Genomic DNA, 144179 nt, shown 5'->3' on the forward strand with positions numbered 1-144179 from the left:
AAGAATAATTTTCTACTTGTCATTAACCAACGCCAGATGGTTTAGAGGAGGAAGAAAAAGGATACACAAAAAAGGCTTCGGGTGCGGACCAAGTGGAGAAAGATTAGAGTGCACTAGAGTACATTGCTCTAAATAACCCCAAGTTGAGTTGGATGATATCTAGATGTTCAATTAAAAAAAGCGTTGATGAAGTTTCACAGGAGTACAATGGAGATTGTGTTTACGAGCTAGAGGTTGTGCTCGAGGGTGTCCCAAAAACGTTAGGAATGGAACAAAAGTATGATGGACATTCTTGGGTAAAGCCTATTCATTCTAGAATGAGGTATCTTGCTTTGATCAAAAGAAGTAAATGTGGTGGACACCTCATTTGCAAAAATAGCATGTGTTTGATCAATGCAATGAGCAGAGAACTAAATGAGACTTCATGGATAGGAAAGTTACTAACTTCAATAGCATCAGTAGGTATGTTGAGCTTTGGAAATGGAACACTTCGTTGCTTCCACTGTGGTAATAGTCCAATTTTGCTTTGAGATTGTACATGCATTGTACACTATGTGCTCGTTGAATACAACTGGACTCTATTGTTCATCCACATCGAAAGGCATAATCACCCTGTTGCAAAGGGAGTTTTGCGGTTGGCAATACAAAGGACACAAGAACTAGTGTCTCGTGTGGTGTCTGAAAACCAGTGACTGGACCGAGGCATTTGCAGTTGAATCTAGCAAAGCAAATGGTAATGGGGGCGGTGGTTCAAGAAAATGGAGAGGAGCTAAATAGCAAAGAGCTGCTTTCTGTACTGGAGGAGATGCGGCCATTGATCCATACACAAAGGTATTGATTTATTGATTTGGCTGCCAAACTAATCCGGCCCTCTATAGAGGCTGATTTACATGATTGTTAAACTCAGATTCAAACACTGGCTAAGAGAAGCAAGTACCTCACGGATTGGTATTCATGTCCAGTCTCAATTGCTACAGCAAAAAAGTAGTTGTGGCTACACGTCTTTCCACAATATGCTTTTTTCGGGAGAATCCATAGATCTTAGCAACAATGATGTCATGTATTCAAAATGTTAATCAATGGCCCGGGTTCTGGTCTCAATCTTGTTAATAGAATGCGACAAGACGGATGTGGAGAATTGCAGAAAATCTGGGTTTGCTTTGATAACGTGCGTAGAGTTGTGGGATGGACAACAATGCCAGCACATGTCTACGATCCTGCGCAAGTCTTCCTTGTATGGCGTCCTAATTTTTATGCGTTTGTTTATAGATTTCAATAATCTTCAAACTTTGAAGGATTCAAGAAATGTAGACCACTGCAACCTACGAGATGGAATAAGACACACACACACGTAGATCATGTTTTGGGAAATGTTGAATTCGGTGTTGTTGGAAAGCGGACACCCAACTGATTTCAGAGGGTTCATGGTAGATGAAGCTGGTGCAAATTGGAAAGCTATCCAAGTTGTGTTCAATGGAGGACCTGACAATGTTATGGAAGGAAGAGAACAATCGTGCTTGTTTCATTGCGAGAAAAGCTTGCACATTCATACCATGCAATATATGCACAAAAATTTCCAGGATGAGCACAAGCGTATGCATGAATCATGGCGTTGTGCAAGGAGCGAGGAGGAGGCAATAAGCTTGTATAGAACTATTTGTGCTTGATGGGATTCTAAAAAAGTGTCGCAAATGGATAGTTGCCTCAGTTGGTTGCACGTATGTTATCCTCGCTGGAGCAAGCACTTTGTTGGGGTAAAAGAATGCTAGGGTTTCTTTTGATGGAGATCAATGTTGCTTCAATGCAATCCCTTAATTACGATATGTTGCAGGAAGTGGATGGTTTGTCTTACATTCGGACTAAAAACCTTGCTAAAACAACACACACAAGTTGGCTAGACGACGAGGGAAACAAAGCAATGTTGAGCTTGTACGATGCCTACGTTTCTGATCTTTCGAACACTCTGCTACAAAGTGTAAAGATGTTAGATTTTGTTGAAGGTAGTTATCATGGAGCTGGACCTTCATCTGAAAAACTGGGTCGAAGAGCTCAGCAAGGCCGAGCACCGGGTTCAACAGCTATTGCCAGAGACATTGAGGATAAGCAAGGAGGTACATCACTCTATCGTAAACCGGCAATGGAGGGAGATTATATTACAGTTTCCATGAATGGAAAACATGTTGCGATAGTTAGCTATGAGGAAGAGAATGCGTCACACGGACCAGAATATCTCACACAGAACATCCCACGAGGTCGTAGAGGTCCCCATGCAGCATCCATGCAAATAGATAACGTGGCCGAAGAACACGAATGTGGGTTGATGGTGGAGGAGATGGTATTCATAAAAAAATGTGGAAAATCCGTCGTATACCAAAGGGAAGTAGGGTTCAATGCCAAGGATGGTTATGTTCTAGATTTAATAAATGCACAAAAAAATATAAAGAACACTGGTGCGGGTGCAATTGCACCATCCTTTTGGGAGATTCGCACATGGGAGAGAAAGGATGCCACTGCTCAAGGGACCGATTTGAAGGCACAATTCATGTGGTTCTGCAATGATAGTGTGGATCACATATGGAGGATTTGTAACACAATCACCCAAAGCCTTGCAAGGGTCCCCAACACTTGGCGAGTGGAAAGGGGAACAAACTTGAATGCTTCAGAGCGATTGGGAATTGGAGACGGGAGGCTTCACAGTCAAGAAAATTGTAAAGGACTAAAATATCTTAAGACAGGAAGAAAATAATTCTATGTTACCGTACATATGTGGTACTGAAGTGTGTGAACACACTTAGGACCGTCGGAGCATTTTTTCCCTCACTAGGAGGTTTTTCCCCCCGTGCAGTGTATATACACCCATCATTCTAGGGCTAAATTATCTTTCCATTGCACACTAAGTAATAACACTCTATGTTGTGTGCCTTGAGCTTCTTCATCTTCTCTAAGTCGTGTGTGTTTCCATGAAACCCTATTTCCAAGTCATGTGTGTTTCCATGGTATAAGAGCGGGTTGCATCCTCCCCGGCTTAGTCGTCAACATTGCCAGCACACGTCTACCCACCTTCTTAAATTTTTTGAGCTTTGGTGAGCAAGAGCAGGTCGAAAAATACCTCGGCTAAGCTCGTTAAGCTTGGTCGGCTGAAAATTTCCATATGGGCTCATTTTGGCCTCCGTTTCCACTACAAGCAATGTTGCGCAAGCAATTTTGTCCTTTTGCGCAAATTTTTTGTCAATCTTGTTTTTTGCATAACAGGTCCTTACTGTCTGTTATGGATTGTGCTACATAGCACGTGTTGGTCTCGCTTTGTTTCTCCTCTTTTTAGGTAATTTTCACATCATGTGTAGGCACTCGAGTGGCTGACAACAACACAGATGTGTTCAAGATGTTTGCTACTAAGGATAGCAAAACAGGCTTGGGATATTCTGGCTGGTCTTTATGCAAGTCGTAATGAGAAAAATTGCATTGTTGCATAAAGAGTTGGAGTCAAAGATTATGCATGAGAAAGATGAGATGGACACTTTCCTTGCTGGTGTCAAGGATATTAAGGCTAGTCGTGGGATAAAACACCAACGTACAGTGCCGTATACACCTCAACGCAATGGTTTTGTTGAAAGGAAAAACATGTCGCTTACGAAGATGGCACGATGTATGGTTAACAGTCAAGCTTTGCCACATTTGTTTTGGCTTGAGCCATCACGTTGTCAGGAGTTTTTTGGAGCAAGGGATTGCACATATGTACATATACATGCATGGTGCATCAAATAAAGGATTGCCCATTTTCCTTAGCCAGGTGGTTATGTGGGGCCCACATGTGTACAGGTAGGACAGGGTGTACATAGTGCATCGATTTTCACTATTACCAGTACCACTGTGTTTTTCTACAATAATGAGGAGTTTATAGCGTGTAAAACTTCTCGAGGAAGCTATCCGCGGGCCGACGACATGAGGTCAGCAGGTGCGTCAGATGGCATCTAGTGGCGTCAGGAGGGCGAACGAGGTCAATATTTGCACGTAGATGAGGACGGACACAACGTGGGTGTTTTCTTGTGAGAGTTACGCAAAAAGGTCATCATTAGGACCACTTTTTGGGGCCACTTCACGTGGTGGCGAGATGCATTATTGGAAAAAAGCTGAGTGCCAGGTGTGCGGATGATGCAAAAAGGTGACAACTATGCACTACGAGGTCAGTTTTTGGCTTGTTCGGGGTCCGTTTGAGGTCATATAAAAGGCCAAGGGTGCCCAAGTAATAAAGCTAAGTGTGGGAACTGAAAAAAGAGAGAGAAGACCAGAAAAAATGTGGAGAAGAGAGGAGGAACAGCCGCAGGTGTGTTTTTGGGGTTTTTGTAGCCTGTTTTGGCCGTAAACTGCTCATCCGAGGTCGGATTTGAGCACTTTGACATTGTAGACTGGGGTTTTGGGCCGTTCCGAACGCGATGGCGCTGTCCATTTTGCCAAATTCCTCACTCTTTTCCTGCTGTTTTTCTGTGTAAGTTTCTCCTATGAGCGAAGTTTCTGCTCTAGTTTGTGATTGTATCTGGCTTATTTTACCCATATTGTGTGAGCTATTTGCCCCATTGGTGTTGGCCCAAGCTCATTTGTATCTAAAAATAAAAAATTCTCCTCTTTTGAGCTGAGTTTTTTTTTGTGTGTGTGTGTGTGTGTGTGTGTGGGTGGAGTGGGCAAGTGGATAGTCTCTCTCCTCTCACTCCAGAGGTGTGTTCCCTGTCTCGGCCAGGTGTGTTGTCTAAGCCGAGTGGTGCCCCATACTGTGTGTGTGTATCTTCCCAAGAGTGTGTGTCGGGTCGTTATAGAGGCGCTGTGTGTGTTTTCATCCCGCTCACATTCTTTTGGCGCCCCCACGGAGGATCTTCTTCGAGTACCTTCTGCTTCGAGCTTTGAGCTTCGAGCTTCGGGATTACAGGTTACAGATTACAGGTTACAGGTTACAGGTTACAGGTTACAGGTTACAGGTTACAGGTTACAGGTTACAGGGACAGGTACAGGTACAGGTGATTCACACAGGTACAGGTAGCTGGAGTACAGTGATATACTAGCAGTGATGTCACTTGCAGTTGTTGTGGGAATGCATCACTTGGTGCCTATTTGAGCGCATTGTCTGCTGGATTGTACGTTACTTGTGGAAACTGCCATTGTACGCATTTGTGGAGCCATACTTGGTTGTATTTGGCAGTCCCAGCCATTTCTGAGACTTGGTCTGGAAGATAGTCATTTCTGAGACTTGACTATACGCGATTTGCATTAGCCTTCGTGTGAGGGTCGATAGCGTGAGGTTTTTATTGAGCTGGGGGATTCTCAAATGTAGAGATCCTTTCGGTGATACAGGTAGCTGGAGCACCCTTTTTGTGACCTCGCCATAGGCTATGTACTAGTGATTCCTAATTGATGCTCGGGTTCTATTGTTGGCAGTTTATGCATACATAGACAGTCTATATTTTGGGTTCCTACTGCTCTACTTCTGGGGAAACTCTGTCGAAATTTTCCCAAGTTATGATGGCTGGTCTTTTGGTCTTTTGAGCCATTTTATGCTGTTATGCTGCTGAAATTTTGGCAAAATCAGAGGATAAGACAGGTGTGCTTTCTTGGGAGCTTCATGGTTGGCTTTAATGGATTATCAAAATGGCCCTCAGTTCACTCCTTTTCATTTAACTCAAAGAATTCAGATTAATGTTCATGTGTCCAGGAAGATCTTTTTCCAGCAGCGCATAGTCTTTATGTTTGGGCCAAGAAGATTGAGAGAGATCCTGGAATGTCCTTTGCCTGTTGTAATTCCGATGATCAACTATGAAAACTCATTTGATGTGCATGTGTTTGTCCTTATCTAAAGCTGAGCTCCATTGAAGTTTCTGGGGATTGGGTAGTCAAAAGTCTTGGGTTCTGGCACGTGTGTTCGAAGGGGTTCTCAAAGCATTGTAACTTGGGTAGCCATGGCTTTCTCTTATCCCGAGTTTCATGGAAGAAGTGATGAAGATGTGGAAGAATTTTTGGAAAAGATGGAGGTTGCCTGCATTAGCAACCAGATTCATGACCCTACGCAAATGTTACGCCTTCTCCAAATTTGTTTGAAGAGTGATGCACGAGTTTGGTCTAAAGCATTTGAAGAGGAGTTGCGTGTGGCTGATCCACCTGTAAGGTTGAGTTGGGACAATCTACGACATGGGTTGGAAGTGGAGTTTGTGAAGATAGAAGATCCTGACAAAGTGTGGCAAGAAGTACAGGCTTTGGTGCAAAAGGAAGGTGAGCCAGTAGATGCGTACATACGTAAGTTTTAATTGGCATGGGAGAGAATGTGCAAGGCCTTAGCACCACAGGTACCCCCGCCTGACATGATGAAGAAGGACAGGTTCTTGGCTGGTCTTTGGGAGAATATACGTTGGAGAGTGGAGCTAAAGAAGCCTAGGACATATGAGGATGCACTAGAGGTAGCAAGGAACAAAGAGTGGAAGCTGAGGAAAATGAGCCAGTTAGGGGTGGAGTCTTTGCCAATGAGGTCTGAATTTCAGCCTATAGAGTCTTTACAAGGGCGCATGTCAGGGGTTCATCATGAACCAGTAGTTCATGTTACTACTCAGGTTATGCCAGCAGTGGTCACTACAGCAGTGCAAGATGATGGGCTAAGGCAAGACATGAGGCAAATGGTAGATTTGATGAAGAATCTCAGCCTAAACATGCTAGGTCAAGTGGGAAATAATCGAGGTCGAGGGAGGTTTGCAAATCAGCAAGGAGGTGAAGAAAGGCCTAGGAATGGTGTTGGACAAAGCAATGGTAGGTTTTGGAGGCAAACGCCCACATGTTATAATTGTGGAGAGTTGGGTCACATCAGCCCGCAATGTGATAAGCCACCAAGGATGGGGGGAGACATGTATCCATTGCCAAGACAGGTGCTAACTAGGTCAAATGATTATGGCATCAAAATTAAGGGAGACGAAGGAACCAATGGACTGACCCAGGAGGAAAAGGGAAAGACAAAAGTGCTAAGTGTAGTCACCTTGGAGAAGGCATCAAAGCTAGAGGATACATTAGTGATGCCTATTGGGAAGAGGACCACAGAGGAGAAGGAAGGAAGACGTGCCCCAGGTCCTAGTAAGAAGAAAGGAAAGAGCCATGAAGGCGAGGATGTCAAGGCCAAGAGGAAAAGGAGAGCTCGTCGAAAGTTTCATGTTTCAGATTTTCCACTAGGGGATGGGCAATTAAGCTATGACTTGAAGGAGGATCTGACGAGCAGGAAGGCAGATGTTACTTTTGGGCAGCTTATATAGATGGTGCCTAAGCTAAAGCGACAGTGGAAGAGGATGGTTAACCCAATGGAGAAAGAGCCAGAGAGAGGTTCAGTGAAGGTGTTGGCAATGGACGAGCTACCAGACATTTGTCCAATAGTAGATGTGTGGCATAAAAGGAAAAATTTGGGACAAGGTTATGTGGATGGCGGAGCCCAAATATGCGTCATAACACACTCATGCGTTGAGAAGATGGGTCTCACAGTGGCTGGGGTGTCACGTTTTCGGATCAGATTGGCAAACCATCAAAAAGTAAAATGCTTAGGTGTTGTAAAGAGCTTAGAAGTGGAGGCATATGATGCAAAGGCAGTGGTTGATTTTCATTTGATGCCAGCAGGGTTGGGAGCATATCCTATTATCCTGGGTAGACCATGGTTACGTGCAGTAGGAGCTATTCAGGATTGGAGACGTGGTACGATTAGCCTCTATGGAAAGAAAGGTGCCAAGAAGCTTTATAATATGGACACAAGAAAACGATTGGAAGAGCTTTATGAAGATGAGGATGAGTCTAGTGATGAAGACTCTTCCACGGTGACAGATGAGGACAGTGATAGCACTACCAGCAGTGATGAGGATGCTGATGTTGCATTTCTTTTGATGGACAAAGAAATACAGGAGTTTGGTTTAGTTGCATTTGCGAATGAGGTTGAAGATGAAAGTGAAGGGCCTTATGAAGTGATTGAAGGGCTGATGCAAACCAAAGTTGAGTTGTCAAAGAAGCAGGAATTAATGACGCAAATGATTAGTGGAGACCTCTCAGCTATGGAGAAGGATATATTTTTGCATATGCTGGCTAGTTTTCCTGATTTGTTCATTACTTCATATGAAGAGATCAGAGGGTTCAAGGGTGAAGAGATGCATATAGAGCTGAAAGAAGGTGCTAAGCCAGTGCGGCAAAGGCTAAGAAGGATGGGTCAAGAGCAAATCGAAGCCTTGCAGGTAGAGGTGGACAAGTTATTGAAGGCAGGGTTCATAGTTCCAGTGGAGACCAAAGAATGGGTGAGTCCAGTTGTAGTCAGTCCAAAGAAGGATGGGAAGTGGAGAATTTGTGTGGATTTTAAACCCTTAAACGCAGCCACTAAGAAGAACCCATATCCTCTTCAATTCATCGATCAGATCTTGGATTCAGTGGCAGGTTATGAGAGGTACAGTGTGTGTGATGGTTTTTCAGGCTATTTTCAATTGAAGATTGCTCTTAAAGACCGCACAAAGACAACTTTTATTACGCCATGGGGCTGCTATTGCTACACAGTATTGCCATTTGGGTTGTCAAATGGACCTTCCTTCTATCAAGAGAGAGCAAATTGGGTGTTGGAACCATTCATTGGTAGTTGTGTTAAAGCTTTTATGGATGACTTCTGTGTCTATAGCAGTAGGGCTGATCACCATGAGAAGCTGCAGATGGTATTGGCTCGATATGATGAATGTGGAGGACAACTAAATCCAAAGAAATGTCATCTAGCACAGCCAAGGGTGAAGTTATTGGGCCACATGGTGTCAGAAAATGGCATTGAGGCTGATCCAGACAAGGTTAAGTCTATTATTCTTCTTCCATCACCTATGAGTACGAAGCAATTGGCAACCTTTATACACAAAGTGAAGTACATGGCACGGTTTATTCCATTGTCTTCGCAGCTTCTTTATCCATTACAGCAAGTGGCAAAGCATGATCCATTGCAATGGGATGACAAGTGTGAAGAAGTGTTTCAAGAGGTGAAAGAGGTGTTAGGGGGGTTGTCAGCCATGCAGGCTCTTGATTGGGAGAAAGTTTTTTATGTAAATCCATCAGTAGGGGATGATGCCATTGGAGCCATGCTATTGCAAAAGGGGAAGGGCAGCCATTATATGAGGCCAGTGTATTGTGCAAGCCGAGTGAAGTTGGTAGCGGAGAGAAAGTTATCGGAAGTAGAGCTAGTGATGGCCAGTGTAATATTTGCTTGTCAATGATTTCGTCATTACTTGCTACCACGCCCTTTTTTCCTCTTGACGAGTTATGCCTTTTTGCCACAGTTAATTAATGGTATTAACATGTCAAATGTGGTGAAGAAATGGGTAATTGAGCTGCAAGAGTTTGAGTTCTCTTTTCTAGTGGAAGATAGTACAAGGGCTACCCTAGCTGATTTGTTGACCTACAAGGAGAATCCCTTTATTGTTAAGGAAGAGGTGGTGAGAAAGGTAGTTGAAGAAGTTCCACAGATCAGCAATGTACATGTGTTGTTCTTTGATGGTTCATACAGAAAGAGCCACGATGCAGCTTCAGGGGGTATAGCACTTTATGATCCAGAGGGGAAGCTAGTATGCAAGAGAGGGTTCAAATTAGATGCGCATAGTAACAATGAGGCTGAATATGCTACATTGGAAGCCGGATTACACATTTGTTTGAAGCATGGGGTTCGAAGGTTGAGCATAAAAGGTGATGCCTTGTTAGTGGTGAAGCAAGTGCTGGGTGTGTGGAAGAGCAAGAACACCTCATTGAAGGAAATGTGCTTCAGAATTAAAGGCCTGTTAAAAAAGTTCGAAGCATGGAGCATCAGACACATTGAACGTGCTCTAAATGGAGAGGCACATGAAGCAGCTCAAGGCATGATTGGGGAGCTATTCGTGTTGAGGACCAATTTACCTCTTTATCATGGCCGGGAAAGTTTGGCTCAAGAAGAGGAGTTTTTGCTAACAGGAATCATTCCAAAGGAGATTCAGAAGTCTAAGAAGTATGGCTTTGTGCGTAGAGCATACAGGTACAAATTGATTGGTGATGTCTTATACATGAAAGGGGCTGATCTCATGTTGAGACGTGTACCTTGGCGGGAGGAACTTTACAGAGTGTTGGAAGAGAATCATGAAGGCGCATGTGGTGGCCATTTTGCTCTAAAGATCACCTTGCATAAGATTTTGCAAGAGGGGTATGTATGGCCTAGTTTGTACAAGGATGTTCACCATTGGTGTAGGTCTTGCAATAGGTGTCAAGCATTTGGGAAGAGAGTGTTGAAGCCAGAGCTACGAAAAACCATTATGGCGTTTGATGTGTTTGAAAAGTGGGGGACTTATGCAATAGGCCCGTTACCTATCACAAGCAGGGGCAAGAGCTATATCTTGACGGCAGTGGACTATCTCTCTAGATGGGTAGAGGCTATAGCAGTAAAACAGATCACTGCAAAGGATGTGGCAAAATTTGTGTATGATGAAATATGTTGCAAGTTTGGGGTGCCATTAGAGCTACTTTCAGATAAGGGGCCAGGATTTAGAGCTAAACTGCTAGACTTCTTATGCACAAAGATGAAGATTAGGCACCAGCATACCACTCCTTATTACCCGCAGTGTAATGGCTTAAATGAAAGATTCAATGGTGAGTTGGTACAAATTCTTTCTAAAGTGACAGAGCACCAAGGAAAGAATTGGGATTTGGAATTGCCTAGAGCATTATGGGCTTACCGTACTTCGGTGAAGACAGGTACAGCGTTTACTCCATTTCATTTGGTGTATGGAAAGGAAGCACTATTGCCTGTGGAGGTAGAGTTGCCTGCGGTCAAGATGTTAGAGAAGTTGCTTGGGCCGCCTAGTGATGCATTCAAAGAGAGGCTCTTGCAGTTACAAGAGGTCCAATTGGATAGGATGAGCGCATTGGAGCATTATGGGCAGATGCAGGATAAGGCTTTGGCAAAGATAAATGAAAAGGTTAAAAGTAAGGGTATCAAGAAACATGAATTGGTTTTGCACTACAATAGTAAGCTGGACAACACCTTCCAAAAGAAGTTTCAAATTAAGTGGGAAGGCCCTTTCAAGGTAGTGGAGTGTTTTCCAAATGGCACATATCAGCTGGCTAACCTGGATGGTGTTCTACATAAGTCAAGGGTAAATGGGTTGCGTCTTAAATTGTATCATGCTAGATTGATGATGGTGGAGCAAGATGAGCTGTCTGTGGATCAAGCAGTGTTGGTGAGGGATGAGGAGACCTGTGATGCGGCGAGTCTCATATCTCTCTTTGCTGCTGCTGATCATGAATGATCTAGCAGGCTAGGGGATGGGCAAATTATGTCAGGAGTTTTTTGGAGCAAGGGATTGCGCATATGTACATACACATGCATGGTGCATCAAATAAAGGATTGCCCATTTTCCTTAGCCAGGTGGTTATGTGGGGCCCACATGTGTACAGGTAGGACAGGGTGTACATAGTGCATCGATTTTCACTATTACCAGTACCACTGTGTTTTTCTACAATAATGAGGAGTTTATAGCGTGTAAAACTTCTCGAGGAAGCTATCCGCGGGCCGATGACATGAGGTCAGCAGGTGCGTCAGATGGCATCTAGTGGCGTCAGGAGGGTGAACGAGGTCAATATTTGCACGCAGATGAGGACGGACACAACGTGGGTGTTTTCTTGTGAGAGTTACGCAGAAAGGTCATCATTAGGACCACTTTTTGGGGCCACTTCACGTGGTGGCGAGATGCATTATTGGAAAAAAGCTGAGTGCCAGGTGTGCGGATGATGCAAAAAGGTGACAACTATGCACTACGAGGTCAGTTTTTGGCCTGTTCGGGGTCCGTTTGAGGTCATCTAAAAGGCCAAGGGTGCCCAAGTAATAAAGCTAAGTGTGGGAACTGAAAAAAGAGAGAGAAGACCAGAAAAAACGTGGAGAAGAGAGGAGGAACAGCCGCAGGTGTGTTTTTGGGGTTTTTGTAGCCTGTTTTGGCCGTAAACTGCTCATCCGAGGTCGGATTTGAGCACTTTGACATTGTAGACTGGGGTTTTGGGCCGTTCCGAACGCGATGGCGCTGTCCATTTTGCCAAATTCCTCACTCTTTTCCTGCTGTTTTTCTGTGTAAGTTTCTCCTATGAGCGAAGTTTCTGCTCTAGTTTGTGATTGTATCTGGCTTATTTTACCCATATTGTGTGAGCTATTTGCCCCATTGGTGTTGGCCCAAGCTCATTTGTATCTAAAAATAAAAAATTCTCCTCTTTTGAGCTGAGTTTTTTTTGTGTGTGTGTGTGTGTGTGTGTGTGGAGTGGGCAAGTGGATAGTCTCTCTCCTCTCACTCCAGAGGTGTGTTCCCTGTCTCGGCCAGGTGTGTTGTCTAAGCCGAGTGGTGCCCCATAGTGTGTGTGTGTATCTTCCCAAGAGTGTGTGTCGGGTCGTTATAGAGGTGCTGTGTGTGTTTTCATCCCGCTCACAACGTGTGTTGCTTATGTACTCAATAGGTGTCCCAAGAAAGCTTTACAGTGTATGACTGCTTATGAAGCATGGCATGACAAGAAGCCATCTATTGATCACATGCGCATTTTTGGTTGTTTGGCAGATGCTTTGGTGCCACAAACATAGCGCAAAAAATTATATGATAAGGCTACCAAATGCATTTTTGTTGATTATAGTACTGAGAGAAAAGGTTACAGGTTATACCATCCACAAACAAAGCGTATCTTGGTTTCACGTGATGTTGTGTTTGTGGAAGATCTGTTCAGTCTTTGTTGTCGTGTACTAGAGACAGTAATCTAAGCTCATAGGACATTTATGACAAGTTGTTGCCTCTTTTCAATGGTGGAAACTGAAATGTAGATTCCAATGAGGAAAATGTATAGCCTATGGAGGTTTCTAAAAATGCAATAGATCAGCCTATTTATGATGCAGATTTACATGATGTACTTGATGTGGAAAGGGCTGAGAATGAGCAGGCTAGAGGTATTCCAAAATGGTTGGTGCATACTTTGTGTGATAGTAAATTGGATGTACCTTTGTCTAGTCGTACTTGTTCAAGTTCTCACCATGCATCCTATGCATCAGATTGTTATGTTTTGACTGTTTCTAGCTTATGTGATGTAAAGGAACCCTTGTCTTTGATGAAGCACATAATTCAGAAAATTCGATGGCTGTCATGCAATCAGAATATGATGCACTGATAGAAAGTGACACATGGACTTTATGTGATTTTCCTCCTTGCAAAAAGGCCATTGGTATGAAGTGGGTTTACAAGTTGAAACGCAAGCCGGATGGTGAGATGGATTTCTATAAGGCTCGACTTGTTGCAAAGGGTTATGTACAACAGAAAGGCATAGATTATGAAGAGACTTTTTCTCTCACTTTTTGGATGACTATTGTGAATTTTCTATGTGAATTGGCATCTCATTTTGGATGAGATGTACATCAATCAGACATTGTTACTACTTTCTCGGATGGTGACATACTTAAGGAAGCTTATGTAATGCAGCCTTCGCGATTTTGTCAAGAAAGGACAAGAGGATAAAGTGTGCAATTTTGTATGGGTTGAAGCGGTCTCCTCGTGCTTGGTATGAGAAAGCTGACTCTCGCTTTTGTAACAGTCCAATAGAAAGCACTTTGAATGTAAAGCATGAGGGTGATGTACTTCTCATTATTGTTCTATATGTGGATGATTTGCTAATCACTGGTCTGAATGAGACACATATTGTTGAATTTAAGGCTGATTTGAATGCTACTTTCAAGATGAAAGATTTTGTGTTGTTGCATCATTACTTGGGCATACAATTTAAGCAATGTGATGGTGCTATTGCCTTGTGTCAAACACGTTACATAGAAACATTGCTATGTAAGTTTGGACTTGAGGACTACAAGCCTAGTGCCACTCCCATGGGAGCAGGTTTGAAGTTGAGTCTTCATGATGCTGGTGATCCTATTAATGTCACTCTTTACCAAACTACTATTGGATGCCTTATTTATGTATGCAATACAAGGCCAAATATGCAGTTTGTAGTGTCACAGGTCAACAGATCTATGCATAGCCAAGGGTCTAAGCATTGGCAAGCTATTAAGAGGATCTTTCACTACTTGACTGGCACTTTACATCTTTGGTTGTTTTATCCCAAGAGAGGATCATTGCCGCCATATTTACATGCTCGTTTGTACTCAGATTTGGTTGGTTGTTATGACACGCGAGTGTCCACGAGTGGTTTTTGTTTCATGCTTGGCAGTTCATGCATATCATCGTTGAGCAAGAAGCAACCTATTTGTGGCCACTTCTAGTTGTGAGGTTGAGTACAAGGCAATCTTCACAGCTACAGTTGAGTTTGTATGGCTCATATGCCTATATGGTTGATTTGGGTGTTGGGCATGACATTGCCAATATCATCTACACTGACAGTCCAAACGCATTGTTAGTTTTTCATGCTCACATAAAGCACACTGAGGTTCATTATCACTGTGTCAGAGAAAGACTCTCAGCAGGAGAGATCATCTTGGCTTATGTACAACCACAGGACAACGTTGCAGATCTTTTCACAAAGTCATGAGAAGTTCGAAGCTTTCCGCAAAGCTTTGGGCTTACTCCCTTTTGTGGACTGATCATGTCCTCAAGGAATGGCACGTCCCTATACTCTATGTCCAAGCTCTCATTCACCGCATCACTCCCATGGGGGATTTGTTACCATACATATGTGGTGGTGATGTGTGTGAACACACTTAGGACCGTTGGGGATTTTTTTCTCTCCCTAGTAGGTTTTTTCCCTTGTGCATTGTATACACACCTATCACTCTAGGGCCAACTTATCTTTCCATTGGACACTAAGTAATAATACTCTCCGTTGTGTGCCTTGAGCTTCTTTGTCTTCTCCAAGCTGTGTGTTTTTTTGCAACCGTATTTCCAACACTCTAAATATGCTTTGGAAAAACAATTTGAACTTGAATTTTGCATAAAATAAGGGGGTTGTAAGAGTGTTTCAAAAAAAAGAAAAACCTGTATCCTTCCGTATCTTGCTACCCGAGAGAGGTTCTCAAAATTTCTTTGGTTTTGGCTTCGGCTTCGGCTTCAACCTCCTTTTCCACTTTCCATTAAAGATGGGGTCGTGTCGCAAAAAAGTCCCTTAAAAATTTAAAGGCTTGTTAAAGATTTGGGGCTTTTTCCTTTAAAAAAAATTGAAAACAACAATGTTGATTTCTTTTTTCTCCAAACATTAATGGGTGAGTTCTCCTTTCCCAGCACGTTCTTGTCCTCCTCATATTGCTATAGAAGGTGAGAGAGAGAGAGAGAGAGAGAGAGAGAGAGAGAGAGAGAGAGAGAGAGAGAGAGAGAGAGAGAGAGAGAGATTGTGCTTGTTTTCTTTTCTTTTTTTTGTTGTGGGCTGAATTGCTTGTGCCCTTTGGGTGTGTTTGTGTGTGTGTGGAAGAGCGCTACATCAGCTGCTCCATGAGCTATCAAGCATCACGGACCATAGGCTGAAAAAGAAAACACTATTTTTGGATGATCTTTTGCACTATCCTAATTGTCTGGCCTTTGCACAGCCATACAATGTTGTGGGCAACAACAATTTGCTATTGTTGGGTGGCAAGGTTGCCAAGAGATGGCCCTTGTAGGTAATCTAGCTAACAGACCTAACAATAAAAGTGAACTCATTAGCCATGAGTTGGTGGAGTAAGTGATGCCATCTCCATGCAAAATGTGGTTGTTGCTATTGTTGAGCACGAATGGGTGACAAATCATTAGCATGAGTGGACGAGTGCGCTGCTGCTGTTACCTTTTTTGGTTGTTGCATACAAATATTGGACACCACCAATATGTAGAAATGCCATGTAGGCTCGAGGGGGTCAACAATAAGTACGTGAACATGGCATGTGAGTTCAACATAAGGGGTTTTCAAATTTTGTATTTTACCCTTATTTAATTTACATAAGGGTACCCAACAAAGGAGGTTTACACCTATTGAATAGGAAAGGGGACCATTGTATTCATGAAAAATCTACATACTAAAACGTTTTAAAATAGGTGTTGAATACTTGTGATATGGAGATTTTTTATGTAGTGAACCCCCAAAGCATGCAGGTTTCACGTAGCAAGGTCGCTGATTGTCTCACTATACCCAAAAAAGGTGGGCACATGCTTACTTTATGGGTTTGGGCTACTCAAAGTCATCTTTGTTGAGATGTGATGACTCGCTTGTGAAGCATCAATGGGATGACAAGTAGACATGGTGGCAGTTGGGTGTCTGATGGTGGCGGTTCTTGAATGACAGGATGTGACTGTTGTTGGTTCTCGCCTTTTAGGCGAGAGGGCTCTGCCTCATTGTAGAGAGGAGAAGGGACTTCAACATGTATGGAGTACTAGCTACTTGTGTGCCACATCTCTACACGTTGACCTCTGCTTTAAACTGCGATTCTAGTGTCTTCTTCTCACTAATGCGGCTTGGATCTTGGCTGCTATTAGAGATTTGACAGAATTGGTGTGGCCCATGGCTTCCCGCTAGTCATGGAGGCGTGCTACTGTATAAGATGAGATGTTGTTTCACTATCGCAGAGTGTGCTGCAGCGAGCCATGCCACAGTAAAAAGTATTTTCATTTAAAAAAAAATTATTTTCAGGTCTATTGGGGTTGGTTTCCACACGGTGGACCTGCAAGGCGGCCTTAGACCAAAACACTCATGGAGGAAAGTAAGGGTTGTGAGGTAGAACCTTGCTCGATTTTGAGTATTCATCAACTATTTTGGAGTGGTTTCCCATGACAAAATAAATAAATCTTCTTTTTTCTTCTTCTTCTTCTTTCAATTTCTTCTCTTGGGATTGTTTTCTAACAGAACAGTAGCCAAACACTCTTCCTCCGTTTCTTTTTGTCATAAATCCTAAATAACTTGCACTTCATTTTCCCTTTTTCTATTCTTCTCTAAAATGCTATTTAAACAATTCTAAAATTTTCCCTTTCTCTATTCCTCATGATATTTACATAATCCTACACAACTTGGACCTGTTTTTGTTCTTCTCTAAAATGCTACAATATTTACACAATATACAAACATTATCTACATAATGATGATTAACATGTGTGCTTTGTGCTATCATTTATAACTAAGAAAGAGGGTTATATGTGACAATGAGGACACATCCATTTCATGCAAAAAGAACCCCTACTTACCACCTAGAAGAAATACTAGATAGCCAAAATAAAACAAAAATAACTTAGTTTTAATTGTTGTAGGCAAAAATCTCCATAGTCACAATTATTGCAAACCCAAGAATGTAGCCACAGCTTTGATACCATTGCAACAAACTGGATATGCAGTGGCCATGCAAAATCCATAAAATAGCATAGCATTCATAGAATTGGAGATGCATACCTCGATAATCATTGATATACATTGCTCATCAAGACCTAAGAGCAGAGAGAAATGGAGAGAGCAAGACAAAGCGTGCTATGTGTAGAGATAGAGAGCAGGAGAATGCAAGGGAGAAGAGAGGAGAGAAGGAGATATACACATAGCACTAGATACATTCTTTCTCTTACACTATTGATTTATAGGTTTCATTCCATGCTCAAAATGATTATAATTGTTCATGTGGAAATAGAAATGACCATTGCTCATAAAGAGATCACAACCAATAAAAATGTCCATAAATTGTCTTCCAATTGCATAAGCCATACATCAATTGTGTCTTTGCCACCCGCTAACTACAACAAATAATTGTTAATGCATCATAATCAAATCCTATAACATTGGATGCCTCAAAAAACATACAAGAATGCTAGCTAAAAGGGAGATGTATACTATCTTGAGAATGGGTTGGGAACCCTAAATATCCTTGCAATCACACCTGTTAGGGAGGAATGATGGATGCTTATTATAAGGAAATTAAGGCTAAAGAGCCAGTAGAAAGTTCCAAAAAGTGGTTGAACTATTAGAAAGAGACCTAGTGTGACTGTTTTTGGAAATCTCATGAAAACGGCACGATCTCTAAAACCAGCCCACTTAGCTAGACCAAAAAATAAAAAGATCTATAAATTTTGTCTTAGAACGTCTTTCTTGAAAGGGAGGAGAAAAGGAGAAATCTACGAATTAGTGCTTACAAAGTAGGATTTACGAAGCATGAGAGGAAGATTTCTTCCTCTCAAAAGGCTCATCTCAAAGTTCTCCTCTCTCTCCAACATACAAGTTCTCCATAGCTACCATCTACTATATGCTAATTCCCTCTACATACTCAGATGACGAGTACTACCTCTTATCTCATACGTCCTTCTTTTCTCTTGATCTTCCTCTCTTCCTTAGTTCTCTTGACTCAATGAGTGTTTAAGGGCTTCGGATTGAAGTCTTCGAACACTCCTTCTAGCAAATCAATGCATATTATGCCACCGCATCTTAGAGTTTTTGTCTCTTTGATCGAGGTAGTCCATGGTGCGGAGCTAGAATCATGTATTGATTCAAGATCTTTCTATGAGAAAATAGAGACAATACATTCCTTTTCGGAGGGGGAGTTAGCTCTAGAAATCTAGCCCTCTATCAGTATTGTGTGTATTCGCTTCTCTCTTTCTTTCTCTAGTAATCAATCATGCAAGCATGTCTAGCAAATTTCTCTATCTATAGATAACTTAGCAACCGTTATGCTTAATCGAATAAGTCTCTTAATTATTCATTAGTTTTCGATGTTAGTGTTCAATACTCTGACATCTTTGATTGTGTTAGTGTCCAATAGTTTGACATCTTTGATTGTGTTTGCGGTATGTCTTATGTCTCTTAATTAGTTTTTGATGTTAGTGTTCAATACTTTAACATCTTTGATCGTGTTTGCGGTATGTCTTATGGATGACCAGTTGTAGCATGTAATTGTGCACAAACATGAAAAAAATACAAAATATCTAATCAAATAGGTCATAAAATTTAAGCATTGATCTAATATTTTTTGTTCCCTTTATTTTGCAAGGAGGGCAATGTCACATCCATAGGAATATGCATCAATACCTTTCTTAATCTTGCCCAAGTACCTTAGAAGTGTCCTCCCAAAAGAGAGGTGCCCTTTGCACAATGACAGGGTAAGCACCGACTCTCTCTCTCTCTCTCTCTCTCTCTCTCTCTCTCTCTCTCTCTCTCTCTCTCTCTCTCTCTCTCTCTCTCTCTCTCTCGCTCTCTTTGGGTGCATTTGTGTCTTGTGCGGCAACAACATTATGGGTAGTGGGTTACTTGAATGGAGCATGTATGTTAAGGAGAAAAGCGTGTGAAAAATGCAATGCATTTTTCAAAGTAGAACAAACTTCATGTCTAAAATATGACCTTTTGTAATAATGCGATTATTGCAAAGTATGCACTCCAAATGGGGTAGGGCAAAGAAGCTTGTGGTTCTTTTCATTAAAGAGGCATGCAAAGTTGTTGACAAAGCATTGAGATGATGGGATTGTTTGATTACAACTTTGGTCTTCTCTTTCAAGCACACCCCAACACAACATACCTCAATCAGATCTTTACACAAGACAAACATCACGTTGAAAAATATTCGTAGCAAAATGGCACCGTGGAATTGCTCCTCTTATATAATTAGAGGATCTAGGAGTGATACTACTCTTCAAAGGAGTCTAAAATAGCTACTAAGTGCATTGCATGGAATCTAATCCTTGTGTATGTTGTTCCCACCTACTACCGTGCATAAGTAGTTTTAGTTTTGTTTGTTTATTTATTTTTTCATTTTTCCTTTTCCTTTTATGCACGTTAATAACTCCTCTTAACGTTGTATTCAAAAAGGGAGTGCCACTGCTGACTGCCCGCCAAGCAAAGCTATGGCGGAGCTTCTGTCGAAGAACCCCGTTTTCAAGAAGCTCGACTTAAGTTCCTCGTCGGCACGACCGAGCGGTGCCTCCTCGTCGACATGGCGCATTCCTCTTAACTTAATTGCCTTCGATGGTTCTTCTCGTCTCTTCCTTTGGAACTCTGCAGATCGAGTCCTGCATGCCGTTGACATCGACCAGCCCGACTCTGCAGAATTTTCATCAGAAGCCTCCAATTCTCTTTTCGCCAAGAAGACATATAAGGTGATTGCCTACTTAATAGTGTTTTTTTCGGTAGACAGCTGTCTTTTAGTGTATTTAGTTCCACGGGGACCATATTCTTAGCTCAGCTTAAAGTAGGATTACGAGTATGGAGTTGAACAGCTGTTGTGCTGGCGCAGAGACCACTGCGTGGGAATATGATCATCCAGAATCATGGCTATCAACACGCAGCTTGAGTTGATACATACATATGTATGGTCTATGTGTGTGTGATTATGTGGCTGCGCCAACACACACACCCAACCCCCCCCCCCCCCCCCCCCCCCCCCCCCCCCCCCCCCCCCGGGCTTACTCAGACCGTATGTCTTCAATCCTAAGTGGCTTCTGAAGTTAGGATACTTTGTTATTGGAACCTAGGCTTATGTGGATGGAACCACCCACTTGGTCAGCTTGGGGCCTCCCTAACCTTCTATTTTTTGGTCCAACTATAGATTGTGTGGGTTGCCTTAGGATATAGTTGTCTTTGCCAATTGACCTTGGTGACCTTGAATCAACAATATGCTATGTTCTACAACTAGGTGTCCATCTTATGCTTATGTATGAGGTCTTCATGGAGCATTTAGTATCTATTTAGGATCTTAGCGTAGGCAAGGAGGTCAGAGGGAGCATGGTGGACCAGGTTCTCTACAAGCACCAAGCTCTTTCCTCAATTATAGGCCCCCTTTAGGTGGTTTGTGGCACTATTAGTTTGGCCACTTGAATGTTCATGCTCTTTGTCGTGCCTTTCAAGAGAAGATGATTGATGGCTTACTTGACGTTGGGAGTAGGCAAGGCCAATGTAGTTCATGCATCAATGGGAGTAGCAGAGAGAGCCTATTCCAAAGTACTCTATATGACGAGCTTTTACTATTCTTGAGTTGGTTCACATTGACCTTTGTGGATCTATGGAGATTCCACCTTGGCGGAGCTCTTTACTTTATGCTATTAGTGGATGATTTTAGCCGCTTTTGTCAGGTGTATTTTCTTGAGCACAAGGACAAGATTTTTGAGACTCTCAAGGATTGGTAAAGGAATCACGGAACTAGTTGAAGACGTTTTGTGTAGACAAGGGTGGCGAGTTGACCACTATTGCTTTTGTGAAGTATTATGCGGGGACTGGCATCAAGCGTGAGCTTGCGAATATTGGATCACCTTCAAAGAATGGAGTTGTCAAGCAGAGGAATGGATTGTGCTTGAGATGGCCCTAATGATGTCTCTTACGCTTCTTGACTACTCAAACCACCAGGGGTGTGTCACAAATCAGCCCTAAAAGTGAGGCGCATAACACAAATCAGCCCTTCTTTTAATAAGTCAAGGGATTGGACAAATGAAAAGCCAAAGGTCGGATAAATGAAAAGCCATTGTAAAGCCAAGAGTCAAGGGCACTCGAAAGGCTAGGTCAATACCTATATAAAGACTCCTTTGAGAGCATACAAGGAGGAAGAATGGAGATCTGGAATTGTTGATGTGGCCAAGTTCGAAAAACGCAACGGAAATGCGGGTCGTACGTTGTCGACGTGGGAGATTCGAAATGGAATGAGGATGACGTGGCAGTTGGGTTGACTTCAAATAAGGCAGTTGAATTTTAAGGTGCCAGCTTTTAGCAGTGTTGGTTTTGTAGGGCACCTAGCTTTTTGTAACAACTGCTTTTGGCCTAAGTGCCTATATAAGTTAGCCTTGGGGGCTAGTTCTGTTAGATTAGTTGTCATGTGCACACATAACCCTATGTGCATGTGGACAAGGTGTAACTCCTACTTCTAGGGTTTAGGACAGTCTAGGAAGTGTTTTGGCACCCTTGTGAGCCTGAACGCAAGACGTGCATGTCCAGGCACTTTAGAGTAGTTGCATACCCTTTGATTGCACATGAGCACAACCAATGTTTGCTAGGTGTAGGCACTGGGGAGTGTTCTTGTAATGGAATATAGCTATAACATTGACTGCAGCGGAAGTGAGTTCCAGCAGGGGAATTGGTTTCGCGCAAGTTTTGGGGCTGTTATGTTACCGAAATTTAGCCAAAACAGGCGGTATCTAGCAGGATATAGTTAAAGGATTCTCATGACTCTTTTTTGTAATTTACCCTCTCAAAGTATAAAGAAATACCGAAAGGCGGAGCATTCTCGCTTCTGAGCCGTGTGTGTGCTTAAGTGTTAATTTCCGTTGCAGGCTTTCTTTGCACGTTCTCTGTGTGTGTGTCCTTGAAGTTTGTAAAAAAGAATGAGCTAATGAGAAAGGTGGAAAAGTGCGCAGAGGACTTTTTCTGTGATAAGCAAAGATGCTGAAAGCAAATGACTTTTGAATTGCTTTTGGGCATCAATTATTGATATCAGAAGATTTATGTGCTTTTAGCAATGTTGGAACAATCAAAGTTACATGAAATGGGGAACCAGAACGCGGGAGGGTCTGGAATAAGAATGGGGTCGAAGGTACTGTTTGGGAATTGCACGGAACTGGAGGCATAAGAAACACTTAAGTTATGCAATTCTCGGCTCGATTTCTTAGGATAGGCTTTCCGGAAGTGGTACGTGTTCCATGTTTCAGGGGCCCATAGGGCCGTTCCCTGTATTTTTGGATAAACATTACCCACAAAACCCTAAAAAACTCTTTGTTGGCGGGCTATAATGTGTTCAAAAGGCAAATTGATATGGCGCGTGATTGAAGCGACTTCCGAACATGGCGAGGGTCTAGAACGGGTGTTCCTTGTTTCTACTGTGAAAATAACAAGTGTTTTTTGTTGCTTTTTAGGCTTTTGGTGCCAAGTCCCTTTAAAAGAGAAGCCAGGGTACCTTTAGTTCTCTGATTGCGACCCAATTGTATCCAATCTTGTGAGTGTAATCACTTAGAACAGTTGTAACTGCGACAATTCAGTAAAATAAATTTCCACCAGCGGTGTTGAGCTGAGCGGCTAGTGTTGAGAGTGGAACTCCGCCACTTTGTATAAGTGTGACATGAAACGTTTCGTGGTTTCGGTCGTTTCGGGGTTTCGAGGTTTTGAAACGTTTCGTTTCATAGCATCAAAAACATGAAACAGGTTTCATAAACGACATTAAATTATATATTAATAAAATATGATAAATATGTATACACACATGACTCTAGAATTTAATGTCCACGAGAGAGAGAGAAATGAAATGTTATATTAACTTCTTCAAAAGGCCAAAGTGACCTATGAGAGAGAGAGAGAGAGAGAGAGAGAGAGAGAGAGAGAGAGATGTGCTCACTGCTCAGTGCTCATTGCTTAGAAGTGACTTCAAGCGAGCACGATCAAAGAGATGTTCAGTATTGATGAAAGTTAAAACACGGCCACTAGTTTCATGAATCATAACTGATGCATCATTGATTCATTTAGCAAAGTACTTCTATTGAACAAAGTTTCTGGAAAAAATGCCCCAATTTTAAACGTTTCATAAAAAATGCCTGTACGTTTCATGCGTTTCGGCAAAAACGTTTCATAGATTTCGGGGTTTCGGGGTTTCATTTGCATGAAACGCGTTTTTATGTCACACTGTTTTGTATCTCTTGTCCACTGTTATTTCGAGTTCAATCTGCTGTTTTAAGTTCAGTTTAGCAGTTTTGCAGTGTTTTTTTACTGCCTTGTCCATGTGACTCTCTGGTTTCACTCACAGGCTGACTTTGGCCTCGTATACGTCAGTACAACTTTCTTGCTTTCTTTCTTTTGCTCCACCGCTTTCAAATATTGCTCTTCTCTCACATGCCATGGTTACTGAGGGTTTTACAAGTTGCTCTTTGATGACCAATAAAGCATGGATATATGATGTGTATATGTGTGTGCAGGGCATGTACAGGTTTGCTATGTCTTGCACCTACTTTGCTTTCTGTTTTGCCCCCCTATTTACATTGCTGACCCTACCTTGCTTTCTGTTATGCCTAATTTACATTGCTGACATGATCTGTGCAGACGTTCCAGCCACTTTTAAACGTGGATTTTGCAGTACGTTTTATTACTTTCAATAGAGCTGGTTGGTCGTTGCTTCTTGCCGGTGACCATGCTATTGTAGTGGTGGACCTCACGTCACAAGTTCTTAAGTCGTCTCTATCCTTAGAGACTTCAATATACAATGTAAGGTATGCTAAGTTACAACCGTGTGTGTCAATTTTTTAGTTATTTAAGCTCTTATCTTGTGGGGCTTGTATAACAGGGCAAGTTTTTTTGATTTACCTGCATTACATTGTTCATAGCAGTATTTGACTCGAGACCAGGAATGTTCTTGGAACTCATTATAAGCTCTAACGTGTGTGCAAGTAACGTTGATGTGCTAGATGCTCTTGTGTGGAGCTTTTTCAATCAATCAATCTATGTCAGGCATGGTGGATATAACCACCTCCTGTTATTACACCTCTCGTAATTTGATCCATTTGCTTGAGGGAGTGGAGAGAAAGAGAGCAATTTGCTAGTTAGAGAGATTGGATAGGGGTATATCAAGATAGAGAGATGGAAGGAGATCCGCTGACACGCGGATAGGTACCGACAAACCCTCCCAAGGGCCTCCCACTTTCACTGGAGTATAATTTACTCTATTTTCATTTTGGAGGGACAAAGGTATAACATGATTAACAGTTGTGCAACGTACCTTTCTCCCATTGAATAATGTCAATTGGAGGCAAACTTTTTGATTTGCAGATCCTAAAGCACTGTTCTATTGGCTACGTTTTGATCTCTCTCTCTCTCTCTCTAGGATCAGAGAGGTCTCGGATTATTTCTACTTGAGATACAGAGACATAGAGACTCTCTATTGAGAGGGCATAGACAAAGAGTCCCATAGACGCATCTCAGATTTCTTCAATCCGAGCACCACAGAGGCAGAGGGGCCACCACCACCACAGAGCTCGGTCCCCACCCATAGACACACAAGTGGTACTCTCATTGACCGAGCTATAGAGTTGGGGAGATTGAGACAACCACGACTGAGGAGGGGAGCCACGCAGCACCGACGGAGATTGCGGCAGAGGATCCACAGGATTCTAGCACGACATTCAGAGTGTCGATCAAGATAGGCTTCATGCTACTGCATATTGTATGATGGTGACACTTATCCCCACTTTGTACCTTTGTGGCATTATACCATTGCTCAGCTTACCAGCCACCCATAGGAGTCGGTAGCACTCCTATCTCAGTTTCTAGTTTGTAGTTTTCTTTGTTTGTACCCAGACTTCGTACTAGATTCACCATTGTAGTCAGTTTGGTCTCATAGGTCATTTTGGCCTTTTGTAGACGTTAATATATCATTTCATTTCATTTCATTTCTCTCTCTCTCTCTCTCTCTCTCTCTCTCTCTCTCTCTCTCTCTTGCAGATTTGTCTTCGTTTCTTCTGTTCAGCGTGTATCCTTAGGGCTTTCAGACTGCGCACGGGATTAGGGTTTTCTGCCCTGTGTGTGGAGAAATAGGGTTTTCTGCAGCGCGCAGGCTTAGGGTTTCCTGAACCGAGAGCGCAGAAAGAAAACCAGAGCAGGCTGTGTGCAGCGCGTAGACAACAGCAGCAGGCAGGCTTAGCCGAGGCAGGGGGTGCAGCGTAGAGACCACATCAGCAGCAGCGTGCAGCACGGCAGAAGTAGCTCACGTTGCTAACAGTTTGCGCGACAGTTTCCTACGCTATTGCAGGCTTTATCCTTTGTGCAGAGATTTTTTGAAATGTGCCATAAGTAAATTTCATGGCACAGTAGCGCAACGGGCAGGATGCCGTTCAGGGTGAGGGCAGCCATGTGCACGTTGCCAGGATACCGTGCAACATAGGTGAGGCAGCCATGCGTGGAAGGTCTAGCACAAAGCGTCATATCCATCTATCCATCTTTCTCCCTCTCCCTCTCCTATTGCGGTTCTCAAACATGAAGAAGCAAAATGGCAAGGATGACCCTTTGGAGGATGCCATTCAAAAATGCAAAGAAGGAATGTGCGAGATCATTAACAAGATTAATTGAAATTTCCTAGGCACACTAAAGACACTCAGAGAACACGTACCGGTCTAGGAAAGCACGATAAATACACTTGAGGATCGTGTGATGGCCCAAGATGAGGAGATCACGTCACTCAAGAAGGAGCTTGCAGAGGTGCGATCACGACACACTCGAAGAGGAGAGCTTCAACCCTGAGTAGTTGACGAACTCTGCATGATTAAAGAACTAGTGCAGGCCATCAAAGAAGGGGAGGAGCAGCACAAAGAAATGATGACTCCCGTGGGTTGATGTTCTTAGAAAGGCCCAACAAAAAGCGGACGAGGCCGAGAAATGGATCGAGATCGCCAAGGGAGGGGAACAACCCCGACACCAACCATCATTAACTTGACACTAGAAGACGAGCAAAGGAGGTGTATGCGTGCCTTACACGTGAGATTTGTGTCCTCAAAGACCAAGATAATGTTGATGAAGAGGTAAAAGAACTCATGACTATGATGGGGGCTAATGAGCCGATGTATACGAGGGCTTGGAGAGTGGGCAATAAGAAAAGTGGAAGCAATGGGGAAATCTTAAAGGAAGGGGAAATTATCGTTCGTTTGCCCTCCATGGAAGCGAAAAAGGGTTTTTTGACGAAGAGACCATCTATTACAAAGACGGGCATCTTTCTTGGAGATGACCTCACGCTCTGTCGTCTTCATGGTAGGAGCATTTAGGGGAGAGACATCGTCTTGTACTTAGAGACACACTAGTCATCGAGACAACTTATGCCACACGTGAATGGATATAGGTGGGAGACAGCTTGTCGAAGAGAGACAAGATCAAAGCACAGAGGCAGAGGGTGAGGAGTAGGAGTCCTATTCAAGGAGGAGTTACAACCGCTTGTGCTCATTGTTTGGAGAGATGATCAGGCCAGATACATGTGGGTGAGATGGAGTGTTGATACAGGCTGATTTTATTGTAACAAACTTGGACACCCCCAGTCTAGATTCTACCTCCACACAACAAAGATTCACTTTAAGATAGTTCACAAAGGACGACATGGCCCGGTGTAGTTCCGTGCCAAGAGGTATTGGCTCCAAAGACTGATGCCCCTTTCGATATTTCTTTTTATATTAATCTTGGTGCAAAGTACAAGGGAGTCTGCGGGGACTCACACTCAGACTCTGCGTCGAGATGCTCTGAGTAATGAGGCCCCAACAAACTTATTTATTGTTACAAGGGATGCCCAAAAGCAGAGCCCCAAAATAACTCAAAAGCTGCTAACTCAAAAGCATCATGCCCAAAAGCTTTTATTCCAAAATCAGCCAGCGTAAAAGCAACCAGCACAAATTACGAAAAATCGTACGGACTGCCACGTCATCAACACATTTTACGGAAATTGTAGGGACTACCACGTGTCAGCCTGTCAGCGGAATTCGCGACGCGTTTTCCCGGCTGTGTGTGTGTATCCAAGGGCACTGCCACGTCACCAGTTTGTGACATACCCCTCTTGAAAGAATTGTAATCGCCCTTGATTACGCCTGCAAAAAAGATAGAGGCCATAATACTGTCTTAGTAGACACTGACTGTTAGTACCGATGCACTAGACACAACTCATCTAGCACTTGTACAAATCGACAGTCACATCACCGGACATCACAGGACATCACATGACAAATCACATACAAACTCGTTCCAAATCTCAGACCATGATTAATCGGCAACGTATTTAGTAATCGCATCTAGATCCAGTCGGGACCTCACAAATGCCCGATTGACTAATCCTTATTGCAATCATGTCTATAGAGATTTATGAGACCGAAATGTTGCAATGATTTCGTCTTTCAGTTCTTGCACTCAAACAAGTCAAGTACAAATCAATCATTTTCATTTTCGGGAATTCCAGTTCATAAAGTCGTACAACACAATACTATCAGCCCATCAATATTCCTGAAACCCAAAGGGGGACATCAGTGACTCTATTCAAAATCGGGGTTTTGACAAAGGAGCGGAGTGACTCCCCTCTTGTGCAAACCCGCTGCACTTGATTCAGCCATGCTAAAATTGGGGTTCTATCAGAGTAGACTATGCGAAACCGAATGTTCAAGGTAAAGTTCCAAAATTTGAGGAGTATCTGCTAGGTCCTCTTCTTCCATCCACTTCGCATCAATGCAAGATAGTTCTTGAACTTAACCAAGAACCGCCTAATCGCTTTACCTTTTATCTTTCTGTCCTTGTGTGCCAATATCTGTTCTGGAACGAGTATCTCCTCGCTTTCCTCCACTTCGGGTTGCTCATCTGGCTCCCCATCATCGGGCACATCGCCTTTAAAAGGCTTCAATAGACTCACATGAAATGCATTGTGAATCTTCCAAGTATCGGGCAGCTTTAGTCTAAAGGAGACATCATTGATCTTTTGTTTTATCTGGAAAGGGTTATAATACCTCATGTTAAGCTTTAGAAAAAGCCACTCCTTTCCCTTTTTCTTTTTAATGCGTGCCTTCTCAAAACGTAAGAGCACCCAACCGTCTTCCTTTAATTTCAAATCGCGACGGTGTTGATTTGCTGCCTTCTTGTGTCGTTCCTGAGATTTCGCTAAAGCCTCTCGGACCTTGGCAAATACAGTGTCCAAGTCCCTCGTGTACTGGTCGGCTTCAAAATCTTATCTTTCGTGCTAAGGAAGGGTGGAACCTTTGGAGCACCTTCAATGATCTCAAATGGCGCCTTCCGTGTCGAAGAGCGGATCGTGTTATTGTAGGCAAATTCCACTAACCTATTGAGTCTTCTGATCAGAAATGTAAGACTTCAATAATCCAGTACGACTGAATTTGCAATCTCAGATTGCCCATCTGTTTGCGAGTGGAAAGATGACGAGAACTGCAACCGTGTGCCAATGTTCTCCCAAATAGCCTTCCAAAATAGACTCGTGAATGGGGGATCTCTATCAGAGACTATTGTCTCAGGCATGCCATGTAATCTGAAAATATGTGCAATGAACAGTCTCGCTAAATGATCCGGCTTGAGTGTTTTCTTCAGTGAAATGAAGTGAGCTTGCTTGCTAAATCTGTCAATGACAGTCCAAATGCCTTCATGCCCACTTTGTGTCTTTGGGAGATAAAAAAATGACATTTGTAGCATTACTTTCCCAAGGCGGGTGGGAATGGGTAAAGGCTCAGATGTGCAAGGATGGTGCAGACGTGCTGTGTATAGATTCTCTCCTCTAGATGACGACGTTGGACCATATATGAAGAAGATGATAATGATGATCCAACAACTACTACTCATATGTACAACCATAAAGAGCCACCAACGGCTCATAAATGTCAGCCATCTAAGTCTATCTCCAAACTGAGTGGTGATGGTGACCTGGCCACAATGTCCACTAGACCACCGACCGTATTCCTGCCATGTGTCATTGCCCAATCGAGAGAGTTCGTCCATTGTGAACCAGACCAGACCAACTGTACTAACTGTGTGTCCTGTGAAAGTGACACTGTAGCCTGCTACAGGTTGCCCCCCACAAGACCGCTCACCGTCTCGGTGAGAGGAATACTGAAAAACTGTGAAAGAAAACCACTAGGTACTGCATGTGTACAATGGTGAGCTCTTGATTCTGTCATCCAAGAGATAGAGTTGTGGCCATTGCTGTATCCGAAGTATCAAACTTTGGAGGTGGAGCCCTCAGATCGATGGGAAAACTCTGGACTCTATGAGTGTTCTTCACAAACCGACTCTTAGCGAAAGGAGCAGCCACCTGTTGCTCGACGGACGGGAGTACTTGGCGTGAAGTGTACTGAGGCTGCCGACTTGCACACCCATGTCGATGTGCGTCTGCGAAGCCGTCACAAGGAGCCGTCTGTGAGGATGACATGTGTGGTAAGGAGCCAAAGGTGCCAGGCTGCTGAGATCCCTGAGGGTAGTAGTCAAATTGCTGTTGTGATGGAGACCTCCCCAAAACTGTCGATGACTGTGCTGTCCATATCCCATGGGCGTCTGTACTGATCTCGCGGGACGAGCCCACCCATATCTTATGGTAGCCTGAGGCTGCTGCTGAAACCCGATGTCTCCTTGGACTAGCATGTCCCGAAATCCTCACATTTGAGCTTTGAGGTCACCGATTATATGGGACTTTACATGCAAAGAGTGACGCAAGGCGAAAATGGTAGCATCTCTATCAGCAATGCAAGCAGCCGTCCATGGCCGCATATGTGGCCGAGTGCTTTTGGTGGGTAGCTGTTAATTTCTCGGCACCAAGTTTAATCATTGCAATAGTATTTCTTGACTCCTGCAAGTTCTCTTCAGAGATTCTGAACAACGAGGTAGAGTCTGTTCCACTGGAAGAAGCATCAGTAGAGCCTGGAGGCGTAGAGTGCCCAAGAGGCACTGCAGTCGAGGTCGGGGTGACAGTAGTAGTAGGATGCCCAAGAGGCACTACAGTGGATGTCACGGTGACAGTGGTAGCAGGTTTAGTAGGTGAGCTTGAGATGGGAGAGAATGACGAGGGTACCACAGGTGGTGAGAAGGGTGTGGTAACAGTGGTAGGAGTATAGACAGGAGCAGTAGGGAGAGGTACCTAGGAGAGAGAGACCGCCTCAATAACAAGAGTAGAGGTAACAAGAACAGGGGAGTTCCCGACGGCCTCTGGCACTGTAGAGACGGGACGGAGGTAGAAGAAGGACGTCGTGGAGGATGCGTCACCCGAGTCTGGCTCTCTGAAAATGGCGGAGGTCGTAGTGTCTTTGCCGTATCTTTTACCACTTTGACTCTTTTCTTTTGTTTCCTCTTTTGATCATCTGTGCCAAGAGACTTTCTTTTTGCTTGCGATGGCAATGCTGCATCCTCATCCACTTCGAGAGGGTTGATGTGGATGTTTATCACCCAAGCCAACAGTGACGCGGCAAAACATTGGATGCTAGATTGAGGTGATTGCACTTGTGCTCTAAACCTTTTCGCCCTGGTCTGTAATGATGTAAAGAGGATCTGATGAAACCCACAAGGTATGTTCTTGATTAAACAGTAAAGACCATCACATTCTGGGAATGAGGTACTTCGCATTTCCCCTTTGGTCCTTGAGCATCTCTCACTAAAAAATAATATCTGAATACTGCTAAGAGAGCTTTGTGATGCTGCAGATTCGGATGCTCTGGTTCGAACAATGCCTTGCATGCCTGTATGGTAGCAGCTTTGAAGAGCTTTGAATATGACCTAGTACTCGGCTACAAGGAGGGAAAGTTGGTCATCCCCATTGCATGTCCTAGACGCGCCACTGTCAAAGTGTGTCCTCTGACTTTGGAAAAAATTTTCAGCATTTCATGAATCATGCCGACAGGTATGTCATTAGGAAGGACAGCTTCAGCGCGATGTTACACCCAAGTTGCCCAATTGGTCATATGAGAGAACATTTGTAAGAGATGGCTTGGGCTGCTGCATGTGAAAATTGAGTGAAAATTTTGTTTTGTGTTTTGTTTTGTCAGCCTGGCAATTTCATGACTGGTCAGGTGACTCGTTGCTTTTCTTTTCCCTTTTGGATCCTTCTCCTGTGCACTTGAGCTACCACTGTCTGAGCCGCTACCACTGTCTGAGCCCGAGTTGGAATCTGCATCTGATGCCGAGGCCTTGTAACTTTCGTCAGATCGGGCACTGGACGTCATATCCGTGACCCCATGGTTGCTAGGATCTGATTCCGCTTCAGTTTCATAATTGGCTTGCCTACGTGGTTGAGGCCTTTTCCTCAGCAACAGTTTTTTGCCTCCTGTCATAGCCACCTGATGACACTGATTGACGGCTAGCTATAGCAGTATACTTCAAACCCCAAGAGCATACATAGTTACCTTACTGCAAGCTAGCTAGATACTGTCAATTCGCATAGGACCATACATCAAAATATCGCCACAGATCATACATCAATCAATATGCAGTCAGCCAACAATCTGTATATGCACACTCCTGATTTCTATTGCTAGTGCTGCTGGAACTTGGTCTTCTCAAAATCTGAAAACCTGAGTGACGTGTGAAATTTGTAGAAACTTGATCTACTAAAAATCTGAAAATTTGAAACACTGAGCGATGGATGAAATTTGCAGAGCGATGTGAAATATGTAGATGGATACAAACACGAACGCTGGCAACTGTTGCCTGCTTGCAACTTGCAATGATGCAGCTACACGGGCTGAATAAGGGTGTGGATTGAGGGCGCGGAGGGCTCATAGTTGGGAAGAGGCGGGTAGGGCTGATAGTGGGAGGGCGAGGGGTAAATAGGGACAAGGGGGCGAGAGCTGGATAGAGGTGAGGGCGAGAGACGAGGAGTGGATAAGGGGGGGCGAGGCCTGGGCAGGGGGCGAGGGGCGGGTACAGCTACATGGACATGCATATGTCTCATGGTTTGCGTTGTGCCATTGGTCAGGTACGCACATCCTCACATCAGCTAGAGATTGAGACTGGTAGATTCAGAGGGATACCAGCAGACAGTAGGTTATGCCGCTTACAAAGTTACATTACATATGTCATTGCATAGTGTACTATGAGATACGTGGCCGTTTCCACTACCTATTCAGAGAGGGTTTCGGTCCTTTCTCTAGGGTCATGAGTTATGAGGATCAGAGATGTCTTGTACTATATCTACTTGAATTACACAGACATAGAAATGAAATGTTATATTAACGTCTTCAAAAGGCCATAATGACCTATGAGACCCGAAAGTTACAAAGTGGTGGATCTGATACAAAGTCAGACTAACTAAATAACCTAACAACAGTACAAAACAAAGATATATACTATGGGGTCCTAAGCTGGTTGATGTGAGTCAAGCAAAAACTAAGCAAAAAAAAATGGGCGGCTTGTTGGGATAGCTGAATCACAAGAGATCTAGCATCTGTCGCTGGCGAATCTCATCAATTTCCTCCCTGGTTAGTAGTCTAACCGGGCGTCGTGCATGCCTGGCCAGCGTGCTCCGAATTTTCTGTCGTAGCCTTCGTCGATGCTGTGTAGTTCTTCGCAGTCGCGGGCGCCTGGATTTCCCTAGTTCAATCGCTCGGTCAATCAGTGTGCCTCTGGTGTGAGACGAGGGGGAGCTCTGCTGTGGGGGTGGCTCTTGCGGCTGTCCCGTGTCTGCTCTGAAGAAGTCTGTGATCCGTCTTTGAGACTGGCTAGCCTCGCCATTCATCAGGCTATCTCTGTGTCTGCGCAGCTCGAGCAAGAACAAACCCAGGCATCTCTGATCTTCGTATCCCATGACACTTGAGAGTGGTCCAAAACCCTCTCTGAACAAGCAATGGAAGCGGCCTCGTATCTCGTAGTAGACGGGGCAGCGGCATGTATAGTGTAGCTCTGTCTCAGGTTCCATGTTACACAAGGGGCATGTCCTGTCCTCTGCTGGTACTCCGCTGTATCTCCTAGTCTCAATCTGCAACTGGTGAGAAGATGTGCGTAACTGGCCAATAGCACATCGTATCCCATGAGATAAGTGGGTATCCATGTATCTGGGTCTCGCCACAAAACCATCTTTCGTAAGCTGGCGGAGGTGGTCTCTGTAGAAAGCCATCTTCGTGCCCAATTCCTGTGCTGGTTGTATCCATGTCCTCCTGGTGTCTAGCTGGGTTAGGTCTTGGCGGATGAGCTTGGTGATTTCTGACTGTGTAAGAGTGAGAGATGGTGCATCCAATGAGTAATGGAATGGTGGCAACCTGTCTATGCTGAACCCATGTGCCTGAAACCATGATGTCATCTCCCCCCAGCATGTTGTATCTCCTTGCATGGCTAACTGTCGAGAGGATTCAAGTGCTATGCGAGCATATCTGTCTCTAGGAAGTGCCCATGTGCGGTTTATGAAGGAGACCGATCTGGTGAGCGCCTCCACCACAAGTGGGGGGGCCGCTAGCTCTGCTCGGATAATGGCCCGTGGTACTGATGCCTTGGCTCTAATGTGCCTCGAGATCATAGAGACGAGAGGTTTCTCCATGTTCCCCCATCCGTCTGAGCGACCCGGCCTCCCGTGGTGATCCAGTGAAGGTCCCCATATCTCGGTTCCATAGAGCAATGCTGAAGACACCAAGGTGTCAAAGAGCGAGAGCTTCGTCCGGGGCTCCTGAAACTGAACTTGCGAACACATCCTTTCCAGTCTCCCCAAAGCTGCGTGGGCTCTAGTAAGTCTGGTCTCCGCTGCTCTTCTGAGTGAGAATGTAGGTCCGCTAAAAACCACTCCAAGGTAAGTGTAAGCGTCTGTGTACTCTACAGTTTCCTGGCCGTATGTGAATGTAGGTGCTGACCTCCTGATCCACTGTGGGGTGGTATTAAACACCATAACCTTGGTTTTACCCAGGTTGACAGACAAACCACTTTCGTGGGCAAACGTATGCAAAGCATCCAATTGACGTTGCATTCCCTCTGGGGATTCGGAGATCAACACTATGTCATCAGCATATAACAGGAGTGGAATCCATGTCCCTGCCAACTGAGCACCTTTATCCCCATCGCTGTCAATGTAGTCAGAAACCTCATCCACATACATACCGAAAAGAGTAGGAGAGAGCGGGCAGTCCTGCTTCACCCCAATAGTGGAGTGAACCAGTGTAGAAAGTCCCTCCGGGGTGCGTACATGCCCTACTACTGATCTGTATAGTGCCATGATCCCCCAAACGAGTTCTGTGGGTACTCCCATTTCCTGTAGTCTGCGCATCAGTCTAGCTCTGGGTACCGTGTCGAAAGCTTTGCGGAAGTCCACAAAGCTACAATAGATCCGTCTCCCATGAGATCTGCCTTCTTCGATGATGGCCCTGAGTGTTAGGATATGGTCAAGAGTAGAAAAGCCTCTCCTGAATCCTGCTTGCCCAGTTGCACGTATTCCTTCCCTCTCTGCCCATCTACTCAACTGTTGCTCCAGAATGGATGCATACAACCATGCCAGTGTGTGCCCAATCATAATAGTTTCATAATTCCTAGGCTCCATGGGGTCTCCTGATTTGAAGATAGGTACGATCGTAGATAGGCTCCAAGTGTCTGGTAGGCCTTCACACATGGCCTGGTTAAACATAACTGCTAGAAGCTCTGCTAGTAGGTCTTTGGCATGCATGAAAATCTCAGCGACTAGGCCATCATGATCATATGTTCTCCCAGTCTTCATCTTGTCGATAGCTTTCTTCACCATCTCAGCGGTGAAAAAGACACATGCGTGTGTGCATGGATCGGGGGGGTTGGGGAGGGCCAGCTGTCCAGGTACTGTGTACAAAGATGATGCGTACTCCCCCCCAGGTGTCTGTGGAGGAAATAGCAGGGGGGGGGGGGGAACTGCTCATGAAAGAGCCGCCACACCTCACGCGAGTCCTGACTCAAGAATAGCTTATATAGATCCTGCTCGAGTCGAGCCAGAAAAGAGCTGCCACACCTCACGCGAGTCCTGACTCAAGAATAGCTGATATAGATCTTGCTCGAGTCGAGCTAGAAAGAGCCGCCACACCTCACGCGAGTCCTGACTCAAGAATAGCTGATATAGATCCTGCTCGAGTCGAGCCAGAAGAGCCCTCTTCTTCCGCCGCACCAGGCGTCGGAAGTCAATCTGTGACTGTCTGTGAGTGATGTCCCCCAACAACACCTCTCTCTGAAGTCTCGCTCTAGTCTGGCAGCACTCCTCATCGTACCAGCTGTTCTGAGGCATGCTCCTTGATCGGCGGCTCTGCTCAGGCTGGGTGTGTGGGTATGCTTCTGCTGTTGCCTCATGTAATTTCTGTGTCAGTATAGTAGTTAGCTCCTCCAGAGGTCGCCCCGGGTCCTCAGTACATAGGCGTCTGTAGATTCCGTCCATGTATACAGAATCCGTCTCCCGTGTGAATGTGTAGTGAGTAGGGGCTGCTACTCGTGGCTTGTGCGCTACACTAAACTGGAAGGAGATGGTCATCGACACCAGAGCATGATCCACTGCCACCCCGATCGGTTTGGGCTCAACTGTGAGGTCCTGGATACTAGAGATGAGATTCGGCTGTGCCATGACATAGTCCACTGTGCTGGCTCCATGTCTGTGTGGGAAGCATGTAAAACCTCCCGCAGCAGGAAATCTCTGTAGGCCGTTCAAGATGGCCAATCCATGTGCAGTGCCCATGTCTATCAGGTGTCGCCCATACTCAGTATATTCCACATCGTGTGATAGTCTGGAGAGGCCCGTCTCTACAACATCTAGCTCTCTTAGCATCTCCTCTGAAGTATCATAAAACACTGCTTGGTGATGGGCAGTCCTAGCATTGAAGTCCCCTAGGATGATAATGTCACCGTCCCTAGAGAACTCCCATATGTCGTCATCCAAAATAGAGAAAGGGGACTGTCCTCTGGGTGATGCATAAACTGATGTACTCGGGGGAAAGTAGCAAATAGCTAGATAGAGGTATCTGCCTGTCTCTGCTTTTAGTCTCACCCACATGTACCTAGTCTGCTCGTCCCTACGGGCTATATGTATTAGTGGCTGTAGAACCTCTCTAAATAACATTGCCACTCCCCCCGAGCCCCGCCCTCTGTGCTCTGAGCGTGTCTCCTGTCTGTAGGCTGTCTCCCACCTGTATCCACTGATGTGAGGCATGGATTGCCCAGGGGCCTCGTGTGTCTCAGAGTAAAAGATGATGTCTCTTCCAGTAAAGCTATCCTCAAAGGCACCCACATCAAGACGCATAGATCCATTGCAGTTCCAGGCAGCTACCTTGAGTGTGGTCCCATAGGTCTCGCACCGTCATGTGGAGCGTCGCTCTAGTATTACCACTTTTTCGTCTCGGTAAAAAGCGATCTTGCCTTTTTCCCTTGTTGCTCTAATCTCCGGCATTACTTCCTGCATATGAGCGATCTGCGAGAGGGTGAGATCATCCCCGAGAAAGATGCCAGTCTCTTTAAGAGTTGGTCTTTTCTTCAAGAATGACTTCTTTGCTTCCATGGAGGGAAAACGGAGGATGAGTGCTCTTTCTTTTGAGGTTTCTCCACTGCCTCCATTTTTCTTTATGTTGCCCACTCTCCATGCCCTTGTGTGTGTTGGCTCATGAATTCCCATCAAGGCTGTGAGTTCTTTTACTTCTTCGTCCACATTGCCTTTGTCTGTAAGACCGCAGATTCTTACATGTAAAGCGCGCACCCTTCTCCTCTGCTCCTCCTCTAGTGTCTGGCTAATGATGTTGTTGAGTGTGGACGTGGGCGTTATCTCCTTGTCTTTTCCTTTCTTGGCCACCTTGATCCATTTCTCGGCTTCGTCGGCCTTCTGTTGGGTTTTAGTAAGAACATCCACCCAAGAAGTCGTCATTTCTTTGTGCTGTTCTTCTCCCTCTTTGATGGCCCGTACTTGTTCCTTGATCGTGTTGATAGAGAGACAGTCCCAGAGACACATTACTGATTTCTTTTCACTAGATATGGGACATCCAGAGAAGCAGCCACCACCGCAGAGTTCGGCCCACACTCACTCGACCATTACCGGCACTCTTATCGACCGAGCACTGGAGCTAGGGAGATTCAGACGACCACGACTGAGGAGAAGAGCCACACAACATCGACGGAGACTACAGCAGAGGATTTGAGCTATACTCTCTCGACACCTAGAGTGCAGATGAGGATGGATCTTCACCATTCCAACCCCCCCCCCCCCCATTCTGTCATTGTTTCACACATTGTTACATCCAGTTTACTGGGTACCTATTGTATTAGCTGTCACATTCACATAGTCCCAGCTTGTAGCAGTAGTATTTTTGTTCTACTTTCTTTTGTACCAGACATGGTATCAGATTCACTATTTTGTAACAAATTGGTCTCATGGGTCATTTTGGCCTTTTGAAGACGTTAATATAACATTTCATTTCATTTCATTTCTCAACTGCAAGTAAATCCTAATACAAGGTTCATCTTGAGGGCAAGTCAATGATCTTATTTGGGGTCTGAATCTGCATGCAACTCTGGTTGCCTATGGGCTGCAAAAACTCAAGCCTGAGGAGCTGATCTGTCCAGCTAAACTAGCTGCAATATAAGGATGCAAATTTGTCTTTTACAGCTGCCTACAAAAGAGCAGATAAGACTGTTCCGTGGCTGGCTCCTAAAGCCTGTGTGGCAGCAATAGCTCAATTCCTCCAATTTCCAGAACAAGGTGAGGCTGAATAAACATGGAAGCAGATTGAAGGAAAATACAGCAAGACGAAAGTGTTCTGGTGCCAAACTGGGCTAATCCAAGCATTTAGATAAGGCTGATCTGAGTGCTGTCCTTCAAACTGCAAAAGGCAGGTCTAAGCCTTAAGGAGGCACAAGATTGCTGGACATCATCCCTGAGGCTATCTCAGTCCTATAGGCCTGGGCGGTGAATTAGGGGTAGGCATATCGAGGCACATTCGCATGCCATAAGGAAAAATTAGTCACAAGGGCAGGGAAGGAAGGAAGCAAAGCATTTGTTTGCCTGAGATAGGAAATTTGACTATCCTTTCCCTACTTTTTATGGTGCTAAGAACAAGAATTTGCCTCAGATGCAATCTTTGTTTAAGAAATGTTGAGCACTATAATTTCTTGCATCTGATTGCCTGTTTGTATTGACTTTGAATAGAGCATCAACCATTGGGGGAGATGTATTTCAAAGCTCACAGAAAGCGTTACTCGTCTTGCAAGTGGCATGGCATGCTTTCAGTGATACACATGTAGGAGTTCTGTCAACAGATGGAGTTTTCAGGTATGGTCTTTATTTCTTTGTCAAAGGATAGCCAATTTTGGATTAGATTTTCTCAGCAGCGGCCATGTAATTTACTGCAGATTGTTTGATCTATCACATGATGTGGAACATCCTGAGCAGGAGTATCATTTGCAGTCTCAACTTCTAGAAGGATCTACCCCAGCTACTTATGCCCGTCCTGTGGCATTTTCTTTTGGAGGGGGCCACTTGTGGGATCGCTTTGCGGTGAGGTTACAGTAGAATTTATTTTGTCTGTATAACATTTTACGCTCTGTTTATCAGATGTTGATATTCAGTTTACAGGTTTTCTTCTTGTTCAGCAATGGGTCAATTTACTGTGCGTGCCCAATATCACCTTTTGGAAGGTAAGCAGTCACATAGTGGCTTGCTTTAACATGTTTCATTTTCGTTTGCTTTATGTTTCTTTTCTTTGTTCTTATGCTTTGGTTGCAGCCTGCACAACGTTCTTGCTATAGAGGAGCTTTACAGAGATGCTTGTGAGTGTGTCACTTCTACTAGTATTGATCCTAAAGCATCCTCCTCTGCTGGTTTTGCTGCTGCATGGTTGGAGTCTGTTTTCCCTACCTTGAGTTTGGAATCGACGCCCACAAAGGCATTGCTTCTCAAGGCTAATGCTCATGCGCCTTTCAATGCTTCTCTGCAGCTACAAGTACGTGTAAGGGTGAAGTAAACCTGGTGACTCTCTTATTGGAATTCAAACAGTTTTTCCAGTTGTAGCTTGAGACCTCTGGTCTTTATCATTCTGGATTGTCATTTGTTTGTATGACTGAAATGAGGGCTATAAGTTGTGCAACTGCTTTTAAATGGTGGTTTGGTTCTGACTGTTAATATTGCCTGATAGGCTCATGCAGAAATAGTGGAGTAAAGACATTTTATCATGAATTGTGTGCCAGGGACCACTGCCTGTGATAATGGGTGCGGATGTTCCGAACAAGAGCAGTACGTCTAAGGGCAGAGGTCCTGCTTCCATGCTGATGTATAGTAATGCTGGTAAAGATAGTATACTGGCAGTAAGCTTTCGACACGGGGAAATGCAATTGTATGCTCTTGCTGATGAGTTGCAGCCACTATGGAATGATAACGTACCACCACGGCTTCAGATTGATGAAGAAGGTTTAGTTGAAAGGGTGGGAATGCTGCTTGAAACGTGCTCTTATGAAGGCATGTTTGTAGAAGATCATGCAAGGACAGGTGGAAGTTTTGTAGAGAACCTTGATGGTCTTTGGACAGGCCAGCTACCTCCTCTCTTGCAGCTTGCAGTAATTGATTTTGCTCTGCCATCAAGTGTGTTGGAATCAGCTCCTCTTGCCATTCTGTCGGATCAGGTTGTACCTGAACGTTTGTATTGTCATCATGCAGCAGGCATTGATGCAATTTTGCTACAATGGCTCCCCTTCTCAGAGCAGTCTATTAGTAGGAACTCAACAGGCAGGCCCCCAACAGTATATCCTATTCTCGATACTTGTCCTGGGAAGACAGTTAATTTTCCTTTATTGGGGATTACTCAGGTACTTAATTGTTTTGGAGAGGTTTGGCTAGTCGCCGTCACCTCCTCATGCGAGTGTGCAGTGGTTGGAGTAAAATCCTTTTTGGCCTTGGATCCCATGTCCCTTTGTGTAACTGAAAGTGCTAATGAAGAGAGAAGACAATTCGACGGTGTCTCACAGGTCATCAGTAAAGAACTTTTGCAAGGACCCAAAGACATACCGATCCCACAGGTCAGCAGGCAGAGAGAGAGTGTGTATGACAATGCCAAAAATTGCTGGGTTGCTTACCTCAGAATATCATTATTGCAGGTTTCGTTTTCTGGAAGGACTTTAACAGTGAATTCAATAGAAGGAAAGGAGATACTTCATGATCAATGGAAGCTTCTGCATGAGAAATATATAGAATATGCTCATCGGGTAGCTAAACATGCTCGCTATTTTTCTTTTAATCGTGTTTGTGTGTGAATGACATGAGAGTCACAAATTGTTAGCCTAGTGGCCTCTCTCTCCCAAGACTCAATCCTGAAGAATATACTTGATCCTTGAAGAATGTACCTAGACAATGAGCTAGTCCCATCTTTAATCCTGTAGATATATGCTAGTGTTTTTACAAATAAGCAGAAAGAGCTAGTTTATGTGCATGTGGTGCCTGTATTGTCTCGTTATTGTGTTTCCAGACCTCCATGACCTATAGTTCCATGCATCTCTGGTGGATGCGATTCATATTCCTCTAGCGAATATGATGTTCCTGCTGGCTGCAACTCATCCTCCATATTGCATAAGCTGCAAGTACATTCCTCACATGTGGTTTGTGCTTCTCTCTCGCCCGCATGTGATGAGACCTTTTGTTCAATGGTTTACTTTTAAAAAGTATATCTTTGGAGGGAAGAACTCACTTTTCTTCCCGTTTATAACCAATCTGTGTTCCATTAATGCCTGAAACACTTTCAACAAATGCTCTCTATCTTCTATCTGGATCTGGAGAAAAGAATTATTTCATCGAAGAATGTTCCCACAAAGTGGCAATACTCTCTAAAGATCCGATCCATCATCCTGTTGAACGTTGCAGGAGCATTTGTGAGCTGAAAAGGCATCACCAAATACTCGTACAATGTGAAGGTCGTCTTGAACGCGGTCTTGTATACATCTCTTGGAGTGATATGATGATAGCCACGTTTAAGAACGACTTTGCTAAGGTAAGTAGAACCCTGTGATCTATCAAGTATATCATTGATCCTGGGTATTGGAAACGGTTTCTTGATGGTAATCTTAATAAGGGCCCTGTAATCGATGCACATCCTCCAAGATCCATCCTTCTTTTGGACAAGCAATATTGGAGAGCAAAAAGGTGATGTATTATGCTGGATCAATCCTTTTTCTAAAAGATTTTGTACTTGACTCATGATTACTTTGTGATGAGTACTTCCACTCTGTAAGTAGGTCTATTTGGAGGAGTATTGCCAAGAATTAGGTCAATGGTGTATTCCTCTGGTCTTTCAAGCGGTAACTCGCCATGCAACCCTTTGAGAAACAATCTGCTTGGGCTTGCAAAAAACTTTCCTGCTTAGACTCTAGCTCAGACATATTGGAATTCTTACTGTCAACCACATTATTGAGAAACATCGAGTAAACAAAAAGACTTGATTTCATCAATTTAGAAATGGCTGAAGCCAATACAAGGGGTATCGATTTGCCTTTCAGTTTTACATGTATCACTACTTTCTGACCTTTGCTATCTTCAGCTGAATTTCTTTGCCCCATAGTCCACTACAACACTTCTCTTGCTGTGCCATCGCATCCCTAATAGAACATAACACCCTTCCAGAGGCACGATGTTGAAAGTCCTTGTGCCCTTTGTAACCCTGACACTGTGGTCTCAACTTTTCAATGATAGGTGTTATGCCGTTGTGCCACCGAAATTGCATCTATTTATGGCCCCGTGTCTTCAGGCCTTGGCTCCGTTGTCAAAGAAAATGAGGCTTGAGCGCTTCTTGGTCTTGTAGAGGTCAGGGTTGGGATCAAAGCGACCCTCACGTGTCCCCATGAAATCCGGCCTTGGTTTTCCTTTTTTTTTTGCCTGCTCCTCTATCGCTTTCGATGATTCAGGTTTTTCTCCTCTTTCTTAGGACACTTTGCTAAGATGTGCCCTGTCTATCCACACCCAAAGCACTTGCCTTGCTTGTAATACTTTGTCTTCTGCTTGGCAAACATTTGAAGGGTGGAAGATTTCTTTTGCTGCATCTTTTTAGATTTCTTTTTATCCTTTGTTGCCTCTTTCTCTACAATTTTGGTCACTGGCTCATCTATAGCAAAAGTCCTCAACAAGAAACTGCCCATAGTATATTTCATATGTTGCTGAATGCTTGAAGACCTCTGCTTGAGACAATATCTCTGGATCTCTTTAGGTGGACCGCAACAATATCGTTCCTTTTGCTCTTTCAAAAAGATTTTCCTGAAAGAAGCCACTAGTAAGAATGTATCCGAGTATCTCTGGTTGTAGGTAGAGATAGTTTCTTCCTCCTTCAGCCACAGATGATTCCAAGCTATCAAATGGGTAGTGATCCAAATAGATGTTACCAACTTCTTGAATTTCATCTAGTTTCTTTGCTCTTTTCCATGCAGTAGAATTGTAGACCACCTTGTCTGAGTGTTCCCTTTGAGATGGGAAGCTACCTTCCGAACCTTCAGGGCTCTATAAAATTGCCTTTGGACAAGGCGGTGTCAAAGTGCTGTATAAAAGGAGCTTGATGGGTATTTTTGTGGGCCAAAAAGTGTCAAACTTGATGCTTTGGCCCCCATTCGTGAATTTCTTCTTACCCCTTCTTTGTTCATGTCAAAGGTGCAACGGGAAAGGGTGAATCGGTTGATAAACTTGTGTGCAACCGCGAGCAAACCACCTCTCTGTACCAAGAAGCCAATAGATCTCGTATTTATTGCGATCGATCTCCTTGCCATCAAGGTCCTAGCGCGTACCGCCCACCGGACGGGCACGGGAACTCGCTGCACACAATGGCAGATCGAGAGGGTGTGTACACCACAAGAGAAACAAAGCGCTAGGTAGAGAGAGAGAGAGAGAGAGAGAGAGAGAGAGAGAGAGAGAGAGAGAGAGAGAGAGAGAGAGAGAGATTGATGATAGTGACAAAACGCTAGAGAGAGGATGTGGTCGCACACTCACAAAACACTAGCAATGCTGAAAATGCTAGAGAGAGAGAGAGAGAGAGAGAGAGAGAGAGAGAGAGAGAGAGAGAGAGAGCCCAAACACTGTATCTCTGCACTGAATCAACATGCCAAAAGTACAGGAAGGGGGGGGAGGGGAGGCTGCCTATATAGGCAAACTATAAGTTTGCCCTACCTGAGCCAGAAAGCCCCACGACCCAAGAAAATAGCCTAAAATGCTAATAAATATGTAAACTCACTAAAAGTGACATGACACACATATTTAGTAGCAAAACTGCCAAAGACTCTAGATTGTGACCCCAAGAAACCCTAGGAATGGGGGTCCCGTCTCATTCCAGCATATCGGGTGAGCAACACAGTGAAGTGCACCGCCATGAATAGGTATGTCTACCTCAAATACGGCCGGGCACAGCCACAAAACAATCCTCACTCCCTAATCTGCTCATAGGAGATGCTGAAGCTACCACCAGATAGGAATCTGAACTCTAACACCCCCACTCAGCCCTTGGACGGGAAACGAGTCAAAGAGAGCTGGCATGAGAGGATAATGCCGCCTGTGGAAGAGGTTTGGTGAAGATGTCAGCACGGTTATCCGAAGTCGCGATGTACTCCAATTGGATAGAGCCATCCTTGGTCTTCTCACCAACAAAATGTTATTGTATCTCTATATGCTTGGTTCGGGCATGGAACACCGAGTTCTTCGCAATGGCTATACAACTCTGGTTGAGTGAGTACATAATGGTCATCTGCTGCGGAAAGCCCACCATCTCCAGAAGTAGCCTCCGAATCCACACTGACTTACATGTAGCACTGCAAATAGCACGATACTCTGTGCAACCGTTGGACTGTTTGTTGCTGCTTCATGAAATTGCTCCTGAGCCAAAAGAAAAGGTATAACCTGTAGTCGACTGTTGTCTATCTGGATCTTCACCCCAATCCGAATCACTCCATCCTCGTAGAATGATATGGGAGTCTGTACCTCAAGCTGCATAGTGAATGCCTAATGATTTGGTCGCCTTCAAATACCGCAGGGTCCAAAGAGCCTGCTCCAAATGTGACTTGGCGGGTTTCTGTATGAAAGAACTGAGAAGATCCACCAAGAAACTGACATCAAATTGGGTGTTGAGAATGAACCAGTTTTCGATACTGTGTAGCATCTGCTACAAGGGGGAGATCAAACCGTGAGAACTTTTGATTGGGATCCATGGGAGTTGAGACAGGTTTGCATTCGGTCATACCAAATGCTTCCAGCAGGCCCCGACCTACACCCCAGACCCAGCCCCAGCCCCAGCCCTCCCTCCCCCCCCCCCCTACCTCTCCACCTCGCCTCCTACCTTCGCCGATCCCCTCACCCCCCCTCCCTCCCCTGCTCCCTCACCTCCTCCCGCTCCAGTCCCGCAGTCGTCCCAGGGGGCAGGGCCATCCTCGGCTCCTAGGAGATCTCTTGGCAGCACCTTTGCCACGAGTCGCTTGGCGAGAGAGGGACAACCTTTCTTGCGACCCCCTCTTCTGGTGCAAACGTCTCCCTTTGCGGCAATTCCCCGTGGTCTGACGAGCTTCGATATTCGGCGTCGTTGGGATTTCTTTGCCTACGACTTTACACGGTTTCTCGGCGACCCCTCACCAGACCTTGAGATAGCATGCTTCAGAGTTCATGTGCTGTTCCTTGCAGCTAGGGGGATAGAGGCCTTGGACTCAGCAGTTGGCTTCTCCTTTCCCCTATGCCGCAGGGACCAGGCTGAGTGGACTATAGACTCAGTGTTGGAGTGGCTGCAGACACAAGCCCTATAGTTCTCTCATCACATAGGAGACCTAGGGGTTAGAGACTTGCTTCAAACTCTTTGGCCATTGGCCAAGTTTGTTGTGACACCCCCAGATGCAACAGGATGTCGACACATTGTGGTTTAGTTTTTTTTTTTTTGATAAAGATCCTTCTATTAGTTAATGAAAACTGCCCATAGGGCTACAACCACCTCTACAAGAGAGGGCTAAAACAAACATGATGGGGAGACTCTCCCAATGAAAAAACAGCATATATACAATGAGGCTAAATCAAGAGATGGGAGGAGGGAAGAGCCACACAGGTGGACGGTAGTGCCATCTGAGCACACCCTGGACATGTGATTTACTTTTTTACTGACACGTAGAGCCCACCATGCTATGTACACATACTTCAGGACTCCTGGACAGAGGAGGTTGCTCTACGCACGGCTCGGTCTACTTGGGCTTGTGCTAGACACTCTTTGCAGTCACGCCTATCTCGAGGACGCTCGGATGCGGATTACTCCCCATCCAAGCCCGCCTCAAAGATAGCACGGTTAGCTGCTGCGGCAGCATCAGTTCTCTCTTGCTCCCCATGAGGATCGTCTCATGGACGTACGTGGATTAGGTGGGCCCCAGTTTCAGTGTCAGAGGGGCCTCAGAAGCTTCAGCGATGCCTTGTGGGAGGAGAGATTGACCTTCTTATGCTACAGGAGCATCATCTGTGTGAGAGCCGCATTAGATGTTGTGGTCAGCTTTTGTGTGGACGATATGAGACTTTTCGGTCAGCTGCATTTGGACCTGGAGACATCCAAGGCGGGGTATGTATGACTATTGCAGATTCTTTGCAGCATGCCATTGTGGGCACATGGATTATTGTGCCAGGCAGGGCTCAGTGGATCACTATGCAGGTTCAGGGTTGTCTCGTGGGCTTCTTGAACATCTATGTGCTCAATGTGGCGAGTGCTTGTGCAGAGTTTTGGTCTCAGATTGTTCAGTCTCTGCCGCAGGCAGAGCAATGGTGCATAGGGGGTGACTTCAACATGTTGGAGAACCCCTTTGACAGGATTGGTGGTAGCCATACTATTGTGCATGGAGTTGAGCTGGCAGCCTGGGAGAGGTTTTGTATGACTCTTCGGGTTTTAGATGTGTGGCAGCATTCTAGCTTTGTGAGGCCTCCAGACAGTCAAGCCTTCTCTCATTCGGACCGTAGAGTGGGAGGCGTGAATCTATCTCGGATAGATCTTCTACACTAGTGACCACTTTTGTGACTTAGGTGGGATAGTTGGCATTCTGGTAGGGACTTCCTTTTCGGACCATGGACCAATGATCCTCACAGTGACTGATCGGCAGAGGAGGGGGAGCACGATGCTACGCATCCCTGAGAGGGTCTTACTGGACTCAACGCTTAGAGAGTGAGTGGAGTCTCTTTGTACAAAGAGCTTGACATGCAGGATTCTCTTGCTGACAGAAAGGCCTCAGGTCTTGCACAGCTTAGTTACTTCTTTTTTCAGGAGTCTTCGGCTCGCCTGGCTGCAGCGAGAGAGAAGGACCAGCATCTTCGACGGTGCGTTGCTTGCTTGCAGAGGATGCAGGAGCAGCATCCAGACAGTACTTGGTTGGAAGAGTAATTACAGCAGGCTCACCAAGAGCTCGTCAGCACAGAGGAGAGGCGCCATGAGTTTACTTTACATCGACAGGCATCCCAGTGGACCCAAGTGGGTGACAGAGTGAGAGGCGCTTTCTTTGAGGCAGTGGGACCTCGGCATACGCATGCCAAGGTCAGTTAGTTGAGGAGGCCCGACGAGTCGGTTGTTTCAGAGCCAGAGGACATGAGTGCAGCTGCTAGTGACTTTATTGTGAGTTACTGTTTGCAGAGTCCCAGTCAGAGCGTCAGGATGCATGCAAAGAGCAGGTGTGGGCACAAATGCCTTGTCTTGTGATTGAGGAGATACGTCAGAGGCTTGAGCTGCCTCTACAGTTTGAGGAGCTGCACACCCCCGTGGTAGCTGTCCTGGTGAGGATGGCTTGACTCCCATCTTTTTCTTGGAGTACTGGGACTTGCTTGGCTCAGATCTCTGTAGTGCTTTTCAGTACATCCTGCACACAGGTGAGATGCCTGACAGCATGAGTGAGGGCCTGATTTACCTCATTCCCAAGGAGAGTGGCTCCTTGGATGAGATTCGACAGTGGCGTCCCATCACCATCCTCAACTCAGCCTACAAAATTCTTCCCAAGGCTCTGAGTTTGAGGATTCAACCACTTCTAGAGAGCCTTATACATGGGACTCAGACAGGTTTTGTCAAGGAGCGTAGTATCCTTGACAACATCTTTACTTTTTGGGAGGCTTCTACCCTCGCGCGGCTCCGTGGTGAGGATTTGGTGATTCTTCTTCTTGATTTTGAGAAGGCCTACGACAGAGTTGACTGGGATTTTTTGGAGGGCACTCTACGCAGGATGGGCTTCTCAGATGCTTGGATCAGAGGGGTGTTAGCTTTGTACAGACGGGCACACAGTCAGGTGCTTTTGTCAGGAGGTAGAAGTGATCGTTTCATGCTCACACGCTCAGTCAAACAGGGTTGCCCTCTTGCCCCCTTCCTCTTTCTGTTCTATGCTAAGGCAATGAGCAGGTTTTTGGTTACACAGCAGGTTGGCTTACGGGGTCTTAGCACTCACTATTCGGGGAGATGAGCTACTGAACGCTGAGTTTGCAGACGACTCAACCTTGTACTTGGATGGCCAGGAGGCCAACCTACACATGTGTGAGCGGGCTCTTGAGACTTTTCTGTTGTGCATCTGGTGCACTGATCAATTGGAGAAAGACAGTGGCTTTCTCGGTTGGTAGTGCTCCTACGCCCGATTGGATGCCAGGTGAGGGTTTCAGGTAGATTGCCCCTGGGACTGCAGTTCGGTACTTGGACTGTTAGGTTGGTTTGGACTTGTCTTCTGAGCAGCAGATTGCTCCACTCCTCCTGTCTATCAGGAGGAAGTTGTCACATTGGAGCTCCGCACGACTTTCTTTGGCAAGCAGAGTTGTAGTGGCCAACAAGATGTTGTTGGCTACTATGTGGTAGAGCACTTCTTGTTGGATCTTCTCGAGTTCTTGTATCAGCCAGGTAGAGAGGCTGATCAGAAACTTCATTTGGTCAAGGCGTGACACTCCGATAGCCCGGGCTGAAGTGGCCTGGCAGGTCATCACTCTTCCTTGTTCTCAGGGAGGGTTGGGGATCATTGACCGAGCATAGCAGAGCAGAGCCCTTCTTGGGAGATTCATCGTTAGAGGACTTCTTCCAGGTGAGGAGCCCTGGAAGGAGTTCTTGCTTCAGCGGCTTACTGCTAGGGTGCCTCAGGTTGGAGGCCCGTGGCGACCCTCGACTCGATGGATTTTCACAGAGATGCGCAGAGTTGGCTTGAGCAAGAGACTGGAGGACCGCTTCGCTGTAAGTCTGCTCCGATCTTGGGGGCATCTGTGGCGAGGCCTGGAGCAGTGTCAGCCTACTTGCACAGAGGAGCTCCTGAGACAACCCCTTGTTTGGAACCCCATGGTTAGCACTTAGAGAGGTCACTTGGTTGGCAGTCGACCTCATGTTTCCTGGGGTCCCATGGCAAAGGGTCCAACACGCTCTCAAGGTGACTGGTTACAGATTTCAGGCTTGTCAGAGGACCTTCAGGGCATGAGAGGGGTGCAGAGCATGTGTCGGGACATCTCAGAGGCAGTACCAGCTGAGTGACTCACACCTCTCGAGTCAACAGCGCCCAGATGGATGTTAGGTGCAGCGGAATGAATGTTGTATTTTCTCAAGATTAGTGATCTTTATTGCTCAAGGTTCCTTTTAGTTCTTTAGGGAAAGAGAGAGCTTTCCGTATTGTAGAGTGTTGTGGTCACGAACAAAGTGAGTGGATTGTGCGTGCAAGTGAATGAGACTGAGAGAAGGAGAGAGAAGAGATACGACACCCGAGAGGTTGTAAAACCCTCCTCCGAAGGCCCCACTCTTGTCGGCGAGAGTGGTCTATTCTTTGATTGCACAAAGGTGTACAATGCGTATGCAATGGACTATGCAACTTGGTCTATGCCGATGACGACGACGGTGACGACGACGACGATGGCTGAAATCTGAGATCTTCTAATCGCTGAATTTCGGTTCGGTGGCTGAAAATGACTGTTTTGGCTGCGTTTTCTTGGCTGAAAAATGAGGTTTCTTAGGGCTGAAAACTGATGGTCTTTACGGGCTGAATCTGCTACACTTTAGGTGAATGATGCCAGTCTTAATTTGCTGCTGAAATCCAAAAGCGCCAGGGGCTGAAATTGGTCCTTTTGTCGCCGGGGTTCTGCAAATGCAAAAACGCTAGGCTGATCTGCTGTGTCGTGATGATGTCGGGGCTGATCTGCTGTGCACAAATCGCCAAGGCTGATCTGATGCAAAAACGCTAGGTCTTCTGTGGAGAAAACGCCAGAGTAGTCGCGGGGGTTGGTCTTGCTGAGAAGTTGCCTGTTGAGCAAGGTGCTCGTGTTGCCTCTTCTGCCAGAAAGTGCTAACTTGGGTTTGCTCATATATTAACTTAGCAAAATTGCCCTACCTACTTTTGTTGGAAAGTCACTTAAAAATAATAAGTGAAAATAATCAATAAATAGGAAAATAGGCTAAATGCACTGGAAAATTTCCCTGACTCATGCTAATGGATTCTGATGGGAATTCCGATGGTCATGCTGTGTGTAACCGGAGGATATGCATCTATGCTAAGTGATTGGGAATGCACGGTCTACGAATAGACTCACAAGAGTGCCAGATCACTGCTAATCTAACTTGATCGGACTGACTGAACCCTGCTGTGGTGTAGCTTGTCCACGGACATATAGGGTTGGGATGTGTCAGGTGACATCCCCTCCTTTTCAAAGTGAGGTACTGGTACCGAATTGTATGGCGTCGAGGGAGATCGCCAACAGAATCCGGAATCCTGGAAGGGACTCTTCGCCGGCCCACTCTGCTGTGTGGGTCGTGCGGTACTTGAACTTCATAAAGGTCTGCAACGCTTGCTTCTTTGGGGCGCGCCGAAAGCGACTCAAAGTCTTTTGAATCTCCTTTCTTGCTTCAACTTCGTCTAGAGTCCTGCTTTCTTCGTCTTCAAGAATCTCCATGGCTGAAAATTCTTGAAACCATCTCCAACACAAAACCATGAACATACCCATTCCATGTAAAGTGAAAGAAAAAAATCTTGTCTTCTCTAAAGACTATGCATGCAATGTAGATGAACATAGAGACGGAGTGACAACCCGTTCATCAAACACATGCAAACAATGCGGTCGAATCTTTTCTCTATGATCGAAATCAATCAACTGTGGCAAATCACAATGGAAATGCCCATGCTTGGTACTCAATACTATCATGTGCTCTTTCGGAAATTGTGTCATGCCACGGAAGAAACATGGAATGTGACTTCCTGACATACAAACTTTTTAGCTTGTCATGAACAATCCGCATACATTCGTGCTCATCCATGAGAGAAATGTGCTCAACATACAATATGTCATGCCTAGGAAAAGAGATCACATAACGATGCTGACTAAAATACAGGAAACCTTCATGAATAAAACACTCGAGCAATGCGTGCGTATCAATCATGTGAACACATAATACTTCCTGTGATGGTTCTTTGGACCAAGGCTCGAGAGCCAAGATCGGTTCTTCCTGAATGATCGAATCGTCTTGTGGGGGTTCTTTGGACCTCGACTCGAAAGCCAAGATCGGATCTTCATGATTGATCGAATCTACAACGAGGTTAGCTTCGCTAGAAAAAGCATCCACTAATACATCATCCTTGTGAACAATCACATCTTCTTCATGCAACTCATCATGCTTGTGAGAAATCACATCTTGATCATGCAAATCATCATGCTCGTGAGAAATCACATCTTGATTATGCAAATCATCATGCTTGTCATTGTCATCCAAATCATTATGCAAATCATTGGCATCCAAATCATCATGCAAATCATTATCAATCAAATCATCATCATGCTTCACACAATCATGCAAATCTTGTGTGTCATGCTTGGGAGAAGAAGAGACTGAGAGAGTCTCCTTTTCCCGATCTTGTTGCATCTGTGCCTGTATTCGAGAAAAGAGTCGCAACATCTCTTGCCTTATGCTTTGTTCTCGCGATCAAACTTGGCTTGCATTTCTTTGTTCTCTCGATCAAATTCTGCTTCTCTTGCTTTGGCTTCCAAGCGTGCTTGCTCGCTCTCACGCGCTATGGCGGCCATTCTTTCTTGGTACTTATGCTCGATGGCTGCCATGTCTTCGTCGTAGGCTTTTCTTTCTGCTTCTCGTTCGGCGTCGCTTGCTTTGTCTTCTAACTTCTTGTCCATCATGCTCTCGTCGAAAGCCTCCATAGGAGTTGGTGCAATCGGTGTCGTAGATGGGGAAGGGTTAGAAAAACCTCCTGGTGGGGAAAATTCTTCTTCGCCTCTCTCATGCTCATCACCTCCAAGTGAAGTATCCATTCTGCTTCGAGTGATGACCATTCTGCAATCTTGGGTTCTTGTGGGTTCTTGGGGTCTTGAGTTCTTAAGTCCACGGGGAACTTGGGTTCTTGCGGGTCTTGGGTTCTTAAGTTCTCGAGGAACTTGGATTCTTGAGGTTCTTGAGGTCCTTGATTCGTGAGAATCTAGGGTTCTTGAGGTTCTTGAGTTCTTGGGGTCCTTGATTCGTGAGAATCTAGGGTTCTTGAGGTTCTTGAGTTCTTGGGGGTCTTGGGTTCTTGGGGTTTTCTTTCGCTTGCAAATCGCGTTGGAGAAGGATCTTCTCTTCACCCGAGTTCTACCCTTCTCTGCGGGCGCACCCCTTGGCGGCCTTGCGCTCACACCAAGGTTGCTTTTTCCCACCTCACGTCGATTGGCCGGCCGCTAAGTGCACGGTCCGCTCTCAATGAGTGAAAAGAGACACAAGGGGAGGCTGGACAAGCTCTGCTTTCTTGGGATTCGTGTCACTCTTCAACAAAACACGATTAGGAATCGCCACGCCCAAGTAAACTTGGGGTCGTGCGATCGCAACAAGCAAAAAAAATTCTTGTGGTTCTTGTGGTTCTTTCCTTGAGTAATGCAGAACACTTCCAAAGCTCTGATACCAATGCTAGGTGCAACGGAATGAATGTTGTATTTTCTCAAGATTAGTGATCTTTATTGCTTAAGGTTACTTTTAGTTCTTTAGGGAAAGAGAGAGCTTTCCGTCTTGTAGAGCGTTGTGGTCACGAACAAAGTGAGTGGATTGTGCGTGCAAGTGAATGAGACTGAGAGAAAGAGAGAGAAGAGATACAACACCCGAGAGGTTGTAAAACCCTCCTCCGAAGGCCCCACTCTCGTCGGCGAGAGTGGTCTATTCTTTGATTGCACAAAGGTGTACAATGCGTATGCAATGGACTATGCAACTTGGTCTATGCCGATGATGACGAGGACGACGAGGACGATGACGATGACGAGGACGACGACGGCTGAAATCTGAGATCTTCTAATCGCTGAATTTCGGGACTGTTTCGATGGCTGAAAATGACTGTTTTGGCTGCGTTTCTTGGCTGAAAAATGAGGTTTCTTAGGGCTGAAAACTGATGGTCTTTACGAGCTGAATTTGCTACACTTTAGGTGAATGATGCCGGTCTTAATTTGCTGCTGAAATCCAAAAACGCCAGGGGCTGAAATTGGTCCTTTTGTCGCCGGGGTTTTGCAAATGCAAAAACGCTAGGCTGATCTGCTGTGTCGTGATGACGTTGGGGCTGATCTGCTGTGCACAAATCGCCAAGGCTGATCTGATTCTAAAATGCTAGGTCTTCTGTGGAGAAAACGCCAGAGTAGTCGCGGGGGTTGGTCTTGCTGAGAAGTTGCCCATTGAGCAAGGTGCTCCTGCTGCCTCTTTTGCCAGAAAGTGCTAACTTGGGTTTGCTGATATATTAACTTAGCAAAATTGCCCTACCTACTTTTGTTGGAAAGTCACTTCAAAATAATAAGTGAAAATAACCAATAAATAGGAAAATAGGCTAAATGCACTGGAAAATTTCCCTAACTGATGCTAATGGATTCTGATGGGAATTCCGATGATCATGCTGTGTGTAACCGGAGGATATGCATCTATACTAAGTGATTGGGCATGCACGGTCTACGAATAGACTCACAAAAGTGCCAGATCACTGCTAATCTAACTTGATCGGACTGACTGAACCCTGCTGTGGTGTAGCTTGTCCACGGACACATAGGGTTGGGATGTGTCACGTGACAATGGATGGGGAGCCTTCACATGTCTGGAGGTTCTCATCTCAGTTCGGGCTGTTGGGTTAAAGGTCCAAATGGCCTCTTTGTGTATAGTTTTAAAGGTTATTAACCTTTGACCAAGTTCACATTGAACTTGGCCACTAACTTTAAAATTGGTCCTATATATTTTAATAAAGGGAATGTGAGTTCGTTTTTAACTCACTCACTTATTCCCCTATCTATTGAGTAGCACTCTCTCTCTCTCTCTCTCTCTCTCTCTCTCTCTCTCTCTCTCTCTCTCTTCGTTCTGCTAGCGCCCTCTTCTATGTTTGCACTCGCCCCTCTCCAAGGTGCACACCCTGCACTTCTTCGCGTGCTCTATCACTTGCACACATCGCTCCGCGCTCATCAACTGGTATCAGAGCCCAATTAGGGTTTGCTCCCAAACCTGCAAACGCTGATTTTCAGCCAAGGAGGTCAACTTCACGCGAGATTTTGCAATTTCATCGGCAAAGGACTCGTCCCCGGACACTTGGAGAGCTCCCGGCAAGTCAAATTGACCTAAAACAGGTTGAAATTAGGTCAAAATCAGCAAATTACAAGTTATGACAGCAAAATACAGGTTTTGCAAATGGTGTATTAAGGTGTTGGAACATCTTTGCTAAGTCCCCTCTACCCGAAAACACTGAAATTGTCGGAAAACAGGTCCCAAAATAGGTGTTTTCAGCAAATTTCAGATTTACGCATGTTTTTGCAAGTGTTCTTATGATGCGACTACATTGGGGAAAGTGCAAATTGATGCAATCTACGCACATTTGACAAGTTTTGGCTATGTATGACCATTTGTGGTTCAATTTCATGCAATTTGATGGTACAAATTGGAGCTTTTGCTCATACATGCTTCTAAAGGCTATGTATTAGCTTTATGTATGTTTTGTGAGGTTAAAAACAACTAAAATTGTTGTTTTTGAGCACAAATTCGCTCGCTGAAATTTCTTGCCCATAAATTTCAGAAATTGTTTTTTGTGCGTAAATCGATCTATTTTGTCCCAAATTGCTTCTGTGACCATTTGGAGCTGTAGTGCACACCTCTGTGAGGCTATACTCCGGTTTTTGTGCATTTTGCCCAAAAATTCAGCGTATTAGCCCTCTTATTCGTGCAACTATGGCCTCATCTTCTTCGGATGTGAAGAATCTCTTCGAGACGAGGAGGTTCAATGGAACAGGTTTCGACCTTTGGAAAGACAGGATCCAGGGAATCCTATTTCTTTAAGAATTGTAAAGGGGCACTTGAACAGGTAAAGCCACAAAATATGACGGATGAAGCGTGGGTTAGCCTGAACAGGAAGGCTGTTACATACATTAAAATGGCCATGACCGATGAGACAGGCATTGATATGAAAGGTCTCACAAGTGCTTTTGATGTGTGGGAGAAGTTAAAGGGAATGTATGAGAATACAACGCCTGTCAACCAAGTGCATTTGATGCGAAAACTGGTTGACATGTAACTAGACGAGTCCAAGAGCGCTGCAGAGCACTTGTCGTTGTTCGCAGGTACTTTGTCGCAGTTACAGGATTCATGCTTGCCTCCTTTTGATGATAAGCTGAAAGCTATCTTCTTGCTTATGACCTTACCTGAGTCATGGGAAACATTGGTGGTTTCATTGTCCAATAACCCCAATTTGACCTTTGATGGTGTTAGGGGTTCTATCTTGAATGAGGAAATCAAGGGAAAAGCAAGTGGAGAGGGAGGCAGCTCTGCCAACATGGTTAGAGGCAGTACAGAAAAGAAGAATGCATATGCACAAAGGAGTAAGAGTAAGAGTAAGGAAAGGGGAAATGCCAGCAAAAACAAGGGTGATGTGACTTGTTATCAGTGTGGCAGGAAAGGTCACAAGAAACCCGATTGCAGGTACTACAAAGCCGAGTTAGAACGGAAAAAGAATGGCGGAGACAAAAAGAAAGAGAAGAAGGAAGTCAAGACAGATGCACAGGATAGCTCAAAGGACAAAGAGAAGGCCAATGTGGCTTCTAGTGTTGTGATAGAGGAGCTGTCAGATGTAAAGGACATCTTGTGTGCCACTTTTTCAGATGATGATGCTTATGACTTTGATGCCTCTCTTAATGTTCATTCACAGGACATGCAGATCACCAAGAGTGATCTTATTGATGCTTTGTTAACTGTCAATGATGCATTATCCCAGACTTGGATTGTTGATTCCGGTGCTTCATTTCATGTGACTCCTATCAAGGAGTGTTTCTCTACTTTTGATGTAGGCAAGCGTGGCCATGTATACCTTGGAAACAGTCATGCATGTTCCATTGAGGGTATTGGCAATGTGCATCTCTCCATAGATGGCACAAATGAGCTTGTCTTGCATGTTGTTAGATATGTGCCGGGAATCAAGAAGAGTTTGCTTTCTGTTGGTCAGATGGATATTCACGGTTACAGCATCTTGTTTGAGAGAGGATCATGGAAAATGACTAAAGGCTCAAGGCTGATTGTAAAGGGCACAAAGAAAGGGACACATTACTGCATGCATGGAAAGGCCGTGTTGGGCAAGTTTATTGCACTGGCTGAAATTAACTCTCACATGGAGTTGTGGCACAAGAGGCTTGGCCATATGAGCCAAAAGGGCCTTTCTAAGCTTTGTACTTTGAACAAGCTTGATGCTAAAGGCACAAAGCTTGACTTTTGTAATGAATGTCAATATGGCAAGCAAGCAAAGCGTTCTTATTACTCTGGTGTCTCTCGTAAATCTTGTGTGCTTGATCTTGTACATTCTGATTTTGTGCAGCCACGAAACAATGCTGAAAATGTGCTGAAAATGATGTACAACAGCCTATTGTTGATGATTTTATCATGCCACCTGATGTAAACCCATTGCCAGATAATGTGGATCATTGGGTGAGGCGGTCTACTCGTCAAAGACGGCCTGTGAGCAGCTATGATCCCTCTTTGCATTACATTATGTTGACAAATGAGGGAGAGCCTCTTACGTATATAGAGGCAAAGACATGTGAGCACAGCGACAAGTGAGAGCTTACTATGCAGGAAGAGATTAAAGCTTTGCATGCTAATCATACTTGGGATTTGGTGGAATTGCCCAAAGGAAGGAAGGCTATTCCTAACAAATGGGTGTATAAAATCAAGACTGTTGATGCAAAACCCAAGTATAAGGCAAGGCTAGTTGCAAAGGCTTTAACCCAACAACCTCCCACTTAAAGGCGCCATCTTAAAGGCATAAATGGCGCCTTTAAGCTACGTGACTCCCACCATCTCTATGCATAGATGATGTTGTGCTTTGGATAAGCATGTAGTGAGAGCATCTGCTGGATTTTGTGATGTGTGGACCTTGACTAATGTAATAAGGCCATCCTCAAGCATTCTCGTATGAAGTGATACCGCACATCAATATGCTTTGAACGTGCATGAAACATGGCATTGTTTGCCAGACATATGGCACTCTGGCTATCACAACCAAGCATAGGTGCCTTGGCAGGCAAACCAAACTCACTGCATAGGCGTGCTAACCAAATAGCTTCTTTGGAAGCCTCAGTGGCTGAAATATATTCAGCTTCTGTAGTAGACAATGCAACGATCTTTTGCAATCTAGAACACCATGAAACAGTACCTCCCGCAAGAGTCAACACATAGCCACTCGTGGATTTCCGTGTATCCACATCACCAACCATGTCAGAGTCACAAAATCCCTTCAACTCCAATGGTCCTTTACCATAACAGAGGCATTTGTTTTTAGTCCCTTTCAAGTACCTCATAATGGACTTCACTGCATCCCAATGCAACCTACCTGGATTAGTCATAAACTGGCTCACAACTCCCACTGCATGGGCTGTGTCAGGCCTAGTAGCAACTGTCACCAACGTGTGACTACTATCTATCCTTTTTGTTGATTTCTTTCTTATTATCTATTTACTTTCACTTTTTGGAAACACCCCTCGGGAAATCTAACTGCCCTGCATTGCATAGCTAGTGTGGAACTGTCCAGAGGGAGTCCAGGCCTGAGGGCAAGAGAGCACTAAGGTTGGACAAGGACTATGGTTAGCCAAGTGGGGTCATTGACTAGCCAAAGTGGAATCCTTTGCTACAGAGGCTACATTTCAGTTTTGGATGTGGCCGTAGTGTACAAAGAGGGTCGGATGACCTAGAAAGATATAATGGCAGCATCTCCTAAAATTTAGGGAACTGCTATTTTGGGACCTGAAAATGTGTTGGCGTCATTACCTCCGGAATGACAAAGGGAACATTTTCTTACTCTGCCGTGAAGTCAACTGGGCAACCGGTTGGGATATTTTTAGGCGGCAACCCCGAAACGGGAAAATGCTTGTAAATGTGCCAAGTGGCACATTCTCGTGCAGTTTCCAATGCAAGAAGGAGTTGGCGCTGAATTTGAAGGGAAGAAGGGCTCATTTGCTGATTTTGTCACAGGTTAAGAGCTATGGAGTGCTTGCTTTCCCTCTTATGCACAGTGCGGTGCCAGGAGTGATGCCCTGCACGCTACGCACTGCCCTCTCTCTCCCCTTTGGCAGTATGTTATGCCCCTCTAGTGGGCTCTTCATTTGACCAATGTACAATTGTGTGGGTTCATGCGCGATTGCCGAGGCAAGAGCCTCTTGCACAGGTACTGGATTAGCTAGCGGCTAATCCCCCCGCAGGTACAGGTGAATTCGGAGAGGTTTCACGCCAGAAATCTCGTCCGATTCAAAGGGCAAGTAGCCCTACAGGTGCGGGAGCTCGAGGACTTGCTAGGGATGCGACCGGCACGCGAAACGGAGCCCGAAACAGCAAATTACAGCCTGCTGTGTATTTTTGCAGGTTTAGGGTTTTGGCCCTAAACGGACCCTAATACCCCCAGGAGGTTCGGGGACGCAAGGGGACCGCTGTACAGGCGATCTGGCGCATTTTCAGGGCTGAAAACAGAGAATTCAGCGTGCTGCAGATTCTCGCCAGGTTTTGCAAAGTGCCCGTATGCGTCGGGAAAGTCAGTCAATGCGTAGGAATACTGACCGTGAAGGGTTCTAGTACAGTTATGCTGCCGAAATCAGGCTGGAACAGTGGAAATTCAGCCGAGTTTGTGCGGGGCAGCTTGTAGGAACCACAACGTTTATTCCCTCTGTTGAATAATAAAGAAATACCGAAAGGGGCGCCTAAGTTAGGGGCCAATCTGGTGTCCGTCTACTCATACAGGTGCAATCTAGCAGCCTGTATCCCTCTCCCCTTTGTTGTGTCTTGAAAGTACAGTTAAAATAGACGACTAATAATGGGTGAAAGCTAAATCAAGGTTTAAAGTAAAGTCTACCGCCCTTTTTGGATTGAACAGGCCGGTTACATGGTTCCATCGACGGGATTAAATCACTTTTTCCTATAGAAGTGAGCCTTGGTCAGTTTTGGGCTTGAAGACACAAGGGATCATAGACCAGACACAGGGAATTGCAATTATGGCTGACAGACCAGATGATGTGACTGAAGAGGTTTCCTCTTCACAGGGTCAACAGACACATGAAGTGGGTGAGTCCTCAAGACCACCACAGACTGATGATGATATATTCAGGACCCAGTTGGCTACTGCTGTGGCTATGTTCACACAAGTAATGCAGAATCCGAGGTTTCTAGCCTTTCTGCAACCTCCTGTTCCGTCTCAGCAAGTTGGGTCACTGGATCATATTCAAAAGCCTGTTAAGGCTCGAGCACAGGTGATTCATACCGCACAGTCAATGGAAACACCTGTACACTTGACGGAGAACATGCAGTCTCCACAACCTATGCCTAAGGTGCAAGAACAGGTGGCTGAGATGCCAGTCTTTCAAGCTGTACCAATTCAGCCCGCCACCTTTCAACAGCCTATAGCTGGTTCTAATGGGCAGGGAAGCAACCTACAGGCTATGCAACAGGTCTTCCCACCACCTTCAGTACACCCTGGCTATTTTGGAGGTGGATCGGTATTCCAGAGCATGGCTGGTCATGCACCTGGAAATCAGTTTTATACGCCAGGAACAGTGTTTGGGGGTGCTCAAACGATGATGCCTAACCCCATGTACAGTGTCATGGGTATGCAACCAGGGTTTCAAAGCACTCAGGGACAATTTGGGATGCCACAAGCAAATTTTGGTATGGCTGGAATTACAAATCAGCAGCCAAATATGGCATTTCCAGGTCAAGTTAATAGCGGCCAAGGAACACAGATGAACCCTAATAGTGTTCCCATGTTTCAGTCACTTCCATATGACAATTTAACGCCGCTGGAGAGGCCAACTCCGTACAAAGAAGGTGGCAAAGGTGTATCATTCACGACCTTTACAGGGTTTGATGACAGGAAGAAGGCTCTTTCATTCCTCCAGCAGTTTGACAAGGCCTATGCAGGGGGAAATTTTACAGAGGCTTCAAAGGTCCGCAAGGCAGCCACTTTCTTGACAGGGAATGCGGGACAATGGTAGACAACTTTATTGCTTCAAGGGCAAGCTCCGTCCACATGGATTTACTTCAAGCAGATTTTTGCAGCAGCATGGTTATCTGATGATTTCGAAGCAGATGTCATGACAGAATGGCACCAGCTTAATGCTGCCACTTGCAGAAATCTGGATGATTACAATCGGAAGTTTTGGAAAGCTCTACTTCCAGTAACTTCCTATAGGTTTGTGCCATTGACAGAACAGATTGAAAAATACTGTTGTGGCCTACCCAAAGGATTGAGAAAATACTGCACGAAGACAAAAGTCACTACTTTGACGCAGCTCATCGAGGTAGCAAACACTGGCAATGGTTTGCTCAAGGGAGAAGATTGTGAATTTAACACTGGCGTCAAGACAGGATCAGGCAAGAAAAATTCAGCCAAGAAGCACGTTCCCAATGAGGCTCCTAAAGGGACTCAGGAGTCAGCCAACACAGGGAAAGACAAAGCTACGGCTGAACCAGAAAAAGGACCAGCAAAGAAATGGAAAAGACGTTTTCCTCGCAAGTCAGAAGAGCAAAAGAAGGTCCTGAGGACAGAGAACAAATGCTTTATATGTGAGCAGCCTGGCCACATTGCTTACAACTGTCCTACAAAGAAAAGGCCAGCTGATTCTGAAGACAAGGAGGACAGGAAGGGAAAGAAGCCCATGGCTGGTCTAGTGCCAGATATGGTGGGCGACAAGCCAAATTCAGATGCAAGTGAGCTTTGCAGAGCATGGGGAAAGGTTAGGGATCAAACAGTGCTTATCTTCTTTGATCCAGGTGCCAAAGCCAACTTTATTTCCCCAGAATTGGCTTCAAAGTTGGGAATCAGACCTGAAGAGATGGGGTATACAGCAGAGGCAGGTTTGGCATGTCCTGGCCATACAGAGGCTGTGACACCCATCATTGGAAAGTTGCGTCTACATATCCAGTCCTATGTAGATGCTGAAGAATTTTACATCATGCCACTGGACGGATGTGATGTGTTGTTAGGTATTCCTTGGTTGTTTCGTGTACAGGGAATCATGGATGCCTACAACAAAAAGATCACTGTACAGAGCAGGGGAAAGACTCACATTCTGGATGTAAAGCTTAAAGGGGAGTCTATTCCTACTGTATCAGCTTCTGCTATTACTTCTGTAATGAAAAAGCATCTTTCTGCGTACTTGGTTTTTGCACGTGAAGTGTCAGATTGTGATGAATCAAATTTATCTGTGCTAGATAAAGAAAGGTCAATGTTTTTACAACAGTATAGTGACTGTTTTTCCGATTCATTACCGTCTCAATTACCGCCAGAGAGACCCGAGGACCATGCGATAGATTTGGTGCCAGCCTGTAGCCCACCAAACAAGCCTCCGTACAGGGTTAGTGCGGCTCAGCAGAAAGAGATAATGGGCCAAGTACAGGAGCTGTTAGAAAAGGGGCTGATTCAGCCCAGTTCATCTCCATTTTGTTCTCCAGTATTGTTGGTGCAAAAAAAGGATGGCTCATGGCGTATGTGCATCGACTACCGTGCACTGAACAAGAATACCATCAAGAATAGGTTCCCTATACCTAGAATTGATGATATTATGGACAAATTAGAAGGAGCAGCTATGTTTAGCAGGATAGATCTAAAGAGTGGGTACCATCAGATCCGCATTAGATCAGAGGATGTGCACAAGACTGCTTTTAGAACAACGTTTGGCCTTTACGAATTTTTAGTGATGCCCTTTGGTCTCACAAATGCTCCTGCTACGTTCAATAGGATGATGGACAGAATTTTCCGTCCACACCAGCAGTTTGTTGGTACATTCTTTGATGACATGATAGTCTACTCAAAGAATGAAGAGGAGCATAGGCATCACTTGGCCATTGTGTTCAAAGAGCTACGCAGTCATAGGTTGCTCATCAATGCAAAGAAAAGTGAGTTTTTTCTGGAAGAGATTCACTTTCTGGGACACATTGTCTCAAAGGATGGTGTTAGAATGGATCCTGCAAAAGTTGAAGCGATCAAGTCATGGCCAAATTTGAAGACGGTGCATGATGTCCGAAGCTTCTTGGGACTATGCTCCTATTACAGAAGGTTTATCCGAAATTTTGCTGAGATTGCTTCACCTTTACATGCTCTTCAAAAGAAGGCAGTCACCTTTAGATGGACACAAAAAGAGATTTCAGCTTTTAATCTCTTAAAGGAAAAGATGACTTCGGATCCAGTCATTGTGTTGCCAGATCTTAGGAAGTCATTTGTGGTCCAGTGTGATGCCTGCGGTAGTAGCATTGGTGCTGTGCTAATGCAAGATGGCAGGGTAGTAGCCTATGAGAGCAGAATTTTGCAAGGGCCAGAGATGACCATGCAGGTCTATGAGAAAGAGTTACTGGCTGTGATTCATGCGCTCTTAAGTTGGAAACACTACCTGCTAGGTGCAGATTTCGTTGTCCAAACGGACCATCAGACCTTGCGATACTTCTTGACACAGACAAAGTTATCTGAAAAGCATATGCGATGGGCAAATATCTTGTCCATGTTCCATTTTCAGATTGTGCATGTGGAAGGCAAGAAGAACGTTGTGGCTGATGCCTTGTCAAGGAAGCCACAAATTTCAGCTGTGTCGATTCCTTATCATCATGAACTTGATGATATGAGAGAACAGTATGCAAATGATGAAGATTTTGCAAGGGTCTTCGAGCAACTAATGGATGGACAACGTCATGAACACTATCTTCTTAAAGACGGGTTCATGATGATGCATGGCAGATTGTGTGTCACAAAGCCATTGCGACGCAAAATTATGGAAGAGAGTCATGTCCCACCGTATGCAGGGCATCGTGGTATCGATGCTACAGTTAAAGCGGTAGAGACATTCTTCTATTGGCCTACATTGAGAAGGGATGTGGATGCCTTTGTGCGAGAATGCCTAATATGCCAAAAGGTCAAGTTTGACAGGCAAAAGGCACGAGGGTTATTGCAACCACTACCTATTCCAGATAAACCATGGGAAAGTATTGCTATGGATTTTATCTTTGATCTTCCGAAAACGCAGACAGGAAACGATGGTATTTGGACCATTATTTGCAGATTCAGCAAACAGGCTCATTTTATTCCTGTCAGGAAGAAGATAAAGCCAGATCAGATGGCACGCTTGTTTATGAGCAATATTTTCAAGTATCATGGCATGCCACAGTCGATTATTAGCGACCGTGATCCACGCATGACTAGTTTGTTCTGGAAAGGCTTGTTTGAGAATATGGGTACCACGCTCGAATTCTCTTCGTCATTTCATCCTCAAACAGATGGGCAGTCAGAAGAGGCAAATTCTACTGTCCTAGATCTGCTGAAGTGCTATGTGTCAGAGCATAAAGGAAAGTGGGAGCAGTATTTGTCATTGGTGGAGTATGCATACAATAATACAGTGCATTCATCAACTGGCAAGGCACCTTTTGAGATAGTTGAAGGTGGCAAGAAAGTTCCTCCCATACTGCATACAAAGGACAAGATATTTGAAGCAGATAAGTATGTTCAAGACATGGATGAAATGTACAAGAAGGTCAAAGTGGCCTTAGAAAGGACTCAGGCAAAGCAAAAGAAAGCAGTTGATCGTCACCGTCGTGAAGTGGTATATTCACTTGGTGATTGGGTGCTTTTACGCTTTGAAAAGGCAAGGTTAAAGAAGATGAAGGGCAAGGAAAGACTCTTTCCAAAGCTCAGCATGCGTTACTATGGGCCTTTTCAAGTGTGCGACATAATCAGTGATGTTGCATATAGGCTGAAATTGCCTGACAGTTGGAAGATTCACAATGCGTTTCATGTGAGTCTTCTCAGACCCTATGTGGGTGATGTGCCAGAAGATATGCCAGCTGAAGATCAGCCGGAAGTCGAGGAACTTGACGAGATCTTGGTCCCTGAACAGATTTTGGCACACAAAGAAAGAAAAGTGAAAGGCAAGGTTGCTAGGCGTTACTTGGTAAAGTTCAGAAACTATCCACCAATGGATGCTAAGTGGATGGAAGAAGGTGAACTTGCAGAGTCACCAACTGTGTTATCACTTTACCTGGAAGCCTTCGATTTGCAACCTACCTTGACCCCTTGAGTTTCAAAGCTAAATGGATTGTCAGTCTGACAATGGCTTCTGAGACAAATGATGTACATGGTATTTAAAGTGAGCTCAAATCAAATACCTGTTACATGAATGTTAGAGCTGTACAGATTGTCAGTTTGGCAATTGCTCTTATGGAATGTCCAAAAGTTTGGTTGGTGCTATAGAAGTGAGTATTTCTTGTCAGTTTGTCAAGGATACAGTGATTGCTTCTATTAAAGAGTACATGTGTAACTGCATTCTTAAACTGTCGGTTTGGATATGCTCGAAAGTGTTACGGGATCCAACGTGTACTATAAGACAGTGGCAAAATGTGCAGCTACCATTTTGTCATTGGAACGTTAGTGACTCAAAGCAATGGCAGAGTGCGAAGCTACCACTATGTCATTGGGACAGGGTTCACACGCAAGCAATACATGAGTCGACGAGGTGTTGAATACACCAGGGTTGACAATGAGCATGTATGTGTCGTATATGTGTTGACAGGTGTTGAATACATCAGTGTTGACAGTAAGCATGTACGACATAGATGCAAACGAGGACGTTTGAGATTTCAAGAGGGGGGTATGTCACCAGCGTGTGACTACTATCTATCCTTTTTGTTGATTTCTTTCTTATTATCTATTTACTTTCACTTTTTGGAAACACCCCTCGGGAAATCTAACTGCCCTGCATTGCATAGCTAGTGTGGAACTGTCCAGAGGGAGTCCAGGCCTGAGGGCAAGAGAGCACTAAGGTTGGACAAGGACTATGGTTAGCCAAGTGGGGTCATTGACTAGCCAAAGTGGAATCCTTTGCTACAGAGGCTACATTTCAGTTTTGGATGTGGCCGTAGTGTACAAAGAGGGTCGGATGACCTAGAAAGATATAATGGCAGCATCTCCTAAAATTTAGGGAACTGCTATTTTGGGACCTGAAAATGTGTTGGCGTCATTACCTCCGGAATGACAAAGGGAACATTTTCTTACTCTGCCGTGAAGTCAACTGGGCAACCGGTTGGGATATTTTTAGGCGGCAACCCCGAAACGGGAAAATGCTTGTAAATGTGCCAAGTGGCACATTCTGGTGCAGTTTCCAATGCAAGAAGGAGTTGGCGCTGAATTTGAAGGGAAGAAGGGCTCATTTGCTGATTTTGTCACAGGTTAAGAGCTATGGAGTGCTTGCTTTCCCTCTTATGCACAGTGCGGTGCCAGGAGTGATGCCCTGCACGCTACGCACTGCCCTCTCTCTCCCCTTTGGCAGTATGTTATGCCCCTCTAGTGGGCTCTTCATTTGACCAATGTACAATTGTGTGGGTTCATGCGCGATTGCCGAGGCAAGAGCCTCTTGCACAGGTACTGGATTAGCTAGCGGCTAATCCCCCCGCAGGTACAGGTGAATTCGGAGAGGTTTCACGCCAGAAATCTCGTCCGATTCAAAGGGCAAGTAGCCCTACAGGTGCGGGAGCTCGAGGACTTGCTAGGGATGCGACCGGCACGCGAAACGGAGCCCGAAACAGCAAATTACAGCCTGCTGTGTATTTTTGCAGGTTTAGGGTTTTGGCCCTAAACGGACCCTAATACCCCCAGGAGGTTCGGGGACGCAAGGGGACCGCTGTACAGGCGATCTGGCGCATTTTCAGGGCTGAAAACAGAGAATTCAGCGTGCTGCAGATTCTCGCCAGGTTTTGCAAAGTGCCCGTATGCGTCGGGAAAGTCAGTCAATGCGTAGGAATACTGACCGTGAAGGGTTCTAGTACAGTTATGCTGCCGAAATCGGGCTGGAACAGTGGAAATTCAGCCGAGTTTGTGCGGGGCAGCTTGTAGGAACCACAACGTTTATTCCCTCTGTTGAATAATAAAGAAATACCGAAAGGGGCGCCTAAGTTAGGGGCCAATCTGGTGTCCGTCTACTCATACAGGTGCAATCTAGCAGCCTGTATCCCTCTCCCCTTTGTTGTGTCTTGAAAGTACAGTTAAAATAGACGACTAATAATGGGTGAAAGCTAAATCAAGGTTTAAAGTAAAGTCTACCGCCCTTTTTGGATTGAACAGGCCGGTTACAGCAACCATAGCATACATAAGTGAACCACAAGCTGAAGCGTAAGGCACACTTTGCATGTCAATGGCTTCTTCCTTTGACCTGGACAATCATCCTTGGAGATCTTGATATATGGCTGTAATGGCACACCAAGAGGGTTTACTTCAGCCGTGTTAAATCTGTTCAGCACCTTTTCAATGTACTTTTCTTGCGACAAATACAATAGGCGCTTGTCTCTTTGCCTTGTAACACGCACTCCAAGTATATGTTCAGCTGCCCCAAGGTCTTTCATTGAAAATGCAGATTTCAGCTGTCCTTTAAGAGCATCAACAGTGCTTCTTTTCTTTGCAGCTATCAACATATCATCAACATAGAGCACAAGAATGATAGGGCTACCATCCTCATCACGTTTGGTATACAAACAATGGTCTGCATGGCTTCTTTTGTAACCATGTCAAAGCATGAAGCAATCAAACTTCTTGTACCATTGTCTACATGATTGTTTCAGCCCATACAAGCTTCTATTGAGCATACATACCAAATGTTCCTTGCCAGGAATAACAAAACCCCCGGGTTGCTTCATGTAAAGCTCTTCTTCCACATCACCATGCAAGAAAGCGGTATGTACATCCATTTGGTCCATTTCCAAATCAACAGCAGCCACTACGGCAAACAATACACGCAAAGTGGTCATCTTCACAACAGGAGAGAACACTTCCCGAAAGTCTATGCCCTTATAGGTTTAAAGGTTATTAACCTTTGTGAACTTGGCCACTAACTTTAGAATTGGTCCTATATATTTTAATAAAGGGAATATGAGTTCATTTTTAACTCACTCACTTATTCCCCTATCTATTGAGTAGCTCTCATTTTTAACTCACTCACTTATTCCCCTATCTATTGAGTAGCTCTCTCTCTCGCTCTCTCTCTCTCTCTCTCTCTCTCTCTCTCTCTCTCTCTCTCTCTCTTCTGCTAGCGCCCTCTTCTGTGTTTGCACTCGCCCCTCTCCAAGGTGCACACCCTGCACTTCTTTGCCACCGCTCCGCGCTCATCACAGGCTTGCTCAGAGACTGTATCCTCCCTGTTTTTTGAGCTACAGGGTGAGGGATGCCTACACCGAGTTGCAATAGAGGCCCCGCAGGTGGCAGAGTACTGTTTTCAGAGGATCTGTGTGGTGGGCATCTGGGGGAGGACTTGTGTCATAGGTCTCGAGCCAACAGCTCTTGAGACTGGCCACTGGAGATTGTGGGCTTGGAGAGCTATCCACTGGCACGAGTACAATGGGATCCTGGAGAGTGGCTTTGGAGGGACCCTTTCTCCTCTACAGACCATCCAAGTGTCCCTTTCTTTCAGTACATTGTTCGACTGGCACGTCACATACTGGTAGCGCGCAGAGATGCTCGTCCTGTTGCAACACCTCATTGGCAAGAGGAGGGTCTCATAGCTGAGTTCTTGGCAGCTTTTTGGGAGAGGTTGTGGGACTCCAGACAGCCGAGACGAGTCACTTTGTTCCAGTGGCTGGTTGCACACAGAGCTATAGCAGTTGGAAGCTGGCTTGTACATAGTGGTCTCTCGGTCGCAGCTTGTGACCATCTTGTGGAGAGTTACCGTCACTATCTTTGGGACTGTCCTTGGGCACAACAGGTGTGGCTTCGTGTCCTTCGGCTGATGCCATCTCTTTCCACAGATGTGCAGTACACTTGGGGGGCAGCTGCTTGGTCCATTCTCACGGGCCCGGCACTTCAGTTTGAGCTATAGCAGCTTGTGACCATCTTGTGGAGAGTTACCGTCACTATCTTTGGGACTGTCCTTGGGCACAACAGGTGTGGCTTCGTGTCCTTCGGCTGATGCCATCTCTTTCCACAGATGTGCAGTACACTTGGGGGGCAGCTGCTTGGTCCATTCTCACGGGCCCGGCACTTCAATTTGAGCTATCTTCTACCAGCAAGATGATAGTGATGCAGGGGGGTCCACCTACACTCCAGCCTGCCACAGAGCTTACTCCACAGGAGTGGTGCAGTGAGAGAGAGGAGTGTTGGGAGCTCATCAATGGCCTGACACTTTGGTTCATCTGGCAGGCCCGCTGCTTCCGTATCTTCGAGGCTCGCCCAGTACCACCATGAGAGACTGCTCGGGATCTTTGGCTAGAGCTGATCCATACTCTCAGAGGACAGTTTGAGAGACTCCAGGGCAGTTCCGACCGCAATGCGGGAGCGCAGAGAGGCTTTCCTTCGGCTCTGGCGTCCTGGGCCTTTTTTCACCATGGTCCAGGGTGTGCTGAGATGGCACTACCGTCCACCTGTGTGGCTTTTCTCTCCTCCCATGTCTTGATTTAGCCTCATTGTACATATGCTGTTTTTTTTCATTGGGAGAGTCTCCCCATGAGGATTGTTGTAGCCCTCTCTTGTAGAGGTGGTTGTAGCCCTATGGGCAGTTTCAGTAACTAATAGAAGGATTTTTTTTTCCCCCCTCAAAAACATCCACCCAAGAAGTCGTCATTTCTTTGTGCTGCTCTTCTCCCTCTTTGATAGCCCGTACTTGCTCCTTGATCGTGTTGAGTTCTTCTATTACTGAGGGTTGCAATTCTCCCTCTTCAAGTGTGTTTCTTGATCGTGCTTCAACGAGATCCTTCTTGAGTGACGCAATCTCTTCATCCTGAGCCGTTACACAATCTTCCAGTGCATTTATCTTACTTTCTTGGATCAACACGCATCCTTCGAGTATTTTTATTGTGCCCAAGAGGTTGCGGTTCATCTTGCTAATGGTTTCCATCATTTCTTCTTTGCACTTTTGAATGGCATCCTCTAAGGGGTCGATCTTATCATTCTGCTTCCTCATGCTTAATTGCCGCCAAAAAAACGAGAGCCACACTATGAGCACATATGTTTCCACATTATGCATACATTTCTCCCGCATCAAGCATACATTTTGCGTACCCCTGCAATTTCTGCAAAAAATCTGCAATCTGAATTTTTTCTGAATTTTCTTCAATTTCTGCCTGTTGGGATGATGCAAGTGGAAATGTCATCACACATTCGTTGTTGGGCGAGCACTAAGAATGTTGGTCTATGCCAAGTTGGCTAACTTGCACAGATCTCTGAAAAAAGCATCTGTTAAAAGTTGTTGAATGCTGCTTGAAGTTCTCGTGCATTCAGCTAAAGAGAGGGGACTTTATATTTGCAATCTATGCCACATGGATGTGAAACTTCAATCTATGATCATCTTCAAAGTGTGCGCCTCTCTCACCCCACCATTTAATGTGTCAATCACAGCATGGATCTCTCAAGAATCTTCTGCGCAGCCCGAAGCAGGCCATATTTTGCATACATGTCGACCACACACACACACACACACACACACACACACACACACACACACACAGAAATGAAATGTTATATTAACGTCTTCAAAAGGCCAAAATGACCTATGAGACCAATCAGTTACAAAATAGTGAATCTAATACCATGTCTGGGTACAAAAGAACTAGAAAAGAACTAGAAGTGGAACAAAATACTACTACTACTACTACAATCTAAAACTACGTGGGTGTAGCAGCTGATACAATAGGTACCCGGTAAACTGGATGTAACAGTGTGTGAAACAAAGATGGAAGAAATGGTGAGGATCCATCCTCATCTGCACTCTGGATGTCGAGAGAGTATGGCTCGAATCTTCTGTTGTAGTCTCCGTCGATGCTGTGTAGCTCCTCTCCTCAGTCGCGGTCGTCTGTATCTCTGTAGCTCCAATGCTCGGTCGATGAGAGTGCCAGTAGTGGTCGAATGAGTGTGGGACGAGCTCTGCAGTGGTGGCTGCTCCTCTGGCTGTCCCATATCTAGTGAAAAGAAATCTGTAATGTGTCTCTGGGACTGCCTCTCTCTAGCTCTCCCCAGTAAAGTGTCTCTATACCTGTGTAACTCAAGTAGATATAGTCCAAGACATCTCTGATCCTCATAACTCATGACCCTAGATAGAGGACCAAAACCCTCTCTGAATAAGTAGTGGAAACGCCCCCGTATCTCATAGAACACTGTGCAATGACATATGTAGAGAGAGAGAGAGAGAGAGAGAGAGAGAGAGAGAGAGAGAGAGAGAGAGAGAGAGAGAGAGAGAGTTGTCTGTGGAGGGAAGAAGTCAAGTTTTTTTAGGCTCGGTCTGACATGTACATGTGCCGTGTCTTCATTGCTCCCAAACATGGGAGGAGGGGTTTTAGGAGAGATTCAGATGTTCAGAGCATAAGATCAAAATTGATTAGTTAGTTGAGGGTAGAGTATGAGATCTTTTGTAATGGTTGTGGAAAGTCAAAGTATCTTTTTCTGGTAAGAATCTGAGGGACACGTGTGCAATTTCAGGTTAATGTTGAGCTCAAGATACATGCAAGCCGCCTTCATAAAGATGTCCAAGATCAAAACCGAAGACTAAGTGAAGTCCAAATCAAGATAGCAGAGGCAATCGATTCATCAAGTCTATTGACTTCCCAAATTGCTGCAGCCACTCAGAAAAATAAAAGCCTCAAAGAGCAAGTGAAGAAGCACCGAGCTGTGTTGGCAAACAATCAGATGCCTCTAACTGCGTCAGAACGCGAGTACTTGTCACAGTTAGGTAGGTTAGGTGTCTTTACTTTGATGTGCATGGTTGTTTTAAGCCTGACTTCTCGTTATCATCATCTGCATCATGGGTAGAATTAATTTTTAATGTATTCTCTTTTTAGTATGTTCTGGTCAATTCTTTAAAAAAAATTTCACTGTTTACTTCGCAGAAAAGTACATGAGTGTGACAACAAAAAACTTTGACTTGTTCTGCTTATATCAAATTATATCAGCTTTGACTTCTATGAACCATGTTGTCGTCCTATTTAAAGTATGTTACTTGTTATCTTCCTGTACATCCTTGTGTTGGGCTCTACCCCTATACAAAATTGATAAGAGTGATAGATATCCATGTCCACTTAGGTACAGGATCATGATGAAGCATAAACTTCTTATTCCAGCCTCCATGGCTCTATTTTTGTGGAATCTATCTTCCGAACAAAAATTGATTTATCTATAATCAAGTTCACAAGTAATATGTTCAATTTTTTGCAATAGTGAAGAGTCTGGCTTGTGTTGGATTCTGTCTATTCCCCTTTTTTTCTTCATGTCCCACATTCATACACGTAAACACAAGTTAAAATGTGTCATTCTTTTAGTGACATGTGATGAAGCTGAGAGGAGTGAACTTCAACGTGAAACTATCCATGATAGTAGAGATGGTCATTGCAACTATAGCGTCTTAAATACCAAAATCATGACCTTGAGCATCCGGAAGACCTCAAGGCAAGAGTGTCGCTTCAAGTGTCACCCCTTGAAGTGGCATAAGGGCACTGCTAAAGCACAAGAGGCTGTTACACCTGATTGTGACAACTCTGAAGAGGAGGAAGAGGAGCCTCCTGCTGGTTTCAACTCTCGCCGCCTCTGGTCACTCATGCAAGAAGAGCAAGCTAAGCACAAGTGATCGAAAGGAAGCTGCCCTTGCTCAATCCGTGGGTAGTGTCTCTGACACAGTGTCTTTCTTGAGAGAGACAAAGGCAAGCGGAGATAGAGATTATATGCACCATCATTGAGTGTTTCCATGTGCTTAGGACTGACCAATGGAAGAGATTGATCAAAGCTATCGTTGCGGTCGGTCCTTGTGAAGGGTGACATGGAGTCACCTACCACATGTGCACCGAAAGGCTTGACGAGGAGAGAGAATGAACAAATCTTTAAAGCCAGATGCTCCATTCTTGTGTCTTGTCTGCTTGGTACTTATTTTCTTCCGAGCCGTGGACGTCACAAACTGCTGACATGTCAAGTCACTGAAGAACGGAGCCAACCTTCAGATCTTGGCCAGGGGGCCTAAACCCTAAGTGAAGAAGCACAAGCAGTAGAAGAAGTTTTACCAACTTGCAAAGTCTTACCGAGTGGACTATTTTAAAGAAGGCTTTCCACCGATTTATGGGAACCCATCCGATGGGGCCCAAGGGACTTAAAGCCCTTAAAATAAAACGGGACCACACACACGCTCAATCTCTTGCAAAAAGGGTGATGACGTGGCAATTGTACGGACGACCGTGATTTACGTTGATGATGTGGCAGGTTGTACGGACTTCCGTAAATTGTGCTGGCAAATGCTGACGTGGCAATTGTACGGAATTCCCTGTTTTGCGCTGGCAGCTTTTGGGGAAGATGTTTTCTGACCAGATGCTTTTGAGTTTGAAGCTTTTCATGTAACTGCTTTTCATAGGCCAAGGGCCTTTAAATATGTGCCATGGGCTCAGTCTCTGGCACGCTTCCGTGTGAAGGTGCAGAGTCTGGAGTACCGGCGTTGGATTGAGTTCAAGTAATATAAAGAAATACCGAAAGGGGCGCCAAGGTTTGGGGCCAACGCTCTCGTGGGGTGGAATTCCGCCACTCCCCGTCTCGTGTGTCGTGCATCTCTTTCAGTTTAGTTGTTATTGAAGTGCTAAAAGTCTGGTTCGGTTGCTCCCTCCCCCCCCCCGCGCACAACGCCCCCCCCTCTTGCCATCACTCACACCTGTCCCCTCCTCCCTCGCACTGTGCGCTACCCTGCTTGCCGCTGTCCAGCCCACTTGCGCGCTGCCCGTTGCCTTGCCTAAGTGGGATACAGCCAGCCAGCGCGCTGCCCCCTCCCCCAGCCTTTCCCCTCGCGCTCCCATGCTCCTCCACCCCCACTTCCTTTCGCTGGCTACCATCCCCCTGAAGGTGTCTCTCGACTTGCTCCGAAGGGATTGACTTCCTGACATTGCTTGTTGGGATTTCCTCAGAGGGCCGTCTTCTTCCGTCTCGCGTTCCATCATAGCACTAGACACAGATGGAGGCTCATGCTCCACCCCAGAGGGACTCTCAAGAAGCCCCCTCACTCGACCTTGTAGAGCCCACCATCCGACTTGCTCTTTCGTCGACATAGCAAGCGAGCCTCGCACTAGAGGTGGAGCGCCTCCAGGCGACCTCCATCATCTGCAAGATCATCGGCACCCGCCCTAGCAGAGGAGAGGTGCGTGATCTTCTCCAGGCCCGCCTATTAGCAGAGGTAGGCAAGATACTTAACGTTCAGCTTCTCGGGCGAGGCCATTACCAGATAGAGTTTGAGACTCGCGAGATGGCGTCCAAGGTCATTGCGATGAGCCCCTTGGCCATCCTAGCAGTTTGAGCTCATTTCGACAATGGCGCCATGGTTTCGACCCAGCTATCGACGTGCTTGTCGAGGAGGGAGACCTTCCCATCTCAGTCTGCTTCCCGTGCCTGAGGAGGGAGTACCTTCCGTTACTATCCAGTATAGGCTCAGAGATTGGGACTGTTTTGGAGACACCTCGCACGGCAGCCTCCGTAGCTGCCAAGGCAGCTGACATTCCCATAGTACGTGTTCTGGTTCAGGACACCCACACCCTCCCGAAGGTCCTTCTACTACCTAGGTGAGTGGTGGTTGGCTCCGTCGGAGCGTGAAGTATTCAGGCCTCCCGAATTAGTGTTTCATTTGTGGTCAGATGGTCCATCTTGCGAAGGCCTTTCCACTGAGGAAGCCTCGACCTTCACCTCAGGCTCAACCCCAGCCTCCTAGGGCTGGCCAGCAACAGCAAACAGAGTCACAGGATACTCAGGTAGACTCACCCTCCGAGCCTGGAGTATAGGCAAAGGAGGGTTGGCAGCAGGTTCGTGGTCGACGTCGACAGGGGCCACCACGCCAGTCTCGCCCACCAGGTGGTCGTCAGGCTCCAGTCCAGCAGCAGTGGGTTCCCACAGGGAACCGTTTCAACTCTCTTCAGCAGGATGAGGTCCCAGCTCCACCCTCCACTTCAGCCTCACCTTCGACAGCCATGTCCCCTCCTCCCTCCAAGTTTTCCTTCGCCCTTCCTCCTTCGCCTCCTCCCCCCTCGCCACCTCGCCCCTCTCCTCGTGCCGCTCCCCGCCCCCCTACTCCTCCCACCTGTCCCCCTTCTTCCACATCTCCTCCCGTTTCTTCCCCGTAGCCGACCCATGGGGTAGGACCTTCCTCGGCTGCTAGGAGATCTCTTGGCAGCGCTTTTGCCACGAGTCGCTTGGCAAGGGAGGGACAGGCCTTCTTGCGTACTCCCTTTTTGGTGCAGACTTCTCCCTTTGCAGCAGTTCCTCCTGGACTGACGTGCTTCAACATTCGTCGCAGGTGGGATTTCTTTGCCTACGACTTCACGCGGTTTCTTGGCGACCCTTCACCAGACTTTGAGGTAGCTTGTTTCAGAGTTCATGTACTGCTCTTTGCTGCCAGTGGGATAGAGGCCCTGGACTCAGTGATTGGCTTCTCCTTTCCCTTATGTGGCAGGGATCAGGCTGAGTGGACCTTGGACTCAGTGATGGAGTGGTTGTAGGGAGTTCTCTCACCACACGGGAAACCTCGGGGTTACAGAGTTGGTACAGACCTTGTGGGCGTTGGCCAAGTTTTCACTGACACCTAAGGACTCTTGGATAGAGGAGGTTGCCCTGCGTACGGCACACTCTTCTTGGGCTTGGGAAGACAGTCTTTGGAGTCACGCCTATCTCGGGGACGCTTGGATGCGGATTACTCCCCATCCAAGCGAGCCTCGAAGATAGCGCGGTTAGCTGCTGTTGCAGGATCAGTTCTCTCTTGTTCCCCATGAGGATTGTCTCATAGAATGTGCAAGGATTAGGTGAGCCCCAGTTTCAGCGCTTGCGGGGTCGATTGCGTCAGGAGCTTCAAGGATGTCTTGTGGGCGGAGAGATGGATATTCTTATGCTGCAAGAGCATCATCTTTGTGAGATCCTCATTAGACGACGTGGCCAGCTTTTGCCTGGGCGTTTTGAGACATTTTGGTCAGCTGCATTTGGACCTGGTAGTATACAGGGAGGGGTATGTATGACTATTGCGAACTCTTGGCAGCAGGCCATTGTGGGCAGAAATATTATTGTGCCTAGCAAGGCTCGCTCGATTACCATGCAGGTTGAGGGTTGCCTCTTGGGCCTGAACATTTATGGGCCCAATGTGGCAAGTGCACATGCAGAGTTTTGGTCTCACACTGTAGAGTTTCTGCTGCATGCAGAGCAATCGTTGCATCCGGTACAGACAGCATGTGCAGCTTGTGACCATCCTTTGGAGAGTCAGCGTCTCTGTCTGTGGGACTGCCCTATGGCACAACAAGTTTGGCTTCGGGTCCTTCAGCTCATGCCAACTCTTTCCATAGCACGGCAGTACACTTGGGGGGCAGCTGCTTGGTCCACTCTCACGGGCCCTACATTACAGTTTTAGCTATCCTCCACTAGCAGGATGATAGTGATACAGGGGGGTGGACCTACACTCCAGCCAGCTACAGAGCTTACTCCACAGTGGTGCTGTGAGAGAGAGGTGTGTTGGGAGCTCGTCTGTGGCCTGTGACACTCTAGTTCATCCGGCGGGCCCGCTGCTTCCGCATCTTTGAGGCTCGCCTTGTGCCACCAGCAGAGACTGTTCGATATTATGGCTGAAGTTGATCCATACTCTCAGGGGACATTTCGAGAGACTTCAAGGCAGCTTCGACCGCATGCGGGAGTGTAGAGAGACTTCCTTGGACTCTTCTCCCTGGGCCTTTCTTCACCATGGTCCGGGGTGTGCTCAGATGGCACTACCGTCCACCTGTGTGGCTTTTCCCTCCTCCCATCTCCTGATTTAGCCCTCATTGTACATATGCTGGTTTTTCATTGGGGGAGTCTCCCCTTATGATTGTTGTAGCCCTCTCTAGTAGAGGTGGTTGTAGCCCTATGGACAGTTTCATTAACTAAAAGAAGGATCTTTTTCTCAGAAAAAAAAAAGTGCTAAAAGTCTATTCAGTCCATTCTTTTCCATTGGCACGTGGTGCGTGTCTCGTGACAATGGTATGAGAGCTTCAGGCGTGTGCTTTTCTGAAAGCATACCGAACCTACCAAAGAGCAGACAAAGGAAGATGGCGTTTCTAAGTTTTACAGGGATTCTATTAAAGAACCTTTGTGTCCCGACCCCAGACTTATTAGCCACTCCTACCCTTACTTCATCGCGCATCGGGCGTGCTCCCGTCTTCGTCGCTCTGTCTTACAAGGCATAAGCCATAAAGATCACTTGCAAAGAAGGATCAAGGATTTTTTTCTCAAGCCGCTGTTTTTCTCAGAGGGAGTGCCATGCAGTGGTGGATGTTTATTGTTACCAAGCCGCACACTCTAAGTACTTGGCAAACTTTCAAGAAAATTTTTGCCCGAAGTTACATGCCTTCAGACATCTTCCTCCGGATTGCAACTTCTGGCAAAGCAAGGTATCCTGAAAGGCTTTCCACAGAATCCCTAGTAGATTAAAACTTGAAATTTCTCGATATCTCTCAACAGGTGTCTCTTCTCGAGCTGATAACCTTGGAGGTCAAGTGTGATTGGTATATCTTGGGGTTACCATCACCGCCACACGAACAATGTCTGTTGAGGCTTGTTTCGACTATTTGAGCGCTTATGGACCATGTTGTAGTCGGCTACGACCTTATGAAAGAAATCTAATCGTAATCTTGGTACATGTTTCGGGATGGAAAGCTAGTCGTCTTTTCGAGCTCGACTGATGTCAAGATTGCTTTTTAAGTTTATGTTTGAGAACTTCTTTGGTGATCCTGTTTGGAATTTGTTTGAAATCGATGGTATCTATTTTGAACCTGTCTTGGTTCCGATTTGAATTGTTTGACTCTGGTTTAATACCGGTTTCAATGATTGGCGATTTTACTCCCGGGTGTAGTAGTGAGAAATGATGTTTGAGAATGCTTGCTCAGACTCATGGCTCGAACCCTTGTGGTTATTTGCAGGGGGAGTAGTGAATGTTTGAAAAGTGTTGTTTTTACTCATGGCCCGGACCTAGATAGTTATTTACGGGGGAAGTTTTAAGAAGTATGAGCAGTGGCTACTCTTGGCACCTCCAAACTACGTAGGCTCCTGTCTGGGGGGGCGTTTGTAGCGCTCTAGCTTTCAAGCCGTGTGTGTTCGAAGTATCAATTCCTGTTACAGGTTTTTACTTGCAAAGTTTCTCTATGTCCTAAAGTCTAAAGTAAAGTTTCGGGTGAGAGCCAAAGTTTACCGCCCTACGGGCTGGTTTCATTCACCAGTTTGTAATGGATTGGTCTCATAGGTTGTGACGGGCTTGGGTACCCCAAGTCGAGAATCTGGCACGACACACGAGAGAATCACTTGAAAACACTTCACAAAACTTTATCACAATCCAATAGAGTTGACAGGCGCAACGTATTTCCGTGCCTAGAGGTATTGGCAGTTGTAAAAGGCCTCTATATCTCTTGGCTCGGACCTTTTTAGGTTATGCGGAAGGAGTGATGAGGGAGTCATCAGCTCATGGCCGGGACCTGGATGGTTATTTATGGGGGCAGTGTTCATCGGCGGCTTTATGTTTCTATGTCTTGTAACATGCATATCATGCATAGTTTTTCCATACGTCAACCACACGTCGGACGCACACGGGTACGGAAGTACGGAATAAGTATGGATTAGACCACTCGAAAATTCCACACGTCAGATAGCCTATTACATAGAATGCTTAAAAGCCTACATACTACACCAACATGTTTAAAACTTTATACACAAACACAAAACCATAGAAAGTTCAGAAATTAGAATTTAGAGACTAGTTGTGGGCTCGGGAGAAGGTAAAGGTGAGCAAGAGAGGGCGAGAGGATTGGCTGGCCCCTGATTTGCAGCTCGCAGCTCACTTCTGTGCTACAATGCCTTCATAACAGAGTCAGCAACCCAACTCGCGCGGCCAAAAAACTGTAGGGGAAAGATTTTTTCCCCAAATTTTTTGCCGGGTATGAATGACTTTCCATATGTTACCGTACTCGGACGAGAACGAAAGTACGGGTGGGCAACCACACGGTACAAAAAAAACTATGTGTATATGTGAGCATTCGTGTTGCATTGTGATGTGCCAACCACTGAATATTCCTTATTGGATGAGATACTTATGGGAAACCAACGACCCATTATATCAAGAGTTCCGATTTGGAATGAGACTCCTTATTGGATGAGATACTTTTGGGAAACCCACGACCAAGGATATCAAGAGCTCTAATCTGAAATGAGACTCCTTATTGGATGAGATTCTTCTGGGAAGCCAACGACCCAAGAAATCAAGACCTCCGATTTGGAAATGAGGAAACTGATTGTCCCTTGGATTGGCCCTCGGAATGTCCCTCGGAATGATCCTCAAATTTTTTTGAGCTAGCTTGAGTTGTTTTGCAGATATGCTGTAATTGCGGACGATTGCTTTCTTTTAAGAAGGCGGGATGTCACAAACTGCTGACATGTCAAGTAAGTGAAGAACGGAGCCAACCTTTAGATCGCGGCCGAGGGGCCTAAACCCTAAGTGAAGAAGCAAAAGCAACAGAAGAAGTTTTACCAACTTGCAAAGTCTTGCCGAGTGGCCTATGTTTCCCTTGATTTTTCTTTAATTTTTGGGACCCTCTTTTTGAAGTCACAAATGGCTGGACATTGTGGCCATTGTGGAACGGCCGACGGTCGAGAGTTCCAGGAAGGGCAGTTCGCCATGAGATGGTCGCGTCAGTCGGCACTAGAATCCGAGCAGTGAAAGGGTGTCTATACTTGGCTCAAAGTCATTTCGGCCCCTCGCTACACTTTATAAGTCGGTGGGTGTTAGGAAATAACTCAAAAGAGGCAAATTGGACACATGGCGGTTCCAGATGCATTTTAGAGCATTAAGAGGGGGCACCCGAAATGAGAGAGGAGGCTGTTTTGCTTCATTAAGTGAACTCAAGAGTGTGTGAGTAGTGGGTGCAGGTGATCATAGCTTTAATGGAAAGCTTGCCTTCTCCCTTGTCTTATGTAGCGCGATGATTCCACTCTTGCGCACCTCTCTCCCCCTTTGAATACAGAATCATAATGCCCAGCTCAAGGGCTTCCCATGTGTTTGTACAGTTGTGTGGGTCCATGCGCGTATGTGGAGGCAAGAGCCTCTTGTCCAAGTACTTGATTAGCTAATTGCTAATCCCCTGCAGGTACTGGTGAATTTGGAGAGATTTCACGCAAGAAATCTCGTCCGATTCAAAGGGCAAGTAGCCCTACAAGTGCGAGAGTTTGAGGGCTTGCTACGGATGCGATCGGCACGCAAAACGGAGCCCAAAATAGTAAAATACAGCCTGCTGTGTATTTTTGCAGGTTTACGGTTTTGGCCCTAATTGATCCCTAATACCCTAGTAGCTTCGGGGAATTGTTGGGATCACTATACAGGTGATCTGGTGTATTTTCGGGCAGAAAACAGAGAATTCAGCATGCTGCAGATTCTCGCCAGGTTTGGGAAAGTGTTCGTATGTGCCGGGAAAGTCACCTTTGACATGGGAATTTTGTCTGTGAAGCCTCCTATTGCGGTTATGTTGCCAAAATCGGGCTAGAGTAGGCCATTTTCAGCCCGGTAAAAGCGGGACAGCTCGTAGGAACTTGCAGGTTTTATCTCAAGTTTAATAAGAATAAATAAATACCGAAAAGGGCGCCAGTCTGTGGGGCCTACAGGGTGTCGCTGTCTACTTGGGGGTGCTCTAGCTACCAAGCCATGTTCTGTTTTGAAGTGTTGAATTCTAGTCACAGGCTTATTTGTGAAGTTACTTTGTGTCGTAAAGTCAAGTAAAGTTTATCAAGTAAAGATTCGGGTGAAAGCTAAAGTCTACCGTCCTACAGGCTGGTTTCATGGTTCCGTTTCCAAGAGAGAATCACTTTTTCCTTGAAGAGTGAGCCTTGGTTGATTTGCGGCGAAGAGACAGAGCATAGGAACTTGGAATAACACTATGGCTGACAGGACAAAGGACGCCAGTGAAGAGAGGGTTCCTCTTCACAAGACAGACAGGCTCAGTGCAGAATTGTAGGTTTATGGAATATCTGCAAGCGCCGCCAGTGTCACAGCAGACAAGACAACTGTCTCAGCAGTAGAGCCTGTTGAGGCTCAAGCCCAGGTCCCTTGTGCGTCCCAGCAAGGCGGGGAGCACTCACATGTTGCGGAGTTATTCCTTCTGGCCACAAACAGGTGGTTAGGTTGCCTATTCCACAGGCTTTACCAGTTCAACTAGCCACCTTTCAGAGTCCGCATGTTGCGTCAAATGGACAGGGAACTAGTTTCCAGGCTATGCAACAGGTTTTTCCACCACCCACGGTACATCCTAGGTATTTTGGGGGTGGATCAGTGTTTCAGAGCATGGCTGGTTATGCGCCTAGAAACGAGCAATATATGCCAGGAATAGAGTTTGGGGGTATGCAAGGCATGATGCCAAACCCCATGTATGGAAAGATTGGCATGCAACAAGGGTTTCAGTGTAACCAGGGCCAGTTTGGGGTGCCACAAGGCAATTTTGTCATGGCTGGTTTTTCCGACCAGCAGCCACATATGGCACCAATGATGCAAAATGTCAATGGCCAAGGGGTGCCAATGATCCCTATTATAGCGCCCATGTTGCAGACAATTCCCTATGATAATTTGGGAGCATTGGAAAAGCCAAAAGCCTACAAAGAAGGTGGTGCAACTGTAAAGTTTGATACTTTCAACGGCTTTGAGGATAAGGCAAAGGCTCTTACTTTCCTCCAGTAGTTTGATACAGCTTATGCAGGGGGGATTTTACAGAGGCCTCCAAGGTCAAGAAAGCTGCCACTTTCTTGAAAGGCAATGCGCTTACATGGTTGATGACATTGTTGATGCAAGAACAAGCACCCGCCACACGGATATACTCCAAGAAAATGCTTGCCCCTACGAGGCTATCAAAGGAATTTGAAGCCGATGTGATGACGGATTGGCACCAACTGACTGCTGCTACTTGCAAGAGCCTACAGGAGTACGATCAAAGGTTTTGTAAAGCGTCGCTCTCAGTAACCTCCTACAGGTTTCTGCCATTGACAAAGCAAATTGAGAAGTATTGTTGTGGGTTGCCTAAAGGCTTCAAGATTACTGTGCAAAGATTCGGGTGAAAGCTAAAGTCTACCGCCCTACGGGCTGGATAAAATATATAAGAAAATCAAGCTTGCCTTGGAGAAGGCTCAGGCAAAGTAGAAAAGGGCTGTTGATCGTCACCGTCGTGAATTGTTGTTTTCACCTGGTGATTGGGTACTTTTACGGTTTGAAAAGGCAAGGTTAAAGAAGATGAATGGAAAGGAAATGTTGTTTTTGAAGCTTAGCATGCATTACTATGGGCCTTTTCAAGTACTTGAGAAGATCAGCGATGTTGCTTATAGGCTAAAATTGCCTGATACTTGGAAGATTCATAATGCATTTCACGTGAGTCTTCTAAGATTCTTCGTTGGTGATGTGCCAAAAGATATACCAGATGAAGATCAGCCAGAAGTTGAGAAACTTGATGAGATCTTGATGCCTGAGCAGATTTTGGCAAATAAGGAAAGAAAAGTTAAAGCAAAAGCTGTAAGATGGTATTTGGTGAAGTTCAAGAACTATCTACCTATGGATGCAAAATGGATGGATGAGTGTGAACTCCTAGAGTCATCGAATGTATTGCAGCTTGACCTTGAGGCCTTTGGGTTACATCCTACGTATGCCCCAAGTCAACGTGCTCAAAGCATGGGTAATGATGGAGCCAGCACATCGAATGTACATACGGATTCAGTGCCATAGAAGTGGACACTGCTCTATAAATGCTAAAGGTATTATGCTCACTTCTATCGTAGATGAAATGACAAAAGTATGAAGGCCTCATTAAGTCATTTGTATCTATGTTTCATTACCTTTCCTATGGATACATGTGATGATAAAAGGGTGCTAATCACACTAAATCATCTATGGCATGTATATTTGGCATGCAATCGAGGACGTTTGCGATTTCAAGAGAGGGGTATGTCACGAGGCTATGGCAACCACTAATCTTAGTTGTTGGTTTAGTTCCTTTGATTTTCTTTAATTTTTGGGACCCTCTTTTTGAAGTCACAAATGGCCAGACATTGTGTGGCCAGTGAATGGCCGACTGCCAAGAGTTTCAGCCGCCTTCGGGAAGGGCAAGTCGCCACGAGATGGTCGGCTCAGTCGGCACTGGAATCCGCACAGTGAGAGGGTGTCTAGGCTCAGCTCAAAGTCATTTAGGCCCCTCACTACACTTTATAAGTCGGTGGGTATCAGGAAATAACTCAAAAGAGGCAAATTGGACACATGGCGGCTCTAGATGCATTTTCCCATTCCAGCATGAAGAGGGGGCACCCAAAATGAGAGAGGAGGCTGTTTTGCTTCGTTAAGTGAACTCAAGAGTGTGTGAGTAGCGGGTGCAGGTGATCACAACTTTAATGGAAAGCTTGCCTTCTCCCTTGTCTTATGTAGCATGATGATTCCGCTCTCGCTCACCTCTCTCCCCCTTTGAATACAGAATCGTAATGCCCAACTCAAGGGCTTTCCATCTGTATGTATAGTTGTGTGGGTTCATGCGCGTATGCGGAGGCAAGAGCCTCTTGTTCAGGTACTGGCTAATCCCCCGTAGGTACTGGTGAATTCAGAGAGATTTCACGCAAGAAATCTCGTCCGATTCAAAGGGCAAGTAGCCCTATAGGTGTAGGAGTACGAGGGCTTGCTACGGATGCGCCCGGCACGCGAAATGGAGCCTGAAACAGTAAAATACAGCCTTCTGTGTATTTTTGCAGGTTTAGGGTTTTGACCCTAATTGATCTCTAATACCCCCAGGAGCTTCGGGGAAGTGATGGGATCATTGTACAGGTGATCTAGTGCATTCTCAGGGCAGAAAACAGAGAAATTCAGCGTGCTGCAGATTCTCGCCATATTTGGGAAAGTGTGCGTATGTGCCGGGAAAGTCACCTTTTGCATGGGGATTCTGTCTGTGAAGTCTCCTATTGTAGTTATGTTGCCGAAATCGGGCTAGAGTAGGCCATTTTCAGCCCGGTAAGAGCGGGACAGCTCGTAGGAACTTGCAGGTTTTTATCTCAAGTTTAATAAGAATAAAGAAATACCGAAAGGGGCGCCAGTCTTTGGGGCCTACAGGGTGCCGTTGTCTACTTGGGGGCGCTCTAGCTACCGAGCCGTGTTTTGTTTTGAAGTGTTGAATTCCAATCACACTCTTATTCGTGAAGTTTCTTTGTGTCGTATACTTTCCTTATCCGAGGGTGACGAACAGCACGTATATCGTACCCATACCAAATGTATGGTACCTAACGTACTTAACTACCTTGATGAGCTTACATGTCCTCTAATTTTGAACAAACCCAAACTGGGTGCACAACTAACACAGCTTATACACCCTTTGCCACATCCAAGGGCGTATTTCTAAGTGGTTTAATGTTTTAATGATGCAGGGTGTAAATGTGCAATGCTTTTGTTTTCATGCGTCTTTACAATGCAGTAGTGTTTCTGGGCAAATGCACCTTAATGCACACCTGTTAATCTTTCTGGCTCTTTTTGATGCAGATGTTATGAGACTGCATGATTTGGATATTCTTCATTCTGCTGTGGATGTCTTAAAGGACCGCTTTGAACGTCATGTACGTCTGTCACAAGCATCAAATGACCGTTCAATGGGTTCAACGCCAGGGCGGATGGTGGTACCTGATGTTCAAATGAATAAGCTGAAAGCTGTTGTGAATGAGCTGAGTCAGATGGTAGAAAATAGCCTGAAACAAGTGAGAAGAATTGAAGATGCAATAGGCAAACAAGAACAGCTGAACGATTCTTTGTACAACATGCAAGTTGCTGACTGAGATCTAAAACTTCTAAGCATTTTGTATACAAAATAGTGCTGGTTGTAAAAAATCAACAAGTCTAAAGGTTGAATAGGACGTTTTCAAAGTATCAAGGCCCAATTTGTGTGGATTAGTATCAAGAGAATGCTGTTGGATGGTTATGTACTGATTGCATGTATGATTAAGATGTGTGTCCATGAGCTCAAGAGGCTTTACCAGCTAAGAGTGTTGTTGGCTTGTCCCGTCTTCTTGCTCTTTCAATAGACCTTTATCAACTTTTCGGTAATTTCTTTGGGTGAAGTTTATGGGTGGTCCACCATGGGTGGTATGGTGGACCACGGCCCTCAGTTGTAGACATCTCAGTTATACAGGTTTCAAAGATTAGGGTTTATCAAATATCGTTTTGGCCCGCAAGCATCATTGGGTCTGTTGTAAAGGCACATGTTGTTGTGCATGTTTTAAGGTGCTTAACATCTGCCATCTTGAGTCTGGGGAAGTCCAAAGCACTCCAGGATGACATCAAGGGAACATGTACAAATGACAAACTCCAAAAAGTGCACAAATGTTCAGAATGTAAAAAAAGTGTTGAAAGTGCCAAATGTTATTTGTTCTCACATAGGTTAGTCCTTCAATTTTTTTCATTTAAATATATAGCTAGCATCAAATTGGAAAGGACAATTAGTATACAAGCTCTAATGGGTAGCTAGTATCGATAAAATTGTTTTCAAGCTCTAAAGGCTTGTATCTTTTAGAAGGTATTCAAGCTTTAATGAGCCATAAGCCTCAAATTTCTAAAGACAATCTATGCTAATTATTATTTTCAAAAGGGATGCAGTCTCGAATGTGCTGTTAGTGATCTGTTTTGTTTTCTCCTCATCCCCACTTTGTTGTGTGTATGGAAACAAAGGTGTGAACATGAGCATGTGCATGTGTATGTGTTTGCATCTGTGCTCAGTAACATGTGGGATAGGGGGTCTATTTGGGCTCCTAGACATTAGGCTTTTGAATGTGTTTTGGAACTTTTGATCACATTGGTGCACTTATGCTGACGATACGAAGGGGTGAATGGATTTTAGGAGGATGTGTTATTGCTACTAGGGCCTATAATGAGGTAGTTCCATTTGAGGTCACAGGGGAATTTCTAATTGCAAGGAAAAATGCCTCTATAAATTGTGATTCCCAAAGTGCCCCTCTAATTTCAAAAATTCCTAAAATACCCTTGTACAAATTTTGGATGGATTTGCTTCAGTATAATTTATCCTTTTTGAAAATAAAAATCTATCTTAAATTGTCTTAGACAATAAAATATTACCTTTGAGCTCACTACAGATATTGAACTATTTTCTTTTGAAAGCCCACAATAGCATCTAAAATTCTAGTTCTACCATGTTCTAGTGGCATGAAAACCAATCCTCTTATGAAAAGTTGCAAAGAATTGGAGATAACTAGGGGTAATTTGGAAATTTCATAAAACAAATTACAAGGCATTATGGGATTTTCTTTGCACAATATGAGTAGTATTTTGTTAAGTTTTTCTCGATTGTATATAATTGTGTATGCATGAATGATAGGCATGGGATAAACACAAGAGGAGTAAGTCAATCCATAGAACTCTCGGGGTAAAGTTGGTTTTTGTCTTGACACTTCGAATTTTGATTGGAGATTTCTAGGGGATAAAGCCTGAAACTTTGGATTTTGATTGGATATTTTTAGAGGATATTGTTTGAAATGGTTGTCGAGTAGCATTGCTTTTTGCTCAGATTTTGTGTTTTGGACTATGTAAATGGTGGTCTCATTTCATTATCTTGAGAATATGTTGTGACATTCGGTGGCATTTACCAAGGATTTTATTTGAATCTTGGTCTTGATATAACCAAGATGACATGACCTACAAGTGATCACTTGACTTTGTTGTCACATTAAAGCAAGCTACCACATCAAATACGTGAAAGTCAAGATATTCATTGTTTGGCCTTTCTGCAATTGTCCTTTGAATAGGTGTCAACATGTAGTATATCTAGGGAGTATATAGTTTTGAGTTTCTCAATATGTATCCTAGGTTCCATAGCTATAGATATAACTCACTTATGTGTTTGCACATCCAATCATGACACTCCAAAAAATTGCCTTATGGATGGTGCATACAATTGGCATAGGTGCTGAGCATTGACAATGCTTGGCTATACTTTTGAAAGGAGGCAAGGAAATTTGCATATTGGATAGGCAATGCGTGGTTTTACTATTTTGGTCAATGCTACACAACCAATTGTGTTTGACCTAAAGTAGTGAAGTACAACATTCAACCATGGTTGAGTGCAAAGAAGTTAAGATCATGAGAGTGTTGGATGCCAAAACATCACAAGGTGAAAAGTATAATCATGTATCTTCTAAAAGAGTTGCATCTTAATATTAATAAGGATTAAGGTGAAATATACAGAGAAACATGCCAATAGTTGCACATCACTAATTAGAGTCATCTTCATGTAGACAATGTACGTCTTTCCTAGATACAAGGTGTGTGTAGTTAAGATCACTCAAAACGCCAAGTATGTATGCAAGGTATTCTCAAATTTGTATCTGATGAAGTTGGTGGTCCATATTTGGATGCATGGAGATAGGTGAACACTCAAGAAAAAATGTCTTATCAATGACATCAAGAGTCTTGCACTAATTAATAGGAGGGTCTCTTGGATGCCCCTCCTTGTAGGCAGTGGCACAACTTGCATATGAAAAACAACATAGCCTTCCAATGAGCATGAAGACAAACTCCATTCTATTGAATTGTCATGCTAGAGTGGCCATTCATCTTCAAGGTCCAATATACATACCAAGAACGTGGAAGTTCATTATGGAATCACATATTTGGTGCTCCATAGGTTGATTTGTAGGAGGTGGGCATCATGATGTATATTGGCCACGGACTCCACACAATAAAGGTATTCACCTTTCCTACACTACAAGTGCTCTCCAAATGCAATTAGTGCACAATGGAGCATATGATCCATCCATATAGCATGGGGATCATGCTTTCTCATTTAGCAAAGGTTGGCAATTGGACACTTCTATGCCCATGGAATTTTATGTTTTATTAACAAAGCTACATGCAAGAGTTTTTATAAGAGATGGAAAATGACTTCTGTGGTGTTTAGTACCCACGAAGTTAGCTAATTAGTTTCAGACACATGCTTTAAAGAGAAAGGGCATGTTCATACTATAAGTTTTAGCCAAAATAACAAATTTATTTGTATTGATTGGATGTTAAATTCTTCACATCAATGGTTTAGCAAGTTAGATAGAGTCTATTTTCACAATAAGTTGTTGTCATGAATATATGAAACGCTATTCTTCCTTGATTTTCGTAGTATTGAGTGAGGGTCCTCATCTATCTATGAGTATATTGCTTAGTGAGATCAACTATTGTGCTTTGCAAGAATCACTTGTATAGCTCTCTATAATCATCATCATGCTTGGACACAATGTGCCCAAGGCTTTTGTTGTGGTTGGATTTCTTGGGGCAAAGGAAGACCTTATATGTGTGCCACTAAAATATGAATATCAAATGATGTACATGATCTTTCCTTTTTTTGAGTGCATGCAAAGATCATCCATAAAAACCTCGAAGAAAACTAGAGATATTTCTAGATTACATGACACATGAACACGAAAAAGTGGCTAAAGGGAATTAGGTTTGTGTTGCTATTTTTAAGCATACATTGCATGAACCACCTTGATTCTTATCTCTCCTCCTAGCGCACATGGAGTCATTCTTATTGAAGCTTTGTACACCTTTGCATATGCCCATAATACACTTTGACACAAGGCTTTAAGTTTTTCAAAGGCTTCATCAAACTCTAATCAATTAAACAACAACCAATGAAGATGCAATGGGCATGTTATTTTTGTGTACTTATATATAAATCTATGGTAGAAGCCGCAAATGTAACTCTCTCTCTCTCTCTCTCTCTCTCTCTCTAGCAATGGTTAGGGAGATGGGATGCATTACACTTGCTACATGATGCCTTAATAGACTCCCAAATGAATGAAGATGCCCTTGTATTAGAGCTTGGGAGGAATCCGATAGATCGTGCTTCATACATTGCACCACCCATATTGCATCCAACTACAAAACCATGCTCTTCACCAAAAGAGGAAACCATACTCACCCTTATATGATTGAGCATATCCCCTTATTAGTGATACACACTATCATAGCCATTTGGCTTAGTTACCACTCCCTTCAATCCGAGCCAGGGTGTTGGGCCAATGGAGAAGAGTCATATCAACTATGCACATTATGCTTGCTGCAATTTCAAGAGTTCGAGTACCACGCACTACTAGAGTGCTTAGCTTTTGCTCACATTCAAACTTGCGTCCCTCACATTTCCAACCATGACTTAGACCCTCACACTTTCCCTCCCATCCACAATGCGGGATTCTCATCACCAAAATCTTGGAGCATCCGAGAATTACTTATCAGCCCCATACATACTACATCACATGTATCTTTGGTCCCATAGGTCTTATTTGACCTTCGAGGACGATACTAAAATCTCTCTCTGAATGTCAGGTGATCCGCTTTGTCGTGGCCATTCCGTTACCTTTCGACAATGCCATCCTTTATTTAATCTATTCGCTAAAAAGTTCATATTGCTTGGCTTGCGTGAAAAGTTTAACCATAAACTTATAATTTAAGTCTTTACTATGAAATAAAGATAATAATCCCAAATCAAAAAAAGAAAGGGTCGTAGATTAAATTAATAAGGATCTAGAGGCCAATGTCGCAAGACTGAAACTCAAAGGAATTGAGGGGGGCTTGCACAAGCGATGGAGCATGTGGTTTAATTTGATACAATGCGCAAAACCTTACTAGCCCTTGACATATGAACACTTGACATATGAACAAGTGTGCTTGTCCTTAACGGGATGAAACAAAAATTCATACAGATGCTGCATGACTGTCATCAGCTCGTGTAGTGAGACGTTTTTGGGAAGCCTTTCACTTGAATAAGATTGTGCCGTCAATGGCCTCCCGGAGGAAAGGGCTGAGTGTATGCAATCCTTTGACAAGTAGGCAGTAACTTATGAACCTATTTTACACAAAATAAACAAGCCAGTAATACTGTGGCACATGGTTCTATTGTTGTTACGAGGGCTGGAAACTCTTTGCGCAAGTATCAATCCCATTTTTAACAGTCCAAAATTTAGATATCCAGTACCATTGGCTAGGAAAAAAAGATACTGGACTCAACACAAACCCTGCTCGCGTGGGGGGGTTGGGGGGGGGGGAGGGGATGTTAATGGAACTAAGTCATCACATGAAAAGAATTGCATGCCTAGGAAATGTAATTATTTCCTTTCAAGATCCCCCTTTAGCTGATGATCCAATCTCAAGCCCCAACTACATTTTCCGATCTAGTAATATATATGAGTTTATGTATTAAAAGAAACTAACCCTAATCTTGGCTCAAAAATTTGAAGCGGGACTTCTCATAATTTGTAAAAGAAATCTATGAGGAAAGGTTAGAAGCTAAAAAGAATGGAGACTAGGTAATGTCTTCCTTGAATAAATTAACAACGAATTCACTGTACGGTAGGTTTGGTACCAAGCCTGAATGCAACATCACATTGATCTATGATAGGGAAAAACTTGAAGAATTAATGTCAACTTACCAATTTGGTGAGGTTGAACCGTTAAACGAAACTCAATAAGAACATTTAGAAGTAAGAATCAACGTGAGGATATGATGGAATTGGCAGACATGCCACATTTAGGTTTTGGTGACCTTACTCAATCGTGGGGGTTCAAATCCCTCTATCCGTATTCCTTGAAGTTATACAATCATTAGGCTTCTAGTAACACTGCATATGTTCGTGGGGATTTCCAGCTCAATGAACCCCAAAGTAATTATCTTGTGCATTAACAATAGGGCCGGCAATAGCGTTAGAAAAGTACTAGTCGAGCTCATCGCATCAATTGCAACTAGGTTGTTGCAGCTCTTGAAAGGCAGGCACCTAACAATCCTAAAATTTATCGTATTGTGCAATCGTAGTAGGGAAGGGTTATAGAGAGTGCCTAGAATTCTCCCTCATCGCATCAATTGCAACTAGGTTGTTGCAGCTCTTGAAAGGCAGGCACCTAACAATCCTAAAATTATCGTATTGTGCAATCGTAGTAGGGAAGGGTTATAGAGAGTGCCTAGAATTCTCTCTCTCTCTCTCTCTCTCTCTCTCTCTCTCTGTGTGTGTGTGTGTGTGTGTGTGTGTGTCTCTCTTCATTGTCCATATGGTATGCGATATCATTGATAAACTACACACATGCAAATCACATGATCATGAATCACGATGGTATGGTTACTAAGCATTTTTGTCACACCCAAGATGCATTTGGCACCTTTATTGTCACACGTTTAGCATAGCCATATATGAAGGCTATTTTGAGCGATAGAGCACTAACATTATCATGCCGATATTGAGGACGGGGAGCCTACTATTATACCATCATGATAGGCCACCTTCCAAAAAAATCACCTATAGCACGTGCGTTCAAGAGGCGTTTCTTAAATCCCTCTGCACTTGCACTTCACCATGAATTAAATGACCTCTTTTCCTTCATAAACCTGTAAATTTTCTTATTTGACCTTCGAGGACGATAATAAAATCTCTCTCTCTGAATGTAAGGTGATCCGCTTTGTCGTGGCCATTCCGTTACCTTTCGACAACACCATCCTTTATTTAATCTATTCGCTTTAAAGTTCATTTTGCTTGGCTTGCGTGAAAAGTTTAACCATAAGTCTTTACTCTGAAATAAAGATAATAATCCCAAATCAAGAAAAGAAAGGGTTGTAGATTAAATCAATAAGGATCTAGAGGCCAATGTCGCAAGACTGAAACTCAAAGGAATTGAGGGGGGTTGCACAAGCGGTGGAGCATGTGGTTTAATTTGATACAACGCGCAAAACCTTACATGCCCTTGACATATGAACAAGTGTGCTTGTCCTTAACGGGATGAAACGAAAATTCATACAGGTGCTGCATGGCTGTCGTCAGCTCGTGTCGTGAGACGTTTTTGGGAAGCCTTTAACTTGAATAAGATTGTGCCGTCAATGGTCTCCCGGAGGAAAGGGCTGAGTGTCTGCAATCCTTTGACAAGTAGGCAGTAACTTATGAACCTATTTCACACAAAAAAAAACAAGCCAATAATATTGTGGCACATGGTTCTATTGTTGTTACGAGGGCTGGAAACTCTTTGTGCAAGTATCAATCCCATTTTTTATAGTCCAAAATTTAGATATCCAGTATCAATGGCTAGAAAAAAAAGATACATGAGTCAACACGAACCATGTTCGCGTGGGGGGGTTGGGGGGGGGGATGTTAGAACTAAGTCATCACGCAAAAAAGAATTGCATGCCTAGGAAATGGAATTTTTTCCTTTCAAGATCCCCCTTTAGCTGTTGATCCGATCTCAAGCCCCAACTACATTTTCCGATCCAGTAATATGTATGAGTTTATGTATTAAAAGAAACTAACCCTTATCTTGGCTCAAAAATTCGAAGTGGGCCTTCTCAAAATTTGTAAAAGAAATCTATGAGGAAAGGTTAGAAGCTAAAAAGAATGGAGACTAGGTAATGTCTTCCGTGAATGAATTAACAATGAATTCACTGTACGGTAGGTTCGGTATCAAGCCTGAATGCAACATCACATAGATCTATGATAGGGAAAAACTTGAAGAGTTAATGTCAATTTACCAATCTGGTGAGGTTGAACCGTTAAACGAAACTTAATAAGAACATTTCGAAATAAGTATCAACGTGCGGATATGATGGAATTGGCAGACATGCCACATTTAGGTTCTGGTGACCTTACTCAATCATGGGGGTTCAAATTCCTCTATCCGTATTCCTTGAAGTTATACAATCATTAGGCTTCTAGTAACACTGCATATGTTCGTGGGGATTTCCAGCTCAATGAACCCCAAAGTAATTATCTTGTGCATTAACAGTAGGGCCGACAATAGCGTTAGAAAAGCACTAGTCGAGCTCACCGCATCAATTGCAACTAGGTTTTTTAGCTCTTGAAAGCTAGGCACCTAACAATCCTAAAATTTATCGTATTGTGCAATTGTAGTAGGGATGGGTTATAGAGAGTGCCTAGAATTCTCTCTCTCTCTCTCTCTCTCTCTCTCTCTCTCTCTCTCTTCCTTCTCTTCATTGTCCATATGGTATGTGATATCATTGATAAACTATACACATGTGAATCACATGATCACGAATCACGATGGTATGGTTACTAAGCATTTTTGTCACACCGAAGATGCATTTGGCACCTTTATTGTCACACATTTAGCATAGCCATATATGACGGCTATTTTGAGCGATAGAGCACTAACATTATCATGCCGATATTGAGGATTGGGAGCCTACTATTATACCATCATGCTAGGCCACCTTCCAAAAATCACCTATAGCACGTGCGTTCAAGAGGTGTTTCTTAAATCCCTCTGCACTTGCACTTCACCATGAATTAAATGACCTCTTTTCCTTCATAAACCTTTTCTTCAAACTTCCATTTCGCAGCCCCTCTTGTAAATTTAATTTGTAACTTTGAAATTAAAAGAACCCCTCTCGATGAACTTGTGCTACACTTACACATTTTGAAGTGGACACTCTAGGGTCTAACCACACAAAAAATCTAGATTCAAGTGAGCATTTTCTATGTTTGATCATATTCCTAAACTTCAAAATATCATTGTGAGGGTCAAGCACATGGTAGTGATTTTTTCAAAGCTGTTGATACAGTACCCATATCAAAATTGATGCATAAATTGTATGATTTGGGTATTTTGAGTGAGATTACATGGGGTAAACTCGGGACTTAGGAGATAGGGGCATGCACCAGAGGGGTTATCATAGATAGTTCACTCCACCAGTATGTCCACTCTCTCCTTCTTTTTGGTTTGCATATTGATTTGGTAATATATTGTATTGGCAAAGAGTTTGATGAGGTGCACAACTTACCACTTTACCACTTGGATGCCCTTGCTACTTTATGTCGATGACATTGTTAGAATCATTGCTAACTCACTAGAGGGATCCAATGATATTTTGATGCATTGGGGAGCTACATATAGAATAAATATTTGTCTCTTAACCTTTACAAGGCCAAGGTGTTGATATGTACCACCACAACATAGTGAATGAGGGAATCATTGCCAATGCTTACTTGAGTAGGGGTTTGGAGCCAGCTTTTGGAGGGAGATTTTCTCCTCCTGGAGGAAACTTTTTCCTTCTTTTTGCTTGAGTTTCACATTTAACCTAAAAAACCTCGCTCAAAACTCTTTTGGAACGAGCTATTTTTTCCTCTCCCTCTCTCTCTCTCTCTCTCTCTCTCTCTCTTCCAAACAACTCTAAATAGAAATAGGGAGGCATATTTTGGTACCTTGAGAGCAACAAATATGCCATCTATGTAGCTTAGAGCTGGAGATAGAGATAGAGGAGCATTACATATGTTGTTGCCCAGATGTTATGAGATACGGGGACAATCTCACTCTCTTCAAAGATAGATTTGGGTAACTCCCTAGGATGATGGATAACGCTGACCATATGTGCTCAGAGCTTGGAGGCACAAGCCTGCTTTATTATGAAGTTCTACACACCCTGACACGGGACCCATTTAGAGGCAAGTGACACATTTCTTCCAGAACAGCAACTCTGAACACGACCCCATGATATGTCACTTTTCATCTTCTAGACTTTCCCAGATAGAGCTACAAAGATTAGTAGACCTCCACACCCATGTAACTCTTGTAGATGATATCATCATGGACATATTATCATTGCCACATCTAGCGATTATTGAGAGGTATCGAGCACCTACTACGAGGCTCTTTACGGAGGAGAAGATTGAAGCCATGATTCAGTGGCCCATGATAAGGTTCATGTGATGGTCCTTACTAGGTTAGCCCACTAAGAAGATCATGCTTTTATGGATAGGCCACTAGTTGGCTCTATTGGCTCACTTAATTTTTCATGTTTTAGCATGTTTTACTTTAGTCTTTTGTATTTTCTACCTTGTACGTTTTAACCATATGGCAATGATGTAATTTTTTTTTGTCATATACATAAGACACACCCATATTAATTGTTATGGGGTACGCTAGTAACTCCATAATAGTAACAATTTTTCAACATGAGGAGTCAAATTAGAGCTAGGATCCAAATATGACTAGAAAATTGGAGTAATCAAGGCTATTGGCCAAGGTGGACATTAAAATTCCCTTTCATTTGCAGAATCTCATTATATTTTTTGTGACAAACAGAATTACATAAAGTTAGTTGAGCTCAATAAGAGTTCCAACTTGTAGTAGATTCACAGATCATGAGCACACCCAATGTAGTGCGACCCAAGACCCACACATTGTGGTGTTAGGTTTCAGGCCCGTGGCTGGTTTGGTCGAGCACTCGCCCATTCATTCTATTCTTTTGGTTAGAATGAAAATAAGGAGTGTGAGCACATGTCTCTAAGCTCCACCAAATAGGCTGTGTTCTCTTGCTTCCCCTTCTCTCCTTCCCTCTCTTGCACTCACCGCATTTCCCCACAAGTGGTATCAGAGCACATGCGTCTCGACCTCGAGTCTCGGCTACCCCGCGTGTGTGCAGCAAGCCAAAAGAGAATTGAGTCTTGAGAGAATTGGGTTGCTAGAAATTTTGCAGACATCGAGCCAGCTTGGAGGGATCAGCTTGGAGAGATCAGCTTGGCTTATGTGCCAACACAGGACAACCTTGCAGATCTTTTCACAAAGGCATTATCTCGTGAGAAGCTTGAAGCTTTCCGCAAAGCTTTGAGCTTACTCCCCTTTGTGGACTGATCATGTCCTTAGGGCATGGCACTTCCCTTTACTCATGTGCTAGCTCTCGTTCACCGCATCACTCTAGGGGGGATTTGTTACCATATACATGTGGTAGTGATGTGTGTGAACACACTAGGACCGCCAGGGCATTTTTTCCCTCTTTAGGAGGTTTTTTCCCCCATGCATTGTATATACGCCCATCACTCTAGGGCTATCTATCTTTCCTTTGCACACTAAGTAATACACTCTCTGTTGTGTGCCTTGAGCTTCCTTTGTCTTCTCCACGCTATGTGTGTCTCTCTGCAACCCTAATTCCAACAACTATCACTCCCACGGACGAGCATTTTCCTGTGGTTGGACGGTTGTGCTTTTGACATGCGCGGATGAGGTACCTCTATCATAGAGGAGTGACACCCGGCATCGGCACCGAGCACACCGATTATGTTCTACGACATAGTTTTCAGCTTTGACTTCTTTGGTGTCTATTTGACTAGCGCATTTTCATCCGGCGGCAAAAAATGGCAATAACATACCCATTCTACACCGACACGCCAGTTTACAAGGGGTTTTTGAGCCCACATGCACTCGTTTCTCTAGGTTTTCAGACACTTACAGGCACAATGCCTTTCAAGCGGTTTTGGGAGTCATTTTGATAGCAGTTTCTCTGCGGACAAATTTGTTGATAGATGCATATTTTTTGAGCATGCATAGTGCTACTGAGTTCTTTTGTGAGCAAATACCCCGCATGGATCCTTTTTACTGCACGCAGCAGTTGTTGGTGCCTATTTGTGCGAATCACTCATGTACGTTGAGTTACGGATACTACTTATGTACGTTGTTTGTGGCACCGATTTGGCGTGATACTTTGGTTGTTTTCTCGGTGTTTCAGAGACTCGAACCAAAAGAGCTCTTTTTGAGACTGTGGCTAGTCGTTTTGAGTCTGATGTAGCCTTTGGAGAGTTGTTGCGTGAGGTTTTCTTTGAGCTAGGGTATTCTCAAATGTTGAGGTACCTTCAGTGATACAGGTAGCTAGAGTTTCCCTCTTACGGTACCCTCGCCATAGGATATGTATCTGATCGGATTTTTTTGCTTTTAACGTCAAGTTGGCGATCACACGACAATTGGTTCTGAGCAGTTTATGCCCAGTGGTTGAGAGTTTGCTCCCCGTACATAGGAGACTCTGTCGGATTTTTTTCACGAGTCCATTTTATGCGTTCTTGGCACATTTGGCTGTCCTTACACCCAAGAAATTCGCCATTAAGTTTTTGGCCACATTCTCTGAATCATGCCTACGAGTAGTGCTTCTAAAAGAGAAGAGTACTACCTCAAAAAGTTTGATGGCACAAACTTTGCTATTTGGTGGCACCGTATGTAAAATGTTTTCATCAACAAAGGTTTGATAGCATCCTTGCATGAAAAAAGAGAGAATCGTACACTAATTGTGCGCTTTGCTGCACGTGTCGGAGGCCGGGAACTTGCCTATGTATTGTGTGCTAGCCTCTAAAGGCTGCAAGCACACAACTAGATAGTCCTAGCAAGAGAAGTCGAGTGAGCTTGGCAACCAAACAAAGCATCGCCAAAGAGAAGGAAGACGCAAGAGCAGACGAGGGAGTTTTTGCTTTCTAAAAGAAGCCTTATAGGAGAGTTGAGTTAGGCATACTTTCAATGTTTTCACCGAAGATTGAGGCTTACCTTAAATGTTATTTCAATTTTAAAATATATATAGATGTTTTTATTTCACCTTTCATTTCACATTAAATGTTATTTCAATTTTAAAATATTAAATGGATGTTTTTATTTCACCTTTCATTTCACATCCTCACATGGCTTGACTTCTTTTGCATTCTTTTCTTTTAGAATGCTAAAGTGAAGCTTGAGTTAGGTCATGGAGCGAGCTTTCTTTTTTTTGCCGCCCACCTTAGCTCTACTTCCTCCTCCTTCCTCCTCTTGTTGCCCATGTGCCTCCTCCCCTCCACTTGCTTCTCCTCCTTAGCCTCCTCCTCCAACATCCTCCCTCCCCTCCACCTTCTTCCTCCATCACCTCCTCTAGCCGCCATCCTCTTCCTCCTTACTTATCCATCTCTTTTACCTCATTCCTCCCTCTCTCTCTCTCTCTCTCTCTCCTCTCTCTCTCCCCCCCCTCTTGTCCCCTACCTCTCTCTCTCTCTCTCTCTCTCTCTCTCTCCCTCTCTCTCTACCTCATTCCTCCCTCTCTCCCTTCCTCTCTCTCTCTCTCTCTCTCTCTCTCTCTCTCTCCTCTTGTCCCCCCCCCCCCCCCCCTCTCTCTCTCTCTCTCTCTCTCTCTCTCTCTCTCTCTCTCTCTCTCTCTCTCTCTCTCTCTCTCAAACCTTTACTCTTTTCCTTTTTCACACTATTCCACATACTGCCCCCCACATTGCAAAATGTTTTTTATCTAATTGAACCAAAAAGAAACAATTACTCTGACTTGGGTGCATGTTCACGCTATCGCATGCTAAAATCATTTAGGCTACAATATTCGCACTCTCTCTCTCTCTCTCTCTCTCTCTCTCTCTCTCTCTCTCTCTCTCTCCTCCTCAGACCTTCTCTTCTCTCTTTTTCCACACTATTCCGCATACTGCCCCCCACATTGCAATATGTTTTTCTAACCCCTATACCCCCCTCTCTCTCTCAATCTACCCATCTGCTACTACCCTCTCTATTCTCCTCTACCCCACCAATCCCGACCCCTACCCCCACATTGCCATGTGGTTTTTTATGCAATTTACCAAAAAAGAAAACAATTACTCTGACCTAGGTGCATGTTCACGCTATCGCATGCTAAAATCATTTAGGCTACAATATTTGCATTCTCTCTCTCTCTCTCTCTCTCTCTCTCTCTCTCTCTCTCTCTCTCTCTCTCTCTCTCTCTTTTCTGTACATATCTAAAACCAAATAGATTAAAACAAAGATAGAGAGTGGATAGTAATAAGTGACCCAAATAACTGTATTTATTTGATGACGTTAAAAGCTAAACAATGTTGTGTCCATAATTATCTTGGTCCCTCATCACATGTACATATCTAAATCCAAATAGATTAAAACAAAGCAAAAAGAGGAGACTAAAAAATGACCCAAATATTTTTATTTCTTTAATGATGTTCAATTACAATATAGCAGCTAAACATTGCTGTGTACACAATGTTCTTGGTTCCCTCATCACATTTTAGGATGTGCCATAACCGCATCTCCTCCAAGACCAAATGTCGCATCCATTGTGTGCTCAACTTCCCCACCATGCGCTGCAGAAACTACAATGAAATTTTGGTTAGGGACAATGCTCTTAGCAAAAACTACATTAATACTAAAAGTTAACTAAGAAGTCGTAGAAGACAGTATTTGAAACCAATCACCTATTAAATGAATCCTATGACACACATTGCGTACCCTGTTTGAAAGGCGTGTTCTTGATATATTCCGTTGCTAACCCAGGATATGCATGAAGACCTTCTAGATATGGGAGTAAATTCATGAGGAGCACATTGTCATTGCTCGCTACATCGTAACTCCTTACTGTGACAAGCGTATGTGGTGGGTTATCAAATGCCTTCTCAGGATTGTCATCTACTAGAATGGTGTCCAGAGGGTCCTCGATGTATGAGGCTACCAATTGAGATCTAAAGTTCTTCACAAACACCAAATCGAATTTTGGATGCTTGCCTTCGCAGTGCCTCTCTTCACAATGTCCTTAATGCAGACAAAACTTGAAAAATGTCTCACCATACCCAGCCTCTTTGTATTTACTCTTAATTAAATTGATAATGGGGTCCAGATTTTACTCTTGCATGGAGCTCCAAAGCCCTACATTGAATAGCTCAAACACCACTCTCAGCAATCGCAATATCCCTAGTCGCAATGACACACCCATTCACCCTACATTTAGAATATTTGCAGCGTGGGAAGGAGCACTTTCCCACCTCCATCGTTTCAATAGGACACCGTTAACATCGAACACTATGAGTTTCCTTTTCGCATGGCAAGAAGGAACTGTGCCTGTGCCTTCACGACGATCAATTACCAAATGGATCTTATTTAGCATCATATTAGGAGGGATACATAATTTAGTCTTTCACACTAATCGAGGAAGAAAGATACTTACCATTACATAGATGTTGCAATTCTTCCATTGACTCTTGTCGATCTAGCAACAGTACATGTCGACCCATTCGCAGCCCCGGACATGCCAGAAGACCGCAACCAGCATACATTTGTAATACTACATTACCCTCCTCTGTATAGAAAGAGAGTAGTTTCTCGTGTAAAGTTGGACTTCTCTCCATGCCCCCTGAAGAGATATCATCATTCTAAATGTATGTCTGGAAATTTAGATAAGCAAATACAATGGAGGTGAACATTTTGAAAACTCACGGCATACCTCGCCAAGGACAGCCATCTGTTTTGAGTTGCCAATGACTGGCGTTGTAGTAATCAAACATAACATCCGAATCAGGATTTCGATTCAATCTGTAGGCACCAATTTTGCGGAATACAACGATTTCCAAGCAGCACATCTGTGGTACTTAAGACTCATAATGAGGACACAATCTATCACACACTAATTTTCCAAAGCAAGCAAGTAGTTTTACCTACCGTAACACCACCATGGAGGCTGAATGGAGTAGCACATAGGACGATAGTTGTATGGTCAAGATAGTACCCATTTCGATTTGCTAGGCTCAATAATACCCATGCATGTTCTCGACGACATATCCACACTAGATTTCCCTTCTCATCAAGATACTCCCTGACAATACCAAAAACCTTTTGGATTTGATTTATTTCGAAATGGTTCCATTTGGGGATATTGGGTGATGTTATCCCGACGACGCTTGTGTTGGTTGGTAGATGACAAAATATTGCATCGCAACCTACATTTGTTGTCCCGCCTCGCACCCGAAAGCTTCGCGTAGCTACTATGGCAATTTTTGTGAGTAGGGCACCTACATCTCCCTTGCCCGTCTCGTCAGTTGCTCCCATAGGATCAATAGCTAAAACCGCTGAATCTGATTTTAAAGAGATTAATATCCAGTTAGTAAGGTGAGACAATAATACCAGGAGTACCTCAGGTTGTTAGCATACCAGAGCTATGTGCCATTGAATTCTGCGCTTCATCGTGAGGTGGAGTGTTGCATTGCACCATGACATCTAGATATAACAAGCAGGTAAGTGATTGTATTTTAAATACTTAAAGATATCTTCTCTTTGTTGCTACACACTTGCTGACCTCCAACAAGAAGAGTAGGCTCCCCGCGGTGACCAGTCTCTGCTACAGTAGACAATCCTGTTGAAACTTCGATTATTGTGACATTCGCATCATCTGCATCCACCCACTACAATAAATACATTGCTTACTGCACAACACATACCACAATCAATCATTCCATACTTACGAGTTAGACCGATAATTGTTGCCATTTCATTAGAGAGTATGGCATCCTCCAATCCTTCACTTTCAGTGGTTGCCTGGCGGTGTAAATGAGCAGGCTCTATATTAATTCCAATCTCTGTGCACTGTCGTTGTGCCTGCTCATGTGCCTCGTCATGCGAAGGAAGAACATGAGGCTCTGAAATGGAATGAGATGTTGGTGGAGCTTGTTCAGGCTCTAGGAAATGACTATGAGCTTGGTTTTTTAGGCTTCTCGGTGTTAATAGGTTCTCTCCCATTGATTGTGTGTCTCCCTCTTGACGTGCTTTCGGACTTGATGTACTTACCTTGTTTAGAGGCATTGGAGCATCTCTGTCCATTTCTTGACCTTTACCCTTCTTCGCGCTGCTCCCCTGTCGAGAGCATATAAATTACACGAGTACTATTAGTTCAACCTTTCCATTTAAGCAATAACAAGGGTGTGCAAAAACTTGCCTGGGTAGTTTGTGGGGCTCTTGTAGGTTTAGCAGTTGGAGAAGGCGGCACATCACTTTCATCTTCATCATCCTCAAACTCCGAAGGACATTCACCGTCGCTGCGCCTTGGTTCACAATCCTCCTCCACCTCTTCTTCGTTATCTGTCTCCTCAGTCACAACATCTTTTCCTTTTAGGGAACGTAGGTTCTTACCCTGGCAAAATTAATTTCACGTGTTGCAATTAAATCCTCACATGACTTGAAATAGTTTAACTATGGTTTTGTATGCTTTTACCTCTTCTTGCTGTCTTTTAACTCTATCGGTCTCTGCCTCCTTGAACTGCTCCCGCTTGTTGGGGGGAAATGTGTCCTTCGCAAAGTCAATGAAAAGAGGACACTCAACATAAACTTTTTTGGGCCACAATGCTGCACGTTGTTCTTTCGTATACATGCATGCAGTGTGCTTCACATTGAGCCACTCTTTTGTAACTGAAACTTTATCTGTCCAATCCATGATCCGCACCCATTTGGTATATGTTTGCCAAAATATACTTATTGTCATCCACTCAAATTTTTTTAAGATTTAGAAATCAAGTAGGACAAGATTACATACCTGTAAAATGCCCGTTTGGCGGCCATGTTCGTACCCTCCTTCTATTTCTGCTTATTAGCTTTGAGTCCACCTTTCAATCTCTCGCACTCCACTTCAAACAATGTGCCACTGTACCTCGATTGCCACTCCCTTATAGTTGTCACTAGGGTGTCGTTTTCAGGGAGGCGGCACGATTTCTTCAGCAACGCATACTGTCTCGTAGCCTCGTTCACAAGTCGATTCCACCATGTCTCTCGACGTAACCAAGTGCGAAATACGGAGTGGTCGTCTACATTATTACACAACTACGTTATTGTTTACTATACTCTTTTTATTTGAAACATTTATCGAAAAATGACCTTACTTAGCACTGATTTAGGCTTGGATATAATGTGGTTGGATCATCGCTAACCAAGGCCCTTAGCACATTGCTACGATGATAGACTGGTAGATCGGCGCATGCAAGACTGTATATTCGATCATCTGTCAACCACTTTGGTCTCCTACTCCAATCTATGCCTTAACCATGCAAGCTTCCACACAGCAATGGTACTTAGGCTCCTCTTTGTGAACTGCAGAGCAAAATTATCTTGCATAGTTTCACAAAATTCATCTCATCTTGATATTGAGTCAGAAACAAAAGTGTATAAAGTAATCTACCTGTATCAATTTGTGCATTCCATGCCCGAAGACGGTGATTCCCATCCCATGTGTACAAAATTTTTCCTTTCACGTCCCCCCACCCGGATTTATGCAATTGTTTCTCAAAAGCCTCATTAAGTTGCATCTAGATTGGATCCCAGGTTTTCCGAATAGCATGACTAACTTCTACTGAATCTAGATCTGGAGTCCTTATTGAAAGCATGAACCTGGCACGATGTGGAACATATCCATTTCTAGAGAACTCCAAAGCTAGATTGTGCACACGATCTTGCACTGGCCGTACCGCTGGATGTGGTAACAAGCGGCACAATGGCACTGGTGGCAGTGGTAGTTTGTGAGTATCCTGTATAACCGTACTTGAATAGCTTTTGATCTTGTAGTTTGAAATAGGAAATGTTAGAGGAGCATACCATTTTAGAAATTACCAACCTAAAGGCGGTGCAAAGTGTCGTCGAGCAAATCCCATTTCAGCGTGGATTTCTCGGTAATAGTAAAAAGACCGCGATCTTCATCCCCCGCATCCTCTCTTTCATCATCTTCTTCACTTGAGTTGTTCGCAATAGGGACCTTGTCCTTTGATGGCGCTGGTACCTCGGATTGTGTAGTGCCCTCTGCATTGGCTTTCACTGGCTTTTGCACTACTTTCACTTTGGTGACTTCTTTCTTTGTGCTAGCACCTTCCTTTTTCAAAGGAATTCTACCCTTTTTCTTGGGGGGCTCCCAGCTAGGTTCCTCTTCTTTATGTGCTCGTGTGACCCGCTTGCTTTCAACAACTTCACTTGCTTGATCTACACTTCTTCTCTTGACACCCATCGACTACTTGGCCGTAGGCAAATAATTATTAGGCTAGGTTACTGGCAAACAACGATTAATTTCATGAGTAAATACCGCAATAAACTCCGGTGGCTTACCTCTGCAGCAAGAGTCTTTGGAGGAGGCTTTGAAACGCTTGGTTTGGGCATAGCACCCGATGCTATGCTAGTGGCTCTTCGAGCGACAGGTACTAAACCCTTGCCTCCAGAGGATACAGTTCGTTGCCCTTTTGCCTGGACACAAAATGTTCGATGTTGCTTTCAAAAGAGAGCATGTAAGACTGAATAAAATTAAGAGGTCTCATTACCAATTCTCTTATCGGCCACGCCACAACTATACCCACTGCTGCACCTAAGGTGCACACATCATCGTCAATGGGTGGAACATGTGGCAACATGAGACCGGGATCTGATGCCGATTGGACGGCTACTCCCAACGTGCCTCTAGGCAACTCTCTTCCATGTAGCTTTTCGTGGGGTAGAGACTGTATCATAATTCCTTTGCCAACTTCCTTGCCCTTGCTTAAGAGCACCACGTGCTCATTCTTGCTAAATTTCGTAGCCATCTGTTTTCTGCAAGAAATTGAATTACACACTACTTCCCTCAGGTTGTGATGTTCTTCTTGATATTCACATAAGTTTTATTTTCACAGATAAAATCCTTGCGGAGAGAGAGAGAGAGAGGGGGGGAGAGAGAGAGAGATCATGGATAGTTACATTCTAAACATCAATTGTCATCAATGCACAAATGCTATGAAGATGGTAAACTGTATATTAACTATACTAGATTGCATGTGAATAATGAATCTCAAAAAAATAGAATGCTTCGGCATTTGTTCAAAGTCTGACCTGTACAACCAAATGTGGATGAATGTCCTCTAGATTTTGTTTTCTCCAATACTTCAACACGTTCAACAAAGTAAAGTGGGTTTTGTTTAGTCCTACATCAACATAAAGAGAGAGAGAGAGAGAGAGAGAGAGAGAGAGAGAGAGAGAGAGAGAGAGAGAGAGAGAGAGGATGGCCGACGGAGAGGACAGGGATGGAGAGATGGAGAGAGAAAAGTAGAGGGAGAGGTAGGATGGCCAACAGAGTACAGGGATGGAGATAGAGGACTAGGAGAAAAGGTGAGGGACAGCAAGAGGAAGAAAGAAAATTGGTGGGAGGGATACAGGAGGAGGGAAGAGGAGAGAGGTGGAGAGGATGAGGGATAGAGAGAGGATAGCTAAGAGGGGAGGAGATGGTGAGAAGGAAGGGGGTAGAGAAGTAGGAGGATGGGATGAGGTGGTAGAGAGGGAGGAGGAGGAAAGAAGGGAGGACCATACCTGTCTGGAGCAACAACATAAAATGGTCCTCTCAATCTTTACTCTTCTTTTTATACTATAGAGAGGGGAGAGAGAGACACAAATATAAAACACACTCACACAGACACACAATAAAGGCGCACATGCTTGGCTGCAAATTCAAACAGTAGCAACCGCCGATCTCGATCAACACACTCTGGTCATGAGGGGTATACATAAGGAGACATTTCACAAGGGGTATACCAAAAATATGCCAAAAACACAAAAACAAACTGCCGACACACTTAAGAGCATTATCACATGGAATCTTTCTTACAACAGTATAATCACCATCACCACTTCCAGGAATATGGTGAGCATATGGGCATTCCTCAGCTCGCCTAGCACACCTTCCACGAGTAAATCTCTGCATACTTGTGCCAATACAAATTATACCCTGCTTGCCCACCATGCAAGCACAGCCAGATTGAAGGCTAGAGTCTCTCTCTCTCTCTCTCTCTCTCTCTCTCTCTCTCTCTCTCTCTCTCTCTCTCTCTCTCTCTCTCTCTCTCTCTCTCTCTCTCTCTCTCTCTCTCTCTCTTCTCTCTCTCTCTCTCTCTCTCTCATTCTGTCATGGTATAATGACCTTATAAAATTACCAAACCTCAAAATAAAAAAGCAGCGCCATATCTGCCATCTCTCCAAGTACTCTCTCTCTCTCTCTCTCTCTCTCTCTCTCTCTCTCTCTCTCTCTCTCTCTCTGTGTGTGTGTGTGTGTGTCATGGTATAATGACCTTATAAAATTACCAAACCTCAAAATAAAAAAGCAGCGCCATATCTGCCATCTCTCCAAGTACGACAGAGAGGAGAGAGAGAGAGAGAGAGAGATATGGCCCTTGTCGGCTGAGCCCGTTTACTGAACATAAGCTAGCCCCTTGTCAGCTGAGCACGCTGACTGATCTCTCGCCTGCCCCTTGATGAACACGCTGGCCCTTGTAGGCTGAGGCGACAATTCACGCCATGCTTGTCGGCTGCCCAATTCATGCCAAGCTTATGACTGAACATAAGCAACGTCTGAAGCCGCTTTAATGAACATAAGCCTGCCCCATGCTTTTTACTGAAACGGCAGAGGCGGCTGTCAAGAAACGTCAGAGGCAAGGCTGCTGTCGCGTGCCAGATTTGCCTCAATTGGGGGCTGCATGCTACCGCGCGTGGTATACTGCAGGCCTGCCCTCGCTTTCTTTCCCCTGTTTCTTTCATCCCTCCTGCGCGCTCTCGTCTTCCTCTTGTCCCCCGTGACAAACACGCTATCTCCTCAGTCGGCTGAGGCCGTTTCTTGACAGCAATCACGACGCCTTGCCGGTTCGAGAGAGGACCGCTTGCCGGGAGAGATTAGAGAGAGAGAGAGAGAGAGAGAGAGAGAGAGAGAGAGAGAGAGAGAGAGAGAGAGAGAGAGAGAGAGCGCTTACCGGTGCGTGAGGAGCTGCTAGGCACAGAAGGCTTTTTTTAAAAACACAATTGCTCCCTTTATTATATCGCTATTGCTCCCTTTTTTTTTACTTAAAAATTGGCCAAAAAATTCACTTTAAAAAGGCGAAAATCCCCAAAGTCCGAGATTTTCTACTCTTTATTCCCTGTTGACAATTGAGATTGGTTTTTGAGATCATGTCTAAAATTAATGAAGCAATTCATCTTCAAAGCCTATGTAATCCTACGTAAGCTCCACTTTTAGCTCAACCAAAAAAAATCATATTTTTGACTTTTAAAATGCCAAAAGTTCAAGATTTTCTACTCTTTTCCCTGTGGACAATTGACATCGGTTTTTGTGATCATGTCTAAAATTAATGAATCAATTCATCTTCAAAGCCTGCGTAATCCTACGTATGCTCCACTTTTAGCAAAACTTTAAAAAGGCCAAAAAAATTCATATTTTTTACTTTTAAAATGCCAAAAGTTCAAGTTTTTCTACTCTTTTCCCTATGGACAATTGAGTTCGGTTTTTGCGATAATATCTAAAATTAATGAAGCAATTCATCTTCAAAGCCTACGTAATCCTATGTAAGCTCCACTTATAGCTCGACTTAAAAAAGGCCAAAAAAACTCATATTTTTTACTTTTAAAATGCCAAAAGTTCAAAATTTTCTACTCTTTATTCCCTGTGGACAATTGAGATCGGTTTTTGCGATCATGTCTAAAATTAATGAAGCAATTCATCTTCAAAGCCTACGTAATCCTACGTAAGCTCCACTTATAGCTCGACTTAACGATGGCCAAAAAAATCCATTATTTTTTACTTTTAAAAGTCCAGAAGTTCAAGATTTTCTACTCTTTATTCCCTTTTGACAATTGAGATCGGTTTTTGAGATCTTAGCCTGCAGTTAAATTACCTCACAAAAAGGAAATCATGTCTAAAATTAACGAAGCAATTCATCTTCAAAGCCTACATAATCAACTAAAATTCTAGTTTTATCATCTTGTATTGATAGACATTCGGCCTTCTTATGAAAACCTACAAGTTTTACCATCTTTTAGTGAACGTAGGTTCTTACCCATTGCAGCTCGACACTGAAAGCTCCATGTGTTGCAACATCAACGTGCAGCATCAATGAGCGTGCAATCCTTCTAGAGTTTTGACATGTTTAATAGAAGCTAAAACCCAACAAGATTGCAAGATGAGGGAAGGTTGCATGAACAAGATATCGTACCTTCAGTATGTGCATGTGTGTGTGTGAGGGAGAGAGAGATTAACAAGAAAGAAAAGTGTGTGTGTGTTTGTGTCTTTGTGTGTGTGTGTGTGTGTGTGTGTGTGTGAGTGTGAGAGAGAGAGAGAGAGAGAGAGAGAGAGAGAGAGAGAGAGAGGACCGAGTTTTAATGTGGTATGAACAAATTCCTCTTGTTTTTTTTTGCTTGTGACCATTTCAAACTCCACCCTCCCTACTCTCAACATTTCACTTGTATCAAGGAGTTATATAAAGAGATGGCTCAATACAACTTACCATTTTTTTCCATCTTTCCTCCACCTCTCTACTTAGCATCACTCACCATCCCTCATTTCTACTCCAACCTCTCTCTCAGCTCTACTCCAACCTCACCCTCCCGTAACTATCTATACAAACCTCTATCCACTCTACCTCAATTCTCTCCTCCAACCTCTCTCTCTCTTGACTATCTATAACATCCTCTATCTACTCTAACCCATTTCTCTATCATCTTTCCCTCCAGCTGTCCCTCCCTTCACTACATCCACATACCTCTCTCTCAGCTGTACCTACATCCCGTGCTCAGGACACCTTCACTACTATCTCTTGCTCTTTCCTCTATCTCCCCTTCTCATCCTCTCCTCCTATTCCTCACTTTGCCAACACATTCCTCCCACCTCCATCTCTCTCTCTCTCTCTCTCTCTCTCTCTCTCTCTCTCTCTCTCTCTCTGTCTGTGTGTGTGTGTGTGTGTGTGTGTGTGTGTGTGTGTGTGTGTGTGTGTGTGTGTGTGTGTGTGTGTGTGTGTGTGTGTGTTTCTCTCGATGGAAAGCTCTCATTTCATCATTCACGTGGGTGGTGTGGGGGTTGGCAAACCACACCACCTATCATCGGAAGGATCTTTGTTGGTTCTATCTGGAGCTGACATAAATGCACCAACTGGTTATAATGTGTTTGCCCTAGCAAAATCTGTTGAAGGTGAACCGTCAACATTTCCTTTGCAAAATGCAAGAAAAGGTAATAGCTTTCCTCTTTATGTTTTGGATGTTAAAGTTTCCACAGAGTATGTTGCATTCTTGGATTCCCCTGTGAAAGCTACTACAACACTACAATCTGCCAAAATACTGTTGCTTTCTTCTGATGAAGAGAAAGAAGACTTTCACTTTGACCCCACCAACAAAACACCCAAAAATGTGGTGGTTGACCTAGACTCCCCGCTACAAGAGGGAAGTAAGAAGGACCGGGCACCGATCGGTGATTCCTTTAGCATAGTGGAGCTAGCGTTCCCAATATGAGATCTCCGAAGCTGAAGACCTTGATTGCATCATCGGAATGGGAGTGGGTGGAAGAAATTCCATCAAGCTACATAGAAACATGGTGTTTGAATTTCCACCTCAGCCTAATATCGAGAGGTCAGCTATGGATGGAATGGAACAATCAATGGATGGTCATGTGTGGACAAAACTAACAACCACAAACATCAAATTTCCAGCAACTATAAGGAAAAGCTATTGCGGAGGTGATTTCTAATGTGTGTTTGCAGAGTGCTTGCAAGTGTTATCTACAAGAAAACCCAACCGTTCGTCTTGGACAGGTATTCATTATTCTTTTTTTTCATGTACAAGGGAAGAGTGTCAAAATCACAATTGTAGGCATGGAATAACAGGTAAACTAATTGAGAGACCAATGCTAAATGGTGACTTGCAAAAAGTATGGAACATTGAAGTGCTTCTATTGTCAACATGTGCCTGCTATTCGAAAAACCTGCGACTGCCAAGTATACTACATAATGCCAACCGACAAACTATATTCTCGAGCCATGGTGCACCAAGGCTTCCATGACCATGATGTCAAACTAGGTTCATCCAAAAGTACCATTGCAAGGGTGAAGTCTTTGGTGGCTGAGGCCGTTGATTCGCTTGGCATCCAAGCTGGGCCGAGAAAAATCCAAATGGAGGTGGTTAAGCTTACTTCCCAATCTTTCCTTCAACCTTCTTCAGGTGAATGCACTTCTCTTGGACAAGTAGAGTTGTCAGTTCTACTTTAAGAAATATTTCCTCTTGTTAAAAGCCAAAGGTATGGGAAATGCATTTTAATATACTTTATAAACTTAGAGTCTTATATATTTCTAAACTTTCATGATGTTCTACGCAGAATTAAGAATTGGGTGCATAAATTTCGTGGGGAGTCAAGTGCTCGTGGAGAGGAGTCATTGATAATTGACTTAAAGAGACGCTTGACATTTGTGTTTATCCACGGAATGCTTTTTCCCGGTCAATCTAATAGAGAGGAGGATAGATGTTTTGTATTCAAGATGTCGACAACAGGTCCTGGCTCAGGCATAGATCTTGTCAATAGAATGCGAAGAAATGGAAATGGAGATCTAAAAAGAGCGTGGGTTTGCTTTGATCACGTTAGACGGGTAGAAGGATGGACAACCATGGCAGCCCATGTTTACGATCCAAGGCAAGTTTAATTTAATTATTTTAATTTTATGTTCAATACATCCTACAACCTATTCTAGAACAAATTCTAAAATACTAAACACATATTGACACATACTTAAATGTTAATGTGGCTTTGTGTTGATATTCAATGTCCAAGAATTAATGACAATTGCCATATGTGAGATGAAAGAAGAGGACACTACATCACATATGAAATTTTGGCAACAAATGATCATCGTGCTAGAGCGCAATGGGGTGCCCCCACCAGATTTTGCTGGCTTTATGATGATGAAGCCCAAGCAAATTGGAATGCGGTGCGCACAATTTTCAATGGAGGTCCGGATATGGTGATGAAAGGTAGGGAGGGATCATGCCTTTTCCATTGGGAACAAAGTCTAGGGATCCACACCACAAAATATGTTCTCAATGCATTTCAAGACGAGCACAAACAACTGTGTCGAATGTGGAGGTGCACGCAGAGCAGTGAAGATGTAGAGGCCCCTATATCGGTTCATTCGAGCTTAGTGGGCAATAGGAAAGGTGGCAGATGGAAATCTAGGCCCAATGGAGTGCTGGTTGAGTTGGTGGCATGTGAGGTACCCTCATTGGAGGAAGGAAATTGTTGGTGTAAGTTTTCAAATTTATTCTACAATAGTTTGTAGGATGTCCATTTAATTAGACCCTTCATGATATCAAAGAAGTATATTTATTTATTTTTTTGTAGGCTTTAGATGACTATTGCATCGAGGTCGTCCCTCGAACAAATATCTCAGAGTCACGTCACGCTTCATGGCTAGCAGGTGAAGGTCACAAGCCTAAAATTTCTTTGTACGATGTAACAGTTTCGGATATTGGGAACACTCTTCTTCAACAATCCAAAAGAATGGCATATACAAAGGGTAAGTATGTAGGAAGCGGACCAAGCATAAGCAAGATGAGAGACAAGGCAGCTTCACGACAATTTCACACACCTACTCCATCACAGAGTAGCCGTGTTGTGAACGATGCAATTGGAGGAACTGATCTTCCAAACGTGCCAGAGTTTTTTGGAGATTGGGTTACAACGACAAGGCGATGCAAGACATTCGACAATGTTATAGGTGAGGAGGTAAATAGTTCACACAGGCCAGAGTATGTCACTCAAAATGTTGCTCGACAAAGAAAGGCTCGAAAGTTGTCATTTGGAGATGCATCACAGGTAATCGAAGATCACTCTATGGATGAGGAGAATGATGGGGTGACAATTAGGGCCATCGAGGTTGACATAAATGACACCATGTGGGCAATCCGCAGGTGCAAACCGGGGTCTAAGTTCACTTGCCAAGGAAAAATCAAAGGAGGAAAATGCAAGAAAAAGGTGAATTTATGTGAAGAGGGAACAGCGGCACCAAGTTTCTAGGGGAAATGCAACTGGGAGGGGAGTAACAATGAGACATGGGTATGGTTTTGTAGTGATGATGTCAAACATGTGTGGGATGTATGTCCATATATTGTGATGCGGCCTCCAAGGCCTCCACTTGAATGGCCAGTGGCACAGGGCACGAACTTAACAACGCTGGAAGTAAAGTCTTTGTAGCTAGCGGGGTTTCATATCGCAACAGAAACTATGGAAGTTGAAGGGCAAAGGCGTGCGGGCAGGTATAGGATAGGTGTTTCTGAAGAGGCATCGAAAAGGATCGACAGTGCTTTAGGACTAGAAATGGTCATCGCACAAGTGGAAATGGTAAAGATCGGTAAGCATGAAGTCTTCATTGCAGTAACACCAAACTCGAAGTTACATGGTGAGAAATATCGATTCACGGTAGCTAGGAATCCTAGTTGTACTTGCAGAGACTTCCAAAGGAGGTTAGGGGAAGGAATGACCTATGTGGCTTGCAAACACTTGTATTATATCTACTTGAGAGTGTTTGGAATGGACATAAACAACAACATGTTCATCCATCAGTCTAGTCTGGCTGATAACGAGCTCAAAACTTTAATGAGTGCAAAAAGACTGTTGTAATAATGTAGCATTTGTTGTGCTATCACATTTACCTTGAGTTGTGCAAATGATGATATTTTGTTTTGAGTTTTCAACAAAATGAATTCTATCATTGTTGTCTTTTGATATGCAATTAGTGACTGTGCCATGAGAGAGAGAGAGAGAGAGAGGGGGGGGGGGGGGGGGGGTAGAGATAGACAAGTGAGAGAGAAAGAGAGACTAAATCAAGAAAATAAAGAGAGAGACAAATTGATAGAGAGAGAGAGAGGGTAGAGATAGACAAGTGAGAGAGAAAGAGAGACTAAATCAAGAAAATAAAGAGAGAGACAGATTGATAGAGAGAGAGAGTGAATTCTATCATTGTTGTCTTCTGATATTCAATTAGTAAATGTGTGATGAGAGAGAGAGAGAGAGAGAGAGAGAGAGAGAGAGAGAGAGATAGACAAGTGAGAGAGAAAGAGAGACAAAATCAGCAAAATAGAGAGAGAGAGAGAGAGAGAGAGAGAGAGAGAGAGGTCCTTGAGTAGCGAGAGAGAAAGAGAGAGGGAAGGAGAGAGAGAGAGAGAGAGAGAGAGAGAGAGAGAGAGAGAGAGAGAGAGAGAGAGAGGGTGGGAGGGAGGGGGAGAGAGAGAGGGGGGGGGGGGGAGAGGGAGAGAAAGAAAGAGAGAGAGAGAGAGAGAGAGAGAGAGAGAGAGAGAGAGAGAGAGAAAGAGAGACAAAATCAGCAAAATAAAGAGAAACAGAATGAGAGAGAGAGAGAGAGAGAGAGAGAGAGAGGAGGTCCTTGAGTAGCGAGAGAGAGAGAAAGAGAGAGGGAGGAGAGGAGAGAGAGGGCAAGAGAGAGAGAGAGAGAGAGAGAGAGAGAGAGAGAGAGAGAGAGAGAGAGAGAGAGAGAGGGAGAGGAAGAGAGAGTGTGTTGGGGGGGAGAGAGAGAGAGAGAGAGAGAGAGAGAGAGAGAGGAGGTCCTTGAGTAGCCCACTAGAAGGAAGAGTGGGAGAAGAACCAACGGCAATGGGCGGTTGTGGTAGGAGGAGGAGTGGCAGATGGTGATAGTGAGCTAACACCACCAACCACCGGTGGTGGACTAGGGTGTTGGTTGTCATGGGTGGTAAGGGGCGGCAATGGGAGGTATAGGTGGTGGAAAAAAAAAAAGCTCACTCTAAAGCTCGCTCCATAACCACCCCCAGTGAAGCTTCAACTTGCATAATTCTAGTAAATTCTATACATACACACACACACACACAATAATGAGTTGCTTTTATTATTTATATATATAGACATATATATACACACACATATATATGTGTGTGAGACATGGTAAAGGAAAGAAAAAGCGGTGAAATATGTGAGAACTTATCTCAAAAATTTTGCTAGTATTTTGGGTTTGCTTCTTTGGGAGGAGGAAAATCAATCTCTTAATGAAAGAGACATTCTCAAACAATGCTTCACCTCATATAATTCTAGTTAAACTCAACCTAATAATTTTATCACTTCAGGTCACGCTCGCATATGCAAGAATTGCCTCCCCCCTTTCTAGTCAAAATTGCCAAGCCTCATTCAGAGGCAGTGGACAGCGGCTCTCGCAGGATTTGAAGCCACGAGCAAGGAGCTCTCTCTCTCTCTCTCTCTCTCTCTCTCTCTCTCTCTCTCTCTCTCTCTCTCTCACACACACACACACACACACACACACACACACACACACCGTGCTGCTTCCCTGCGTCGATTGCTGGCCAAGATGGGCTAGCGAGCTCACACTCAGTCTACAATGGCTTGGTAAGAGAGGGCAATGGTTAAGTTTCGGGGTGCTTGCCCCCGTGTAGGTGCAGGTGACCGGCACAACCGGTCACGATGGATTTTGGGGGCGTTGCACTTTATTGAAGCTTATGATCTGCTGCTCTCGTCTTGTGGGCACGAGCATGCATGTAGGTGAGGTAGTAGAGCTCCCAAGTCTGAGAGCCCAAGCGTTGGGTTCAATACCGCGTGAGCACCGCGTTGACTAAACTTTTGGTCAACGGGCAGTAGCCCGCTAGGCGTGACTGGAGACCGGCTGGGGCGTGCATGCCACGATGGCAAGCACCCTGAAACTTAACCAACATCGGTAAGAGAGAAGAGGCAAGCACCTCTGTCTCTCTCTATCTCTCTCTCTCTCTGATATGTGCATGCTCTGGCTATCTCTATCTCTCATGAGGTGTGCGGGGTGGGGGGCGACAATGGTTGAGGGGGCATGAGGTGTGCAAGGTGGGGGCCAGAGCTGTGAATCCGTTAATAAGGACCTGTTGTACTGAGCGCTGCATGATGAGCGACAAGGTGGAGGGCCGAGGGGGGGGGGGGGGGGGGGGGTGGATCTTGAAAGGTATTCCCAAAATGATTGGGTTTTCTTTTAGATAGAGCGATTAGGTCTCCCCAATCTCAGAAAAATAAAAATTCTTTCAAAACATATTAAGTGCATAAGTGAAGGGTGAGTTTAGGAAATGAAAAGATATATGAAGGTGGAAAGTCAAAAGAAGAATGAAGGTCTTTCCAGGTCCCTTGAGCAGATAAGAGGCATTGTTGGCATAAGTGACTGTATTCCCATGAGGGACAACCTTGAGAGAGGTAAACAAGTCACAATGTGATGTAATGTTCCTTGTAGCACCACTGTCAAAGTACCACACATGTGAATCTACATCAATTGACATACATGCATCATGAAAAGAAGGATCATAAGTGTACTCTGCACTAAATTCCCACTCTGCATCTACATCAACATCATAATCTCCTTTCATAAAAGATTCTACAATAGCTGCACTTGTAGTGGAACCAGCCTCTTTCTTCAATTTAGGCCACTACTTGATCAAATGATCATTAGCTTTGCAATAATGGCAACACATCTTCCTTTTGCCCTTTTCACCAAATTCCTAGAGGATGTGTTGCCAGCACAAGCATTAGGAACACGTGATTTGCTACTCATCACTGAATAGCCATGAGAAGTGGCTACATTGTTTTTACCACCTTTTCTTTGAGCAACATTTAAAGGCATGTTCAACTGCACATTGTTTAGCCTTGTTCTTTCTTAAAAGTGACTCTTGTAACAACAATGTGAACAATGCATCAAACTTGACAACATCAGGAGTTCCTTGGGTCATAAGTCTCCAAGTACTAGCAAAAGTTTGGTAAAAATTTGGCAAAGCATCAAGAACAACATACACAAGAGAATTGTCAAAATGACTTCACCTGTAGAAACAAGTTGCTCATTAATATCCTTGATACCAGTAAGGAAAGTGTCCATGTCATCTTCCTCTTGCATAATCTTCAACTCCAGCTCTTTACGCAACAATGCCATTTTAGATTAATTGCAACTTGCATAAAGACCAACCAGATTATCCCAAGCTTGTTTAGCTCATTTAGCTGAGCGAATGTGAAGAGTAATAGTGCGCTTCACAGATAATGCAATCAATGCATTAGCCTGCACATTTCTAACATCCCAGCAACAACAATCCTGCCACCAAAACCTACAACATCCTCAATAGCATCTGTGTCCAAAGAATGTGGACGTACATCAAAGCCCCACACAACATCCCAAACTCCCTTTGAGACAAGAACATGTTGCATCATGTAAGCCCGCATTAGGTAATTGTCCCCATCCAATTTATCCTCAGCAACAACATACATCTTGAATACATCTGTGTTGTTGTCAGCCATGGCGAGTGCTTGCACCTGATGTTGAAACTGCCAGAAAAGAGGAGAAACAAAGTGGGACCAACACATGCTATATAGCACAACCCAAAGAAGACTATAAGGGGCATGTTATGTAGAAAGTAGCACTGACATAAATTGTGCAAAAAAGGATGAAATTGCCTGCGTAATACTTCTTAGACCAAAAATTTGAGCAAACAAAGCTCTACGAGCTTGCCGAAGAATTTATCGACCTACTGACGCTCACCAAAGCTCACCTAAATCAAAGAAAGGGAGCAGGCATGTGTTGGAAATGCTGGCAATTATGCCCGAGAGGATGCAACCTTCTTTGATACCAATTGTTGAAAATAGGGTTGCAGGGAAACATACACAACTTGGAGAAGATGAAGAAGCTCAACAGAGAGTAGCATTTCTTAGTGCACGATGGAAAGATAAGTTAATCCTAGAGTGATGGGCGTATATACAATGTATGGGAGGGAGAGAGAGAGAGAGAGAGAGAGAGAGAGAGAGAGAGAGAGAGAGAGAGAGAGAGAGAATCCATTGCTGTTGCTGGTGAGCTGTTGTTCATTGGAGAGAGCGCACCTGCAGCTAGCTGCTGGGAAGGAGGAGAGCATCGCCAGGTATTAATTAGCCCCCATGTCTCTCTCACTCTGTGCATGTGTGTGTGTCAATGTGTTGATTGTGATCCATCTTCAAGACTGACTTAGCAAGGGTTTATCTGAAGAGAGAGAGATAGAGAGAGCATCTATAAGCTATTCCTGTGTGTGTGTGTGTGTGTGTGTGTGTGTGTGTGTGTGTGTGTGTGTGTGTGTGTGTGTGTGTGTGTGTGTGTGAGAGAGAGAGAGAGAGAGAGAGTTTGTCTCCATTGATGCAAGTTCGGTCGCCAGCTGATGCATATAAGAGGTGCTAGACGTTGGCATAGCCATGATATTGTTAAGGGTCAAAGAAGCGCCCCCCCTTCCTTGCGGTTGTTGTCTTATATACTCTCAAAGATGCATATGCAGGTAGTCGTTGCAGACACATGTTTCTCTAGAGAGAACAGAATCCAGCAGTCACGCACTTAGGAGATCTACTCATACATCTCGTGCATCTGAGCATTTTAAGCCATGATTGGACTATTTGCTAGTCACTAACGCAGTGAGCCCACTTGCTACAAAGAGGCCATTCAAATGCACAATAGCATGAAGTCGGAAGAGGCTATGCAATTTGGATTAACTTGATCTTAGCAAATGAAATTTGGGAATTGACAGAATTACCTGCGGCGGGTAAACATGCATTGCCATGCAAATGGGTGTGCAAGAAGAAGTACACAAGATGATCCCAAGCCTAAGTATAAGGCTAGATTGATTGCTAAATGGCTCCAACACATGAAAGGCGTGGATATTGATAAAATCTTTTCTCCCGTGGACAAAATGACTACACTACATCTTGTGTTTGGTCTAGTATCCATCAAGGACATGGAATTGGTCCAAATGGATGTGAAGACAACGTTTCTTCATGGGGATCTTGAAGAGGATTTCTACATGAAACAGCCAGAAGGTTTTGTGATAAATCCTAAGAAGCCAACACGGGCAGAATTGGTGTGTAGACTCAAGAATTCTTTGTATGGGTTAAAGCAAGGCTCAAGGCAATGGTACATCAAGTTCAATAAGTACATTCAGTCACATGGTTAAATATGGGTTGCATACGAAAAACTTAGCAATCATGATTGTCCCAAATTGGATGCTGAAAAGGCAAAGCTTATGCTTTGGCAATAGTAATGCATCCATAGTTTAACAATGATTTGGATTATGCCGATTGTGTGGACACTAGGCAATTCACATCTGGCTACACGTTTTCTTGTTCGCTAGAGCGGCAGTCTCTTGGAGATCTTGTCTCCAGAATTGCACTTCGTCCTCCACCATTGAGGCAGAGTATGTTGCAGTTTTCAGTTCCAATAAGGAAGTTGTGTGGTTATCTCGTCTAGTGGGAGACCTTGGCATACACCAAACTCCAGTGCTACATTGCAACAATTAGAGTGCAATTGTGTTAGCAAAGAACCCCATGTTTCATTCCAAGTTGAAACACATAGAGGTCAGGTATCACGTGGTACGGGATAGCAAACGCATTGAGTTAGCCAAAGTTCACATAGATAAAAACCCAACGGATGCTCTAACGAAGAGCTTAACCTCATAGAAGTTTCAACATTGCATAAGGATGATGGGCGTAGGGTAAAGCTATGGTCATGCTTCACGTTTTGTGCAATTGCCCCTACATTCTTTTGCCACTTGGGCCACGTTGGCCTTCAAGTGGGAGGATGTTAGGTTTCAAGCCCGTGGCCGGTTTGGCTAGGCGCTCGTCCATTCATTTTATTCTTTTGGTTATAATGGAAATAAGGAGTGTGAGCACATTGTCCCACTAAGTTCCACCAAATAGGCTGTGTTCTCTTGCTCCCCCTTCTCTCCTTCCCTCTCTTGCACTCATCGCATTTCCCCACATGTGGTGGCTAGTGACTCTTCCTCTGATTCCAAAATGATGGAGGGACACCCTACCTAATACCCTAAAAATGCAAACCAAAACGTACATGTCTCGACCCCACAACTAAGTGCTTGTGTGTTTGGTCGCCTAATGGAAACCATTAGTCGAGTCACTTGTTTAGAGCGTACGGCTAGTGAAGTAAATGAAGGCAATGAGGAGGTAGATTTGCCTTTCACATCTCATGTAGACCATATACTCCCCAAGAGTGTTCATGTCAATATCCTTAACACCCCCCCCCCCCCCCCCCCCCCCCCCCCCCCCCCCCCCCCCCCCCCCCCCCCCCCCCCCCCCCACTTTGGTGCTAAAACATGTCATTGAAGACCCTACAAAGAAATCGCCCTCTAAAGTTCTACCACCCAATGGTAGGAGTCTTGCGGAAGTACAAGAAGGCGAACAATATATGCAAGTAGCTAGGGAGAAGAAAATTGAGAGCTTGCGTATGATAGTACAACAACGAACCATGAAACCAAAACCCCTATGAAAATCGTCATGCTAGTCGAGAAATCGAGTGTTCCCAAATTAGTAGTCATTGAGGGTCAAACCATAGGGAGCCATAATGCCTCCGCTTCAAGGGAAACCTCTAGCATGCCAAGCTTAGAGGGGGTATTTCTCTATGAAAATTCGGAGTATGACCTACAAACCAAGACTTTGACCAACCTGTACATGGGCCACACATACCATGTGGGTTGCTTTGATGTTGTACAATCCACGTCTAGTGCCACAAGTTTAGAGGAGTGACAACGGATGGTCTATGATATCATCGATTGGGTTCTCCAATTGTAGAGGCAAAACAAAGGGATTAACAATGCTTCGATGGGTATTATGAGATTCTTGGATACAGGAAAGGTCAAACAACCAACCCTATCACAAATGGAGACTCCCTTAGTGAGTCCCATGGATCCTTCATATGTTGTTTCACTTGGAGTCTCGGTATAGTTTGAGCCCTCACAAGCAATAGTTTTACCTTTCCAAATTTAGATAATCTTTCTCTCAAAGAGACTACAGCTACCATTCCTACTCCATTGATGAGCATGGCAAAAAGTATACCTTGGACCTCATTTGTTAGTAAATCACCGCTACCTAGTAGCACAGTGCCTACAACAGTACCTACAAGTGTGTATCAATCATATGTACTTGCTGCCTCTCATGCTCATGTAGCTCCTACACCTCCAATTATTCCAAGGCCTTATGCTCCATAATGGCATTATCCAAGCCCTTATTCAAGTGGGGCCATTCTAGTTAATATTAACATGTCATATCTTGCACCTACTATGCCTAGGGCCACACCTGTGAACTTTGGGGACCACCACATGGTACAACACGGTACAAAGTACGAGACCCAAGGACCATGCATATGCCAAGACCAAGGCCAAACAACCCGCATTCCACTTGTAGTGTGAGGAGCACCTATACTCTTTATACTTAGTTACTGCATATAATTTTTAATTTATCATATTTCTACGAGAATGCGGTCACTGTGTTATTCTCTTGATGATTTTGAAGGGATCGAGTGTAGGTGAGGAGTTGTGATATTGCAGAGAACATAGTCATGTCTTTCAACCTAGACATCTTGATTGTGAGCACGTCCATGTGTCGGAACTCTCATCAAGATGTTCACTACTATTTACCATCCTTGGTGCTTGCTCGAGTTGCCACGCTCATAGCTTATGAGGACGGAATCTACATCAAGAAGGGGGGCATGTTAATCCATGATGCCATTATTATTCTTCTTTCATATTTTTAATCATGGGTTGGGATTGTTGATCCTGTAGGTTTATGATCAAGTGTTGGTGATCGTCGATGAGAGGCACACCATATTTATTTACTACTTATGAGAGACACGACTGTGGGCGCCCATATGTGAAAGGGACAGACCCATAGATAAGGATTGTAAACATAGTTTTTGGTTTATTTTCAAATGCATGGTGATTGATCTTGCTCTCCTCTTCTCTGGCATAATCTCTTGGCTATGTGTGAGCGCGCACACGCACGCGTGTGTGTGTGTGTGTGTGTGTGTGTGTGTGTGTGTGTGTGTGTGTGAGAGAGAGAGAGAGAGAGAGAGAGAGTGTGTGTGTGTGTGTGTGTGTGTGTGAGAGAGAGAGAGAGAGAGAGAGAGTACGAGCGGCAATACAACTGTGGTGAGGTGGTTGAGAAGTGGTGGCGAGCTCCCTCTTCATTGTGGCACGAGTTTCCTCCATCAACGTCTACACAAAAGTGAATGACACACCCGACTGCATCTGTGAGTGTACCTGCATCCAAGTTGTGTGTTTGTAACCTCAGCGGCTCACACATGATGCACAACAAGTCTCCAACAATACGACATAGTGGGTAAAACATTCCAAATCTTTTGGGATTTTGGGAGATCACTATACAAAGGTAGGGCAAAAGATTGGTAAGGTGAAATTTCAAAGATCGGGGGATTGATGGATCGTGATCCATCACCTACCAAAGATAATAAATTCTACCATTACATTGATATAACATTTGAAAAATAACTTTCAAAGGTTGGTGAGATTCATAGAAACCTAGAAAAGTGTCAAAAAGTGGAAATCATAGACTAGATAGATAAAATAGTTGATTCTGGGAGAGATCTTGGTTCAAATGGAGCGAAAAATAGATGTACCAAGACACTTTAAGAGAGTGGCAAGGCCAAAGTACATCATTGTTTGGAGCCTTGAGGATTGCAATCCTCGGGCTTCACACAATGGGGTATTTTGACACTTTGGGTAGATAGCACATACCACCATGCCTCTATTGATACCAATTTGGTGTGATTTGGATTAGTAGGTTTTGAGATATTGGGCTGAAACTAGAAAAAAATGTAAACATTCCTAAAATCTAACTAAATAAGAGAATAACTTGCTTTTTACATAAAATTGACACATTAGAGCTAAAGAGACTAAGGGCAACATTGTAGTAAAGTCAAAACATATGTGAAAGAAGAGCCCTGAGAATAGTGATCCTTGGGCTCCTTCATAGTGGGGTACTTTGATTTCAAAACCTGAATGTATATGTCAATAGGAATCCAAGCCTATAGGCAGCTCTCAATATTTTCCACAAAGGGGGTCATACATGATTTCTATTGAAAAAGTTTGCAACCTTGTTCAGATTTTCATATTGGGTGGTATATGTGGATTCCTCATAGCCCAACCAACACATACATACCAATTTTACACTCATTGGACTCGAGAAAAGTGTCCTCCAGTTTGGTATCTAGAGATTGTGCTTTTTAAGCAAGAAACGCTCACTCAAACTAGCATAACTTTCAAATACTAAACAAAAAGCCACTCTACAAATTTTAAGCAAATTGCTCTTAGTGGTTGCTTATGCTTGTAAAATAAATAAATATATAGTATAAGAGAATGGAGAGTTGTATTAAGAAAGAAAGAGTTGACAAAAAAGGGGGGAAAATTATCGATTATAGTGGTAGCAAGGCTACTCTTTTAGGCTTACGAGCTCACGTGACCCGCCTCCGACGGGTCTCGCTCGCTCTTACCAAGGGGTCGTTCCTACATAAATCAAAGTTCTCATTTTTTTGTTGCATAGAAAAAAGAAAGTTGTAAGTACAAATATCATAAGCGGTTTGTACTTCGTTCACGTGCATTGTAACCAACACGATTATTTGGGTTTGGAAAATTTTGTTTGACCATTGCATTTAGTTTATTTGAAGTGACTCGAATCTCTGAAACTCTCGAACCTTGTAGCTTTGTTAAGGCACCCAATTTATTTGAAGCGGCTCAAATCTCTAAAACACCAAAACCTTTAGCTTTGTTAAGGCACCGAGTTTGTTCACAGTGCTCCTTAAAGTGGACATAATCTCACCCAGGGCACGATCTTGGTCATTGTGTTGGGCCGAAGGAATTCCCAAAACCTTTGTGCAAAGATTCCGAAGAAACTCCAAAAGTTTTCGTTGACTCACCTCAATTCAAGCGATAGATGCCTATAAGTGCACTTGATTTTCCAAGATCTTTGACTGGGTCTCTTTCATTTCATCATGTAGCTTCCATGCAATTCCACCCTCAACCAGATTGCTGGAGCTAAGCGTTTGAAGCATCTCCACAATGCTCTTTTGAGTTGTCTCTACCCGCTCGCAGGGAGACTTGATTTCTCCAAGAGATTCAAGAACTTTTCTCTTGGTTAGCCCACCCAACGTTCGGGCTAGTCTCCAATGAAAATGCACTTGTGTGGTCCAACTTTTGTCTAAGCGCTTTTGGCACATGTGAGAATGTCTCACACCCAAACACACATAATTTGTCATAATTGGGCTATTTGTCCGTCCACATCTCTTGTGGAACCTTCCACTTTAGTGGTATACTAGGTGATCGATTGATCAAATAAGCAACCATCATAACAGCTTCTCCCCAAAATTCTTGAGGTAAGTTGGTTGTAGACAACATAGAAGTTGTAAAGCCTAGGGGTGACTAGAGCCTGGAATCCATCTCCCAACCTCCCACCATATAGGCAATGCTCGTAGCCCTTTGCCCTAGCTGGATTCCCTTTCCACATTGCCTAGTCCGACCCTTGGCCCAGTCCATGACTCCCTGGCCTTGCCCTTGTCCTGACATTACTTTCCCCGCAAGGAAGAGTTTTCGTCCTCGAAAACAAAAGTGGGAAACTTCTTCTAAGAACATTAATGTTTTCCCAAGTGGCACCTTCTTCAGGTCGATCTTTCCACTTGATTAAAGCTTGTCGACTTACATGATGACGCGTACGTAAATCATGATAGTCGAGAATTCGTTCAGGTTCATGCGGTAAGGTAGGAGGTTCAACGAAATCGACCAGAATCTATTGGCCAATGACATTGTCGTCCCCATGTAACTGCTTACGTAAATGGCTTACATGAAACACCGGATGAATACGAAATTGTGTAGGTAGTGATAGTTTGTAGGCACGATCACCCACTCACTTGAGTATTTTGAAAGGCCCATAATATCGTGGAGATAATTTAGGTGTTGGCCCAATTTTCAGACTTTCTGAATGCTATGGCACACGTAAAAATACTTCCTCCCCTTCCTCAAAAGTAACTTGCCGACGTTTCTCATCAACGTACTGCTTATACCAATCCTGCGCTTGTCGGACATTTTGACGCATGAGTTTCAACATATCCATGTGGTAGTGGAGAAAATCCTTAACCTATAGGAGTTTTTCGGTTGCCAACCCCACCGTAACAGGTGACCTAGGTTGAAAACCATACATGAGCATGAAAGGACTAAATCCAATCGTGACATGCTTAACACTATTGTAAGCAAACTCAAAAAGAGGTAGATATTCTTCCCAGTCTGATTGTTTCTTGCTAACGTATACCCGTAGCATATCCTCTAGTACTTGGTTAAACTTGTTCAGTTTGACCATCCGTTTCTGGATGATCGGCTGTACTGAGGTTTAGTTATGTACCCAATTGTTTAAACACAACCCTCCAAAAATGACTGTTAAACTTGGGATCACGATCACTGTGGGCAAACCATACAACTTATATAGGTTGTCCACAAATAACTTGGCTAATTTTGGAGTCTTAATCGTTGATTTGGTTGGAATAAACTTACATAGTTTAGTCAACCGGTCTACGACCACCCATACTAAGGCATCACCTCGTACAGTGGTTGGTAAACCCACAATAAAATCCATAGAGATACTTTCCCATTTACCATTGGGAATCTCCAAAGGATATAAGAGTCCTCCTGCTTTCAGGCGCTCTGCTTTGTTAACCTGAAATTTTTGGCAATGCAAGACATAATCTTGAGCAAAGCCATGTAAACCTGGCCAGTAAAATTGTCGTCGTACGAGAGCATAAGTCTTTCTAATACCCGGGTGCCCTGCACTTGGACTATCATGACATTCATAAAGAATTTGGCACCGAATGTCTGTGTCCATCGGTATACAAACTCTCCCTTTATGGAGTAGGTACCCATTGTTGATGGTAAAATGCTTCCATCACTGTAATTCATCACTCAACAAAGGAAAACTGTGTGTGGTGGTTAACGCTACACTACCATCATTGGAGTGAGAAGGATCCCTCATTTGTACATGGCTCCACACTTTGGAATATGCGGCATCCTGCTCATATTTACCCTTTAGAGAATCCAAAAATTCACTACGAAGTTCCGTGAACAAGAGAGAATTGATCTCTGGCATACGGCTAAGAGCGTCAGCCACCACATTGTATCGTCCTTTATGATACCGGAGCTTGGCGTTATATTCCTGAAGAATCTCAGCCCACCTGGCTTTCCGACCTTTCAAATCAATTTGTTGTGTAAACCATGTAATGATTTCATGGTCAAACACAATCTCAAACTGAGCAGTATACAAATAATGTCTCCATGTTTTCAAGGCAGATACTATTGCATAGAGTTTACGTTCATAAGCAAAGTAGTTTTGTTGTGCTGCATCAAGCTTCTTGCTTTCAAATGCAGGACTGCTCCAATAGCACGGTCACTGGCATCTGTTTCCAAAATGAATGGTTTCGATCAGAGGGTCTACAATAGCTAGTATTGGAGCTGTAGCTAATGCATCCTTGAGCGTATCAAAACTATGTTGTTGAACGGGTCCCCACTGAAAAGCTTTGCCTTTGCCTTTCAGTTGGTCCGTCATGGGAACAACAATATTAGCATAGTTTCTAACGAACCTTCGATAAAAACTTGCAAATCCTAAAAAAATATGTAACTCTTCCAGATTTTTAGGAGAAGGCCACTGCCGAATGGTATTCACTTTGGATTGATCCATATGTATCCCAGTAGCTAAAATAACATGCCCAAGATAGTGAATTTCTTCCTTCAAAAAATCACACTTAGATTCCTTGGCATATAAAATTGATTTGTTCGTAACAATTCGAACACCTGCCTCAGAGGTTGTAAGTGTTCTTCTTCAGAAGCACTGTATACTAGAATGTCATCGAGAAAAACGATGACAACCTCAAGACACTATTCATAAGTGTCATAAATGTTGCGGTTGCATTGGTTAACCCAAAAGGCATAACCAAAAACTCGTAGTGTCCAAACCTTGTTCGGAATGCAGTTTTGGGTATATCAACAAGTCGAATACGTACTTGGTGATAACCTGACCGCAAGTGTATTTTTGTAAAAATACGAGCATGAGTGAGCTTGTCAAACAACTCATCCACGCATAGCAATGGGTACTTTTTCTTAACAGTAACCGCATTTAAGCCACGGTAGTTTATGCACATGCACATACTACCATCTTTTTTCTTCACTAATAGGATAGGAGAAGCCCATGGTGAAGAACTGGGTTGGATAAACCCTCTGCTAAAATAGTTAGCAAGCTGACGTTCCACCTCAGCAGCTTCAGAGTAACTCATGCGGTAGGGTGGTTTACTGATAGGTTTACTGCCTGCAACCACATCGATGCTATGTAGCACCGATCATGTTGGTAATAATCCTGATGGCAAATCATTAGGAAAAACATAGTGAAATTCCTTTAATAAAATTTTTAAATCACTAGCAACCTTTGCTTGTTGGGAAGTAGCCATTGGTTGAAGAGATGAGAGAAGTATGCGGCGTTGAGGAATGTTCAACAGATTTAATGTCAGAGAGAAAATGAGACAATGAGTAACACAATAAAACTTGATCTATTTCATTATAAAAAACGAGCTGCATAAGCTCAGCTATACATATCAGTGGTGAAGAAGGTACATGCTTCACTCATAACAACAACACATGTGCGCCATGGGATTCAAACATCAAGCTGTTGTGCTCATAGCTACACTTTAGTGATGGTCTTAGGCTATGCAACCATTCCCTACCAAGGACCACGTCTACCCGCTCCATGTTCATAACCTAAAAATCCAAGGATGTGGAGTAGCCTTGTACTTTCAACGGTACAGCTCGGACTTGAGTATCCCAGATTTCAGTGTCATATCCATTCATCATTGCTACCTTGTAGCGGTGGGTACTCGGAGTTTGAGGCAATTTGAGTTTTTTCACCAATCCATAATTAATAAAATTGTGAGTAGCACCGTCATCTACTAAGATGCGCACCTTGTGCCCTTTCAGAGATACGTGCATACGTAATAACTCATGTGGTCCAAAGGTTTGTTGCCACATGGAAGCTGTGAGACAACATTCATGCACCACCTCGGTGTGTGTTACTTCCACTGTAGAGAATCGTGAGGAAGACGCAAGAGGCAACAATTGCACCGTGTGCATTGCTTTCTCCTTGCCATGAGCAGCAGATTTCCCCTTGGGACAATCCTTTTTGCCATGACCGCTGCCCAAGCATTGAAAACATAATTTCTCTTTTTTAGCTTTATCAAAATCCTCAGGAGAGAGAGGACCTCTGGACCCCTTGGGTTTTTTAGCTGCTTCAGAATTGGCTACTATAAATTTCATTTTATTGTGCCCATACTATTTGCGTGTATTACCACGTGTATTAGCAGGCACGTGATTATTATGTGATTTCTTTTCATCTGGATGATCATGAATGTGTGCTTTCACTATGGCTTCCTCAAGTGTTTTAGGGTCTTGAGTCTTGACGTGCTTCTTAAGCTCTGGCATCAGACCACGGCTAAATCCACGTACTTGCTGAAAGGTGTCTAGTCCTTCCAAATTGAGGATAACATCCCGATAGTGAAAGATATATTCAAGTAATGATTGGTGTTGGTGCATGGAGCACGTGTCCCAAGCCATCCAATTCCGATCTGCCTCATTTGTAGGCAAGAATTCTTTGCAAAACATAGCCTCAAAGGTTGCCCAACTCTGTGGTATGATATTCTTCTCCTTGAGAGACATCCACCACTTGTAGGCCTTGCTTTCCAGAGTCAAGCTTGTTTGCAGTGCTCTGAATGCGTCCGGAGTACACCGTAAGGCATGAATTCCATCCCACTTGCTGAGAAAGATATTCACTGCAGCCTTATTGCGATCTCGGTCTTCTCCCTTAAAAGTCAGTGTTTTGGTGTTTTTCAACAACTCATCCACCTCCTTTGCACTAAGAGTGTGCAAAGAATCTGGAGATGGACCCTGTCCATAATCAGAAGGGCCTTGCCCCTGAGTAGCAGTTTTCTCATGCATGTGTGTGTCAACAGGGCCCTTGGCTTGCTGCTGCGTAAGTTGTATCACTAATGTAGATAATTTAGTGACGTTTTTATTTAAAGATGAAAAATTTCCTTCCATGACTAAAATGCGTGTTTGAAGTGCACGAAATTCTTGAATATCAAGCAGTTCCTAAGCGTCGTCACCCACAGTAGCGTCGCGGGCACTCTCCGTGAGAGCATCCGGCCACGAGCCATCACGGGCAGGATCAGGTGTATGATGCTTGAAATCAAAAGTCATATTGATATCTGAATCCATGGTGACACAGTGCAGTGGAAGTAATAGAAAGAAAAATACATGAGTCGAGGAAAAAGAATCCCATAATCGTAATTGGCACCGCAAATGGTAATTAGCTGTGCTAATTACGTTGGTTGTCCGCAAATCCACCCGTGTAGGTACCCTACTTGGACACGTCATAGCCGAATTGATTGCAGTTGTTGTTGCTTTAGTGTAATTGGCTCTATGAACACGGTCGCCAATGAATCCCTTTGAAAAAATTATCAACTACGCAGGGGATTGTCGACTTGCTGATTGCTGCACGCAGGGTAGTATCGATTCTAATTGCCGGCCCCTTTGTCGATGGTAGCCAAGTACATGGTCACAATTTGCGACTACCTTGGGGAAGCTGCTGCAACCCCTGTGGGTACTTGCCCTTAGATGATATTAAGTCCTAAGGCCAAGGGCCTTAGGCATTTAGATGTGAACTCAAGCTTCACGAAGCCATGGCGGCTCTGCAGGTAGCACGCGAGGAGAACCAACACCGAAAGCGAGTGATGGGCTGCAAACCAGGCTTCGTGCCTAAGTTGGGACAACCTCCCACGGCCTTTGTGCGCCTGTTGAGTCTACCCGTGACGCGTTTCCTGCAACTCGACTTGGCGAGCTTCCCCTTCCCAAGCCCCCCTGCATGCGGGTGTTCTCCCTTGCTTCGTCTTCAACCCCGCCTAAGCGGCCATGCCCGCCATCAACTCTCGGCAGAGCTTGGGTTGCATGTGCATGAGCATGCTAAAACTATCATGCTAAAAGTGGAGGTCCACGACCCACTCCTCTTGCCTAGAATAAACCTTGCTCTTGATACCAGTGTAAATCCTAGGGGTGACTAGAGCCTGGAATCCACCTCCCAACCTCCCACTATATAGGCAATGCTCCTAGCCCTTTGCCCTAGCTGGATTCCCTTTCCACATTGCCTAGTCCGGCCCTTGGCCCCAGTCCATGACTCCCTGGCCTTGCCCTTGTCCTGACAGAAGTGACCCGGTCCTGAATGGTTGTATTCATCCTCTCAGCCACACCATTTTGGGTGGGTGTGTAAGGCATGGTAAATTGTTTTCTAATGCCTCGTTTACTACGAAAGTCCTTGAACTCGGAGGAGATTTACTTGCCTCCATTGTCACTTCACAAAGATTTAAGCTTTCTACCCGATTGGTTCTTGACCAGGGCTAAGAACTTCTGAAAGACACTAAAGACGTTGCTCTTTTGCTTCAAGAGATAAACCCACACCTTTCTAGTAGAGTCATCTATGAATGTCGAGAAGTATAATGCTCCCCCTAGAGACTTGACTGGCATAGGTCTGCACAAGTCACTGTGAATGAGATCTAGAGGACTCCCTAACTCCTTGTCCAAAGGTGCTAATGTCAACATAGTTTGTTTTCCATAGATGCAATGCTCACATAAAGAGAAGTTAGAGTAATCTAACACTTGAATATAACCAGAATGCTGCAAGAATTTCATTTCCTTTTGACTCATATGACCTAGCTAGCTATGCCACAACTCTGTAGACAGCAGCTCCGCTACACAAATAGAATTCTCTTTCATGAAAGAGACATAAAGTGAGTACAATGAGCCAGACTTCTTTAAGCATGACCAAATTTCCCTTCTTGATAATCCAAGAACCATGAGCAAATATGGTAGTGTAGGGCAAATCATCCAACTGTCCAACATACATTAAACTCTTTTCCAATCTGGGTACATGTCTGACATTGTGCAGCATAAACTCAATGCCATTACACATAGAAAACTTGATGTTTCTCACACCGCATATATCCAGCTCATAAGAGTTGCCTAGCTTCACTGTGCCATGTGTGGCAGTGTATGTAGAAAACCACTCCTTGTGAGGAGTCACGTGAAAGCTAACACGTGAGTCCACAATCCGATTTTACACATAACACTCGTCAAGAGCTAACAATGCATCAGGACTCAAATCCGATGTGAAATCAACACATCATTTGGCACGTCAGAAACTATCTCAATGGAAGGAGACTCAACCACATTAATCTCTTCAATTTTTATATTGCTTTTAGGTTTGTCAGACTTCACTTTCTCCTTGCCCTTTTTACACTGCAATGTGCGGCAATCTTTCTTCAAGTGTCCCTTTTATGGCAATAGTAACACTCAACATTTCTCATGTTTTTGCTACAACTTCTTGCTACAACCTTGCCTGCGATCCTGAGAACGACTGTGGCTATGACCACGCTGCCTTTGCTTGTCACAATTTCCATTAACCACATATGCATCACCATGCCCACTAGCATCAAGAGATTGACGTTGAATCTCTTTAGTGAGCAATGCACTAACAACATCGTTGAAACTAGCTTGCCATTAGTTGCATAATTGCTTATGGCTATGTTGAAGGTATCCATGATGATGGTAGCAAACAAAGCAAGAAAATGGCCTTCATTTCATCACCGAAATTGAGACCTATTGAAGTACTCTGTGAAAATATGTTGTTGAACTCGTTCAAGTGAGAACTAACATTAGTGACTTCTTTCATATTCATGCGCATAAGCTTCTTCATCAAGAAAACCTTGTTGGAGGCATTGTTGTCATCCCATGCTGCACATAGAGCATCCATAAGTCTGTGGCATTGGTCTTATCCATTATGGTAAAGTAAATGGATTCACCAAGGTGCAGGCAAATGGTCGCCATGGCACGCTCATTCAAGTCTTCCCACTGTTCATTAGTGTTAACCCTCACAAACACTCTATCACCTACGACGGACGTCTTATTATTTATTTGATTGAGTCATGGACCGGGCTTGTTGGTCCAATAGGTGTGTAGGTGATCGTCGATGAGAGGCGCACCACTTATCTTATTTTATAGTATTTTTGCAACGATCGGCCACTGTGGGCGCCCATGTGTGAATGGGTCAAACTCTTATAAAAGGTCTATTCTGACCTAAAATCCTCATTCTTGGAGGTGCAAGCTAAGAATGCTCTTGCTCTACCTTTGTCTCCTCCTCCTTCGTGTGCTCACGTGTATATGTGTGTGTGTGTATGCTTGAGAGAGAGAGATAGAGTGATCGAGCATTGCGGCAACATTGACGACGATGAGGCGGCTCCCTCTCTTTCGCGGCATAGGATCCTTCACGATGGAAACATTAAGCGATGAGTGACACAGCATTGCTTCTTTGAGCTTTCTAAGATTGTCTAGTTGTGTGCTTGCAGCCTTTTGAGGCTCGCACACAATGCAAAGGAAAGTTCCTAGCCTTCGACACGTGCGGCAAAGCGCACATTTTTGGCACTGCTGCCGGGAACTCCCTTGCACTAAGCTTGAGGAGCACTTAGTGCTACCTCTTGAAGCCATTTTTTCATCTGTTTTCAGCTTTTGTTTGAGTTTTGTTGAATCCGTTAGTGGCTGTAATGTGCAAGTTTAGCAGGATTTGTTAGAATGTGTTATTGTTGAAATGTGCAGGTTTTTCTTAGATCCGCTAAGTTCTGTAATGTGCAATAGACAATGAGCAGTACAATAGACAGTGAGAAGGTTGACTGTGTAGTTTACTGTGAGAGGAGTTGTGTGAACAAAGGTAAGTAGTGTTAGCAGAGATAATTAGTGTTAATTAGCTCTATTATCTATAGACTGACTGTGTGTAGTTTACTGTGAGAGGCAGTGTGTGAATAGAGGTAAGTAGTGTTAGCACAGATAATTAGTGTTAATTAGCTCTGTTAGCTGTAGACAAGTTAGATAGAGCTACTAGGAGCTGCTGTGTACGCGTGAGCTCGATGCCCATGTGCAACATTATCCACATACTTTTTTTTGCAAAAAGTTTTTTTTAAAATAAAAAATAAAAAATTAAAGAAAATAAAAAAAACTTATTTTAAAAGGAAGGGATTGGGATTGGGATCGGGATCTTCCCCCGAGCTCGAGCCCGAGCCCGCCGAGCCCAAGCCCAAGCCCGAGCTTAGGCCCAGGTCTCAGTCCTCAGCCTTATGATATAGTATACACACTACTATATATATAAAAACTAGGACCTCAAGGGAAGGGAGGGTATGTGGAACCAGCTCCTCAAGTCCCCTTCACACTCACCCTTTGGACTTACTAATTCTAGCCTTCTCTTCGACTAGGAAAATACTATTTTTAGGATTCCGAGGGCTTTATGTGATCGAATTGGGGGTTGTAAAGCACGGCACATCTCTAGCCAAGACGCTCCTTTTGAGCTATCACACGCCATATTTTGTGGCTTGGTTAGAAAAAAGGACCAAAAAGACAAAAATTTGGGTTGTAAACACCTAAAAAACTAGGTGAGCGGCCTTCACGGGCACTCACCAACACTTCTACAGTGTTGAGGTCACTTGCACCTACTCTCTGGTCGTGTGCTAGCACACAATAACATAGAGAGTGTCTCCGTTTATGCGGGCACTCATTATTTCTCCACCTTAGGCTCTAGGCCCTCAGCGGGAACCCAAAGTAGTACTACTCAGGACCCACATATTGCTTCTAGTGACTCTTCCTCTGACTAAGACGTCACGGAGGGTTACTCGATGCCCAATCCCGATAGTTCATGCCAAGACATGGGCCCACGATCCGGTCCGAGCGTGCTTAGCCGCTTGAAAGAGACTTTGAGTAGAGCCACTTGCTCCGAACATGGTGCTAACAATGTAAATGAAGAGGGTGGGGAAGTAAATTTGCCATTCATTACCAATGTAGACCTGATGCTCCTGGAGAGTGTGCACGTGAATACTCCATTCACTGCAACCCCTGACTCTTCAGAGCTATTCCCCTCCGAGGCTATATTACCTGATGGGAGAAGCCTTGCTAAAGTGCAAGAGGTTGAGCTATATATCATTGCGGCTAGGGAAAAGGAAGCCAAAAAACATGCCATGGACCTCATTCATTAATAAAGCACCGCTACATGGTGGCCCAATGCCTACAACATTGCCTACAAGTGTGTATCAATCATATGCACCTATAGGTCCTTGTACTCATATAGCTCCTACCCCTCCCATTGTTTCAACAACTTATGCTCCACAACCACAACATCCAAGCTCTTATTTCAATGGGACCATACTAGCTAGTGTTAGCATGTCACATTGACGTCTGCTATACCTAGGGCCACACATATGAACTTTGGGCCACCACATGGCACAACCTCGTACCCAACTTGGAACCCAAGGGCTGCATATACGCCAAACACAATGCCAACCTCCATTCCACATGCAGTCCCGAGAGCACTTGTCCCCACTATACTTGCTCACTTAGGTGACTTGGAAACATTTGCTCAAGCTATCAATCGATCTATTGCTGAAAATATGTGTGACAGGCCTGATAGAGAGCCTAGAAGTAAGGTAGTACAAACAGCCAAGCTCACACAAAAATTTAGTGGAGATGGGGACGTGAGAAAGAATATCAAAGTATTTGAAAAATATGCAATTCCCTAGGAGAACACAATGACATGCATAAGAGTAATGCTTTAAGCCTAACCTTGAGTGGGAAGGCTGGGGATTGGTATAGAACCCTAAGTGTGGAAGAGAAAACAATTTACCCTACTCTTAGGAGACTATTCTTGAAAGAGTACATACGAGAGGGAGTACTTTGGGGTGTAGCATCTCAGCTCGAGAAAGCCTAATGAGAGGAAGGGGAGTTAGTGAGAGACTCTATTAGTCGCTTGAAGCATTTGAATTCTCATTGTAATCCAAATGAGCGCTTCAATAATAATCAATTTCTAGATAGATTCATTAGGGGACTATGATATGAGGATATCTACAATGGCAGAGGAATCACCACTTGGGAAGTAGTCACCACCAATGCAATCCAGTCGGAGGAAAATTTAATGATTCAAGGAGAAAGAGTGTCCGTTGAGCCTAAATCTACTAGCTCGCAAGCATCAGAGCATGAGCCAATGACCATAAAGCCTATTGCTAAAGAGCCAAAGATATGTGAGATGACTTTAGCAGATCTCACCAAGGCCATCAAGAAAGTCTTAGAGACAATCGTGCTCCACAAAACAACCATATGTATCCAAGAAGGGAACAACAATGGTGATCAATTTGCTATGGTCCACATAATACTAGCGAATGCCCTACGTTTAGAGTAAAATTGGAAGGCATGTGAGAGGTATGGTCATCAAGCCAAGGATTGCATAGTATTTAAACGCGTGATGGCCAATTGACCAACCTTAGCATGGATGGACACACCTCGAGTGCCTGCATTGATGCTACCCCCACCTCTTGAACAACCGTCACAACACATGGTCCCTATGGCCCAAAATGTTGTTCAAACAACACCCTTACCACCTCCAGTGCTAGGACCACAACCCCCACATCCGAGAATCACTTTTGTGAATCAGGTGGGTTGTGAGTCATCTATTGTTGGTTTGGAAGGCTGCGAGGAAGATATAGACCCTAATATTTCCTATGGGATTGATGCACTTGAAGAAAGTCGACAATACTACATAGAGGACTATAGGAGACAAGTCAAACCTGTCTATCAAGTAGCTGCTCTTGTGGCAAGAGGCCAAAATATCAATTTCACTACCAAGAGACCACCTCTTCAATGCTACGAGTGTGGAGGTCCACATCGTGTAGCCAAATGTCCTATTAGATTACAAAAAAATGCCATACTAATGCAAACCAATCAAGAGAGCACATCTACAATGCCGATACTCATGTATAATCGATGTGGCATAGATCATTTGATTGCCTAATGTCCAAATAATCCAAATGCGCCAAAGATAACGCCATTGAATTTAATTGAGGTTACTGAGGAGCCAACACAAAGTACACATGTGGTTCCAGTAAATGTACTCACACGATCGATGCTCCAAAACCAAAATTATATCCTTGAAGAAAGAGACAAAACATCAATTGCCCGATCTCATAAGAAGAAGAAAACACGATGGAAGAGATCACAAAAAGCAGCGAAGTCAGACCCCAGTTCAAAGAACCCAACTATGGCAGGGCTACAGTGTCACTAGCATGGGACAAGCGGTTAGTTGCAATTGAGCTTGAGTTCACACTGGGCGGCTGGGCACTGACATGTGGCAATGTAACGGATAGTGGTCCAATGAACACCATGGCCAGGTCACCACCACCTCAGTTAGGAGATAGGCTTAGATGGATTGGGATATTTTCCAGCTGTTGGTGGCTCTTTAGGAGATACATATGAGTGGTTGGTTCCAATGGTGGGTACACATCATTATCTACTTTTGTGTGGTCAATCATCGAGAGTCTCTCATCAGAGTTGCACATAGCATGTCTGCACCATCCCTGCACAGTTGAGCCTTGACACCCCCACTGTAACTATGAGATCTGGGCTGGAGCTGAATGTGCTACCATGCCAGAGTCTGTATCGCTTTCTTTGAGTTTGTTGATGTTCATGCTGTTCATGATCTGCTGAGTTGTACTGTTGTTGCTTTGCTCTGTTGTTCTTTGTCTTCTGTGTTTTCATTCTGTGGAGTGAGATATCACGCACATTGCACTGAGGAGCACCCAATATAGAGGGCACAACACATTATCTCCGCTACATATGCTCTCATTTTTGGCACGCCCGGTGGGACCTCAAATGAAGTTTCACTCCACTGTGCCTATAGGTCTGAGAACTAGCTTGTTTAAGCTCTCGCCCGTGTTAGTCTGGACTAGCTTAGTCCAGATTGGTTTGTCCAACTCAATATTAGACGAGCTAGTCTATGCACTCGTCCTGGATCATCTTGGTCTAAGTCTCTCGTCCTGATCTAGTTGTCTCTAGGCTGGGTCTAGTCCTCTCTCATCCAATCTAACCAGGAGGTCTAGTCACTTGCCTTGGTCTAGTGGAATCTGGACCAATAGTGTGTATTAAGTACATATCTTTGTGCTAAAGTCTTGGGTGGGCTTTTGGTTACTGCATGACACATACAAGGAAGTCAAAAGAGCGACAAAGCCCACTATTAAGTCCTTCAAAGTACTACCACAGGAAGCGTCAACCCTTTGTGCCAAGCAGAAGTCCACCAGTCCCATTACCCCTACCTTCCCCCTCAAACAGCTCTACACCTCCCCTGTCACCCCCGTCAGTAAACTTCTCATCCCCTGGGTTACAACAAGCTCCATTGCAAACAGCTCCTGCACATACAGCCATGGAGGAGCTCACAAGCATTCTAGCTAAGGTGAATATCAAGTTTCCTACTTTCAAGGGTCTCCCCATAGAGGATGCAAAAGTGCACGAGCGGGAGTGTATGTGAGTGTGTGCAGCAATGGAGAAGAGAGGAGAAGTGGAGACCTAGTGTATGCAGGGGCTAAAACTCACTATCTACATGTGAGCTCCCTTATTCTATTATGTACATAATAAATAAGTATAGTGGACAGGCACCTGGCCTAACCATTGACCATTGTTTTTTTTTTTTCTAAAAATCACTAATTTGGTGAATTTGAAAATTTTGAGATTTTTTTTGGCTCTCATTGGTGTAGACCTTAAGATGTTTTTCGCTAGACTTTGCTATAAGGTTTCGTATTTTGGGGTAGCTAGTTGCCAAAGATATGCTCATTGAAGAACTTGACGGTAGGGGAGATTGAGGGCCAAGTAGGTTCGATTGACTAGATTTTATGTAGAAGGTCTGAGATCTTCACACTTCCTCATTAAGTTTTCATCTAGATTTCAAAGACCTTACCCTACTCAACAAGATGTTGTCGCCTAGTAAAACCCTAGTACATATAAGGTGTGTTGTGACATTGATACTTATTTGAAAAGTCTAGGTGGCACTACTCAAATCACTTCTTTCTATTATATGAAAAGTTGTAAGAGATGTTACTTTTATCCTTACATGTGATATTGGAAAAATGACCAATTAAGGTCTAAATTTATTTTTTTGTTAAAAAAATAATAACTTTAATTTTAAAATATTTTGCTCGCCAAATTCATAAATTTTAGATTCATTTTCTCCAATAACTCAAGTTATATTTCAAGGTCGGTGTCCAAAAAAAATACACTGGGCCTAACCGACCACATGGGGCTTTATCCCAACAATCTCCCACGTAAAGGTCAATGTGGCCATGAGAGAGAAAAGAAAACCGTACAAAACCTGTACAAGGCCATCACAAGTATGACCTCATCCAACGCCCACTGGCTCACTGAATCTGTGTGCATCCAGCTCTAATCATAGAGAAAGTATAGAGCGATAGACACCATACTCCTCACCAAAGCCGCACACATCTTGCAGGTATCTCACCATACGCTACAAAGTGACCCTAAGCTCTCATTGCAAATGCAACTATCACAAATGCAATCTCGAGTCTCGAGATGAGTATCTCGTACATGAGACTCTCGAATGCTGATGCAATCCTAGCAATATCTGCCAATTTGACCATCTCGGCCAAATCTGGCTCAGAACTCCACTCATGAAAATCACCCTGACACCTGAACTCCAATCCTTGGAATCCATCCTCGTGTCCATCGCATGTCACATGCGCACCAAGAGCATCTGTCTGTCCTGAATCCTGTGTGGTAAGAGCAATGCCTAGCTCTTAGTCACACACATCAGCCTCTGGCCTAAGCATATCCATGAATGACTGAATCACGGCTGAATCCTCAGCACTCAAGCCATCCATATCCGTCATTGTATCCACGAATGACATGTCCTGCTGCACAACTGTCTGCACAACTGGCTCACCATGCTCACAAACTGGAGCATCATGCAACCTATCTGCAAAGGAGACATGCCTCGTCTCTCTGCGTGGCTGCATACTCATGAAGACTGTGCCATCTCGCACATGACGTACTCACATTGCATGAATCGTGCCAACACTAGCACCTCTAGCTATGACTAGCTGTCCACGATGCAATCTGAAACTGTGCTCGTCCAACAGTACTTGGCATGCGTTGTCTCGTAACTAACTCATAGAGATCAAGCTCTGTGTCAAACCTGGCACATGGCGTACATCTCGCAACACGTATGATGCACCACTCGGCAACAATAGGTCGACATCTCCTACACAACTATGTCATGCATTGAACCATCAACTAAATACACACGTCCAAGCATACCACTAGCATATGTGCTAAACTACTCACGACTCGACGTGACATGAAACCTAGCACTCACAGAGTCACATCTAGTATCCAATGTGAAGGTAATGTTGTTGTCAAAAACCGACATAACAAAGTCAAGAGTAAACATGGAAGCAAAGGCGACATCTCCGCCATGCGTAGCCACATACGCTACATCTGCTCCCACATCATCTAAAGTGATAGCATCCCTCTTGTGCTATCTCCTGTGCTATCTCATCCGTCGAAAACAACGCCTACCTACATGCCCTATATGACCACAATGCCAACACACAACATCTCTATGTCTACGAGATTGTCCTTTGACTGTAGGCATCTTTCTAGACTCATTTGTGCCAAAAGCATTGCACAATCTTTGCCATAACTCCCTAGCTGTACATGCATCCAAATCAATGCGATAGACAGACTCACCAAGGTGTAACATGATCGTCGAATGTGCAAGCTCATCCAAGTCCTTCCACTCATCGTCAGTCATAGACTCTGGCCGAGCATCCATGCCCTGTAGTGGCAACACTTGGCCCAACTGAGTCAATGCATCATGCATACCTGCTTTCCAATGCTCAAAGTTTGAACCATCAAACTTTGTATGGAAAAGCACAAACCTTGATAATGATGTACATGCCAAATCCATGGCGATAACTTGTGACAAGACCAAGCACAAATTGATAAGCTGATAATAGCCAAATCCTGGCTTACTCATACACGTATTGTCAAAATACAACATAAGCTGGCATAAGTTGTTTAAGAGAAGTGTCAACAAATATAGCGATCAATGTAATGAACAAGTGAGCAAAACCACTCAAATGATGCCAAAACACCCGCTCTAATCCAAGAGCACTATGTGGTAATCAATGAAAGAAGAGATTACCAGATGTATGTCAAATGACATAATCCGGTGAGCAAACACTCTCACAATGTGATGCCAAAACACTATGGCAAAGCAAGCACTGAGTACCAAATGCAATCAAAACACGAGTGCAAACCATGCGCATAAACAAATAAACTCACAAGAAAAATCAGATAGAGTTTCTGTAGTATTTGGCTACCTAACCATAATAACCATACATGCCATAAACATGCTCAAAACCATGAGAAAATCATGTGCAAAATCTGCACTCAAGCATACATGAGCTGCCCCAAAGTCTCAACTCCCTAAACTTGGAAAACACTCCTGTAATCCGAAACACAAAGTGCATCAACCGCACTCTACAAGCGAGGCATATACTAGCATAAACTTGAATGCAAACCAACCAAAACATGGCACAAATTGATACTCAAAATAGCTGAAAATCAGCCTACATATGCCATTGCAAGGCGAAGAATACCATCCGTCGAAAAGCGCACATCATGTGCATCGGCATGGCAATGTAAACGAGCATCAAGCATGTACCAAATGTGTAGCAAATCTGCTCAATCGCATAAGTCAATGCACATAACCTGTGATGAATCCACTCTCGAATCTAAGAGTCCACAAGAATGCATACATCCACAAAGTGTTCTCAATGTGTGCGCATAAATTTGTTGAAAATCTCAACCCATACACTCTTCACCGAGAGCAAAATAGCGATGCGCAAAACAAAAGAATGACAAAGCTCAATCCGAGCTCTCCGAATGTAGCAAATCACCACAATAGGCATACATAATCTTCAACTTTTCGAATATCATGCAGCTGGTCAACCCATGTCTCCAAAACCGTAAAAATTTTCAGAAAATTTCTTCTGTAAAGATGTAGACCACGTGAAAACGGTTGAGGTTAGCGGGAATGGACCTGAAATGTGTTGTTTTTACAAGTCGAAACAGACCTCTAAAAATCTACAGTTGTGTACCCTAGACGTGCAGGCAGTCTGAGCGATGTATCTCAAAATTGGTAAAAATTTTGAGAAAACTTTCTTCTGCAAAGTTGAAGAGGAAAAAAAAAGGGCCAATTAGAGCAGGAATTGGCTTGAATGAAGACGTTTTGGTAGGTCAAAATAGATCTGCAAAAACGCACTGCAGTTTTTGCTGCTTCTGTACCTGCTTCCCCACTGAGCTCCAATGGTGCTCCCAATCCCTGAGCTCTGATACCAGTTGAAGTGCGCGAGCGTGAGTGTGTGTGAGTGTGTGCAGCAATGGAGAAGAGGAGACCTAGTGTTTGCAGGGGCTAAAACTCACTATCTACATGTGAGCCCCCTTATTCTATTTTGTACATAATGAATAAGTATAGTGGACGAGCACCTGGCCTAACCGGGCACATGGGGCTTTACCCCAACAGATGCTGAAGACCATGCTCAATAGTTTGTTTCTCTCTATAGAGGTCGTGGTCTCAACATAGAATATGCCTACTTAATACTCTTTCCATCCACCTTGGATGGCTTAGCCGACAAATGGTATAGCTAGTTTGCAAAGAACCACTTTACAACTTGGGCCACGTTACAATGACAGTCCTGTGAAGCTTTTAGGCCAGGGGAATTCCAAGAGAAAGCTCTCGATGAGTTAGCCAATCTGATGCTCCAACCAAATGAGACTTTTGGAGAACTTATGACTAAAACCAAGTTTCTGGTCGCTAAGCTTCCTCAACAACCATGTGAATTTATGGTTAAGAAATGGGTGGAGAAGGATCTTCCCAAAACCTCTCAGCAAAAACTCAATGATAATCTTTTACCTAATGTCATAATAATCAATATCTAATTCTCCTAAATGATTTTCTCATATTAAACTGATCATTTAATGTGGGGAAGTGCCAGGGGAGAAAAAGCTAGAATATTGGTTAAGCTAGTAGACCGGCCACTGTAGGGATCCAAAGGAGGGAAAATAGGGATCCAAAAGGGGGGCCATTTGCAAAAGAGCCATGTGCAACAATGGGCTAAAAAGACCCTAAGGTTTAGCCCATTAAGACTTCCAAAATGCTAAGGTTCCAAAATTCAAAGGTTGTGTCCAAAGGTCAACCATAGGGGAATTGGATGCTTTGTGTGTGTCCAAAAAAGTCTTTGCACATCCCTACATAGGAGGGGGTGAGCCTTTCTTGTAGGGGATGAGAGAGAAAGCCACACACACACACACAAGCTCCCTTTACACAAAGGGAATGAGGGACACATGTCAGCTCCCTAGCCCAAATGCCCACAAGGTGTACCCAGTTCCTATTGGATGGCCTTGGAGGTGGACCAATGAGAATTAGGCTAGAGTAAATCTAGTTTAATTAATTTAAAAACACTTAATAAAAGAACCAATGAGAATTAAGTCCTCTAGAAGACTATTGGACAGTCTCCCAAGGGGTCCAATGAGCATTCAGGAGCCCATTGGCTTGCCTGATTCCTATTGGCCAGGAGGCAAAGGGGTCCAATGAGAGTTTAGTTGAATTATTAAATTACCTAAAGCTCTCACAAAAGGGGAAAGGGGGACACGTGTCAGAAGGCTATCACTTATGTTGCTTAATAGTCATTGGCTAGCCCTGGGGAGGTCCAATGAGGAGATAGCAAGAGCAAATAGCAAGAGGTCTCGCCCAGGAGAGAGAGGGGGCTGATTTTTGCAAGGCATTATCACCTACACACTCACACAATCTCATGTGTGAAGAAAGAGAAGACTATCTCTCCCAAGCTTTAATGAAGAGCTCATCACCTACTCCAAGCTTGTGAGATAGAAGCCTACATCGACACACTCTTGGCACGTGGATGCAAATCCAACCAAGAGCCAAGCTTCAATGCATGCTCATCTCCTCTACCAAGCTAATTACTAAGCTAAGCTATGCTAATATGAGTGATTATGTGAGGAGATGTACATCTTTCTCGTAAGATACTCCTTCTTCCTCTCAATCTACTCTCATACCCTGCTAGCTCTCACCATCTTCGAAGGTGTGTGAGGTCTTGGGTCTGAGACCGGGGATAATTAATGTTGTGTTTGCTAAGTGTTTTGCTTAGTGCTTGAAGCTTTCATCTTCATTGCACTAGCTAGTCTTGAAGGAACACAAAGAATTGTATTGTACAATGCCTTTTGGAGGGGGGACTGGTTCCATGCAAATCGGGTCCTCAATTGTTGTCAATAGCTTAATTTCTCTCTCTTTTGAAAGTATTGTTTATGCTATCTAACTAGGTGTTATGCTTTTTGTTGCTCTCTCCACCCAAGCACTCTTGTAATTCTCATTAGGAATCTATTCTAATGAAATGCCCACTATGTTCATGCTAATTTCCGCTACACACAGGTTTTTAGGCCATTAAATGTTACATTGGTATTAGAGCACAAGGTTTCTCTTTTCTTGCTCAAGAAGGGAGGTCCTCAAGCTAGCTATAAATGGTTGGTATTATTAATTGCCTGTGAGTAAGTAGAATAGGGATTTTTCAGCCTTGCAGTGCGCCTGCCTTCGTGCAGTTAACGGGGCATCACCGTCGAGAGCTATGGTCTTAATAGTGGAGTCCTACGGGGCTTGCCTACGGCTTAACCACTATTGAGCTATTAGAAGCTTGACAGGAGCCGGTGCTGTTTTGGTGTTGAAAGACCCTCTCTTCTATTCCTTGCAATTAATGGTATTCGAGCCACGGGTACAGTAGCTTGAGTGCTTTTTCTAAAGGGGTAAAGAGGAGTAGCAACTAGGGCTTGAAGTGCCAAAGTACACCTAAAAAGTTTACACCTAAAAGTTGTTAGAATGGCTGACAATAGTAAAGAGAGTGAAATTAATGTTGATAACTTTGATTTTGCTAATGAGCAAGCTACTAATGATGCTCCGATGCTTGTTAACTATCTTGTTTCTAGGCTTCAACAAGCCATGGGCAATCCATCTCTCCAAAGTGAAGTGCAACGGCAGCTCCGTGCTCACGGGATTCTCCAAGCTCATCACCATGACGAGAGAACACCTAGGAAGCCTCCTTGTGAGAATCCCAAAAGAGGTCTCTCTCCGATTCGGGAAGAAGAAGAGAATCCATATGAAGGGCTCAAGAATTTACTTCTTGATGATGCATCTCCTTCCCAAAGGAGAACTCAAGAGCCTCCACCGAAGGAACGAGAAAGAAGTGAGTCTCCTGCCACCTCGGCGGAGATGGCTCCACGAAGACGGCGGGCTAAACGCTCACCATCACCACCAAAGCGGAGAAGACCATCGCACCCTTCTCCACATCATAATTCAAAGAGGGATGATGAAAAGCAAGAGAAGAAAAAGGTGAGAAATAGGACACCCTCTTCTCCATCTTCTTCATCCTCTTTCTCTTATGAAAGTGATGGTGAAGACGACGAAGATCAAGACAAGAAAAAGGCGAGAAAGAGGTCACCCTCTTCTCCACCTTCTTCAAATTCTTCACCTTCTGAAGAAAGTGATGGTGCAACCTTTGAACCATCAAAAAGAAGAGGCCATAGGAAATCCTATGCCACATGGAAGAGGTCATCCAAGCTAAAGAAGTTCAAAGAGGGAGGGAAGAGCATCTCTTTCCTTACCTATGATGGTACCTTTGGTGCTACTGACAAAGTCTTGGCCTTTATCCAACAGTTCGATGCGGCGTTTGGAGATGAGGGCTTCACAGAGTCCTCTAAGCTACGCCATGTAGCTATGCACTTTCAAAAGTCCGCCAGACAATGGTGGTCTAGCCTTACGAGCCAATGGTGAAGCTCCACGAACATGGAAAGCTTTAAGAGCTTCCATTATGAAGCAGTTCTTGGCCACCGATGCCGAAGACAAAGTACTCACCGAATGGCAAAGCTTAAAGCTCTCTCCCTATGAATCCATCCACAAATATGTAGACAAGTTTTGGGACCTACAACTCAAAGCCACTGTCTTCAAAAAGTTGGATTTTGGAGAGCAAAAGCAACAATTTTTTGCAGGCTTAACGTAAGAAATGGCGGAGTATGTCAACTCCCAAAGGCCACGTACCATATCGGCAGTAATACACCATACTATGGTGGCCTCTCGAATCAATTTCCAAACGAGGGCTAAAAGAAATAATAAGCCCATGGAAAACAAGGGTTCCAACGAGCCTAAGGGGAAGGACAATGTCCAAAAGTCTCCTAAGGGCAACTCCAACAAAGCTAAAGAGAAGGGAGTTTACAAAGGTAAGAACAAACTCTCTCTTGAAGAGCTTGAGTGTTATCGCAAGGATAACCGGTGTTTCAAGTGCGGTGAACAAGGGCATGCGTACCACGCTTGTCCCCAAAAGAACAACCTCCAAGATCCTCCTAGAGCTTCCTTGGTTGAAATCCAAGAGGAGGAGACTCACCAAACTCACCACAAAGGATCTCCTCTATGACATGCTTGGGGAAAGGTAAGAGAACATGATGCTTTTATTCTCTTTGACCCTGGTTCTACTCACAATTTTATATCTATAGAGTTGGCCACCAAGCTAGGCATACAAGCTTACAAGATGGGAGATGTCCTACCCGCAGACAGTGCTTTCAAGGAGCAAGAAGCTTGAGTCACTCCCTTAATTGGGAAATTGAGGCTTCATGTTCAAAGCTATGTGGACAAAGAGGACTTCTTTATCTCTCCTCTCAAGCATGAGGATGTAATCCTAGGGGCACCATGGTTTGACCGCCTGGTTGCCAATGTTAAATTCCCTGAAAGGAGAATCTCCTTTAAGTTTAGGGAAAAAGACATGTATATAGATGCTAAGGAAATGGGTAACACTATCCCCATTGTACATACACCAGCTTTCAACAAGTCAATAAAGAGCTCTATTTCCGTGTACATGATTTTTGTTAAATATTCTCAAAATGAACCTAATGCTTTAGCAAAAGAAAATAAAAGCAACCAAAACGAATTAGAGTTATCCAATTTTCTCAACGGATTTTAAGATGTTTTTATTGACGACATCCCTTGTGAGCTACCTCCTAAATGAGATAATGATGACCATGCAATTGAACTTCTTCCAGGAAGTTCACCGCCTAACAAACCTCCTTATAGAGTTTCTCAAGCTCAACAAGAGGAGATTATGTGGCAAGTGCATGAGTTAGTTGAGAAGGGCATGGTTAGGCCTAGCTCATCTTTATTTCTCTCACCTGTGCTATTAGTGCAAAAGAAAGACGGCACATATCGTATGTGTGTCGACTATAGAGCACTAAATAGGATCACTATCAAGAATAGGTTTCCCGTTCCACGGGTAGAAGACCTATTTGATAAGCTACAAGGATCAACCTACTTCAGTAGGATTGATCTAAAAAGTGGCTATCATCAAATAAGGATAGTTGATCAAGACATTGTAAAGACCGCATTTCGCACCACATTTGGTCTTTATGAATACATTGTCATGCCTTTTGGCTTGACCAATGCACCAGCCACATTCAACCGCTTGATGGAGAAGCTGTTCAGGCCTCATCGAACCTTCACTGGAGTGTTCTTTGATGATATTATCATCTACTCTAATTCATTAGACGAACACAAGCAACACCTCCAGGTAATATTTCAAGTTTTAAGAGAGAATAAACTTTATGTTAATCGAAAGAAAATTGAAATTTTCTTGCAAGAGATTCAGTATTTAGGTCACATTATCTCTCAAGATGGCATCCAAATGGATCCATCCAAGTTAGAGGTAATAAAAGGATGGCCTAAACCAAGGAATCTTCATGAACTAAGAAGCTTTATAGGTATGTGTGCATACTATAGATGCTTCATAGAAAAGTTCTCACAAATTGCGGGACCATTACATGACCTAACAAAGAAAATCGTTAGGTATACATGGTATGCTAAGGAGAACAATGCTTTCGAAAAGCTTAAAGAAAAGCTTATCTCTCAACCTGTGCTTTCACTACCGGATCTCTCAAAAACATTTGAGGTCCAATGTGATGCTTGTGGCGATTGCCTTGGAGCTATTTTGCTCCAAGAAGGGCACGACATAGGCTATGAGAGTCGAAGGCTCGACCCTGTTGAGCAAGCTCTAGGCATATATGAAAAGGAACTCCTTGCAGTTCTACATGCCTTAGACTCATGGAAGCACTATTTATTGGGGACTCCTTTCATTCTGCGAACGGATCACCAAAGTCTTAAGTACTTCATGACGCAGACCAAGCTCTCCGACAAACAAATGAGGTGGGCAAATTTCCTTTCACA

At 44.1% G+C, this 144179-nt stretch overlaps 1 protein-coding gene and 3 pseudogenes across 1 annotated transcript; 3 read left to right on the forward strand and 1 right to left on the reverse strand.

Annotated features, from left to right (window-relative positions):
- Nucleotides 1-19736: 19736 nt before the first annotated feature.
- Nucleotides 19737-83765, forward strand: MOS7 (nuclear pore complex protein-like protein). Its single transcript, XM_086504851.1, has 10 exons — nt 19737-20039; nt 23953-24119; nt 38471-38593; nt 38674-38818; nt 38897-38958; nt 39047-39263; nt 39508-40332; nt 40411-40518; nt 70177-70426; nt 83255-83765. The coding sequence occupies exons 1-10, from the start codon at nt 19788-19790 to the stop codon at nt 83542-83544; spliced, it is 2439 nt and encodes an 812-aa protein (XP_086360977.1). The 5' UTR covers nt 19737-19787; the 3' UTR covers nt 83545-83765.
- Nucleotides 83766-97549: 13784 nt separating this feature from the next.
- LOC147421077 (uncharacterized) lies at nt 97550-102792 on the reverse strand (annotated as a pseudogene).
- A 4309-nt stretch (nt 102793-107101) lies between these two features.
- Nucleotides 107102-108753, forward strand: LOC147421078 (uncharacterized; annotated as a pseudogene).
- Nucleotides 108754-109658: 905 nt separating this feature from the next.
- LOC147421079 (uncharacterized) lies at nt 109659-110726 on the forward strand (annotated as a pseudogene).
- Nucleotides 110727-144179: the final 33453 nt, after the last annotated feature.

Source organism: Adiantum capillus-veneris, chromosome 28 (assembly GCF_014529385.1).
Source record: "Adiantum capillus-veneris isolate H3 chromosome 28, ASM1452938v2, whole genome shotgun sequence".
NCBI lineage: Eukaryota > Viridiplantae > Streptophyta > Polypodiopsida > Polypodiales > Pteridaceae > Adiantum > Adiantum capillus-veneris.

Bases quoted from the DNA above. Each gene is read 5' to 3' on its own strand.
- MOS7 (XM_086504851.1), top strand. From the start codon at position 19,788: ATGGCGGAGCTTCTGTCGAAGAACCCCGTTTTCAAGAAGCTCGACTTA. The intron at 39,264-39,507 runs GTACGTGTAAGG...ATTGTGTGCCAG, and splicing joins ATGCTTCTCTGCAGCTACAA to GGACCACTGCCTGTGATAAT. The intron at 70,427-83,254 runs GTAGGTTAGGTG...TTTTTGATGCAG, and splicing joins CGAGTACTTGTCACAGTTAG to ATGTTATGAGACTGCATGAT.